Genomic DNA, 144,179 nt, shown 5'->3' on the forward strand with positions numbered 1-144,179 from the left:
TAGTGTGTGTACAATGACAAGTTAGTCCCCTAAATTTTCTAACTCTCAAAAGCAGAGGAGAACATATGTAAATGTTTCAAAGAGAAGACAGCATTGCAAAAGAACACAGAATGGTCATTAAATCATGCTAATATATTTTTGTAGGTTAAAAAAAAGAAATTGTTAAATTTTAACAATTTCAAGATTGAGTTTTTCATCCTAAAATTTTGATGGTAAGATATTTGAGAATGATATTTTACTTGTGACGTTTGAAATGAATTATTCTTGAGAATTATTTCTTTATACAATGCCTTATCTGATTTATTATATCCTTACTTTACAAAGGAAATGATGATATTATGTATATGTAAAGCTAAACATTTACAACAATTTAAGTTATATATTGTTTATTATAGAATATACTTTTTAAATTGTAAAACCAACCCACACTGGTTTCCATAAAACTGCCTTAAGTATGTAGAAAGTACATCCAAACACAGTGACATGTTTCATATATATTGATTATGTTTTTGGTGTTATTAACATAAGATATTATTAAAGCTCTGTTTCTTTGATTACACCACTTCTGCACACAATGAATCAGGGCAACAAGGGGCTGTCTTCCCATCTTGTGTTCTGAATCGATTATTTAAACATTTAGACCACTTGGGCAACTCCCGTTTTCCCACAGTCTTCTTTTGTACAAATCTTGCCAACAGCTCTTCAGAATTTATAAGTCCAGATGACATTACAAAAATTTAATTTTAAGAGTTTTCATATGTGCTTCATGTACTTTTAGAATCCTTACATAAGGAGTTAATTATTGCCAGTTGTATGTAAAATTTAAGTTAAAACATTAATATACTTAATTATATAAGAACAAAATTTGAACGTGTAAGAAATGAGTAGAGTCAAGTCCAGTTGTGACCAAGCTGCATCTTTGCAAGCAACTATATGGGTTGCTTCCAGTGGAGTGAACAGAGTAGCTCATCTTTACTGAATCAGTTTTAGGGTTCCATGTCAGTGATCCAATAAACTTGGGGTAAAATAAAGCATCTATGTAAGAGATCTGGCTTGATTTTCTTTTTAGGTTATAATGCTTATGTAAAGGAGTAGGTTGAGAAGATACTTCTTTCTTGACCACTCTTGAAAAGTGACCCATAATGATTACTGAGATTAAACTTCAGTGTATTTTATAAAAAATATTACTTACTTTCACAGAAGTGAAGAGATACAATTGCACAATGGTGGTTACAATGGTAGAAATACGTATTGCCAATAAAGTGTTAGCAAGAGATTTAAAAATGAATGTACAGCACCGCATCAGAGAATCGTATAACAGCAAAATGATTAATATTATTTTCTCATATAAATAAGATCTTTAAATCTGTTTTAGAAATAAATGAGGGGAAAGTGTTTTTTCCCCTAATTCCTACCAAAATATTTTCTGATGTGGAGCAAAACACAGTAAAAAATGACAGATTAAAAAAAAAAAAAGACATTCATGCATTTAAGCCACCATTAATCTCTGACTCTAATATAAGGCAGATCATTAATCTTTTGTAAAAGTATGACTTTAGCCACTTAAGCTCTTTTAGTGCTTTTCATGACAAGGACATGATAGGCCTTGTAAATAAAGAAGTTAAGATGTGTTTCAAACAGGTTAATTTATACAAGTTCAGATGTTTTTTGAAACACCAACTTTATAATAAAAAATGCTTTGGAGAAATGATGAAAGTTATAATAAAGAGAAAACAGAAGGGGTCCTATAGAGTTGATCACAAATGACACTGTTTAGATTGATGACAACAAATTACATTTGCTTATGTGTCATCCTCAGTCTTAATGATGTGGAAAAGGGTGACATTGAATAGGACCTGGTGACCATTGTTCCAGGCATAAAGAGCTCTATCTCTTGCATTGTAGTCAAGCATGGATATGTGAAAGTATTGATTATGAAAGGGAATGTCCGTGTACTCATATGTGGAGGTTTTGGTGGAATAGGAATAATATACCTTGGCTCCAGTTAAGTGGGAATTGGTGACATACAGTGTCCCACAGATCATGAAGGATTCCCCTGCACTTCTCTTGGGATAGCCAGTGTTCCAGCTCTTCATCACCTCCAGTGTATCTTGGTTAAGTTGGCTGATGACAATATTGCCTGCATTCTGGTTAGTTGCATACACAGCCCACAGCCCGATTTCATCAGCCATTAAGTCGATGTCAGAGAACCCACCCCATGTGTAAGGGTAAACGTTGTGGAAACCAGCATATTCCAGGCTTCGTTGGGCAAGCACTCTCCCCATATCAAAGCTGTATTTGATGATGATGTTACTCTGATACTTGTTAAAGTAGAGTGAGCCATTGTAGACAACATGGTTAGTTCCTGCCCATTTGAAAGGGAGGTTGTATGTTCTTGATTCAGCCCCACTGACAAAGTCAGCAATTGATTTGTACTCACGGACAATTTTATTGTTGGTATAACTGTCCATGTACCAAACCTGGAAAAAAGGGGGAAAATGGAATAATTAAATTATATATGTTTTTGAGAATTCCAAAATAAAGACACTAAGAATCAGGACATATTGTCATTGTCATTCTCAGGCTCTGGAACGTTGTCTTTCCACTTACCTGCTTCAGTGTGATAGTACTGCAGACTTTGACAAAAAACAGTGGCATGGCCTACATGGAAAGGAACAATGTACTGCCTTGAAATTGATTTGCTTTTTTTGTCCTTTCTTTTTTAGTTGTTTTAAAATTTTTTGATCATTTGATGCTTATCACTGAGTGAACCATATATCAATGAAAAACACACCACTTTGTTCATTTACCTGATCCACTTGATTAGTGATAATTGCAAAAATCATCACATTTGGAAAATTTATTTGTTCCACTCCTTGCTCTGAAAAATATATGGTCTAATTTTGTACATTCAACTTATTTTCCCTTTATGGACACCACAGAACTTTCAAGTAATAATTGCTCATTGGATCAGCCTATAGGTACAACCACCTTTTAATGAAATAATTTTACTAATTAAGCTACTAAAGTTCACTGGATATAACTTGTTTGGATATAACTCTTGAGGATCCTAATGTATACTGAGTTCAGTGATAGAACATTAATAGAGCCACAGTATGTTTCTAATATATTGATTTTCATAATACAGATATTGCCAAATACCCTTAAATTTTCAGCAATGTTTTCTTTAAAATTACCCTTAGATTCTAGGAATATATGGCTTATTTAGTGAACTGGTTAACTCTTGAGATTTTTACTTATTCAGTGTTTTTTTTTTTTTTCACTAAGGAGCAAATTATAGAAGGAGTATATGGAGAATTTTTTCCACTTATAATTAGCCTTTTAAAAGCATAAAACAGGTTTAAAACCAATAAAAAGTAGGCTCACTATACTGATAAATTATAGGATAGAACATTTTACTAAAGTAAGTTTGACATATATCTGTAGATAAGTTAATATTATCAAACTGAAAATATTTGCAAACAGTAAGTATAGTACTTTTCAAGTAGCAATTGATGTCCTTGAAAACAAGTGAATAGTCTAGTAGATATAAAATTTAATAAAACATAATTCTAAGCGAAGGTATTTGAGGAAGCAACATACTCTGTTATTTTTCTCAGATGCTAAAGGATCTGTCATCCAAGCGCCAAATCGGGTTCCAGATGTCTTGACTGTAATTGGGCCTGTGATTTTCATCAGTTTGCCACAGGCTGAAAATAGAGTAATACAAACATGTTGGGTGAAAATGGCCAATGATTCCAACACACATATTTACACCAACAGCAAAGAAACGAATCCTAAAACAAAACAAAGAGAATTAATATCACTTATTCTAAACAAATGATCATTCATGTTGGGTGCTAGGATTTAACTATAATTTGAATCACAAGTAGTGGCTTTTCAGTGCTGTAAATCCAAAGTGTGGAGTTTTAAAATGAGAAATTATTTCTATAATCTGGAAAGAAATAAATGAAGAAAGTCATTTTACCAATTCATCTGCCATTTCTAAGTAGTCAGAAAAGTTAAAAACTATCCATAGACCTGTTTACCTGATCTTCAGCTCAGCTTCCCCTCACTTGACCCTCTCTCTTCATGCTTTGAGACTTTGGACTACCTTTATAAGCCAGAAAGAATTCTATAAGCTGACTTTCAGTTTCTACTGGTAAATTAGCAGCTCCTGTGAAAGTTGTTTTTATAGAATGTAATAATAACACTGCAATCACAGTCTGCCTGAATAAGGTAAAGTTTTGAAGGGTAAAATGCCTTTAGGTCTGGTAGAGCAGCCCTAAGCTTTAGTACAAGGGAAAAAAATCCCTCAGAAGTCAAGCCCTCAGACCCTGTCGTCCCATGCCATGAAAGATACAGAGTATCAATTGATATAATAAATAATAAAAATTAATGACTTTGCTGAAAAATTATACTTTTTATCACTCTAGTTATGAATAAAATCTTAGGAAGAGCTTAGACATCATAAGTGCCGAAGTCTAAATGAAAAAGGAATCCAGGCATTTTGTGATTTTTTTTTTTTAACAGCAAAATTTAAAAGTAATTTATCATACACATTCTGAGTGTCTATCAATGTTGACTTTGGTCTAAACAAAGAAATATTTCCTATTATTTATACAACTTTTTCCTTTCTGTTCTTTTTTTCCACTTAAAAAATTGTTCTATATGGCCCATGCTGCTTATCCACCTCTACCTGTCCTTAGAATTGATAAAATTCTCCTTAGTACCTGTTGGTTCCTGTGTGTTTGGAAAGAAAAGAACATTTCCCCAAAGCAAATAAAGGGCAAAACTAATTGTAGCTTAGGGCTTATCTTGGCTAATTTTTCTCTATGTATATTAATCATAAGAATAATTTATAACTGGCAAAATAGTAAGGATACAGCTAGAAAGATGATAAATGATAACATTATATTTTGTTCTATTACTTCATTGATAACTACACAGTAACTAATCTCCAGCTTTTTATAAAGTCTAAGCTGAAGATATTTCTTCTTCTTTTTTTTTGAGAAAACTAGATGTGATAGCATCTTTGTACATTTTATATAAATGAGTTACTTTATAATTTCCCAAGACTGGATAAACTGAGCCAATCAGAAGTTGAGTGGCATTATTTATACTGAATAGCAAGATGGTTGGTTAAACCTATGAGCTCAAGTTAGTATAAACTCATGAACAGTATGTGAGTAAAATGTATCAGTTTGAACTAGAAAAAGGTAAATATATCCTGGGTTGTGCTTAGTCATGTCTGACTCTTTGCAACCCCATGGACCGTAGCCGGTCAGGCTCCTCTGTCCATGACATTTTCCAGTCAAGAATACTAGAGAGGGTTGTCATCCTCTACTCCAGGGGATCTTCCTGACCAAGGGAATGAACTCAGGTCTCCTGCATTGCAGGCAGATTCTTTACCATGGCACCATGTGGGAAGCCCCAAATGTATCCTGAAAGAGTACAAGTTGAATGTATTCTCTGAATGCACTCAATAAGTAAAAGCTATATAATCTTTAATGGTGGCTTACATAAATATTTGTAAATGCACAGATGATAAAAGTGCATGAAAGTTTAAAGTATATGTACATTGAAATAGATAGAAAGACATCCCTTTTACTAAGAAAACACCACAAAGTAAAATATGTGGCTTCCTCCTTAGGTGTGAACAATAAATTATTTCTTTGAACAAAATCAAAATACCAAATGTAGGTGAAATATGAAAAGTAACTGACATAGATAATAGTGCTTGTATTGCCTTTATTTTGCAAGGTCTCATCAAAATGATGGTAAAGAAGTAAAAGTGGAGGCGGGGGTCAAAGCAAAGAGGATGGTACAAAAGCAGTGAGAGGAGAAGAAATTTTTAACAAATTTCTAGAAGGCAGAAAGTGATGGAGAATGGTAATTAATTAAAGGTGTAGGATTAAATGAGATGCAATCATGTCTATGCAAAGAAGATAAGAGCTGAGGATGGAGCTGCTCTGCTTTGAAGAGAAGTAAGGGACTCAGCATCTAAGAACACTGAAAATGGCAGTGCAGGAAGATCCTGAACTCGCCTTCTTCCATGGATACAGCAAATCCGCAACTACATATGGAATAGTTCCAATGGAGGAGTATTCCCTTGGAAAAGGATCTGAAAGCTGAATGAACAGAGCCTCCGCAGCAAAGGGTAAGAGGACAGCATTGAGATGGGTAGAAGAGGCAGAGGTGGGCCTCTTGACAAGAGAAAAACAAAGCTCCAGATTAAAAAGTTCATGGACCATAGGTGAAGAGGATCCACTTCCTGATCTTTCAGCGTCTTCTGGAGATGTGTAAAGCAATTGGGATACTACCTGTGGACTGAGACACCTGTGGGAGCAATTTTGCAATCTCAGGCCACCTTGCTGAGGCCAGTACTGGTGGTTGCCATTTTGAAATTCTTCCTCTAACCTGTTAGTGCCAGTGGGTGCAGAGGAGGTGACTGTTGCTATTCATTCTAGCCATACACATACAATATTGAATTATAATTTAAAACATTAATATAGTTGCAAAAACTTAAAAATGGACATTAAAAAAGCAAAAGTCACATTTATATACTGCTTATTAAAAAATCATTCCCAGATTTTTATTTGCCTGCTTCCTTGCAGGTCTAAGAGGTAGCTGGAAATTGAAGATGCAAATAGTCTCCAGAATTGGAAGCTGTGAATCCTTTGCATTTTAATTTGATTTCAGGACTGTAAACACTAGATTGAAATTATGTTCTCTAAACTTCTTGCCCTGTTTTATAATTAATAATGCAATCTCTCTCTCTACAGTTTTTTTTTTATCTTAAAAAGGTAAAATCCATATTATGAATTTTAACATTCATCAGTCACTTCATATAGGTGTGAAGATAAGCTAGTAAGCAATAACATTGGTTAATACATTTGCAGGAGCTGTACTAAAAGGTACTGATCATGTGATTCCACTAGAATTGTTTTTTGTTTCAGAATAGTAAGTGATTATGACCTTGGAAGAATATGCAGCTATTGAATATCTATTCTCTATAGAAGGAATAATTAGATTAAAATGTCTTTAAAAATATCTTTCAAAGGTGAATAACATTATATGATCTTAAAAAGAACAAACAAAGAATCTCAGATGCCAGTTTAAATTAGTTCTGGAGATAGACCAATATAATATACCAAATATGAAACATAAATGTAAAATAATGTTCACCCCCACAAAACTTTATACCCAGAGGAAATGACCAAATGGTAACACAATCAGTAATAAATTATGATGATGTCAGACTGTTTTGATACTGAAAGCAAATAGAGATTTTGAAGTTACAAATTTTAATATAACATTTTAGATGGACAGACCATAAAGTGAAACCTCAAACTGGGGTTTTTAACCTGTCTTCTCAGCAAAACTGACCTGGTTGCTGTAGGTGGCCTCCAGTGCCTGGAGACTGAAATATAGCTTGGACAAAGCAAGAAGATGCCAAGCTCATATTTCCTTCAGCCATATGCATACTTCAGGCGTTAAGTTGTTTTCTGGGCTTAATGCTTTTTGGGACTAGGATACGCACTATGAATCTTATGAATCAACATTTCTAGAAACTGATAACACTTCAGTGGCTTGGGGTATCTTGGCTTCTGAAGCATTTGGCTCTACCCCAGCGTTGTATCTATATGGCAAAGAGATACTGCTAAGTCTTATATTGTTTAGACCAGGAATTAAGAAAGAAATTACACCAGAGGTTAAGAGCTTCTAAACCTCAACTAAAAATGACTTTGCTTTCCTCTTGCAGCAGTAGGATTTTTCTCTGAAGTATGATAGAGGGTAAAATAAAGAGTTATGATTTAAATGTGAAATAAGTTTTTTTAAACAACCATTTACTGAGAATTTACTATGTACCAGGACTGTGCTAGATACTGAGGGTATAAGGTGAACAGGAAGACAAAATAGGTTCATAGGTTCTAGCTTCTCAAAATATGATTGTTTGCATGCTATCCTTTCTGTTCCTCTTCTTTTCCTGTTTTGAATTCCACTGGCAAGGAAAGTTAAGTAGAATTTATCAGACCAAAACTATTTGGAGAAAAAAAGATGTAGCATTGAGTGCACTAAATATCTGTTGATGATAAATAAAATTTATAGAAATTCAGCCCTGGGTACTGAACTATATAATAATACAATAACACTTCTTTCATTAACACAGGCTTCTTAGATACTAGAAATTTATCTCATTTTAAGCCACATTTACCTGTACTCTTCTTCAGAACATACCCATGAATATGGTCAAACATAGAAACAAGCAGATTCAACTAATCTCCCATGTTTTGTTCTCTGTAAAAAATGAAGGTGAGAGTCTTGAAAGGATAAGTTTAATGGAGTTATATTTCTTATTATGTCTAACAACACTTGATAAGGGTAGTGGTCTTATCTGTGTGAAAGTAACATATCTATTATCTAGTAAATCAATATAAATTTACAAACATTTGACTCTGGGAGATTTCAGTCAATAGGTTTATAAGTTAGATGAAAAGCATTTTCAAAATATGCCTGTGAAACTGTGTTAGCTCTGGTTTCAAATAAAAATGTTTTGTATCTAATCTGGCCAGGGGAGATCTTATAAACCCTTAAGAACTTTGTGTTTTGTGTACTTTGATTTTTCTCTGTATATCTTTTTGGTAACATTGTCTTTGTCTTTCTGGTACCATTCAGAATTTGAGCTCAGCCCACCACAAGTTTTAATCCCAAAGTGACAGCCTTTCAGTTTTTGTAGTATTAATGTAAAAAGTACACTTGAAGTGAAGAATTTACTTTTGTTTTGTTGAACAAAGCTAGTGGAGGTGATAGAATTCCAGTTGAGCTATTCCAAATCCTAAAAGATAATGCTGTGAAAGTGCTGCACTCATATGCCAGCAAATCTGGAAAATTCAGCAGTGGCCACAGGACTGGAAAAGGTGTTTTCATCCCAGATTCAAAGAAAGGCAATCATAAAGAATGCTCAACCAACCACAAAATTGTACTCCTCTCACAGGCTAGCAAAGTAATGCTCAAAATTCTCCAAGCCAGGCTTCAACAGTATGTGAACCATGACCTTCCAGAATTTCAAGCTGGATTTAGAAAAGCAGAGGAACCAGAGAGTTCCAGATGCCAAAGCCTTAAAACTATGGAAAATTCTTCAAGAGATGGGAATACCAGAGCTCCTTACTGCCTCCGAGAAATCTGTATGCAGGTCAAGAAGCAACAGTTAGAACTAGACATGAAACAACAGACTGGTTCCAAATTGGGAAAAGAATATGCAAGTCTGTATATTGTCACCCTGCTTATTTGGCTTATATGCAGAGTACATCATGCGAAATGCTGGGCTGGATAAATCACAAGCTGGAATCAAGATTGACTTGCGGGAGAAATATCAATAACCTCAGATATGCAGATGACACCATACTTATTGCAGAAAGTGAAGAAGAACTAAAGAGCCTCTTGAAAGTGAAAGAGGAGAGTGAAAAAGTTGGCTTAAAACTCAACATTCACAAAACTAAGGTCATGGCATCTTGTCCCATTACTTCATGGCAAATAGATGAGGAAACAGTGACAGACTTTATTTGGGGGGGCTCAGAAATTACCACAGATGGTGACGGCATCCATGGAATTAAAAAACACTTACTCCTTGAAAGAAAAATTAAGACCAACCTAGACAGCATATTCAAAAGCAGAGACATTGCTTTACCAACAAAGGTCAGTCTAGTCAAGGCTATGGTTTTTCCAGTAGTCATGTATGGATGTGAGAGTTGAACTATAAAGAAAGATGAGCATTGAAGAATTGATGCTTTTGAAATGTGGTATTGGGGAAGACTCTTGAAAGTCCCTTGGACTACAAGGGGATCCAACCAGTCCATCCTAAAGGAAATCAGTCCTAAATATTTATTGGAAGGACTGATGATGAAGCTGAAACTCCAATACTTTGGCCACCTGATATGAAGAACTGACTCACTGGAAAACACCCTGATGCTGGGAAAGATTGAAGGCGGGAGGACAAGGGAATGACAGAGGATGAGATGGTTGGATGGCATCACCTTCACGATAGACATGAGTTTGAGTAGGCTCTGGGAATTGTTGATGGACAGGGAAGCCAGGCATGCTGCCATTCATGGGGTCACAAAGAGTTGGACCTGAATGAGCCACTGAACTGAATTGAGAATGATGAGAAAGACAGTGATAAGAAAGACATAACCACTCTGTTCTGGTGAAGCTTACATTTTGATGGGAAGAGAGAAAATAAATGAAAAATAAGCAACCTAGCCAATAGATCAGATAAGAATAAAATCAGTGTATATTTAAGTAGAGTAATTTGATAAAGAGGGACAGGGGAACTGCTTTAGATGGGTGGGTAGGGAATACCTTTCAAAGAAGGTGATGTTTAATTTGGGATCTAATTGACAAGGAGGAAGCTATGGATCCTTGAAGAGAGATACGTTTAGACTGTGAATCAACTAGAGGAAGGCAGGATTCTAAAGTAATTGGAAGCATGGTTTAAGAAATCTGCCTGGATTTGAATCCTGACTTTATTACTCACTCCCTGGGGGTCTTGAACAGTTGGTAACCTCTCAGTGTCTGGTGGGTAACAGCAGTAATAATACCTAACTCAAACAGTTATTGGGAGAATTATATAAAAATATATGCCAAGTGTTTTGATTAGTGTTTGATATACAGTTAATTAATAAATGTTAACCATTATTATAGTTCAATAAATCTTAGTTATTATTATTGTTCATGCAAAGGAACAGAATTTGAATATGCTTGAGAGTTAAAAGGAAAACTGAATTAAAAATGAAAAAGGCCAGTGTATCCGGAGAAAACTTGAAAAGTAGATGGTGAGGTTGTAGTAGTGAATAGAATAAAGCTTTGCAAAAATCACAGTACATATTTGAATTTTATTCTAGGTGTAATGGAAAGCTATTGGAGGATTTTAACAAAATGAGAAAGTGACAAAATGTGAGTTGTATTTAAAAAAGATCACTCTAGCTATATGTAGAAAATTAATTGTAGAGGAGATATAGGCAAACATTGAAAGTTATCACATTGGGCAGATGAGAGATAATGAAAGTGGTAATGAAGACTGGATGAAGCACAAGCTGGAACCAAGATTGTTGGGAGAAATATCAATAACTTCAGATATGCAGATGACACAACTCTTATGGCAGAAAGTGAAGAACTAAAGAGCCTCTTGATGAAAGTGAAAGAGGAGAGTGAAAAAGTTGGCTTAAAAGTTAACACTCAGAAAACTAAGATAATGGCATCTGGTCCCATCACTTCATGGCAAATAGATGGGGAAACTGTGGAAACAGTGACAGACTTTGTTTTGGGGCTCTAAAATGACTGCAGATGGTGACTGCAGCCATGAAATCAAAAGATGCTTACTCCTTGGAAGAAAAGTTATGACCAGCCTAGACACTTTATTAAAAAGCAGAAACATTACTTTGCCAACAAAGTAATGTCTAGTCAAAGCTGTTTTTTCCAGTAGTCATGTATGAATGTGAGAGTTGAAATGTAAAGAAAGCTGAGCATGTAAGAATTGCTGCTTTTGAACTGTGGTATTGGAGAAGACTCTCGAGAGTCCCTTGGATCCAACCAGTTCATCCTAAAGGAAATCAGTCCTGAATATTCATTGCAAGGACTGATGTTGAAGCTGAAACTCCAATATTTGGGCCACCTGATGCGAGGAACTGACTCACTGGAAAAGACCCTAATTCTGGGAAAGCTTGAAGGTGGGAGGAGAAGGGGATGACAGAGGACAGAATGGTTGGATAACATCACTGACTCAATGGACATGAGTTTCAGTAAACTCTGGATGTTGGTGATGGACAGGGAGGCCTGGCGTGCTGTAATCCATCAGGTCACAAGGAGTCAGACATGACTGAGCAACTGAACTGAATGAAGATGGAGAAAAGTAGATGTATTTGGGTTATAAATATTTTTTTCTTTCTTGGATGAAGCCAGTGGGACCAGGCTTTGGATTAGATGTTAGAGTATGAAGTAGAAAGAGAAAGAAAATCTTAAATTGAAAAATAATTGAGATATTGACTTGTTCAGATGTTCAGATTATAGGGTCATTTACTCAGATTAAATGCTCAGGAACGAATGGGTTTAGAAACAAAACTCAAGAATACTGTGTGAATTATTTTATGTTGCTTCATGACTATTATCCTTACCAGTAGAGAGGTAGAGATGACAATATACAAATCTAGATAGTGGACACCCTTCTGAGACAATGTTCAGAGTCTTCAGCACATTGATATTAGTGGAAGCCAGAGCCTTGAAGAGAGGGCACACACAAAGAAGAGGAAAGCATATAGAACAGAATTCTGGGACATCACAGTAGTTATAGCACCCAGTAAAGGAGCTGAATAAGAAGCTATGAATGCAATAGGGAAAATAGTGTAGTATTAAGAAATCCTAAAGAAGAACATGTTTTAGGAAGGATGAATTACTGACCTCATGGGAATACAGAGATTGTTCGGAAATAATCAAAGAAATGATCATGGAATTTGGCAGCAAGAAGTCATTCATGATTAAAAGAATCAAATGAAGAGAATGTTGAGATCAGAAGCTGAGTTAGAGTTGGTTTTGAAAAGACTGTAAACTAAAGCAGGAGCTATAAAAGATTATTTTAACTAAGAAGCAGAGAAAAGAGGGTGGAGAAATATGAGGTTGTGGGAAAATTTAGTTACTCTAACATCTTGTGCTGATGTTACTCTTGTTGCTTAATAAAGATTTGTTTGCCTTTACAAATAATCTAGTAGAGAGGGAGAAACTGTAATACAAATTGAAAAAATGAATTTCATAAGCAGATGATAGATGGTGATTGCAGCCATGAAATTAAAAGACGCTTACTCCTTGGAAGGAAAGTTATGACCAATCTAGACAGCATATTAAAAAGCAGAGACATTACTTTGCCAACAAAGGTCCATCTAGTCAAGGCTACGGTTTTTCCAGTGGTCATGTATGGATGTGTGAATTGGACTATAAAGAAAGCTGAGTGTAGAATTGATGCTTTTGAACTGTGGTGTTGGAGAGGACTCTTGAGAGTCCCTTGGATAGTATGACGATTCAACCAGTTCATCCTAAAGGAGATCAGTCCTGGGTGTTCATTGGAAGGACTGATGTTGAAGCTGACATTCCAGTACTTTGGCCACCTGATGCGAAGAGCTGACTCGTTTGAAAAGACCCTGATGCTGGGAAAGATTGCAAGCAGGAGGAGAAGGGGATGACAGGGCATAAGATGGCTGGGTGGCATTACCAACTCAATGGATATGGGTTTGGGTGGACTCTGGGAGTTGGTGATGGACAGGGAGGCCTGTCATGCTGCGGTTCGTGGGGTCGCAAGGAGTCGGACACGACTGAGCGACTGAACTGAACACTGAACTATCTTTTTATGGTTTTGTTTTTGTTTGTCTCCCTGTTCTTACTTCCACAGTTTCTCAGGAAATGTTCTTTGTGCAGTGTATTTCATCCAGGTTAGAATCGTGAAGTGAGTGATAGGAGATCGGTTTCTGAGTCATAATATTAAATCATCATATAATATTGGATTATGTACTTATTCTCTAGGATGGAGTTTTCTCATCTCTGAGATGTAAGTTCTGAAGCTTAACATTTTGTTACTCTAAGGGGACATGTAATGGATAGAAGCTTATTTTAGAAATAGTTATTAGATTCCTAAGCCAAAGTTCATCTTGTCAAGTGAAATTAATAACTTAGAATTGTAGGAATGTATAAAAACTGGCCACTTTTTAAGTTATAATTTGTGGTAGTATTAAGTAAACACAGGTATTCTCATTCTGACTGAGCACAGAAGTTACAAAGTAAAATAAGAAATAAAAGTCATTTCTGTTTCTTGATTCCCTCAAACTGGCTTTTGCTCAAATAAACATTATTTTTCCTACTTTTCTCTCACTTCCTAAGAGGACAAAGGAAGCCAGACAGAAAGGATAATTTCCCCAAATGCCTGAGAGATAAATGTTCCTGCAAAAATGATTGGCATAGAAGGAAGTTAGAAGTCTTGCTTCATTGATTCTCTCCTGCTGTGTTCTTCTGTTTGCTGTGGGACACACGAAAATATTAACATTTTATACTGTTCTACATATGCATGGTTGTATGTTCAGAAAATATACTGAATGGGCAGTTGAAAAAAGTAACCATTTGAATACTCTGAGGATTTTGAGACATTAATTTTTTTATGATCAGTTGCAATCTATATTTATCAGTAAGTAGTTCAGGAAAAGATATCATTTGGGATTCCACAGGAAGATCAGTTGTTTGGATCAATGAAGCGTAAAAACCATCTGCCTTTTTGTTTATTTCTTTAATATATAATTGTACTTTGTAATATCCTGGACTAGTAGCTCAGGCTTTGAATCCTAAGGCCATCACCATATAAATAAATGAAGTGGCAAATATGTTTATGACTGAATGTTATTTCTTTTTACTTAAGGCTGTTGGAGAACTCATGTAGCAAGAAGTAGATATGATTTGATCTCTGAAGTCTGTTTATTAAAGCTGCTTAGGTTTGTCTCCATCATATATTGGATAGTAAAATCTGTTTATATTTATATTATTTAACCTTTTATTTACATGTCTAATCTCACCAACTGTGCTGCTGAAGGAAAGTTGGGGGATAAGAATGGACATATAAATGCTATATTGCATGGCTTTGAATGAGTTTTCAGTGGCTGTCTGGTAAATGGGATCAAGAATAACATGTCTCTAAATACCTCCACTATCCAAAATTAACAGAATTTTACTCTTAAATTGTTTTAAAAACTGCCTGAACTTTTTCTGAGCTAAAGCTTATATTATTCATGCATCTTTAAGGAGAAACCAATTTAATATCCAAACTAAATGGAGTAGAATTGTATCCTGAAAACCAGTAATTTGGCAATTCACGCTTGCCTCTGAAAAACACAGGTTTTATATTGTTAAAAGGCTTATAATTTAGTTGCAATCTAGAAAAATGTAGGACATAGAAAAGAAAAATAATAAAAAATTTATGGCAGAACAAAATATATAAAGTACTCCCAAAATGTCCTAAAATCACTAGGACCTCAGGGTTCCAGAATAATGAATTATAAAGTTCATGGACACCAGAGAAGTAGCATTTTATATTGTAATTTTAAATTTTAGGAAGAATCAGTTCAGTTCAGTCACTCATTCAAGTCTGACTCTTTGCAACCCCATGGACTGCAGCATGCCAGGCTTCCCTATCCATCACCAATTCCCAGAGTTTACTCAAACTCATGTCCTTTGAGTCCTTGATGCCATCCAACAATCTCATCCTCTGTCGTCCCCATCTCCTCCCACCTTCAAATTTCCCAGCATCAGAGTCTCTTCCAGTGAGTCAGTTCTTTGCATCAGGTAGCCCAACTATTGGAGTTTCAGCTTCAGCATCTGTCCTTCCAGTGAATATTCAGGACTGATTTCCTTTAGGATAGACTGGTTGGATCTCCTAGCAGTCCAAAGGACTCTTAAAAGTCTTCTCCAACACCACAGTTCAAAAGCATCATTTCTTCGGCACTCAGCTTTCTTTGTAGTCCAACTCTCACATCCATACATGACTACTGGAAAAACTGTAGCTTTGACTAGACAGACCTTTGTTGACAAAGTAATGTCTCTGTTTTTTAATATACTGTCTAGGTTGGTCAGCTTTTCTTCCAAGGAGGAAACGTCTTTTAATTTCATGGCTGCAGTTACCATCTGCAGTGATTTTGGAGCCCCCCGCCACCACCAAAGTAAAATCTCTCACTGTTTCCATTGTTTCCCTGTCTATTTGCCATGAAGTGATGGGACTAGATGCCATGATCTTAGTTTTCTGAATGTTGAGTTTTAAGCCAAGTTTTTCACTCTTCTCTTTCACTTAGGAAGAATAGGACTTAGGAAGTGCTATTCTTCACAGTGAAAAGTGCTGTTTTTCACTTGGGAAGAATAGGACTCCTTAATAAATGTGAAAGTGAAATCACTCAGTCGTGTCTTACTCTTTGCGACCCCATGGGCTGTAGCCTATCAGGCACCTCCATCCATTGGATTTTCCAGGCAAGAGTACTGGAGTGGATCACCATTTCCTTCTCCAGGGAATCTTCCCAACCCAGGGCTCAAACCAGGATCTCCCACATTGTAGGCAGATGCTTTACTGTCTGAGCCACCAGAGAAGTTCTCAATTTAATTTGAGGAGGTATTCTTATAAATTTATTCCATTAAATCTCCAACTTAAATCTCAGGCACACAGTTTGACTTTTCTGTTAATTCTTCCTTTCACTGAGGATTTTTACTATCTTTTGCTTTAAGTGGTAAGTAGAGCCAAATACCAGGTATTCTGAATGAAATACTGCATTGCTCTTAAGAGAACAGGTTGCAAAAAAAAAATAAGACTAAAAAAAAGGTTGTGTTTTTGTTGTCTTTTTTCCCCCCAAAATAGTATTTTATAGTTGATGTACACTGATTTATTTCTTGAAAGCAACATAAAGCTTTTTATTTTAAAAATAGTATTTGCTCTCAGAGCCTCTATAGACACTAATTTTTATCTATTATGTTTCAGATATTTTATCATACTGTATATAGATTCAACTGAAACAAGACACAGATGATCCCTGACTTCTCAGTGCAGGGATAACTCCATAAGGTAGTAGAGATTAAAGAAAAGCAAATGGGCATTTTGTGTAAAATATCTGAACTGCCATGGGGAAGAGGGGTGGGGGCATGTGGGAGACTATGCTAAGGGAATTCAGCCATGTTAAGGAGCAACCAGAGAAGTCTCCATAGAAAAGTTGGTATCTGGTCTAAAATTAAAAAGCAAGCTTCAAACTTGAATAAGTAAGATGGAGAGGAAATTCAGAGTCCAGGAGGTGAAGAAGCATGCAAGATTGAGAAATTGAAAAGATTAGAATGACTAATGCTTAGAGTGAGTACATGATGAGAATTGGAGAGAAAATGCAGAGTGAGACAGAATTCATGTCATTGAAACAAACCATGAACAGCTATTTAGATTTAATTTTAAAGGAAAATCACTTAAACATGGTGTGATATAATTAGATTTGCATTTCAAAAAGAGTATAAATATGTATTGTGGTGGAGCAGGAATGACTTCAGGTAAGGGGAGTGCTTCGGAGGTCTTTGTAATATTCCATCTGAGTGGTGATGAATGGTGTTCTGGATTAGGGTGGTGGAAGTGTGGATGCAAAGAGGTGGTTTTGAGAAATCCGTGAGGGAGAGGTAAAGATGTGGTAATTGTGTGCAAGTGAAGTGAAGGGAAGAATAAAAAATGACTCTGACTTCATTCTACAGCAATTGGGTTCTATTTACTGGGTTAAATGTACTGTGATATCCTGAGCATTTCTCAGTTACTAAAGTGAAAGTGAAAGTTGCTCATTTGTGTCCAACTCTTTGCAACCCCATAGACTATATAGTCCATGGAATTCTCCAGGCCAGAATATGGGCTTGGGTAGCCTTTTCATTCTGCAGGGGATCTTCCCAACCCAGGGATCAAACCCAGGTCTCCTGCAATGCAGATTCTTTACCAGCTGAGCCACAAGGGAAGCCCATTGTGGCTCTGTTATTAGGTACCCAACAAAAGATACCATGTGTGAGAAAGAAATCTCTGTCTTTGAACACAGAAGGATTTGGGATTAGAGTTGCTGCCTCCAACACGTACTTTTGACAAATTTAAGCTGAGTATCTGTTCCATAAATTGCTAGTAATAATACCCGACCCACAGTTCTTGCAGCAGTTATGACTAACATACATAAAAAAGCTGGCAGTGTGTCAAGCAGTAGGCTCTCAGCATTGCTGCAGTTGTCTGCCTATGTGCTTATTCCCCACGATAATGCAAGCTTCTTGGCAGTAGAAGGACACTGCCTGCTACTCACCTTTGTATCCCAAATACCTGGTTAAGTGCCAGTACACACTGAAGATTAATAAACATTTATTGAATGTACAAATAAGATTATTGTCACGAAGACAATTTGGTTTTTCTTTTACAACTAATTTGGTGTAAACATGATAAAGATTGTAACCGAAGTTGAATTTACTTACAATTTCAAGTTTCTAACGCTATTACTTCTGTTAAACATCAAGGCTCAGAACTGTTCCTGTAATAGAAGGGTGTGTCTTGTACTTCACTAGATGGAACCAAACCATTGCCCTAAAACAGAACTAACATAAGGAAGTGGGAGGGGAGTGTAAAGGGCTGGAAAGTCAGAAAGCCTGATTATAATCTACATTAGATTTCTATTGGTGATCTCAGGGGTTGTGCAAGAGCATTAACTGTGCTTTTCCAGTTAGATTCTCACAGGCATATAATTATAGTTTGCAGGCCTTGGAATGTGATATGATTTAATTAAGCACAGGGGACTTTATTGAGTCCCTCACAGGAGAATATTAAGTACTTAGGCAACAGCATTACTGGACCTTATTCAGGCCACTAGGGTGCATTGCTGTTGAAGCTTTTTTTTTCTTCTTCTAATTTTTATTTTCTCTAAAACTTTAATTCCCTAGAAGAAATAAGCTGAATGGTGCCCTAGTGGTCTCAGTGACTTATGATTCCTTCTCACGACCTTACTAAGTTAAACTTTGCAGGCAATGATACGTTTGTTTTTTAGTTTCTTAAAATTCATGTGACATACACTGATATTTTCCCTAAAAACAATCAACTGCAAAGGTGAGTGGAAATGTATTCCTCATAGTTTCAGTTTTATTTTCTTTCACCAGTCCATTTTTACACTCTATTAATTGCCTGTTGTGTGTTAAGGCTTTTGTGAAGAACAAAGATGTCACTGATGGATAAGCCTTCTTGCTCCTGTTACTATATTGCTGATATCATAATTATTCAGTACCCCACTCTACATCTGAGCACCATAGTAGCTGGATTTTAGACCTTTTTGGAACACTGAACTCCTGATATGTTTGTTTTTTTCCCCTCTACATTTACTGTGAATGATCCTAATTTTATTTAACATCTATTTTCTGAGTCTGTATGTTTTAATATTTTGATATTCAGGCACTTCTTTATGAGATACTGCTGGGTAGGCAGCTAAAAGTTTTCACAGAGATAAATTGGTCCAATCTGTACAAATTTTCAGGGATTACACAAAATAAGTAGAGTGTTACTCAAATTATAACTTAGTGTCACACAAAGTTTTATATATATATATATATATGTATGTATGTATTTTCTGATGTAAATATATGTACCTAACCAAGTACTTCCATTGAAATTGGAGTAATTCTTTTTCTAATGAAAACATATGAAGACTTTTTTAGGAACCAGTATGACTCTCACAGTGTCAGGGCTGTCTCTCTCTACTTGGACATGTTTTCTGTATTGTAATTAAGCCAATAGCAAACCTCTTTGCTCAGAGAGTCTCAGTAAATGGTTTTGATGAATTGGCATAAACATGATGTGATGGTGAAAAGTACCCAAATGTCCTAAACCATTCTTGGGACAAAAGTATAAATGAGTTAGAATCATTGGTTGTGGCATTGGCCTCTGTGTTAAGTGAATGGCGATCTGAGGGCTACCGATAATCTAAACTGAAGTACTTGTGATGTGAGAACTATTTTCAGTATTTTGTAAGGTCATATCAATTAATCAAAGAGCATTCATCTTATTAAATAAAAAAGTAAATACTAATGTTATTGCTATTTGATATCTATATTTGCTGGGCTGGATGAAGCACAAGCTGGAATCAAGATTGCTGGGGGAAATATCAATAACCTCAGATATGCAGATGACACCACTCTTATGGCAGAAAGTGAAGAAGAACTAAAGAGCCTCTTGATGAAAGTGAAAGAGGAGAGAGAAAAAGTTTGCTTAAAGCTCAACATTCAGAAAACAAAGATCATGGCATTCAGTCCCATCACTTCATGACAAATAGATGGGGAAACAGTGTCAGACTTCATTTTTTTGGGCTCCAAAATGACTGCAGATGGTGACTGCAGCCATGAAATTAAAAGATGCTTCTTCCTTGGAAGAAAAGTTATGACCAACCTGGACAGCATATTGAAAAGCAGAGACATTACTTTGCCAACAAAGGTCCATCTAGTCAAGGCTATGGTTTTTCCAGTAGTCATGTATGGATGTGAGAGTTGGACTGCAAAGAAAGCTGAGTGCTGAAGAATTGATGCTTTTGAACTGTGGTGTTGGAGAAGACTCTTGAGAGTCCCTTGGACTACAAGGAGATCCAGTCATTCCATCCTAAAGGAAATCAGTCCTGAATATTCATTGGAAGGACTGATGCTGAAGCTCAAACTCCAATACTTTGGCCACCTGATGTGAAGAGCTGACTCATTTGAAAAGACCTTCATGCTGGGAAAAAACTGAAGGCAGGGGGAGGAGGGGATGACAGAGGATGAGATGGTTGGATGGCATCACTGACTCAATGGACATGAGTTTGAGTAAACTCAGGGAGTTGATGATGGACAGAGAGGCCTGGCGTGCTGCAGTCCTTGGGGTCGCAGAGTTGGATACGACTGAGTGACTGAACTGAACTGATAATATATTGGTTGCTAGATTGTATAGTTTTGATTAGGTAAAATAAAAATAGAATAGCATGTTTTCATGTTTTTTTACTTGTTTTTCATTACCTAGATACAGTTTTGGTTCAACAAACTTTTTGTTGTAGTTACCAAAAACATGTTAACTAATTAATACAATTTATTTGACACATTCTTTTAAACTTGTGGTCCATGGTGGAAAATTAATTAAATGAATCTTTGACATATATTGCTGATCACAGTCCTGAGGCCTAAGGACACCATAGAGACATTATCCATGTTTCAGTAAGGAGAAATATGTTGAATTTGTGTCTGCATAGATTAACCCTTTTTGTCCCAAATATAATTTTTAATATTGGGGGAGATTCTGTGTCAGAAGTTATATGTGGATTAGAAAAAACAAACCAGGTTGAGAAAGAGCTGAGAGGAGTATAGAATTACCTAACTGCAGCAGAAATTTTTTCCAGCTCAGTAAACTCAGAGTATATGTCAGAAGTAAGTGAGTAAGTAAGTGTTAGTCACTCAGTCATGCCAGACTCTTTGTGACCCCATGGGATGCCACCCACCAGGCTCCTCTGTCCATGAGATTTTCCAGGCAAGGATACTGGAGTGGGTTGCCATTTCCTTCTCCAGGGATCTTCCCAACCCAGGGATCGAACCCAGGTCTCCTGCACTGCAAGCAGATTCTTTATCGAGTGAGCTACAAGGGAAGCCCTATATGTCAGAAGTAAAGTTCACTTCTAAAGTATAGCAAATCCCAAGAGTTTGCTGTGTTAATCCTTCAAAAACATAACTTGGCACACTCCAAGGTGATGACTAGGTGTAGAGTGTTTCTGTTGCTTGTCTTTTTTTTTTTTTTTTTTTTTAGCAGAATCCATTTGTGCTAAGTAGGTGCCTGGACTTAGCATACAAAACCAGTGGCTTGGGTTTATTGTAAAATGGTAGGAATGACAGAGTGAATTGATATACAAGGTCTTTAATGGTTCACCAACAACAAATGGACCTCTTCCACATCAAACTGAAGCCCTACATAGACCAGTCCTATGTACCGTCATTTACAGAAAATCTTTACCCAGATGTTTTATGGGCTAATAAATATGCATTTGGATACTTCTTTGAACCACTAAAGTAACTTAGATATTGAGAGCCCTCAAAGAATTCTTCATTTGGGATTTTTTTCTTGTTTGGTGCAGACATCGTTTAGCAAGCTATGAAATCAATCTGTACATAGAACTAAAAGTATTTCTTGATTAAAAAAAGAATAAAATATAACAGCAGAATTTATGTCAGTAATGTTTACCTATTTTCCATTAGCAGTAAACTCCACAGTTTGAATTATAAAAGCAAACCATATAAAGGAGTTTTTAAGTGTTGTATTAAATGACTTTTCCTGTGCTTAGTCTTAGTCAGTCCTGTCCATCTTGACACAAATATGTGGCTGAAGGAGATAATTTTTTTTGTAAGTAAAAGAGATTGTTCTGTTAGTTTTTGAAATACCTAATATTTACTCTGTTGAAAGTTTAGAAATAGTTATATGACTGCTTATAGAATTAATTTATTCAGCAAATTTTACTAATTTAATATGGTTTTTAGGCATTGAGAGATACAGTATTTAGAGTGAATTTCATAAACACTGTACTTATTCTTGTGGAACAAGACTCTAACAAAGAGTCCTTCAGTTACACACAAAATGATAATGAAACATGGCAAGTCCAATCATTGATGAGACATCGAGATTTGAGAGCACCTAGCAGGGATGCAGAGGGTGCAGGGAGAGGGCTGTGAAGATTCTGGTGAGGCATAACATTTAAATTGAGACCTGCAAAATGAATAAGACTTTGGCACATGTGGCAAGTGAAAGTGTATTTATTGATAAAGAAAAGATAAAGAGAGTGTTTCAGGAAAAGGGACAAACCAAGCCTCAATAATGGTCCTATGGTTTGAGTGTAGACCACAGGTGAAACTGGGACATAGTGTGTAAGAGGAGAAAAGACAGGACCTAAAATGAGGATACGGGCTTCCCAGGTGGTACTAGTGGTAAAGAACTCACTTGCCAGTGCAAGAGATGTAAGGATCATGGATTCAATCCCTAAGTCGGGAAGATCCCCTGGAGAAGGAAATGGCAGCCCACTCCAGTATTCTTGCCTGGGAAATCCCACGGACAGAGGAGCCTGGCAGGCTGCAGTCCATGGGGTCACAAAGAGTTGGACATGACTGAAGTGACTTAGCAGCAGCAGGAGCAATGAGGATGTAGGGAGGACCACACATGAGGGCCATCTTAAGCCTCATACCCTAGGAGTGACTGTATCCTAGGGCATAAGGGATGCATAGGAGATTTTAAATAGAAGAAAATAATTTCAGATGTATATTTAAAAAAATCTCTTTGGCAATAATGTGGACAGTGGGTGGAGAAGAATAAGTAGTGGAATCTACTCGAGTCATGACCTTAGGTGAAAAAGTATGGCCCTTGCATGATGAGAAATAAGAAACTGAGGGTTACTGCACATGTGTTTACCCTTAGGGGTTTATGTTACTGCCTTCTGATTAATTTTGTTGGAGTCTCTTGGAAATCCCGAGATGATTGCTGTAGGGCATCCCATGTGGTTATTCCCCACTTTATTTTGAGACTGTGATTACTGAATGCAACATTTTGCAGTTCAGCTGTTTTTATCATTTGGATTGCATCTGTAAAATAAGTAGTCTTTAAAATGTTCTTGTAAGTCATCCAAATTTTAAGTATTTACATTGATTCTCTGAATGTTTCTTTACTAGAAATTCTTTTTTTCAAATTCTTCAGTCCTCTTTCCAGTTTATTTCATATTCTAGAAAAGTTTTTCTTTTCCTTGAGAGAACACTTTCTATGGTTACTGAGCAACCCCCTTCCAAATCTTATCATGTCACATCAACAACTAAAATCTTATTTCTAAATGGACTTACAACCCCTCCCTATTCAATTCGTGGACCATTATTTAGTTCATATAAGTTACAAACTAGCCTCCTGATGACTTCAATTAAGTAACTAGCTTATGCATGCAACAGAAAAGTTTGTAAACTCAGACCAGGTTGAACCACACATTTTAGTAGTTAAGAATTCGAGTCCATGACACAAGTCGAATGCTTGGCCCCTTGTAGAGCAGTGAATATGCATTTGAGTAGGTGCCTCCTTTTTATCTCTTGAGTGGATCAGAGCATCTGATAGCCGCTCTGCATGGTAGAGGAATGGTCATCATTTCCTTTAGCATTGCTATTTCACATTTCTTCCCAGGGCAATATCCTTTTCCCCAGTCTGTGTCTTCCTCCACTACCAGAAATGGCTTCCCTCTTCCCTTGGCCAAGCAGTGATTGATCATCACCTATCCTCTCTCTGAAATAAAACTTATTTTCATAGTGTAGCCAATAGAATTGCTGTGTCTGTCAGATCTCTTTATTTCAAATGATCAAACAGTCACAGGGTGCTCTGGAAGTCAGGCAGCCGTTAATCAGAAAAAAGCCTTTAAGGAACACTTGCTTTACACTTAGAAAGCAGGCACTAGTTTCCCTATAATTAGGAGTTCATGACTATTTGCAAAATGCAAGAGAGCAGTTTTCATTGAAACTACTTAAAAACACAAGCTGGACAAATGGAATTGCTCTACTCACTTAGCTTCTTCATGCAGTCACGAAGTCTGGTTTCCAAGCTGAGCACCCTTTGATGTAGCTCCTCATAGTCATAGGCACCGATCTCCTCCTGAATTCCCGTGAGGACAGCAGACAGATTCCGGATTTCCTCTTTGAATTGGGTGATTAACTTGGCATCTGTTTTGTACTGTTCTAGCACAGGAATCAAAGGCAGGAGCTCGTCCATCTTCTCTTTCAGCTCCTGTGAAAAGCAGCCAGTTGTTTCTGAGAATCACTTAACCAGATCAAGCAGCTACATTCTTCTTCATGATGCTACAGGAAGATTATTTTTAAAGAGTCACAATGCCTGCTTGATTTTTTATTGAAATTGGGTATTTCAGCAGCATGTAAGTGGCCACATGATCACTAGTAGTAAATCCACTTATCTCATGATTCAGTACAAGAACATCTCTTTAAATGGTTACATGATTTTCTATGCAACAAACGGATCCTTATCATAATGACAGAACTTCCTATGGTAGCAGTAGTTTATGTAAAATATTGCTTTCTGGTGACTTTTTATAAAGTGAACAATGCATTATTTAGTCAGGAAATATCAGTAGGGTCCATCTTCTAAATATGATTATAAATAGATCAAATATGCTATTTAGCCAAGTCTATTTACCCATTAACTAATTACCAATAATAGAAGGGTATTTATAGAAAGTTTTGGATCCTGGAAGAGCTTTACATTAACAGAATTTTTCCAATTCTGGGCTTGTTCCACTCCTTCTTTCTACTCCTCCCTCTTTTTAATATCCTTCTTAGCACAGCATCATTAGGAATGTAAGTTTATCAAGTATAAAAAATCATGCAAAGCTTTGCAAAGCTCAAAGAAATGTATGTTGCTGTTTGCTGTTTTGAATTATTTCTTATACTCTGACTTCATTTGCCTTAGCACAGGTAATTTAGAGCTCTTTATGTAGGGCAGAGTTGCTTACCAGTGTAGTGAATTAACTCTTTCAAGGACTAAGGTGGTCATGATTTATGTAATAAATGAGCATAGAGGTTTTTGAAATGGAAACACTGATTTTTTGTCTAGAGAACAAGAAGTATACTTTGCCAGAGCAGTTTTCCCTCACTCTTATTTTAGGAATGAGCCAGGCCTCCAGTTTCACTTTCAGTTTCTGGACGTGTCACCATTTTTTCCTTTCCTTTAAGTTGATGGTGGTACCCAGTGGAAATATTCCATGAGTTTGATCCAGTTGTGAATTTATTACAAATTTTGTCATTTGTGGAAGAGCTGTTACTGCTATGATCATTTGAGAATAATCCATAGGTGCTGTCAGAAACCATGCTGTATGCTAACTAATTTAAGGAGCTGAAAATTGCATTTTACAATTACGTTTAGAAGATGTTATTACTGTCAATGTGTTAAAATAACAAGAGCTCCCATTGCCACCCTGATTTATGGACTTGTGTATCTTGTGGGGAAATTTCCATGTGTTCTGTAAGATTGGAATTCTCAGCATTTACCTGTATGTCCATGTTGAGTGGGAGGGGGCAGAGAGTCTTAATGATGAGAAACATTGATAAATATCCCACTCAAAAGGCAGAGTTGCAGAGCTTTGCTCATTTTAGTGTCTCATTTTGAAATAAACTTCTTAGTTTGAGCATTTTGTGCTATCCCTAAAGGAAGACACAATTGCTTCATTAGAATTTTAATGAGTAGAGTTCTGATAGTACCATTCGCTGCACATTATAACAACTGTTACAGTGATGAGTTTTACATTCTACTTATGGGTATATTGAAAAGAGAGCAATTCAGATGACATTTTTGGTGGCATTTTATTTCCCCTAAGCTAAAATCTATATATAGATATGGGTAAAAGTGTTGGTCACTCGCCCATGTTTGACTCTTATGACCCCTTGGACTGTAGCCTGTCAGTCTTCTTGTCTGTGGAGTTCTCCAGGCAAGAATACTGGGGTGGGTTGCTATTCCCTTCTCCAGGGGATCTTTCTGACCCAGGGTTCAAATCTATGTCTCCTGCATTACAGGCAGATTCTTTACCATCTGAGTTACCAGTTTATATGTATATGAATTTTGGAATCTTTTCAAAAATTTATAATTCAGTTATTGGCAGTCAGTTCTAACTCAGAGCAATTGTCAGAGAGCAAAGAAAGTCTAACGAATGTACATATCAAATACTTAAAATATTAAAGTAAAGTAACACAGATCTGTGTGCTTAATAATCCTTTCTAGAACTTCACATTCTACTACATTGCTCTTATAGCAAAGAGTATAGCTAGACTATCTTACCCTACCAAGATCTCTTCATAGAAGAATGACAGTCTCAACTATGATATCTGAGACAAGTTTTTTTTTTTAATCATAAAGGATATGGAAGATACAACCTACTTAAATTTTTTGGCAAGTTGAAGATGGTGTACTAGAGGAGGATTTTCTTCCAATGTAAACATATTAAATCGTAAACTTACTTTTGGAATGTGCCGTTTCTTCTTCTCAAATATGGCGGCTCAGCGGCTAGAGCAAAATCTGACTCATGGTAGGACTTGGTGAATAAACACATTCAACAAGTATATACTGAGCATTAATTATTATTATTATATTTAATTCAGAGAACTATGGTTTACATGGAGAGGCAATGTAGCATTGGTTTAAAGAGGTTTAACTTGGGAGTTGGACTTTGTAGTTCTGATACATATTAAATATACGATCCTAGACGAGTTGCATAATTTCTTTGTACATGAGTTTCTTCATCTGGATGATGGGAATAAACATAGTGTCTACCTTACAGGATTGTTGTGAGGACTAAAGTAGTTAATATATAATACATTTATAGTTATTGAAACTATATGTTGAATACATGTAGTTCTTCAGAAAAAATGATGCTATTATCATTATTGCTACATGGACTTTGACACACAAGTTTGGTATATACATGGATTACATGGATTAGGAAAATCAAAATCATTATGTCCTATGATGCTGCCTGAAAATTAAGTTTTCTTATTGGCAGCTTGTCTGCTGCTAGACACACTGATAGAATAGGCAGTTTTCTCTCTTTTATTTTTTCTCTCAGCCTTGTATCTTTTTGTTTCTTTGTCTCCTCTCTTCTCCCAAAAGTTCCCATAGATGCACATACGTCATCATGTGTCACCGACTCTGCCAGCCCTGGTCCCACAAGCAGTTCTTTGGCATGAGTTCTATATCTAACTTTGAATGATTTTCACTTTGAGCCAGAAACTCCGAGCTCCTCTCCTTCCATCCCTCTTCCTTTCTGGGAATGCTCCCTAGGCACTGTAAGTGCTGGCTTGTCATTCCCTACTTAGTTGATGGCTACAGCATCAGGCTCACTGTATGCTGTATACCCTAATCTTGAATATTGAAAACTGACATAGAAAATCTTTTGGTTTTCTTGATCTCCTGTGTGATTTAATATTTCCTGGGGAAGAACGTGAGCACTAGTCCAAAACCATTTTCTTGATTATTGGTAAAGTTGTCTAAACAAAATTAATAACTCCTCCCTTTGTGCTGTTAAGTAATGTTTATGCCTCTTTTTACTGTCAGTTTGACCAGTTTGTTAGGTCTCTTTCACAGAAGAGAGTTTATGCATTATATACCCAGCAGAGGGCCCAACACTGCTTTATACACACTACGTGCTCAATAAATATTGGTTAAAATTAATTTTTCATGCATTGGAGAGGGAAATGGCACCCCACTCCAGTGTTCTTGCCTGGAGAATCCCAGGGACGGGGCAGCCTGGTGGGCTGCCATCTATGGGGTTGCACAGAGTCAGACATGACTGGAGTGATAGCAGCAGCAAAATTAATTTATTTGCTTATCAACCTTATATTCTTCTGTGTTTACCATTTCTCCATAAATTCTCTATCCTTCAAGGTTGCTTATTCTCTCATTCACAGTAATCTTTCAATTTATTTTTATCTTCTAGGCCTTGCTCTTGGAGAAGGAAATGGTAACCCACTCCAGTGTTCTTGCCTGGAGAATCCCAGGGACGGGGAAGCCTGGTGGGCTGCCGTCTTATGGGGTCACACAGAGTCAGACACAACTGAAGCGACTTAGCAGCAGCAGCAGCAGCAGCAGCAGCAGCAGCAGCAGCAGGCCATGCTCTAATTTGTTATAATTTCTTAACCTTCTGGCTTTGCTTGCTTCTCTCTTTAACCTCAAGATTCATCACATTAGCCCCTTCTCTCATCAGTACCCTGAAGTTTCTTACCCTCTCGTCCTTATTTTGTATATTTCTGATAAAACTTTAAAACTGGCTCTCTATTCAGGCTCCTGAGCAGCAATGAGGGAAATGACGAAACAATGATAATTTCTGCCTTATTAAACTGTGTCATGCAGAGACCCTATTTTGTGTCCCTATCTCCCTGCCAATCACAATTATGTGTGAAAAGCACTTCTAATGTTTGGCCAAGAACTTGAATTTAGGCCCATTCCCGCAGCCTTAGCAGTGAATCTTACTTCCTAATTGGCAGGAAAAGCATAGGCTATTATGTCTGTAAAATCTTAGCATGTTTTGTAAACTATGTCCTGTGCCTTTGTCTGGCAGATTGTGACTTTTTCATAGAAGATCAAATGGCATTATCATGGTCAGATTTTATTTCAATCTATGACAGTGTCATAAGTGTCCACACACATAGTGTGCTCAAAAGCACCATTTCTCCATTTTCTGTGTTTCTAGATAGTCAATAAATGGCTTAAAAATTGAAAAAAAAAAACTTTATTTACATCAAATAGTGAAACCAACCCTCTTTTATGTGCTGTTAATAATGGTGGTATTATTGCTTCTTTTAATAATTTATATTCTCTATATTTCTCTTCATTTTAGCAAAGCATAAAATCATCAGAAAGTCTTTGACAAATTTAGTTATTAATTTTCCTAGATTTCCCATTGGCATACACATTGAAATGCCTTTAAATCTATCCACAGTCTCCACCTAGCTCAAGGAGGGTGAGGCTGTTTTCATAGCAAGTTTTCTATGCATTCCAACCAGCTAATGGTCAGTTTCAGTGGAGAGATGATTGACGTCCCATTGAGTCTTGAACCTTACGTATATGGGCCAATGCACAGTTATTTCTAGCTGAGTGTCATGGTGGCTGTCCATTGTACTCAGTGTCTTATTTGCATTAATAAGACAGCTGAAGTCACACCTACTTGAAAATGCTTGGTCATTAGTGTCTTCCGGTCATCTTCAATCTGCCGAAACTTGGCCTTCAGCCCTTTCATTTGTGTTTCCATTTTTAGGACGTATTGGAAATCTCTTTGAGTTCTCAAGTTTAAGACTTCAATAGATTGGGACATATTCTGAACCTGTTAAACAAAAACACTGGCTGTACATTATTGTCTATACTACTGAGGTATATGCAAAAAAAAATCAGTTTTTTCCACTAATAAAACTGGCAGTACCAAATCCATAATTACATTCCCACAGGACATGCTTTCAGAAGGGCAATTCTTCATAAGAAACATTCCAATAATGTAGCAAAAGAAAATTACAGCTAGGCAGGAAATAATAAAATGAACATTCTAGCATTAGAAATGACTAAATATAAATAAGAATTTGATATATCATAATAATAAATTTAAAAAATAGAATATTCATTTCCAGAGCTTAGTAAGCTTATGATGGCTCAATCTGTTAAATGTTAAGATAAGTTGTTTCTATCAGTACTAACTCTGACATCCTCAAAGTCTGGGATGCTGAGCAATTTTGGGGGTAGTGAAGTGTCCAACAGATCTAGAATGCATGTATTGCAGTATAGTTACTTCAGGCTGCATGTGATGTACTCCCAGGGGTGAGGCTGAATTGAGCAAGATGAATGGTTGTAGGGCTGGGACACCTCCTAACTAAGGAGAGGGTAATGTTGAAGAGACCTGGAAATCCCTTTGCTGTTCACCTGTAACTGTCACAACATTATAAATTCACTATTCTCCAATACAAAATGAAAAATTTCAAATGATGTGCATCAAGATATGGAAGGATTAGAATACATATTAGGTGGTTGATATTTCTTTCCTGGTGGGTGGTGAGATGTGGGTAAGAAGAGAAGTAACAAAATATTGCAGAAAGATGTCCCTGGTAATTATTATATATAAATCCATCTGCATAGAATTATATTTTTACTTACATAAATGAATACATGAAAGCATGGTCAAAAATGGTGGGATTTCAGGTGAGTTTTGCTTCATTTGGGCTTCCCTGGTAGCTCATCTGCTTAAGAATCTGTCTGCAATTCGGGAGACCCTGGGTTCGATCCCTGGCTTGGGAAGACCCCTTGAAGAAGGGAACAGCTACCCACTCCAGTATTCTGGCCTGGAGAATTCCATGGACTGTGTAGTTCATGCAGTCACAGAGTCAGACACACCTGAGCGACTTTCACTTCCTTCATTTAATATATTTTTATCTGTTATTCTATATGTTTTAAAATAAACACGTATTATTTATGTAACATGTAAAAACTTATTTTCACTGTAAAACTTGTGAGTTACAAATAAGAAAGGGATGATTTGTTCAGAGACAAATTTCTGTCATCAGGTAAAGTCACAGAGCTTGGTGGACCAGCTAGCTTTAGAGAGCCCATTGTCAATACATCCCTCAGATCTAGAATATTCAGAAAAGGCAGTGAATTATTCTGCCTTGGCTTGCCTCAGTTCCTCCACTATTTTTCCCCCAGAGGTCTTATTTTTCTGTTTCTCTTTCTGCTGTCTTAATGGATAGTCCTGTTCTTTACGAAACTTGTCTTTCAGGACATACTACAATCTCACTTATATTAACCTAATTGTGTAATGTGTGTGTGAATCGGAAGCACATAAATGGCTGTCCTTCTGTAAATTCCATGAGGTTAGATGCTATGCCTTATTCATACCTCTTACCCCCAAGACCTTACACAGAACCAGGTATGGAATAATTGCTCAATAAATATCTTTTGGGTAAAATTATCTTATTTTTATCTATTGGGTAAAATTACCACAGACTTGTCTAACTCCATGAAACTATGAGCCATGCCATGTAGGGCCACCCAACACAAGTGGGTCATGGTGGAGAGTTCTGACAAAATGTAGTGCACTAGGCAAGGGAATGGCAAACCACGTCAGTATTTTTGCCTTGAGAACACCATGAACAGTATGAAAATGCAAAAAAGATAGGACACTGAAAGATGAAATCCCTAGGTCATTAGGTGCCCAATATGCTACTGGAGATCAGAGGAGAAACAACTCCAGAGAATGAAGAGATGGAGCCAAAGCAAAATAACACCCAGTTGTGGATGTGACTGGTGATGGAAGTAAGATCTGATGCTGTAAAGAGCAATATTGCATAGGAACATGGAATGTTAGGTCCATGAATCAGGACAAATTCGAAGTGGTCAAACAGGAGATGGCAAGAGTGAACATTGACATTTTAGGAATCAGAGAACTAAAATGGACTGGAATGGGTGAGTTTAACTCAGATGACCATTATGTCTACTACTATGAGCAAGAATCCCTTAGAAGAAATGGAGTAGCCGTCAGAGTCAACAAAAGAGTCTGAAATGCAGTACTTGGATGCAATCTCAAAAATGACAGAATGATCTCTGTTCATTTCAAAGGCAAACCATTCAATATCACAGTAATCCAAGTCTATGCCCCAACCAGTAATGCTGAAGAAGCTGAGGTTGAATGGTTCTATGAAGACCTACAAGACCTACTAGAACTAACACCCAAAAAAGATGTCCTTTTCATTATAGGGGACTGGAATGCAAAAGTAGGAAGTCAAGAAACACCTAGGGTAACAGGCAAATTTGGCCTTGGAGTACACAATGAAGCAGGTCAAAGGCTAATAGAGTTTTGCCAAGAGAATGCACTGGTCATAACAAACACACTCTTCCAACAACACAAGAGAAGACTCTACACATGGACATCACCAGATGGTCAACACTGAAATCAGATTGATTATATTATTTACAGGTGAAGATGGAGAAGCTCTATACCGTCAGCAAAAACAACATAGGGAGCTGACTGTGGCTCACATCATGAACTCCTTATTGCCAAATTCAGACTTAAATTGGAGAAAGTAGGGAAAACCACTAGACTATTTAGGTATGACCTAAATCAAATCCCTAATGATTATACAGTGGAAGTGAGAAATAGATTTAAGGGACTAGAACTGATAGAGTGCCTGATGAACTATGGACAGAGGTTTGTGACATTGTACAGAAGACAGGGAGCAAGACCATCCCAGGAAAAAGAAATACAAAAAAGCAAAATGGCTGTCTGAGGAGGCCTGGCAAATAGCTGTGAAAGAGAAGTAAAAAGCAAAGGAGAAAAGGAATGATATACCCATCTGAATGCAGAGTTCCAAAGAATAGCAAGGAGAGATAAGAAAGCCTTCCTCAGTGATCAGTGCAAAGAAATAGAGGAAAACAATTGAATGGGAAAGGCTAGAGATCTCTTCAAGAAAACTAGAGATACCAAAGGAACATTTCATGCTAAGATGGCCTCAATAAAGGACAAAAATGGTATGGAACTAAGAGAAGCAGGAGATATTAAGAAGAAGTGGCAAGAATACGCAGAAGAGCTGTACAAAACAGATCTTCACAACTCAGATAATCATGATGATGTGATCACTCACCTATAGCCAGACATCCTGGAATGTGAAGTCAACTGGGCCTTAGAAGCATCACTACAAACAAAGGTAGTAAAGGTGATGGAATTCCATTTGAGCTCTTTCAAATCCTAAAAGATGATGCTGTGAAAGTGCTGCATTCAATATGCCAGCAAATATGGAAAACTCAGCAGTGGCCACAGAACTGGAAAAAGTCAGTTTTCATCCCAATCCCAAAGGCAATGCCAATGAATGCTCAAACTACTGCACAATTGCACTCATTTCACATGCTAATAAAGTAATGCTCAAAATTCTCGAAGCCAGGCTTCAGCAATATGTGAACCATGAACTTCCAGATGTTCAAGCTGGTTTTAAAAAGGCAGAGGAACCAGAGATCAAATTGCCAACATACACTTAATCATCAAAAAAGCAAGAGAGTTCCAAAAAAAACATCTATATCTGCTTTGTTGACTATGCCAAAGCCTTTGACTATGTGGCTCACCACAAACTGTGGAAAATTCTGAAAGAGATGGGAATACCAGACCACCTGATTTTCCTTTTGAAAACCTGTATGCAGGTCAGGAAGCAACGGTTAGAACTGGATATGGAACAACAGACTGGTTCCAAATAGGAAAAGGAGTATGTCAAGGATGTATATTGTCACCCTGCTTATTTAACTTATATGCAGAGTACATCATGAGAAACACTGGACTGGAAGAAGCACAAGCTGGAATCAAGATTGCCGGGAGAAATCTCAATAACCTCAGATATGCAGATGACACCACCCTTATGGCAGAAAGTGAAGAGGAACTTAAAAGCCTCTTGATAAAAGTGAAAGAGGAGAGTGAAAATGTTGGCTTAAAGCTCAACATTCAGAAAACAAAGATCATGGCATCTGGTCCCATCATTTCATGACAAATAGATGGAGAAACAATGGATTTAGTGTCAGACTTTATTTTTGGGGGGCTCCAAAATGACTGCAGATGGTGGTTGCAGCCATGAAATTAAAAGATGCTTCCTCCTTGGAAGAAAAGTTATGGCCAACCTAGACAGCATATTAAAAAGCAGAGTCATTACTTTGCCAACAAAGTCCATCTAGTCAAGGCTATGGCTTTTCCAGTAGTCATGTATGGATGTGAGTTGGACTGTGAAGAAGGCTGAGCACCAAATAATTGATGCTTTTGAACTGTGGTGTTGGAGAAGACTCTTGAGAGTCCCTTGGACTGCAAGGAGATCCAACCAGTCCATTCTGAAGGAGATCAGCCCTGGGATTTCTTTGGAGGGAATGATGCTAAGGCTGAAACTCCAGTACTTTGGCCACCTCATGCGAAGAGTTGACTCATTGGAAAAAACTCTGATGCTGGGAGGGATTGGGGGCAGGAAGAGAAGGGGACGACAGAGGATGAGATGGCTGGATGGTTCCACTGACTCGATGGATGTGAGTCTGAGTAAACTCTGGGAGATGATGATGGACAGGGAGGCCTGGCATGCTGCGATTCATGGGGTCACAAAGAGTCAGACACGACTGAGTGACTGAACTGAACTGAACTGGACTGCAAGGAGATCTAGCCAGTCTATCCTAAAGGAGATCAGTCCTGGGTGTTCATTGGAAGGACTGATGTTGAAGCTGAAACTCTAATACTTTGGCCACCTCATGTGAAGCGGTGACTCATTTGAAACGTCCCTGATGCTGGAAAAGATTGAAGGCTGGATGAGGAGGAGACTTAGACCATGTGGTGGTTGGATGGCATCACTGACTCAATGAGGCGAGTTTGAGTAAACTCTGGGTGTTGGTGATAGATAGGGAATCCTGGCATGCTGCTGTCCATGGTGTCGCAAAGTTGGACACTACTGAGCAACTGAACTGAACTGAAAATTGTCTTTGGCTTTCAGTAGCAGTAAAAGGTAACAAGTTAATATTTTAAGAAAAGTGTCTTTCTCCTGTCAGTGGTTAGGCTATAGTATTACATGGCTCTGAAATATTTCTTAATTTACTATCATTCCTACATTCAGAAAGCTTTGTTTTAAAAAATCTTTGATTCAGCACAAAATTACTGAGGCAACATTGAAAGCCTGGTGACTGCATCTTAGATAAATGCAGTGCTTTCAAAATAATTTTCATCTCTCTTATGATTAAGCATGAAAGAAGAAAAGCCATTTGTGTTACAGAAACACGCTACACATTTAAATGCGGTATTTGTCTATGAAGACAGTCATCATTAGCATGGCCAATATTCTCCTAAGATTTCTGTGTACTTTGGCAGAGTCCATAGAGTTAAGGAAGATCCCCTGGAGAAGGGCATAGCAACCCACTCCAGTATTCCTTTCTGGAGAATCCCTGTGGACAGAGAAGTCTGGTGGGCTATAGACCATGGGGCGGGAAAGAGTTGGACCTGACTGAGTAAGCACGCACAGCACATAGAGTTATAAATTGATAGACAAGTGAGATATTCTGGATAGTTAAAACACCCTCTCTTTTATTTTGCCTCTAAGTTACCCTGTGAAGTTAATTTTCAACTTTATTTGTGTTATGGGAAAATGTACTGAGGGAATTTTTGCTGAGGCTTAATTGTGACCTTCAATATTGAATAATCATGTATAATTATAAGAGCTACCTTTGGGGTGTGACAAGAGATGGAATAGTCTAGTTGGGAAGGATGGTTCTGGGCTGCCTTTTGCTTTTCCTGATGGCTGTACCTCAGACTGTTTACTTTCCCACTGGTCATGGAGACCCACTGAGAATCAGTTTCTTGCTGAGACTCGAGACTGGACCCCCAGCATTACACTTGTGGGAAGGAGACTTCCTCCTCTGTTAGTCTGCTTATCACTGACGTACTGCCATTCAGATGCCTGCTCATGTCTCTCTCCACAGTGTGGCAAGCTTATTGTCTCCTTTCATTCATAGATTTTTTAAAATTCTTTTTTTATCCTCTTAATTAGGATAAATGAAATGTCTGAGTCCTTTCTAAACTTAAACACAAATTAACTTAGATTTTCACCCCTATTTATAATTAGCTTCCAACTCTTTGCAGACCCCATGTAGCTGGCCAGGCTCCTCTGTACATGGAATTCTCCAGGCAAGAATACTGGAATGGGTTGGCATTTCCTTCTCCAGGGGATTTTCCTGATCCAGGAATCAAAGCTAGGTCTTCTGCTTTGCACACAGATTCTTTACTGTCTGAGCCACCAGAGAGGCCATGATTAGTGCAGAGGCTACTTAAAAAATTAATAATAAAGACCTACAGTTCAATATGCTTGGATAGTGTTGGGGTTAACACAACTAAACAGGGATTTCACCACTGTAGGTCTCCATGGAACCTTTAGTATTGAACTCTGTGATGGAAATCTTCAAGAGTGATGTATCCTGTACTGTTGTTTAAAATTATTTTATTGAAAGGATGTCACCAGCGTCCTGTTCCAAAAATCACATTTTAGGCAATATTGACCTAGACAATGGAAGTATGTGCAGAGAAGCTAAATAGCTGACGGACAAACTCTTTTTAGGTAAAAGATTTTAGCTGGGACCCACTAAGGCCTGATGTATTGTAAAACCAATTGTAATCTTTCTAATATTTAGAAGTATAAATGTACTTGTTTAAGATATTTTACAGAGCTTGCATTAAATAATTGTGGGTACCACCGGTGGCATTTTGAATGACACTGGCATGGTGTTAGAAAATGCAAAGTTGATCTGGTATGGATTTACAGTCTACTGATTGACTGACAATGATAAGGTTTTCAGCCTCAAAAAGCACCATTTTCCTTTTATGTAAACTTAGAAGGACGTCTGTCTGCTATGAAATTGGAATGGAGCAGATACAAATATAATAGATGGGAACTATTGTTATTAATATTATTCTTATTATGAGTGTTCCCTTATATGATTAAATCAATCCTTTGGTTAATAGTGAAATGGGCCGCTTAATGGTCATGCTTCTATTTGCTGTCTGGTACCTTGGATATTTGTAAAACTATGAAGTCAGCAGGAGCTTCCCTGGTGGCTCAGATAGTAAGGAATTTGCCTGCAATGCGGGAGACCCAGTTTTTATCCCTGGGATGGGAAGATCCCCTGGAGAAAGAAATGGCAACACTCTAGTATTCTTGCCTCGAGAATCCCACGGACAGAGGAACCTGGCAGGCTATAGTCCTTGGGATCGCAAAGTGTCACAGAGAACTGACTGAGCCTCTGACCCTTTCACGTTTTCAGAGAAGTCAGCAAGGGACTGGCTCAGTCTAAACAGAGAATGCTGATTTCAGATACGCTTTCTTTGGGTCAATGCAGCAAACCAGTGCTATTTATACTCTTCAGGTCACCGTGTATAGTGCATACAATTTACTATTCTTCTGTTGCCATAAAACTACCAAATGTTGAATTTGATAAACCTAACTTGGGGTGACCTTGATACTGTTAATGAATTTTGTCTTTTGTCATTTAGGTATTGATGAATTTTTTAAAATGTCATTTTCTACAATTTGTTTAAAACTAAACAAATTGCCTATTGAATGGTGTGGTCATATACATTTCAGCGATTGCTTTCAATCAGTTACCTTTAGTTGTACTCGTCTTGCCTCATTCGTCCTTCACAAATTTTAGGTTTTCTCATAGCTCTGGAATACATTTCACTCTGGACACGTAGAGAGTATTATCTACTTCCTGACTTTCCCAGTTCATTTGAAATTTTCAACTGATTTTTTGAGGAAATGTCTATTTTTAGATGTGTGTATGCAATAATATACTTAAAATAGTAATACAAATAGAACAATCATGTCTAAGAAAAATTTTCTCAACAAACGTGTAGAAAGAAGATATTTTTTGTGTGTAGAAAAGAGGATTGGAGTAGAAAGTAATCTGAGAAGAAATACAAACTAATAGAAAAGCAAAATTGGATTTAAAAGATTAAATCTTTTTACCAGCCTAATTAATTTCCTTAGTAACCAAACAATACTAAACTTTATGTTTCAATTTTTTTCAGATATATAAAGAAAATCTAGATTGGAAAATAATACACAAGAATAACCATAGTTCATATGTCATGATTTCTAACAGTTGATAGCTGGAGTCATTAACTTGAATGACAATTAAATTTGCTCTTGTCTGGGAGAAAGATTTTGAAGGAACAGGGAAGACTGGATCTTGTTTAAAAAGAGTCTTAAGAAAAGAGAGCAAATAGATGATGATAACTCCGAGGATAAGGGCATCAGAAAGACTAATCTCTGTATGAAAATGAAAAAAAACTTAAAATCTTAGGGCATCAAAACACTTTCAAATAGTGTACACTGAGGAAAGTTATTTTATTTATGTCGCAGTGGAAGAGAGTTACTGCCGCTTAAACTCCATAAAATAGGAATGTCTGTATTAACAGATTCAGTGCTTTCATTTTTCTAGTTTCTCTATTCTCTGTTAAAGCTTCCTATTTTGTGCTGTAATTGTGTAGATGATCATGGAAATGATATTACACAGAGTGAATTGTTGAGCATGATATCCTCTGAAAACACATACTACCTAATTTATCTTATTATCCCCGAGGGTATTTAAAATTCAAATATGTTGTCGTCCTTCCATGAGTCTGGCCACTCCAGCTGTCCAACTATATTCAGGGACTGACACTGTGAAAGTCTGAATGAGAAAAATTGAAAGAACCATTCATTGTTTTTTGTTTTGTTTTGTTTTGTTTTGTTTTTTTTGGTCCCTAAACTAAACATAAATAACCTTTCATGAGATGACTTTCATCTGTGAAAGAGAATAAATCAAGGGCATTCTGCATTTGATTGTTATGGATCCAGCTTAAGTAAATTATATGGAGAGAATGCTCTTGAATGAAATTGAAGAACTTAATGTTCAAAGGAATGACTTAAAGGATGATGATAAATACTTAGAATTATTCATTATCTGTCCAGATAGCTTGCATATTGTATGCCATTATTTTTACTTCCTTGCAAGGTTGCTAATGAGATCCAAAAGTATGAGCTCAAAGAGTTTAGTGTGATCTTGAGAGTTGAGGCTAAATTTCTGACACAGGAATAAAGCTTCGTACTATTTTTTTTCTTAAGGCGAGATCAAATGGATGTTTAGAAATATGGTGGAAATTATATTAGAGCAAGATTGCAAGCAGTAAAAGTCATAAATAGAACAGTAGAGCAGGAATCTTGCAGTACTGCTTTCAAGGGGGGAAAACATTTATTTGAGAAGGGGGAAAAAATTGAAAGACTCCTCCTTACGCTGACCTGCTTTCCCATATTTCCTTTATAAATAATGGTAGATTTCAGTAAGAATATCACAGGGGACAGAGGACACCTACCTTTTCCAGCAGCTGGCGAAGCTGCCTGCTTTTGGCATCCCGGGAACACAGGTTTTGTTCTGGAGCAACCACTGTGCAAATGCATCGTCCATCAGGATCCTGTGCTGAGCTATATACCTGCCACCCTTCTTTGGGACTAATCTGAGTCTGAGGAAACCAACAGCAGACATATAAAACACACAGAGAGTTAAAGAGAGCATGAGTTTGTATAATCCTAAGCAAAGTATCTTTTTATTTTTAGTTTTTCTCTAAGTAGTTTTCTCTTAAATAGTTTTTCTCTAAAATTAAAAACGAGATTGAACAATTCAAGTAGGCAGCACATGTTCATTCACTTACAACTTCCTTTTCAATGGACAGAAGGAGACTCTACCTTTTTCTTTTGGTTCCATATTATTGATTTTGATTGTGTATCATTGATTATTTATCCTACACCACTCCCTAATGCTTTCTGTCATATTTGGACATTTTGATGCAACTTTAGAAGTATCTGCTAAATACTTAGTCAAATATCACCAGTCTTTCTGCATAAGATCTGTTAGTTTGTCTTTTTCAACACAAATTGTAATTAGTAGTATATATATATTTTTTCTGATTACTGTTCATGTGTTCTGAAGCAATCAGTTCATGTATTCTGAAGCAAAATTCTCTCCCAGAGAGCTTCCTATGTACTGAAGGGTCAATTATTAATAAAGCTAGAAAGGTATCACATGAAAATATAGGGTAAAAGTAATTAGACCAACATTGTTTCACAAAGGATATAGAGTTTCAGAGGAGTTAAAGATAGTATTTTGACAGAGGCCAAATTACTCTGGCAATATTGATCTTCCCAGATTACTTTTATGCACTTATCACCTGCCTCCCTAGAAGCTTATCTCAAAATGATGTTTCTGTTCTACTGCAGTCTGCCTCCTATTTATGTTTCTAGTTTACCCCCTGTATCTTCCTATAAGAAACTTCTTTCCATCCAATGGTCTTGGTGTGTCCTGAAAGCATGCTCACCTAGATTCCCACCTTTGTATATTACTCATTTTGTTCTCCTATTTGAAATACCTCCCTAATAAACCTTCAGTTACTCAGCCCTTTTGATTTGCCCTTGGGTTTCCCCGGTGGCTCAGCTGATAAAGAATCCGCCTGCAATGCAGGAGACCTGGGTTTGATCCCTGGGTTGGGAAGATCCTCTGGAGAAGGAATGGCTGCACGCACTAGTATTCTTGCCTGGAAAATTCTATGGACTGTGTAGTCCATGGGGTGGCAAAGAGTCGGACATGACTGAGCAACTTTCAGTTTCACTTTATGGTTTCCCTGGTGGCTTAGTGGTAAAGAATCCACCTGCAGTGCAAGAGACGTGGGAGACATGGGTTCAGTCCCTCAGTCAGGAATATCCTCTGGAGGAGGAAATAGCAATCCACTCCAGTATTCTTGCCAGGAAAATCCCATGGACAGAGGACCCTGGCAGGCTATAGTTCTTGGGGTCTCAAAGAGTTGGACATAACTAAGCAGCTGAGACTGAGACATGGTTTCAGCCTCTTCAGAAGGATTGTCTGAACTATTTACTAGGCAGTTAATATGCATTGTCTAGTAGTATTATCTATCTTTCTTATGTCTTGTTTAAATAATTAGTCTATATCCAACTATGGGATATATTGGCTATTTCCTGTCTGCTATATTAATTACATTCTATCAAGTACAAAAATAAGTAACTCATTTTTGCCTAGTTATTTTTCAGAAGAGCTGTGCTTTGAGCATAGATTCTGCATTATACAATCAGAAATTGTAGTTGCCTTGATGCAGTGCTCAAAGAGGCACTCTTTCATTCCTCCAATTGCTGAGGGTATCAGTGGCTTGACCCTCAACTGAGTTCTCTTTGGGGTTTGCTGAGGCTGAGGAATGCTGCCTGATCAAGATTAGACCCTCTTCCAAGGGACAGCTCACATGCATTGACTTGTTAATGGAAGGATACAATCAAGGATGCCAAGAATCAGGAATAATAGTTATTCCCATTTCACAGAAGAGAAAGTTAGTTAACCTGCCTAAGAAAGTGCAGCTTATATGTTGTAGAGTTTTGTATGAAGCAAGAGTGGTACTGTTCAATAGATTGAGAGCCACATGGATAATTTTAAATTTTCTAGTGGGCAGGTTTAAAAAAATAAAAGGGTATAAGTGAAATTAATTTAATAGTATATTTTATTTAACCTGATATATAAAAGTATTATTGTTTCAACATGTATAATCAATATAAAAATTATTCATGAGATATTTTACATTGTTTTCCCTCCTTTTCTGTACACTGCCTGAAATTGGATGTGCGTTTTACTCTCATGGCATACCTCAATTTGGCCTAGCCACATTCCAGTAGCCACAGTGGCTCCCTTATTAGACTGTATAGACATATTGTCTTGCTGTTAATTCCCATGTTATGGCCATATTAATATGATGCTGAACATCTAGATAAGTGTTCTTAAAGGTCAATCATATGGATACTGAAAAAACTACATAACAAATGTTATATAGACAGACTATCCAGTTTGCATCTGAGTTTCTTTTTCCTGTGAAAATACTAGATAAATTGGTGGGCCTCTTTCTAGCTAAGCTCTGACTAACTTCTGCAACTGGGATTTGAAATTCTCCAGCTTTTCTTTGCCTTCTCCTCTATGTTTTCCAGGCAATCCACATAAAAGGAGGTATTTCTTAAATGATCAGGAGAAGAAACAGATGCATTTTGTCTATAAAAGAAGGTATTTAAAGACTCAGGCTGAAGGGACTAGAATAAGGGAGGATGAAAGAAGGACTGAGGTGGGGTTAGAAACAAGGAGGTACATGGTGACCAGCAGAGAGCTATTTTGCATAATGCTTGGTGTCATTGCGCTGGTGTGTTTGCCTAAATGTATACTGAAGCACTTTACTTGGTAGGAAGCAGATACTTACGCGAACTCAGCCAGACTGAACTCTCTACACAGAGCTGCTGTGGAATCTACTGTCTTGGAATTTGCAGAACAGATATACTCTCCCATTCTCTCCCAGGCCACAGCCCATCACATACTATCAACCAACACACAGATTCCCCCCCCCCCCCCCACCCCCGCAAGAGGTTTAGAGATAATCACTACAGAGTGCTTAAAGTCATTCCAACACCAACCATGCAGAGGCTATAAATTTTAAACTTATGAAACTCAGATGTCATAGTCCTTGTCCTTGGTCTGTAATAGAAAGCAACTGATACCAAACCTACCTTTTAATCTCCTTTTTCAGATAATTCATAGAAGTATCCTGTGCTGCCATTTATTTCTGGGGTGTTGGATTCATTACCACTTCTTTTTTTTTTTTTCCATTCCCCTTACTCCTTCTTTCTAGCATTTATGCTTGACTACTGATTAAGATAGAAAAAATGTACTTAGAATTATATATGACTAGAATAGATAGGATCTTAAAGATAGTATTTTTTTAATTAAAGAAGAAAAATGCAAAGAGTTTTTCTACAGAATGGGGATAGGTAAAGCGTAGCAGAGCTAAGCTTTAATGATATAATTAAAGGTTTAAGCTGAGTGACTGTATGGAACAAATATATCTTGACATAGGTCCTATAGTTTCAATTAAGCTGCTCTTGACATTGGACACAAATCTCAAATGTGTCAGAAAACTAAGGCTTCTCACTAGAATGTGTTTAGCTTTTGTATAAAGGAGAAGGGGCCACACAATTATAATACTAAAATATCTTTAACAGCAGTGCAAATACTGATTATTAAACCTGGCAGCATTAATATTGATGTTTGCTTGCCAGGTATTTGGCTAACTAGTGAGGGGCTTATCACATCTGGGCAAGGTGTCAGTTGCTCTCTGGAATGAGGGAAGCTGCCGGGAGCCAGTGTGAGGAATCCCGCCCGTGACAAGGTCATGAGGAAGGAAGCTGACATACGCAAGGCGTGCTCAGACTTCAGGGACCCCTCTGGAAATTCCTAAGCATGTACCCCAACAAAAATCTGCCGGTTTTTGTGCTCTGCTTTTCTACTCTTCTGACATTTTCTGGAAAAAGTCAATTCAGGGCTTTAGTCTTCCGCATTTGAAAGAGTGTTTCAATCCAAAAAACCCTCTGGCTTTCTAGCCTGCCTGCAGGACTCGTACAGCTGCGCATGTGATTGTTTGAGGCCTCCTGACCGCACAGGAAGCTTAAAACATCCTAGGAACGTAGGGGCTTCCGAGGAGTCAAAATCTTTAGAATAGGACTGATTAAAGGTTTCATTTGTTGAGTCAATACTTGCTGCCAAATTTTCACATCCTTTATTTGTAGATATAGTTGGTATACAGAAAAACAAGTAGTAGATCTTGTATTAGCAACATTAGATCTTTAAGTACCTTCTTTGTTATATCCCACTGCACCTTTGTTCTATAGAGATGTAACTTTAATGCTTTAAGGAGATGTAGATTAAAGAAGAACACTTCAGGGGAAACAAAATTAACATTCATTAAAGAAGAGAGCCAAAAAGTGTTAACAAGCCTCTTGGCCAGAAGATAATGTAAATCACCTGAGACCTTTTGTATACAAAATGATGTATAGAAAGAGTCTGACCTGCGAACGCTACATAATTTTGTGTTACCCATTGATCTCCGTGTTTTATCAAAAGTATAAAAGGCCTTCTGAACAATAAAGGATGGGGCCGGGGGCCAGCTTCTCGGACCAGTTTCTCGAACTAGTCTCTCGGCCTGGTTTCTTGGGACTCTGGCTCCCCCCGTGTCTCTCTCTGTCTTCTTCTCTCCCTTTCCTTCTCTCTGCTCTTTACTTTAACTTCAGGCTGAATCTCCACCTGGGGCGCGGAGGCTCGCCAGGTCTACTTACTTGCCCTGGCTGTTAAGACCCGCACGAAAGGGAGCTTAAGGCGAGGCACCCTTAGATATTCAAGCGGGCGCCGGTGGCCCAATGTAGATGGTGCAAATTCCTTGTCTGGAATTTTATTGGCCTTCCGCGTAAACCAAGCTATTCAGCCCTCTTCCTCCACTTAATCTTCTTACTACACTATAGTTTCTTAATCTAATCTTATATTAATAAATAAACAAGTCTTTCCACGCCAACGCCGTCCACCCTTCGAATTCCCTGGATCCACCGGGGCTGGACCCCGGCAGGAAGCAGAAAAGGTGAGTAGAATTTGATGTTCTTTTATCATTCTTCCTGAAGTGTCAGCTTAATAAGAATAGACTCTGGTCTTGTTTGGACGTTCAATTGTCTTCTAAGTATTATTGAAAAGAACCCTGGCCTTATCTATACAGATTTAGTTTGAATGATCTCAACTTTGGCAGCTTACCTCTTTGGCAAGAAAAGGTAACTCAAAAGAGAAAAAAGCTAGTATAAAAGATGAGGGCTTGACAGTTGTGTGGGTTTGATAGAGATTTCTGTGTCAGGTTTAGTGATGAATGAATGAAGTTTTGTGAGTAGCTCTAGTGTTCTCATTTGTGGCACCCATATTGGCATTGAAAATAGGGTAAAAATAAAACCAACTAAGACCTCAGGTAGAAAGTTACATTTAGATGGGTTTTAGATACCAATGAGAAAAGACCTGCTCCCATTTTAACTTAAAAAAAAAAAATGATTCCTCAAGTGTCAACATGAAACTCATGTAATAGTAATAGCAAACATTTATGGAGCTCCCAGTCTTCAGTTGGCAGTTCACATGCATTACTGCCTTTGAATATCACAGTAACTCTATGGACCAAATGGTATCATTCTGCCCATTTTATAGGTGGGGAAACTGTGAATTTGAGACAGTAAGAAACTTGCTCAAGGTCATGATGGTGGTAATCAGCAGAGCTTGGATTTGCATACTTGCACAGTCTGGTATCAGAGTTTGAAAGTTTAACCACCACACTGCACCACCAGTTGCCTGAAATTCTCTTTCTTGTATGGTGAAGATGATCCTGATAGCATTTTCTGAACTCCCAATGAGCTGACTGCTTGGACCTGGAGGGTGCAGAGGTTTATTACTACCCAAAGCATTGCTATGCACAGTGATTACTGATGCAGTTCTCTTTGAACCTTTTGTGTTAATTAGAAGAACTAAATGAACTATTTAGCAGTTTTTAATATTACAAAACTCATGAAATATTTAAGAATGCTCTAAAGAGGAGAATTAAAATGATAATTTTAACAATCGGATTTCAAGTTGGGGTTTTTTGTTTATAATTTAGTTACAAACCTATGCTTTATAAATATAAAGCTATTACTGCATGAGAAGCTCTCAGAACTTCAAGGGCTTTGTAACAGAAAAGAAAGATCCTGAAGACTGGGGTAAAAGTAAAAATATTATATATTTCAGCATATTTTTCTTTTTATAAGATCCCTTCTCTTGTACTTGTTTCACTTCTTTTGAACCACTTATCCTTAGGAATAGGCATCATCTTATTTATGAGGAAACTGAAATTCAAAGAACTTAAGCAATTTTTTTTCCAAGTCACCCATTAAGTAAGTGGCATATATGGGACTTATACCAGTTTTTCTCCAGTTTTCAGCCCAGAGCTATTTATGTTTATGCCCTGCAGATAAGTGCCTTTGTCCATTCACCAATAGCTGAAAAGGCTGTCTGTAGAGGATATGTACCCAGGCAGGTGGAGGGTATTATCCAAATTGTGGAAACAGGCAGCAATTGGAACTCTACAGGAGTGGTTAGCAGTAGTCTTGACAGGACACAAGTGCAGGGGCAGGTGAAGGCACAGAATTCTGATCCTTTGAAGAGGATAGAATCAACTAGTTGCACATTGCTAGGTCTTATGTTTTATGCTGAGTGCCTGGGCATTTCTTAAAAGTACAGATGGAGGCAAAATGAATAAGGGCTTTAGCTACTAAAAGTGGTATACAGGCCGGGGAAAATAAAGTAGGAAAAAATCTGTTTACTAAAACCTGTTTGATTTACAGTAGAAGATACCTGATGCATTAGAGGAGATACCTGATGAAAACTTCTTATCAATTTTCTGTCTGGGATACGTTTGGTTTCAGATAATGAAATGTGGTTTAGCATGCTAATGGCTTTAGTTGTGGGGAGCAAAGAAATGTGAGGACAGAAATTACAGAGATGCTGACAGACCATGCTAAAAGAAGCTGTGTTATGGAGGATGTGTTAATAAAGATGTCACTGCATTGCAGTTCTCTTCCCATTTCTTATGAGACTAGTCGGAACTGAAATAAGAAATGTATGTTCTTCACTGAAGACAACCTTAGAGCTCTACGAAAAACAATCATAAATACAGAACAAACAGTTAAAAGACTGAAGGCATCATCAAAGTTAGGTTGGTTGGTCATTTCTGCTCCTATTCTGGAAATAACAATGACAGAGTTGGGAGAGACTTAGAAGTCGTACCTGGAACTGTCTTTCCACTCAGTGGCACTCCTGTGTATTCTGGTTGTGTTTTCACTTAAATTCTACATGATAGGAATTTGTTTTTTATAGGCAGCCGATTTCATTGGTGGAAACCTGAAGGACTGGATCTCTTTGTAATTTTCCTCTTTGGCCCTACTTCTTTAAGTACTTAAACAGGAATAAATCTACTCTCTTACCCACTTCATAATACTACTCTACGAAGGCAATTATCACGTTCTCTGTGTCTTTCAAGATTTACCATTCTGTTCTCTTATCCATCTCCTTAATGTGTTTAGTTGGTCTTTCACAAAATGGACATTGCCTAAGGATTTGGGGGAGTAAAATAGTGATACAAAACGGAGAAGTCAGATATTTTCGTCCAGAACTGAAAATAAAATTGGTGAGTTAAGAAAGTTGGAAAGCTTTGAGAGTTTGCGTTAGGTAGTCTACTCATTTTCCAGAACTTAAAAGTGACTGACTCACTGAAGTAGTTATTTGTGAGGAGAAGCTATTTGAAGATATAGCAAAACAAATCACTTATGCCCAAGGTCCCCTCGAGGCCTCTTCCTACCACAGCAGTGGGGCTGACTGAGAACAGCTGGTGTGAGCCGAGTGTCCTGTGCTTATCTAATTGCTCTTTACCAGGTTCTTCCTGGTGTGGAATCCACAGCATGGGGGATTTCTCAGAAGCTCAGCCTCAGGGGGAAGTTACTCTGCATCAGAGAGATGTGCCAGAGGGAGCCTGAGCTTTTTCAGAGCCAAGGCTTTGCCTTTGCAGACAACAGCTCCTCCAAAGGCTGGAACAATTAGAAGGAAAAGAAAACAGGGTCAAAGAGAAGGATAAAGGCATGTTTCAAGATTCTAAGAGAAATAGAGAGCTTTTTCCCCTAATAAGGAGCTGTGTTTCACTTACTAACAAAAATATCTTGGAAATTTAAAAACCTGTTTAAGCTTTTGAGCAAGCAAATGTATACTACCTTTTTCAGAGGTACATGCCATAAGAAGGCTTAATTGCCTTTAATGATTAAAACTCTTTGTATCTTATTTTTGTTTATTAAGGTCTTTTGAAACTACCATTTTAAAGAAAGACCATATCCATATTTGTGTAAATCTACATTTTTTGCCATTTGTGCATCCCACAGACTCTCATAAAACAAATTTTAAGACCTACACTATTTATTTGAGCTGGTATCACCAGCTCAATGGATAAGAGTTTGAGCAAACTCCAGGTAATAGAGGAGGACCAGGAAGCCAGGTGTGCTGGGATCATGGGGTCACACAGAACTGGACATGACTGAGTAACTGAACATCATTTATTTATTTTTTCATTCATTCATTTTGGGGGATGTTTCAGACTTATACCATTTGTACCACCTAAAGTGAATATAGATAGAGTTTGAGAAGGGCTGGACATCATAGCTCTGCTTGCTAGAAAGGGAATTGTCTACTGGGTAGAGAGAATCTCATGTGGCACCAGGGTCCAGGAGGAATAGGGTGAGCAAAGGTGTGTGAGATGACTTCCCTGGCCAGGACTGCAGTCAGGTGGCTTGCTTCCACCCTTGGCTCTGTCATCAACCAGAGATGGGAACTCTTTTTAGTTATGTACACATTTAGACTACAAGTCAGTCTTCCCACTTGCAGAATAAGGAGGTTGGATTAGATCAGTCATATTTCCAGCTAAGCTTCTGAGAGTTTTAAGGTTCCCGTGGAGGTATTTTGATCAGGGAAGGGGGTTGATTACATGAGGAGGGAACAGATGGTAGAGGCCCAGTAAGGCCTCGCCTCCCCATCATTTATTTTTTGACCCATAACCTGTTTTATATATTAGATTTCTACTTCAAGATTCATTCAACAAATATTTATTCTGCATGTATTACATAAGTTTCAATTAAAAAAAAAAAAAAAGAGGCACTGCTGCCAAAAGTAGTGCAAAAATAACTGGCCTGGATAGTTTCTAAGATCTTTTCCAGTGTTAACATTTAATGATCTTAATCTAGGAAATGTATATTCATTCGTTTTTCACCATAGGAATCCTAAGATATGAGCAATTATCTTATGTAGTTAAGATGGAGAAAGTACTTCTGTAAAGTTTGACATTTCTGTGAAACCTGCACATAGAAACATACACACTCACTGGCATACACTTTTGCAACCTGATTTCTCCATTCTAGTGAATACCATGGAGAAGGCAATGGCACCCCACTCCAGTACTCTTGCCTGGCAAATCCCATGGACGGAGGAGCCTGGTAGGCTACAGTCCCTGGGGTTGCTAGAAGTCGGACACGACTGAGGGACTTCACTTTCACTTTTCACTTTTATGCATTGGAGGAGGAAATGGCAACCCACTCCAGTGTTCTTGCCTGGAGAATCCCAGGGACAGGGGAGCCTGGTGGGCTGCTGTCTCTGGAGTCGCACAGAGTCGGACACGACTGAAGTAAGTGACTTAGCAGCAGCAGCAGCAATGAATACCATAGTGTAAACTTCTCTGAATTCTAGTTTGTTTTTTGTCACTCAAAGCAAGATTCAGTTGTGTCAGAACATTTGTAGGCTGTACCAACATTTTATATTTTTCAACCAAGTTTGCTAATCAGAAAGTAAAGGAATGAATTTACTTTAAACTCAAAAAAGAGTAAGAAATCCTAAAAGAATCATTTGATTTTGGAAAGTTGATTCTCCTCCATCAACAACAAATAGAAGATAACCAAACCAATATCTATAGATGCAAAAGATATATATATATATCAGAACCAAGGTACCATGTTTGAAATATAATTTATTCATGAATTGCTTAAATGGTTCATTTCCTGAAAGAGTTAATTCAAAAACTAAGTAGTTAGAAATCACCAGGTACTTGAACATTTAAGATACTTGGTTCGGTAAATATTAAATAGTTTACATTTCTTTGTTTTGTCATTGCTTATTGTTGCCACATCAATAAGCTTGTGTTATATGCTTTCTTCATGACTGTGAATAATCCCTTTTACATCCTTCCTGCCACACACATCATACAGGGAAGGAGGGCATTCTCAATCATGGAAACTCTGAGATGGCAGCAGTGACTGAAGGGAGGTTAAAATGTGAAAGCAGGTCACAATGTACCTCACATGTGCTCTCTGGTGCCCTGAGCACTGGGTGTAGCTGGCAAGTTATGCAATTAGTTTGATCTAGTCTACTCAGTTAATTATACATTGATTGATGGAGTAATTATTAGTAGTAACTGAAAACAGGTCTTGAAGGCGAATTGTTTTTTTTTTAAGTATCTAACTTCTGTTGGAGCAGTCCAATGATAAAACCGGATTTAAAAATAGTAAAGGACTCCAGGACTCCAAATACTAATGCTTTCTGTAATTTTTATTTGCTAACACAGAAATTGTTTTTCTAGGATATTCCTTCTATTTTAATTTGTAACCCTCTATTTGACAAAATAATTTTTATTTGAAACATTTTAGGGCATTGCTAACTAAATCATGTTTCATAAACTATGAGAAAAGACATTTGTTATAATGTGGGCAGGGTTAAAAAAATATTAATGAGAAAAAACTATAGGAGTACAGGAGTTAAACTTGTGACAGGAGAAATCTTTATGAAACAATACAGGGAGATGATTTTATCAAGTAAGTTTTCTGTTGTTCATGATTGTTAGCTCAAAAAAAAAAAGGTGTTTTTGGTCAGGCTTTAAATTGTTGAGCTTTTTAAAATTATCATTCATTTATATATAATAGAGATTGGTTTCTCCAACTGAATACATTTCAAACAGTCACAGGAATTGAATTCTAAAGAAGAGCCTGCTGTAGTAAAACTGGATTAGCTAGAATAACTCTGTAGCATACTCTAGGACAAATTATGAGGATTTTACATATGTTAAAAGAAGTGAAATCATGAGAAACAAAACATACTTTAAAAAGAAAGAATCCTTTAAAACCTCAGAATAATATAAACTAAGCTTTTCATTAAGAATTTAATGAATCTAGTATTTCCTGTCACAGTTAATTTCTCAGGCAATTCATTTATTCTTTGATGTAACTTTAAAGTGTTCATAAAAGAATAGCCATGAATATAGTTACCACATAAATACTGTATCGTTGAAGTAGACCTATGAATAGAGAAGCAAAATCTCAGCCTTTGCAGTTTATTAAAAAAAAAAAAAAAAAAGCCCACTGTTTTAATGTACTTACTTCCCAAGACAGCCAAACCCACCGGAGTGACTTACTAAGGTATCTGGCGTTGATAGCCTCGTGGTGTTCAGTCCTACCAAGGATGGGAGAGTTTGGGACATCCAGTTTGAGATCATTGCCATGGTACTAAGCACAGCGCCAAGCTTCAGCAGTGGAAGGCTCATTGCTGTGGAGCTAATGAGTTTTCATAGTGACTGATTAAGATCCTGGTGCTGGGCTGGCAGCGGGAGGCGTGACTGCAGCAGCCACATCCACAGCATGAAAAGAGATCAACTTCCCCAGCTCTAATCACGCGGGAAAGCTCACAGAACCTCTTTCCCCCACCCTTTCGGGAAGTGCCCTGTTCTTCCTTTTCCTCCTTTACTGCATACTTTGCTGGATCATCAGACAAAATATTCTTGATGGGGCTTGGTTGGTAATTTTTAGATCATAGGGATAAACGGAGGAGGAAACTTGAGCTTTTCCTGCTCCACTGTAGTCAGTTACCACGAAGAGTTCTCTCACTGCCTCTGGGATTTCTGTTGGGATAATCAGCTGTTCCTTATTCTTCATAAAAACAACAACAACAAAAAACCCTGTTAATTGATGTCTGTCACAGCACACGTTTCAGACTTTAAACTTATTGTCTACAGATTTCTCTGAGCATGGAAAAAATGGTTTTAGACAAAACATGAAAATAAAATCTGCAAAGAATATCCAAGATCATTAGATACTGTGTAAGAAATTGTTATTTTTTTTTAATATAGCCTAAAATTAGCACTGATGCTTCTTAAAAAAATTGTCAGAGATTAATAGCTACTGCCTATGGAGGACATTGCCCTAGGCATATTACATGTGACTAGACAGAAAAGGCAGCCTTGGAAAAAAGCTTCTGATAATGAAATTTCATAGGTTCCTAGTTTTGCTTTCATGAATGAATGCTTAGCAGCTTCACAGGCACACAGCAAACTCAGTTAAATCTATTTTCACCTTGTGCAGAATGACAGACTAATACTGGAAGTCTATATCATGAAAGAACATTAAAAAAGCACAGGACTTGGCTGCAGAGAATCTTAGGGTCTAATTCCTTGTTCTCTTTAGTTAGTTGAGTGACTGACCAGTAAATTAAAACTCCTTAGCTTCACTTTGTTTTCCTTCAATGTGTAGAGGTTGGATTCTCTGCTCTCCAAGGCCTCTTCTACCTCTAAAATCCAATGATCTGTTTATTAGAGTTATGTTGGTAAATGTGTGTATTGAATTTGGGCTTATGGGTAATTTTAATATATTCTTTTTACAAATACTAAAAAATTGCCCACATCCAAATCTCAGGTCCCAGATGGTATAAATCAGAGGCCCCTGTCTTATATAATATATGTGATTTAAAACAAAAATGCAGAGAGAAGACATGAAGAGAAATATGGCTAAACAAAAATTAAATGAAAAGGAATCTTATAAAAAAGAAAAAAATATGTTTTGATTCCTTAGGAGAATTCTGGAATTATTTATATCTTGAAAAACATATATATTTTCTTCAACAGTTTGGCAGAAGAAATAAAGAAAATATCTTTAATAAAATTGAAATATATATATATATATATATATTTATAGAGGTGTGTGCCTTTATCCTTCAAAACAGCTTTAAACTGGGGTGAGTACTGAGACTCCTCAAATCTTTCTTACATATATTACCTTGAAATCCAGGCTACTTTTTTCCCTCAGAATATATCCAGATGATTTCAGCTGGCCCTTATTGTTTAACCACAGTGCCCATAAAACCAAATACTTTTTAGTTTTGTCTTTTTCAAAAATTGCATCATATGGTAAATTTAATGTAAAAGCACAATAGTTTATATATTAAACATAATATTAAATAACAGAGCATTCATGCAAAAGACCATGAAATTTTACATTATTATTACAATATGGTAGTAACAAAACATAAAGTAGATTCACAAATCTAATTCTTTGAAAAATTAGCTGGTAATAAAAAGAGAAGAGTGTCTTTTCAAGAGCTTAATTTACAAAATTGAAAACTAATATACATGCAATTACTGGATAATTTAAGATGCAACATGTCAGATGATAATTATACTTATTAATGAAATATCAGTCAACAAAATAATAGCATCCTTAGAAGACTAATAGCATGAATGTCAGGGTAAATTGGTACTCTTATTTGCAAATTAAAGAGAAATGAAGAAAAATACAATATAATTGGAAGCCTTCTTATAATTTCTCAGAAATGCAAATACCTGCACTGAAGAACTAAAAGAAAACAATAGTGAAACTTTATGATTTGATGATGTTTATAAACAACATAATGTGTTTTCAGAAAAACAGATTTAAAAGGCACGCACTGAAAGAAAAAAAGCTTAAATTATGATAATTCTTAGTTATGGAAAATAAAAATAGCTATGATTTGTTAAGGTTAAACAGTTTGCATTTCTCTCATAATCTATTAAATTGATTATAATTTCCATTTTATATGCTGAGTTCTTGTTTGTAGATGGGGGGAGCTGATTTTTCTATATAGATGTAGCAGCCTGTGTTCAGGACTAGAAACCCAGTGGTTACAGAAGTTCTATTAATACAAGCATGGTGTGAATGTTGATGGGGGAAGTAGCAAGAAATGAGACTGGAGATACTGCTGCTGCTGCTGCTAAGTTGCTTCAGTCGTGTCTGACTGTGCGACCTCATAGACGGTAGCCCACCAGGCTCCCCCGTCCCTGGGGTTCTCCAGGCAAAAACACTGGAGTGGGTTGCCATTTCCTTCTCCAATGCATGAAAGTGAGACGTGAAAGTGAAGTCGCTCAGTCATGTCTGACTCTTAGCAACCTCATGGACTGCAGCCTACCAGGCTCCTCCACCCATGGGATTTTCCAGGCAAGAGTACTGGAGTGGGGTGCCATTGCCTTCTCCACTGGAAATACTAGCAATTACCAACTCCCAGGGCTTCAGGGTCAACCAAAGATGTTTGGACATTATCTTGGATGTAATTTAGCAGTCTTAAGTAGGGCTGTGAAGTCATTAGTTTTGTGTCTGAGTTTCTTACATTGGCATTTTTATGATTTGGGATAGGCAGATGGGCTTGTAGAAACAACAAAGCATATCAGAGATAAGAGCATCACTTTAAGGGCATATTCTCGTAATTTGGGCAGGAAGTGATGTCCTAGAATACTGTCGGTGGAGTTCAAAAGGATGGATTTCATAAAGAATTGGGGTGAAATTAATAGCACTTAGTGATTAAATAGATGTGAGAAGTCTAGGAAAGGAAGTTGCTTGCGGGAATTTCCAGGTTTGGGAATATTGGTGGTGAATGTTGCTCATCAAGGTAGTAATACGAGTAGAAGTATGACTTTAGGGAGACAGTAGATTTTATTGTTACACACTGAATGTTAGTTGCTTGTGGTAGAGAGAGTTCCTGGATGGTGAGGTACCCACATACCGCAACTCTTCAGAAAAGAGTTACATTTCATTAGACCATGCAAACTTAATGACCTAATAATATAATAATGTGTCCTACTTAGATAACAAAAATGGTTAATTTTGAAATATAGTGTTAAAACTACAAACAATTTTATTTAGACTTTCACTCAGATAATCTCTAGATTTAATTACATATACATAATTTCCTATATATACTTTTCTTTAAAAATAGCAAAGTAAACCATACGTTCCTGATCCTCTTTTCTCGTCATTTATTTCCCCTATTACTCACTATCTATCCCTTTGCAGCATATTTTCTTGAGAGCTGTCTGTATTCACTATTTTCAATTTATCTTTCCCTAGTGAACAAAAACTTTGACTAATGGCAAGTGTTTGTTCATACTTCTCTGCGCCACTTGATACTACTTTTATCAAGGCTGTGGATAATACCACATTGCCAGATCCAGCAGTCAGTTCTTAGTTCTCAACTTTCTTGACCTATGAACAGCATTCGTCAGACTGTTACTTTCTCCATCTTGAAATATTTTTTTTTATCATTAGATTTTAATTGCCTTATAATGTTGTTAGTTTCTGCTATACAACAAATCAGCTGTAAGTGTGCGTACATCCCCTCCGTTGAGCCTCCCTCCCAGCCTCCCACCGCATCCCACCGCTTGAAGGGCACCACATTCACCTAGTCTTCCCTCTACTTTCTGACAGCTCTTTCTCAGTCACTTTTGTTGATGCTTCTTCATCTATATGCTAATGACTCCCAAATTCATTTCTTCCTCACAGACCTCTCCTATCATTTCAGACCTGTATATCCAATTATCTGCTTGACATCTCCACTTGGATGGTTAATAGACATCTTAAATTGAACATGTTAAAAAAAAATGATCTTCTGATATGCCTTCCTGCTCTCTAGTGAACAAAACAAAAGAAATAAACCAAACAATTATATACATGCGATCGTTCCTAAATTCTTATTTATTTCAGTTCCATAGTTGAAAAGTTAGGTTTCAACCTTAACTTTTAATTTTATTTTTCCCATCTAATCAGTTTCATCAGCAAATCTTTTCATCTCTACTTTCAAAATGTACCCAACATTCACCATTTCACATCATACCCACTGCTACCAGGCTGCTCCAAGTCATCATCATCTTTTCATCTCGTTTGTTACAAGAGCCACAAGTTATTGACCTTGTACCACTTCAGTCCTTTTGTAATCCACTAATCAAAGTGATCCTATTAAGTTATAAGTCAGATTATGTTATTCTTCTGTTTAAGTTATTTACTAGATTCCTATTTCACCCGGGTTAAAACAAAAATGTTTAGCATGATCCGTAAGGGTCTGCATAATCTGCTTTCTCTTATTTCTCTAATCTTATTTCTTATAACCCTTCCCTTCGTTCTCTTCCATGGAGTCACTCTCGTTCTTCAGGGATGCAAGATAATTTTCTACCTCAGGACTTTTGGAATTGCTCTTTGGCGGAATTCCAGTTTCTCAAATGTCTTCTCACTTCCTTTCTGTTTTAATTCAAAGATCACTTTCTTATAAGATCTTTGCTGACTATGCTGTCTCAAATTGCTACACTTTTCCTATAATCATTTCATGTTATCCTTTGCTGAGTTGCACTTTTTTTTCCCATAGAATTTAGCACAGGTTAAGATCCTATATAATTATTCATCTTGTTTTTTACTTGGTTTCTCCCCTAGAAATAAAGCTTCAGGAAAGCAGGAATGTTGCCTATTTTGTTCACTGGGGTATTCTCTATGCCTAGGAGAGTGCCTAGTACATGGCAGTACATGCCTAGTAAATGTGTGCACAAATTAATATACTACTGTTTTGTCCTTGAACTTCCCTCATGTTAGAAGGAGACCCTTTTAAATGCAAAAATTGAAATAGAGCACCTCTCTATTTTTTGCAAAATAAGCTAGAGTAATATTATTGCATTTTGCATGTGTGTGTTTGTCTGTGGAGAAGGCAATGGCACCCCACTCCAGTACTCTTGCCTGGAAAATCCCATGGACGAAAGAGCCTGGTAGGCTGCAGTCCATGGGGTCACTAAGAGTTGGACACGACTGAACGACTTCCCTTTCACTTTTCACTTTCATGCATCTGAGAAGGAAATGGCAACCCACTCCAGTGTTCTTGCCTGGAGAACCCCAGGGACAGGGGAGCCTGGTGGGCTGCCATCTCTGGGGTCGCACAGAGTCGGACATGACTGAAGCGACTTAGCAGCAGCAGCAGCGTTTGTCTGTGCATAATGAATGTATACCTGAGCATAACAATAGTTTATACTTAAAAGTTAAGAATGCTTTTTCCTTCCAAAATTGAGATTTAGAATGCAAGCACTTCTGGTGTAAGCTAAGAAGTACTGTCTCTAACTCATATTCTGACTTCTGATAAACCTCAAGTCACTGGAACCATAAATAAATATGAAAGCAGTCTTCTTTTCCTTTTGCCTTTGGCTAATGAAGTTTGTCTCTGATAACATAGGGGGAGATGGAAGAGACTATAGGCTATGGAAAGGATAGGTTTAAATAAAATGAATTGGAGAAGATGGAGATCTGAGTGTCCATTCACTTGACTTCCTTTCCTTTGTCCCTTGGCAATCAATTAGGGACCACTTGTGGCTCCTGGAATTCAGTGCTTTGCCATTCTTGCCTTGAGGTTTCAGTGTTGTCTTAAAAGTGTTCACTGAGAAAGAATGAATTGAGTGAAAAACATTAGCAAAGTTCTCTAAAGGAGGGATTTCTGTCTTCTCATCTTTGCCTTCATCTGTGAAGCTGACTGATGCTGTATAAACCCGGGGGATCCTCTGTTGGCAGCTGTTGTTGCTACTTCAAAGGAGAAAAAAATGGATGTGTGGGGGAGGAATATATTCAGGGCAAACATGGTTTTTTTCCTCTGACTTTCTACTCAAAATTGAAGAAGTTGAGAAAATATAAATCCAGGATTGAGCTAGAGGGAAGGATGATGCAAAGTGGTGCAAAGAGAGCCCCTCAGACTATAAGGTAAAATACTTAAATTTTGCATCATCTTCCTCATTGCCTTGCTCCAGGTTGTTCTCCTGGGAAATTAAGAAATTAAACTGAATTTTCTATATAGTCCATTCCATGATATAGTGCCATATTTAAGACTTCAGGTTTGATCTTTGCAGTCACACAGGCCCTTCCTTATTTTCTGCTTTGATGCTACTAGACTAGATGGCTAGCTGTATGACTGCCCAGACCCTGTGTATAAATTGGGGATAACAAGAGAATCTGATTCCTTAGGAATTTGTGGGGATGAAATAATCACCTACATATATAACCCTTATCACAAGACCTGGAAAACAAGGGGTTCGCAATCAGTATTTGTCATCATTATTCTAGTGCAAAAGGTGTTTATCTTTTCACCACATTTATAGAAGAAAGATTAGAGACATAAATTGTTAGCAACGAGGAAGTGAAGATCACCAAACTTTGTATAAATTACCCATAAAAAGGTTTAGATTTAAGAGTTTTAAAAGTGAAAAATATTCTTGATTCTAATATGATTGATTCAAAGGGAATGACTGCTCACAATATCCTAGAAAGGATTTAAAACATATACATCCCATAGGCTAGCTTTGAGGAGCTTCTTATTTAAGCCTGTCTGCCTGGCACTGTTCTTAGAACTTCATTTGTATGAATTCATTTAATTCTCGCACCACCTCTATGAGGTTTGTATTGTTACTATAACCAGTTTGTAGATGAGGAACTGAGATACTGAAAGGTTAAGTAAGCTAGCTGAGGTCACACAGCTAATGAAGGGCAAGTGTAGTATTTGAACCCCAGCTGTCACGTTCTAAGTATGCTCTTAAGTGTTATGCACACACACATACACATACAATAACAGTATTAAAGCAACTACTTATTTCAAACTTTATCTTTTTTAAATAATCGGGATTATTTGGGGAAAGCATTGCAGTGAAGTCACTGCATGATCTCAGTAAATGAATACTTAAAGCTGAACATAAAAATGAAAAGTAACATGTCTTCACTTATTGAGCTCATCTTTGAATGTGACAGAGCAAGGCTGTCATCAGGGAGACACTGACTCTCAGGTAAGTGTTCACTCCCTGCTTCATTTTCTTTGGAATCTATTTTCAGATTTTTCTATTTTCAGCTTATGAGGGCAAACTGAAGTGTCAGATTATTGCCAAAAACTTTTTTGGAAGAAATTGTTTAGGAAGAGAAATCCCAAAAGAGGTTGGAAAATTGCCTGGTAATCAGAAAGAAGACTATTCCAGTGGTAACATGAAAGAATAAAATTGAAGCTTGAGATGTGCTATTTTCTAAAAGCTTGCTGTAAGTTGTTTCTTAAAGCATGTCTCCCTCTTGACATTTGAAACATTTAGCTGGAACTAAAATTCTGGTAGTAGTAAATAACACTGAACTTCAGAGTATAAGAGAAGATTACATTTGTAGACTGCTTTTTAGCAAATTCACAGAAATAGCAGGAGCTCTTGGAGAGTTAGTTTATACGTAGCAGCATTAAGTACTTATTTGTCAGCATTGTCCCCTCCTCAGTATGTGTAGTCAAGGTTGTTCTGTAATTTTTCAAGAAAGATCCAGCAGACAAACATAGTTAAACGTAAATGTCTAAAGATCTGAACTTGAAACATCAGGCAAGCTTTGTCACTGAAAGTGCAGGAGTTATGAAGTTCTATGAAAGGCGGTCAGAAAAACAGTTAAGGCCAGGTCATTAAAATAACCATCACATAAATGGTGCTGCACAAACTCATCACCTCATTCCCTTGTCCTTTTTTGTTTCAACACATTTAAGAACTACTGGCCTTATAAAAACAGTTTTAGGAGGACATAAGTAGTTAGACTTAGAAATAGCTCCCTTTGTGAATACTCATCTAAAAGGGGTCCAGTGACATATGTATGAACTTGATAATGGACAAGAAAAGGAAAACAGTGTTGATAGAGGTTGTCTCTTGTTATTGAAATCAAATACTTTTTTCTGCTTCTTAATATTTTTTTTTGTTCTCACTGTATTTCCCAGATTATTTATGTATTATTTTTGGTAATAAATTATTGATAATGAATTTCTGATAATAAATTGTTGTTAGAAAAACAAGCAGAAGTATGTCATTATCTTGTCATTGACTTTTAAAGACACTGATCTACTAAACATTTATTAGGTATTCAATATATTCCTTGGTCCAGAAAGAGTACTATACTGAAAAATGCAAGATTAATTGGGTACAGCTTCATCTTTTGGGTAATTTATCAATCTGGGAATTTAACAGTATAAACAGATATGTACACATGAGCTGCTGCTGCTGCTGCTAAGTCGTTTCAGTCGTGTCCAACTCTGTGCGTCCCCATAGACGGCACCCCATCAGGCTCCCCCGTCCCTGGGATTCTCCAGCCAAGAACACTGGAGTGGGTTGCCATTTCCTTCTCCAATGCATGAAAGTGAGACGTGAAAGTGAAGTCGCTCAGTCATGTCTGACTCTTAGCGACCTCATGGACTGCAGCCTACCAGGCTCCTCTGTCCATGGGATTTTCCAGGCAAGGGTACTAAATAGTTCTAATCTTATAGATATATTGGAGGGGTAAAAGAAAAGGAGATGGGACCTTATAGTGAAATGGTCAGGAAAAATACAGTGCTTGAAGGGAGAGAAAAAAGGGAGAAGGGAAAGCAGGGAAAGGGGAGGGGGAAAGAACACATTGCAAAGATGATCTACTTTCAATAATAGCAATATTTCAACACTCTTCATGCTATACTGTGTCTTCACTCCTTTTAGCAGACACGTGACAAGAAGCCTCTACACTAGAATTAAATTTTCAGCCATACACTTTATGACTCAGATTATGTATAAATATTAGAATTCAAACTACTGCTAATTGACATGTGCAGGTAATTTTAAATACAATTTTTTTGATAATTCAATGTCCTTCAAGAGCTTTGATATTTCTATTGCATCACCTCTTTCTCAGAGAAAATGCTGTTTTCACAATAATGTTCACTTTTTCTAGTCTCTTTTTTCACTCGGCAGCCCTATATTGTTATGGTTTAGGTAAATATAATGGGTTTATTAATTGGAAGAGAAGTAAAAATGTAAAGTACTAGCACAAATGGTACATATTAACAAAGGAAGGGCTGAAGAATTTCATTCTCTACTTTTTGAAGCATAAAACAAAATTCCTGTGACTTAAATTTTATTTTGGGGTCCATAGTAAATGACACTGTCCACTTCTTAGAATGAAAATTTAAGAGAATTAAGAGCTAAACTTTTAAAACTAGTTCAAGCACTATATTTTTTCTGACCATTTCAAACCTAGGTTTGATCCCTGAGTTGGGAAGATTCCCTGGAGGAAGACATGGTAATCCACTCCAATATTCTTGCCTGGAGAATCCCCATGAACAGTGGAGCCTAGCGGGCCATGTCCATGGAGTTGCAGAGTCAGACATGACTGAGCAACTAAGCACAGTAAAGTCTATTTAACTATATCTAGAAAGTTGATACATTGTGTTTCAGCAGTTATGAAAACTGAAATGTGTTCATTTGATTTGGTTATATTCTCATCCATCCAGGGAAGAAATAATCAGGGGATATGTGGAGTTCTGGGTACTGCCTGAAGTTACCAGTGTTAGAGTCTCATTGAAGGCTCCAGGTATCCCCCAAACCCCAGGAACCTCCTGGGCCCACAGAAGGTTCAAGCTAAAGGAAAAACTTGAAAAGTTGCTGATTGGCAGTTAAACAAAAATGAAACTACCCACGTGATGAGGGTTGGGAGATGGGGATACCTGGATTCTAATCCTAGTTCTTCATTTAAATTTAGCAGTCTGGCATACCTGAGTTACCTTTTCAGCTCCAACATTCTCTGACTCTGTGTACATAGTGTTAAAAGCATGGGTTTTGAAATCATATAGACCTGGGTTGGAATCCCAGTTCTGTCACTTCCTATGTGATCCTGAGTACTTTCAGAGACCCATTCAACTGATCTTTAAATTAAGGACTTTAATAACTACTGATAGAACTCATCTGATAAAGAACCAGGCCATGTATATAGTCCAACAGAGTTAGGCTTATTAACTTTTCACATCAAGAGAGGTGGCACACCAGGGTAACCATGGAGCATCTCACCAAGTAAAGAAAGGAACAGGGTTTAAAATAGGACTTGAGGGAAGGATAGCGTTTACATAGCATTTAAATAGAGCAGAATTTTGATAATGCTAAAAAAAAGCAAGGCTCTGATGTAAAGCACTGAACATGACTGAGTTGAGAAGTGGACTCTGGATTCTGTTTCCTTGGAAACTACAAAGTTAGGATGAATGCTAAACATGGTGTCCAAAAAAACCTTATCTAAGTTTTGTACCTGGGTTGGAAATTGAGGCTGCTTCTCAGTGTCAGAGTTGCTCAGATCCCCTAGGCAAGAGTGGACTGTTCCATTTTTACTGATCTGATTTCAAACAGCTAAGTTTCTCGTAGTCTGTGGTTTCAGCAATCCAAATATCCTGACACTACCTCCTCCAGGGAAGTAACAAAAGCTGTTTATAGAGGTTGACTCATGAGTCTATATTGGAGTGGGTTGTCATGCCCTTCTCCAGGGGATCTTTCCAACCCAGGGATTGGACCAAGGTCTCTTAAGTCTCCTGTATTGGCAGGCAGGTTCTTTATCACTAGTCTACCTGGGGAACCCTACTAATAAAATTAGACAATGCATATGAAGTGCTAGGCACAGCTCCTGTCCTCTAAGCAATTATTATAGTTAGTAGTAGTAGTAGGATTGTTTAGCTCTCCTTTCACACATAACCTTCCCATAATAAAATTGGCTGTTGATTTTAAAGTGCCCAGTCTTTCATCACTAGAAAACAACTTTGGAAACCTAATCAGTCCATAAAGGGATGGAGTCCATTGTGACCTTATGAGCCCAATGCCTTGTATAGATGTCTGGATGCAGTATCATCACTCATTACCCTTGAAAATATAGATTTCCTGCCCAGGCTTGATCAGAAATACTCCTCAAGGGGCTTGGAATGGAACATATATTTGTACTTTTCAAAAATTCCTGGTGTTGATGTCCAGCCAAAATTTCAGAAACTTTCATATAAGCAAATGAACCCAGGGAAGCATCATCACTGTATGTACATTATCCCCAAATGGTTAAAAGTAAAGATTTAAAACGTCAAAGAGTATGGCTTAAAGGTCATCTAGTCCAGATTTCACTCAATACAGAAATGCACTTTGCAACATCCCTGATACTAGCATTTTTCATCCAAGATACTCTCAGTGTTGGTAAAATCAATCTTACACAACCAGCTACTTTGATATTAGATATGTCCTACTATGAGTAAGACCTTGTTGTCACTCATATTCTGTTGACAATTTTGGTTCTGCCTTGTGTTCTACCAACGGAGAGGTCTACTTCTTTCTGTTATGATATGGCCCTTTAAAATAACAAACTCCCTCAGCTTGCCTTTTTTCAAGTAGAATATGCCCAGACTTGTTGGCTCTTCCTCTTATGATATGTCTGCAAGGCTTTTACCTTCCTGTTATTCTTATCTGGTTGGTTAATGTTACTGTGTTCAAAACAGAATGGAACTCTCTGAAACACGCCACATCGGTCTGATCATCCTAGGTCAGAGAAGAATAAAAAGGCGTATTCATACATGTTTTTCTTTTGCAGGATTAATGAAATTTATTGTAATGTAAATATATTATCCTTCCCCTAATGAGTTTTTATTATAACTGACTTAAAACATTTTCCACTCTAACAACTGATGTTTATTAAAGTCAAATCCAGTTTGAGAGAACATGGAAATTTTGCATGTATGATAATCTATATCTCAGTGGTGAATCAAGTTAAAATTTTCTCATCAGTCCACAAGATGATTTAAGAAACATTGCATTTTTAAAATGCTTTAAGCAATCACTATGCTCAGATTTCCCAAATAGCTGATCTGCAGAGAATTTCAGAGACTTTACATTCTGGATCTCCAGGCATCTTGCTGATCGAAAAGTGGGTTGCAACTCAGTGGAGAAAACAGCTTAGAGGCCACCAGTGCTTTTTCTGTTTTATGGCTTTGAACTTCAAAATTCAATACTCTTCCCCTTTTCCTTACCTATTTAGCAAACTCAAAGGTATTGGATTAGCTGATATACAGTTGGTTAATTCAGGGAAGATGTTAATATAAAGTGTATTTAGATTGGTTCATATGTATTTTTTCCAAATTATTAACATCTTGCACCAAAAGTAACAGAAGCAAAGTACTGTAGCACAGCTGAACACAGCAAGCTGAAGTTATGTGGTTCTTCATACATTGTCCAATGTCATTTTTCCTCCCTTGAGGGGGACATGCACTTTGTCCTTTAGCTGAGTACTCCCAGATTGTGCCTTTTGTGCTTTATAGCTCAGTTGACTCAATAGGTCCTTAGCTCCCTTTCCATCGGTTGTCTTCAAATTTTCTTGAAAGTTAAAATCCTATATTTACTGAAATATTTCCTTACTGGTTAGAAACTATATATTTTTAACCATTTAGTATGCTAGCCCAGTTATTGTTTTGTTAGTTCTCTAATCAGATTATATAGTTGTGAGTGGTCTGACATAACCCATTATCTTGTAACCCTTCTTGTTTTTAATGCAGGATTTTGGAAATGTGATATTTTTCTTCAGGTGTTTATTTTGCATTTTATTTGCAGAGTTAGGACTTTCCTAGCTAGAATTGGTTAAGGGATAGTGTGGTTTGAGGGGTTTTGTGGGGCTGGGATCCTCTAACCCTCAGCCAGCTCAGTACCTGTGCTTCTTCTAATGCAAGTGTTTGGGGTCACCCTCAACATCACTGCCAATATGCCTCACTAAATGTGAACATCTAATGGCTGAATAGATGACACTTTTCTCTGTCAGGAATTGTCAGCCACCTCAGTACCACCACATGAAGAGGGTGGCCCATAAAAATAGATGCTCAGAATTCCTACATTTTTGCCCCAGGTTGATACAGCCACTATCCCATTCCATTTGGCATTATCCAATATTATTTTGCTTTATCTTTATTCCTTTGCTTTAATTTCTTGCCTGAGACCCCAGAGTTGATAAGCATCTCTTTCCCTTCCACACATGGAATTCACTTTCGCTTTCCTCAGGGGTCTGTACCACACAAACTTTATTTCTGTGTGGTTTCTTATTTATTTTGTCTTTTCTACTATGTTTCTAAGCACAGTGGATCCTTCTCAACCAGGCAGATTTTTCAGTAGTGTCTCTGGTTGGAACAGCCTTGGCCAATCCTTAACAGGAAGTGATTTAGAAAGACGCTGTCATGGCGGCACCCCACTCCAGTACTCTTGCCTGGCAAATCCCATGGACAGAGGAGCCTGGTGGGCTGCAGTCCATGGGGTCGCTAGGAGTCAGACACGACTGGAAGACTTCGCTTTCACTTTTCACTTTCATGCACTGGAGAAGGCAATGGCAACCCACTCCAGTGTTCTTGCCTGGAGAATCCCAGGGACGGGGCAGCCTGGTGGGCTGCCGTCTCTGGGGTCACACAGAGTCAGACACGACTGAAGTGACTTAGCAGTAGCAGTGATGGGAGTACATAATGACATTTTCGATCCTAAGGGCTCACTTTCAAAGACACTATTACTTTCCAATAAGGCTGTGCCTTTTCAATCTTTATATCTACAAAAGCAATCTGTTTATTAGCACAAGACCAGAGTGGAATTCAATTTATGCTGCAGACCTCTATGCCTTTCATTCTTATTTTATAATGTTTTTTAATGTTATGTTATATTCTAGGAGATTGTTCAAGTATATTGACAATTTTCTACATGGGGAAGGATATTAGTGTAGATGGTAAAGGCACATTAATTTTTCCAGGTCAGTGGAAGATCATTCAGGAATATTTTGCGCCATATAAGAACATCCTACTCTAAAATCATTAGTCTTTATCCTCACGTATCTAATAACCCCACAAAGTCACACCCTGGACAAATCCTGGGAGACACTGGCTGTGGTGCCCTCAGTCTAGGACTGGTAATGTTCACATGGACTCAGAATTGGTGAGCGCAAGGACTACTAGGTCAAAACATGAAACTCTTAAACATTTAACTACATCAGATGTTCCTTTAAGAAAAGAAAAAGAAAGGTTTTTATTAAGGTCCCCAAGAATTCACACAACATTTTTTGTTGGGTGAATGTTTATATACTTGGTCGAATGTTTATATACTTGGTCGAATGTTTATATACTTGGTCAGAATCTTTCTCAAAGAGAAAGATAATCCAGTGATTTATCATTATATGTAACAAAGCTGCTTGCATTTATAAATATGCCGAAAGACGAAAACAGCCATTATGTTTAACCAACTGAAAAAAATCTATCCGTATGTAGAGCACTAATGACCATTCATTTGTATATTTAAACATAGCCAGATGGAATAACTTGTCTCTAATTCCCAGAAAATTGTTTTACCGGCCAAGTATATTTAAGGAAACACCATTTATGTTGGGTAAATATAAACTAATAAACTACAATTATTTCTACTTTAAAAATGTCATTGCTGTTTTGGAAGTAGAAGCTCAGTATTTTGTCTTAGTCAATAGAATCATTGATTCTGATTAAAATGTATTTTTGTGCTTGATTTAAATTGAATAAAGCTTCTTTAACTATATCTATATTATTTCTCTTACCAAAATTAAATGCTTTCAATATCATTCCTTAAATACTGTAATTTCACGTTGAATCTATAGATCATAAAATTTAAAAATACGTAATGCCACCTCTGAGTTTAAGTGATTAGTGCCTTAATTTAAATGCTTAGCTTCAAAATATCATAAGTAATTTGTTAAATGTCATAGTATATTAGGAATGCAATCTCTGTGTTAATTTTAAAAATAGCTATAAAAGAATATGGGAAATTGAAGAGCATTTAATGGTACTTAATGTAAGCTCAAAAATTATCCAAATAAGCATTCATCTCCATATTAATGTTTTTATATATGCATTCTACATAAAACTTTGTAAGTTAGGTAATCATTGAACTGCAACAGGTAATGATCATTTACTCAATATTTGAAGTAGTTTTTTTTTAAATAAATAATAAGTATTCAAAGCAGAAATAGATGTTTTTCTGGAAGTCTCTTCCTTTTTCCATGATCCAGCGGATGTTGGCAATTTGATCTCTGGTTCTTCTGCATTTTCTAAAACCAGCTTGAACATCTGCAAGTTTACGGTTCACGTATTGCTGAAGCCTGGCTTGGAGAATTTTGAGCATTACTTTACTAGCGTGTATATGAGTGCAATTGGGAGGTAGTTTGAGCATTATTTGGCATTGCCTTTCTTTGGGATTGGAATGAAAACTGACCTTTTCCCAGTCCTGTGGCCACTGCTGAGTTTTCCAAATTTGCTGGCATATTGAGTGCAGCACTTTCACAGCATCATCTTTCAAGATTTGAAATAGCTCAACTGGAATTCTATCACCTCCACTAGTTTTGTTCATAGTGATGCTTTCTAAGGCCCACTTGACCTCGCATTCCAGGATGTCTGGCTCTAGGTGAGTGATCACACCATCGTGATTATCTTGGTCATGAAGATCTTTTTTGTACAGTTCTTCTGTGTATTCTTGCCACTTCTTCTTAATATCTTCTGGTTCTTTCAGGTCCATACCATTTCTGTCCTTTATCAAGCCCATCTTTGCATGAAATGTTCCCTTGGTATCTCTAATTTTCTTGAAGAGGTCTCTAGTCTTTCCCTTTCTGTTTTCCTCTATTTCTTTGCATTGATCGCTGAAGAAGGCTTTCTTATCTCTTCTTGGTATTCTTTGGAACTCTGCATTCAGATGCTTATATCATTCCTTTCTCCTTTGCTTTTAACTTCTCTTCTTTTCACAGCTATTTGTAAGGCCTCCCCAGACAGCCATTTTGCTTTTTTGCATTTCTTTTCCATGGGGGTGGTCTTGATCCCTCTCTCCTGTGCAATGTCAGAAATCTCAGTCCATAGTTCATCAGGGACTCTATATTCAGATCTAGTCCCTTAAATCTATTTCTCACTTCCACTGTATAATCATAAGGGATTTGATTTAGGTCATACCTGAATGGTCTAGTGGTTTTCCCTACTTTCTTCAATTTATGTCTGAATTTGTCAATAAGGAGTTCATGATCTGACTATGCCAAAGCCTTTGACTGTGTGGATCACTATAAACTGTGGAAAATTCTGAAAGAGATGGGAATACAAGACCACCTAACCTGCCTCTTGAGAAACCTATATGCAGGTCAGGAAGCAACAGTTAGAACTGGACATGGAACAACAGACTGGTTCCAAATAGGAAAAGGATTACATCAAGGCTGTATATTGTTACCCTGCTTATTTAACTTCTATGCAGAGTACATCATGAGAAATGCTGGGTTGGAAGAAGCACAAGCTGGAATCAAGATTGCCAGGAGAAATATCAATAACCTCATATATGCAGATGACACCACCCTTATGGCAGAGAGTGAAGAGGAACTAAAAAGCCTCTTGATGAAAGTAAAAGTGGAGAGTGAAAAAGTTGGCTTAAAGCTAAAATTCAGAAAATGAAGATCATGGCATCTGGTCCCATCACTTCATGGGAAATAGATGGGGAAACAGTGGAAATAGTGTCAAACTTTATTTTGGGGACCTCAAAATCACTGCAGAGGGTGACTGTAGCCATGAAATTAAAAGACGCTTACTCCTTGGAAGAAAAGTTATGACCAACCTAGATAGCATATTGAAAGGCAGAGACGTTACTTTGCCAACAAAGGTCCATCTAGTCAAGGCTATGGTTTATCCTGTGGTCATGTATGGACATGAAAGTTGGACTGTGACGAAGGCTGAAAGCCGAAGAGTTGATGCTTTTGAACTGTGGTGTTGGAGAAGACTCCTGAGAGTCCCTTGGACTGCAAGGAGATCCAACCAGTCCATACTAAAAGAGATCAGCCCTGGGATTTCTTTGGGAGGAATGATGCTAAAGCTGAAACTTCAGTACTTTGGCCACCTCATGCCAAGAGTTGACTCATTGGAACAGACTTTGATGCTGGGAAGGAATGGGGGCAGGAGGAGAAGGGGACGACAGAGGATGAGATGGCTGGATGGCATCGCTGACTCGATGGACGTGAGTCTGAGTGAACTCCGGGAGTTGGTGATGGACAGGGAAGCCTGGCGTGCTGCGCTTCATGGGGTCGCAAAGAGTCAGACTTGACTGAGTGACTGAACTGAACTGAAGTATTCAAAGTAATTTTTTAAATAAACAGTAAGTGTTGCACTGTACTGGAATATGATTTCACTAATTTTAGATTTTATTTGTGTCAATGATTTAAAATATTTATTTGTTTGACTGTGTGTTGTGCCTGAGAGAAATCAAGTAAAAATATTACATTTTGATGATGTTAGAGGACAGTGCCATTCTCTAAAATTCAAGCACTTGGCTCTTTGCCTGCACAGCGATGACTTACTGGTCTGCCTTTTGTGTAGTCTTGGGATAGAAGTGTGACAGTGCTTCCAAAGCAGCACTTTCATTTATAAGCCCCTAAAACTGGTTCTAGAGGTAAGTGCCTGCCTGCCAATGCAGGGAATATAAGAGATGTGGGTTTGATCCCTGGGTCGGGAAGATCCCCTGGGGAAGAGTATGGCAACTTTCTCCAGTATTCTTGCCTGGTGAATCCCATGGACAGAGGACGCTGGAGGGCTACAGTCCTTAGGGTTGCAAAGAGTCTGGCATGACTGAAGCAATTTATCTCACACACACGCACTACCAGTTGTATTACCAGTACTTTACAACAGGCTTTTGTGGTTGCTTTGTATTGTTAAACCTATTTTGATCATGAACAACTGAAAATCCAGAGAGTTTAAAAACAGTCGTCATGCAGCAAGGTAGCAGACAAAAAAAAAATGGAAGCATCTGATTCTTCAAATCTGGAGATTATAGTTGCTGGTAATTTTAGTCTTTGTGATCCTCTACAACTAGGACACTTGCTGTCATAACTTGAGCACTAATCTAAAAGTGATAGACTGCCATAGCTCTGTATATAGCAATGTTCTTAATATCCAGGAAAAGTGCTACCACAGGATTGTTACACCTTGGTGGTTACACAGTGTTTATCAAGAGGGTGTGGACTACAGTGTTAATCCTCTACCTGGTTGTTTCATGTTAGGCAGTATTCTGCTCCTTGAAGAAGAATGAGGTTCATAATTATTTATCCCACCATGTCAAAACAACTCAGTGATAAAGAGCTTCTTCCCTAGATTTAGCCAGAACTGGGTATGAATTCTGGTTCTGCTACCTTAACAACTCTGTAAGGAAGTTATTACTTATAGATACTTCAGTTACCTTATCTTGATATTAGGAATAAATACTACAGCTTAACTGATAAAGTTATTGTGAGGATTACCATGGAATAACTGACCATCTAAAATACTTATATAGTGTCTAAACTGTATTAATATTAAAAATATTAGCTGTTTCCTATATTGACTCCCAAGAAATACCATGTAGTCAGTAAATAATTGTAAATTTTACTTGTCAATTAAAAAAATCAATTTCTTTATCTTCCCTACATAATGTGCATATTATCTCTTTGTACTTGGACATTTAAAAGATCTCTGAGATGTCATGAGCTTCAGAGATGTTGCTCACTGTTTTAAAAACCCTCTATAATTCATCAGTAACATTGTGCTAACTTTTGCCTCTAACAATCTTCCCTGACACACGGTTTCAGCTACAGTGCACAACAGTGACCTCATTGTCCCTCAATGATATCACTGAGACTAGTAAATGTAAAATTATCCATACTTGAATTGGCTGCAGATAACACAGTTGCTTCATCATGCAAGCATGGAATTTGCAGTTTTTTCATAAAGTGTATTAGTCCCTGCCTTGCTTTCCAACTGCTTATTCTACTTTGTCCTCATAAGCCACAGTATAAGACATCCCAATAACTAAGTTTCTGGTTCCTCTGTGCCCTTAGATACTATTTCTTTCTTCTAGATTTTTAAAGGGTTTCTTATCCATAAAAATTTAACTCAAAATCTGTTTTCTCTCTGAAGGTTTTCTCAGCTCTTGCCCTTCAGCTAACTTAGGGGAGATCAGAGAGGCGTTTTCTTACAGTGGTTTCCAGTGGAGGCAGAGGTAGAGTCAGAATTATAGGGATTTAAAAATATTTGTATGTTAGGGACTCTCCCGAGAGTTGTGGCAATGAGCAATGAAATGTGTGATATAAATTTTTCTCCCATGTATTTCTAAAGCATCCACTGCTTCTTTCTGTCACCCATAGAGAGGCACTGAGTCTTGATTCTGTGGCTCTTATACTACCTAGTTAAGGTGTCAGTCAGTCAGTTCAGTCGCTCAGTCATGCCCAACTCTTTGCGACCCATGGACTGCAGCACGCCAGCCTTCCCTGGCATAAGTGTAATACTTCTGTGAATGCCCTCGTGACTAACAATTTCATTAATTAGAATTATTTATGTGCTCATACTGCTTGGTGAAATCAATTTAAAGAAATTGGTTTATGAAACAAAGTAATTAAATCTAGTAGTAATGAAGGTAAGTGAAATGACTCTGCATACAACAGAATTTTTAAATAGATAGTCTCCTTTATACTGGAAGTCAAAGTACTGAGATGTCAGTTGGTCAGCAATCTGGAAAAGTACTTAAAATACATATTTATTAAGGGTATCTTAATCTGTGTGATCGGAGAAGGCAATGGCACCCCACTCCAGTACTCTTGCCTGGAAAATCCCATGGACGGAGGAGCCTGGTGGGCTGCCGTCTATGGGGTCACACAGAGTCGGACATGACTGAAGTGACTTAGCAGCAGCAGCAGCAGCAATCTGTGTGATACTGTAATGGTGGATGCATGTCATTATACATTTGTCAAAACCCATAGAATGTACAATACAAATAGTGATTTATAATGTACACTGTGAGTGAAAGTTGCTTAGTAGTGTTCGACTCTTTGCAACCCCATGGACTATACAGTCCATGGAATTCTCTGGGCCAGAATACTGGAGTGGGTAGTCTTTCCCTTCTCCAGGGGATCTTCCCAACCCAGGGATCGAACCCAGGTCTCCCGCACTGCAGGCGGATTCTTTACCAATTGAGCCACAAGGGAAGCTCAATGTATACTGTGGACATTAGTTAATAGCAATGTGTTAATATTAGTTTGTAAGTTCTTAGAAACGTACCATATTGTATTGGTTTGAGCTACCGAAACAAAATACTGGGTGTCTTGGTGTCAGAGACTTATCTTCTCACAGCTCTGGAGGCTGTAAGGCAGAGATCAGGGTACCAGCATAGCAAGTCCTGGCGAGATCTCTCCTGACTTGCAGATGACTGCCTTTACACTGAGTCCTAATATGGCAGTGAAAGTTCTGATCTCTTCTGAGTGCACGAATGCCATCATGAGAGGCCCACCCCTCATGATTTCATCTAAACCTGCTTATCTCTCAAAGGCTGAATTTCCAAATACCATCACATTGAAGTTTAGGGATTCGATATGAAATTCAAGCAGCGTACAGTACAGTTCATTGCATGCATTAATGCAAAATATTAATAATAAAGGAAATTGTGCAGATGTGTGTACCAGGAAGTTGTATTTGGTAGGCTGTACTTTCTACTCAATTTTTCTGTAAACCTAAAACTATTCTAAAAATGAATTTTTTTAATCTAAAAGTTTGAAGTACATATTCTGGGACACAGGAAGATTTCAGTGAACAAATGTAAATTGCATACAGGAAGTAGCAAATATACTGAATATTGGCCTTCCCAGATGGAGCTAGTGGTAAAAAAACCCACATACCAATCAATGCAGGAGGCCTAAGAGATGAAGGTTCAATCCCTAGGTAGGGAAGATCCCCTGGAGGAGGGCATGGCAACCCACTCCGCTATGTCCTGGAGAATCCCATGGACAGAGGAGCCTGTTAGGTTGCAGTCCATGGTGTCACAAAGAGTTGGACACAACTGAAGTGACTTAGCACATACTGAATGTTATAAAACAGTATTATTTCAGATACGCTGTTTTTCTGTCATTAGACCATTTGTCCCATTTTGAAGTTATAACAAGACCCCCAAAAATGTGTTTACGGAAGAGAATTGGAAAATATCAATTCTTATATGTAACTTCCATAATCTTGCAAAAATGGCCTTGCCAATTTTGAAATATCTACAAGGAAAGGTTTCAGTGGCATGATTTAAGTGAGTGTCACAAAGTAGACTTTAGTTGAATAACAAAGCGATTTAACTTTGCTTGAAATTCATGTCAATGTATGGCAAAAACCACTACAATGTTGCAAAGTAATTAGCCTCCAATTAAAATAAATAAATTAATATTTAAAAAAACAATTTGCACAAAAATGAGGAAATAATTTACATAAATGACTGGTTTGCTGATGCTAAAGAGAATTTTTCAGAATTCTCTGGTGGATTCAGTGTTGCTCTCCTAATTTATTCACTGTACTTCAGATTAAAGGATTTCAGAAGTAACACAAGGAGGTTGTAAATATTTAAAAGATGGTGGCTTAGATCAGCAATTCCTAAGGTTCTTGGTTTAAAATTTATTTCCCCCTTACACTTAAAGTGAAGATTGGGATTATTCATAAATATTCATTTCATGAATATCTTTACACGACTCTCTTCCTACTGTGGAAGCCACCTGCTCCGAGCAGCCTTAGAGTGCAAACCGTATCAGAGAGAATTGGCATATGCCAGAAGGCAGTGGTGCCAAGTGTTGGATGCCTTCTCAAGCTCCTTCCTCCAGACAGCAATTCCAAAGACACCTGGACAGTGAGTGCTGAGAGACATGATGGCTGCTGGGTAATTTCATAATATATGCTCTAAAATGCTTTTACAAACTTACAAATTTTAAAGTATTTCTGTATCCTCTGGGATGAAGCATGGCTAAAAGATAAGTGTTAGTTTCAGAAATTTGGGGTAGTCAGTTAAATAGTTCTGGCTCTATAGTTTTATTTGTATATGTTTTAAGATAAAAATGAGTTTAAGGTTGTCCATAGTAAGAAATAACTTAATGTGAATATTCTACCATGTTTGACTCTTTGTGACACTATGGACTATAGTCCACCAGGCTCCTCTGTCCATGGGATTCTTCAGGCAAGAATACTGGAGTGGGCTGCCATTTCCTCTCCCATGAGATCTTCCCAACCCAGGGAATAAACTTTTGACTCTTACATCTGTTGCATTGCCAGGCATATTCTTTACCACTAGCACCACCTGGGAAGCACCAAAAGTGAGAACGAATTTAATGTGAATATTCTAAATTGAGTAGTTATTCATCTAGTTTATTAAGCTTTTCTATATTTCAGTTTTCCCATTTTTTGTTCATAATAACCATTCTACCTTAATTCTATATGTCAAAAATTTTTACAGGACTGCATGGTTTGTCTAAGGGTTTCAGCATGAAAAAGTGAAACAGTGAAAGTGTTAGTCACTCAGTCTTGTCTGACTCTTTCTGACCCCATTAACTATAGCCCACAAGGCTCTTCTATCCATGGAATTCTCCAGGCAAGGATCCTGGAGTGGGTAGCTGTTCTTTGTCTAGGGATTTCAGAATAGGCTGTAGCAAATCATTGCATCACATAATTGATGTTAAATTGCCTTGTCAGAGGGAGTATCCTTTAGTGGGATGAACATGGGATGAAGTCACCATATTTGGATTTCATATCTAGTTCTGTCACCCTTTTATGTGTGACAAAAAACTGTTTTTCAAACTGTTCGCATGATATCTGAAACCTAATCATTGGTAAATGGATCTTTCATTGAGCTAATTTAAAGAGTGAGTGAGCTTGCATGTGATGGTTCTTTATGAACAATAAATCAGCATGCAAAGATTAGTTATTAAATATGCAGATAAGTACAATATTCGACAAGCAATCAGTAGCATGAGCCACGATTATTTTTCATTTGTTGATAATTTGAAGCAGTGTAGAGTTGAACCAAAACCTTAAAATTTCAACCCTCCTGTTTGTTTAAGATAACCGATAAGAATGGCCCCATCAGAACTCTGTAGGGAAAAATGAAATCTCTCTCTTTTCATCTATTTCCCATCTAAATCCTGACAGACTTCCTGACTCTAATTAGGTTGTCTTGACCTCTACTTTGTAAGATGGAGATCAGTAGATCAGAATAGTGAACATGCATGCTGCTCTGGTTAAAGATGTTTAGATTTCACTGATGCCATTGTTACATTTTAAAAACCAGTTTTGCAAAGAACTGTATTTCCAAAATGGCATTGATAAATAAAGAGGATCATCAGATGTTACCTTTGTATATTTTAATGTTTATGAGAAAGTGTTTAATAATCATTCTGAAATATGAGAAGGAAGAAAAAATAATAAATAGGTGAAATTTTTTCTGGGCTTGTAGATTTCAGTGCTACCTTTAAAAGGAAACAATTTTTAACTAAATTCCCCCCAAAGTTGTTGTATGCATGAGTAATCTTACTAAAACATGATCTCAGTTTAAGTATTTAAATTAGTTGGTTGCATGGCTTTTAATGAAAAGAATGAATTAGACTTGTAATGAATTAGACTTTTAATGAAATATATCTTTTTTTTCAGATTTTATTTATACAACACAATTTTCATTAAAGCTTAGTTGTGACTATAATATCAGCCATAAAGTCATAGGACTATTCATATTTCCTTAGAGTTTGCTGGAAAAGTTTTCCCTGTTTGATAGTTAATGGCTGGTATAGGATGTGTATGGCAGGTCACATCACTTTAGATGCAGCTCAGGACCTGAGAGGATATCATGATCATGCTCTGGAGGCACCATGGGATTTAAGTGACTTCTTCATCCAGTGACCAGAGAAGCTGCAACTGCACATTAAGTCTTCCATTTCAATGAAAAAATGTGGGCCTCCTGAAATTGACAAATCTTTGGAGAGACCCCAGAAAAGTTTTATGTCTTCAGTTCAGTTCAGTCGCTCGGTAGTGTCCAACTCTTTAGACCCACGGACTGTAGCATACCAGTCCTCCCTTGTCCATCACCAACTCATAGAGTTTACTCAAACTCATGTCCATTGAGTCAGTGATGCCATCCAACCATGTCATCCTCTGTTGTCCCTTTCTCCTCCTGCCCTCAGTCTTTCCCAGCATCAGGGTCTTTTCAAATGAGTCAGTACTTCACATCAGGTGGCCAAAGTATTAGAGTTTCAGCTTCAGCATCAGCCCTTCCAATGACTATTCAGGACTGATTTTCTTTAGGATGGACTGGTTGGATCTCCTTGCAGTCCAAGGGACTCTCAAGTGTCTTCTCCAACACCACAGTTCAAAAGCATCAATTCTTCTGTGCTCAGCTTTCTTTATAGTCCAACTCTCACATCCGTACATGACTACTGGAGAAACCAGAGCTTTGACTAGACAGACCTTTGTTGGCAAAGTAATGTCTCTGCTTTTTAATATGCCGTCTAGACTGCATATTCCTTTTGTTCCAAGGAGCAAGTGTCTTTTAATTTCATGGCTGCAGTCACCATCTGTAGTATTTTGGAGCCCCCCCCAAATAAAGTCTGTCACTGTTTCCATTGTTTTCCCATCTATTTGCCATGAAGTGATGGGACCAGATGCCATGGTCTTACTTTTCTGAATGTTGAATTTTAAGCCAAATTTTTCAGTCTCCTGTTTCACTGTCATCATGAGGCTCTTTAGTTCTTCTTCACTTTCTGCCATTAAATGTGGTGTCATCTGCCACCATAAGGGTGGTTTATGCCTTAGAATGAGACAAAGTGTAATATTACCTAGGAAGAGAGGCCTTGGCAACATTTTTAATCAAATGATGATATGGAGGATCAAATTATTGGTTCAATGGTCATATGCTTCACTTCAGGGTATTGACTGACACGCAATGCTGGTATAGCATGCCTAAGCACACCTCTGCCTAGACTGTTCTACTGTGGATATTCTCAATGTCAGAGGAACAGATACATTTATCATGGAGAGCCCACAAAGCACACAGGTATTCATGGATGTTGGTCAGCCCATTAAAACATGACACTAGAAAGAACTGTCTGCCAAAAGCTGATACAACTTGTATCAACTACAATAAGGGCTAATGATGCCATTTGTAGCACTGAGGCTCTAACACTGAGTTGAGATTGGTGGTTTTAGGTAGCAGCAGGGGGAGAAATAATGGAGGCAAGATTCTAGTATTAACCTGGGCTCATGCCAGAAGCCATGCCTGTGAACTACCAGCATAGTAGCTATGCATCTTCTGGGTAAATCTTTTGAGTAATGGCAACAGAGTTCTAGGAAACAAGCTTATGATGGTAGCAAAAACGTCTTACTATAGAGTTTTGGAAAACAAAAGCAGCCAGAATCCCTGAAAACTGATTCAGAATTAGCCTGTATACATATTTGTTTCTGCTTTAATCACATTTGTTGATGCATTGACCAGCAATGATTGTAAAAATTCTGAGGCATGTTACCAAGGGAGAAAAATGTGAAAGCATGATTTGGAATGAGCTAAATTACCTTCTTAGCCTTTTGGTTCTAACAAAATTAGAAGAGAGCTATAAAACTTTGTCGGAAGATTCCGTGGGATCCTGGTGGACTGTGGTACCACTCTTTTTTGAAGGATTAATGAAAACACATTTCTGTCTAAAATACAAAAGATAGGACTTTATGTTTGTCTATTAATCATTATATTTTCTTTTCAATATCAGTTTTTATGGTATTATTTATATGTGTTGCTAACTATACAACAGAGTTTGAATGGTGACGTTCTGAATTTGTTCCTATTTTTTCCTATTTTTGATAGTATCTGTATTTTACAAAATGAAAAACTATTCCCTAAAAAGATAACCTTCTTTCAACTCAATATTTCAGCTATTTTGCTGTATCTTAAATTATTTGTTGCTGTGCTCTGTGTCATTTCATCTTCTCTTTGTAAAAGTTTTCATTTTATTTTTGTTAGATATTTTATTTATCTTTCTTGGACTTAATGAGCTGTTTTGCCTTTTGATGCAATACATTCGATCTAATTCCAAAGTCTTTTTCTCCTATCTTTTTATCATGGCTGGAATATTACTAATTCACATAGTAAAAGGAGTTTATATAGAAACCTAGGTTTAGCTATGGATTGATTGAATTTCATTGTGATAAATGCAATTCTGAATAGCGAATAGCCACATATCTTATATTCCATGTTCAGAAAATCTTAATTTATAGAAAGCTGATACAAAGCCCATTTTGTTAATATATTTTCTAAAGTTCTCAAATATTCACAGCATCAGCAGTAGCATAAATTTGTAAGAGGCAAAACTGCTTAAATATCAAGTTTCTTCTAAATTACATTCACATTTAAAGGAAAAATAGTCCATAGTAGATGGAAAAAACTCCACTTTAGGAGATATCCTCCATACCCTATAATCTGGAATTACAAAAAGAGCAGTTGATACAAGAAACTGCAGACCTTTTACCAACAGAAATCCCATCTCTTTTTCTGTACTCTTGCCTAAATATTTAACATTATATTTAGCTTTCTGATGAAATCATGTAGAAATTATTAACCATTTCTTCACTGATTACAACTTTAGTCAAGAGTCCCAAGAAAATTCATTCCACATAATATAATTTCTTTAGCTTTATATACAGTACCTAGAAATTTAGTCATATGAAATATTTATATATAAACAGACTTGATTTTAAGATATTATTGTGTATAAGATTCAGCATTAAGATTAATAATGTTTTTGAAGAAAACTGTATTGAACAACTATTGATTGTAAAATAATCTAATTTTCAGAAATGCTATATCCCAAAATTATATACATGTAAGACTCAGCAAAAGTAGCACAATATTATTTATACTGTTAATATTTGTGAACATATATGTTTTTTAAAAAATAGAGGAACTCTATCAGTTCTGATATTGCTATATAATCATATATTTGATTTCCATATATATGTATGTATATATATATATAGGTTTCAGTTCAGTTCAGTCACTCAGTCATGTCCAACTCTTTGCAACCCCATGAATTGCAGCATGCCAGGCCTCCCTGTTCATCACCAACTCCCAGAATTCACTCAAACTCACATCCATCGAGTCAGTGATGCCATCCAGCCATCTCATCCTCTGTCATCCCCTTTTCCTCCTGCCCCCAATCCCTCCCAGCATCAGAGTCTTTTCCAATGAGTCAGCTCTTCGCATGAGGTGGCCAAAGTACTGGAGTTTCAGCTTTAGCATCAGGGTAACCCTAAAAAATATGCAATCCTTCAATGAAATCGCTTTCTTGTCTACGTCAGGGCTGTCTTCCAGTGCTGCAGCCCTGGCATCTATAAAAATCTATTGATCTGGTACCAGAAGAGCTCTTGGAACCTGGAAAACTGCTTTAGTTGCAGGGAGAACACTGATGTCAGCCTGAAGTGCAGGAGAGGGTAAATATGAGGGTTTGGCTATGACCTTGACACCTGATGCATCTTTCTGCAGAATACTGCTTTCTGGACAGCAATCTAGACTTTCTGGACTGTGCTAGGTGACATTGACCAATTATAGTTAGTTGTAGCAAACTAATGAAGGTCTGATTAATCTCAACAAAGAAGGGGTGGCTGTCAAGAATGGTGAAGTCCAGGAAAATAGTAGAGATTTTATGAAGTCCAGCCTTCCATGAAGAAGCCCAGTCACCCCCCTACAGCAGCACCAGTAAGGATCATCCATACTGAAGATCAGCTGCCTTTTGGTGAAAGTCTAAATCGTACTAATTGTGGTGACCCAAGGACGAAAGAGCAGGTAAAACCAAGGAGGGTTTTGGAATGCAGGAACAGAAAAATCAGACCCTTATCATCCTTCCTTCTCCCATGATATAACTATTAATGGATTTCAGGTGCTCCTGAGCAGCATAACCTGTATCCCCTCCTACCCCATAAGAAGAAGGTATTTGCCTTACTCTTCCCCCACCCAAGATACATGCCTCATCCAATCAGCATATGACCCAGAAGACCCTTATCCTACTCCTTGTACCCTGGATATAAAAGTGGACTAAGGATCCCTGTTCAAATGTTGGTTCTCCCTTGAGCTGGCCTGCCACTCTAACAGCGTCTTCCACTAGAATAAACTTTATTTCCCTCTCATTCTGTCTCATATCTGGGAATTCTTTTCCAACTTGCACACAGACCAAGACACTAATGTCTGGTCTTGCCTGTTTGGATAAATAGTTCACAAATCAAGAAAACAAATTGAATACTGACTGTTTATTAACATTTACAGCACCATCAGTGATCTAGAAGAATCTGTGTGTTTTCCTTGGCTTCTTCTTAAATCTTTTGATTTCTAGATTTATCTGTGGACTTTCTGGCGCCTTAAACCTCTCTCAGTATCTTCTGAGACCATTTTTTCTTGGTCTTCCTGGAATTTCCCTCTTTACTTGTCTATCTGTCTTTTCATATTTCTCTGCCTATATGTCATTAATGTTCTTTATGTATTTTTTTAAAAATAATTTGAAGAAGCACATCATCAGTTTCCCTTAATATGTATATAGACATCAGAGACAAAGGAAGAGGATGAGCCCTTGTCTAAGTTACTTTCATGTAAAAGGTATTGTAAAAACTTCAATTGAATTTCTGAATGTTCAGTGAGGCCTGAAGCTAAATGTAGGATGTGAACAAGAGGGTGTGTGTACAAAATGGGAAGTTATTTAACCCTGATTTCATATAAATATGGGAAGATTTTGTGTTTATTTTTCTCCCTGAGATTTTGGATGGAACACAGAAGAGAGATAATAGAAGAGAAAAGATGAAATGTGTGAGAAAGAAAGGAAAGGAAAGCCCAAATGCTTTTAAAATTAAGAATAAATAATGCTCAGTTTTAAGTTGATGGTTTTATGGTATTGAATCACAGATTTTGGCTAAAAGATAATGTACAGAAACTTGAAATTGTTGGGGGGGGTGGGACTGATGATGGGTCTGTAGAAGGGGTATGAATTTTTTGCACCCATCAAAGAAATTGTTGGTGCTCTACCTCTGGTTCAGTACCAAGGCAAAAAACAAAACAAACAAGCAAGCAAACAAACAAACAAAAACACAGACTGGGGAATGAAGTAGGACCAAGGGCTTGGAATGAGTTTTAGAAGAGTTTTATGCATCTTATAGTAGAGGAAGATCCTGGCAGATAGTTGCAGTAGTGAATTTGTAGAAGTGTACATTTTACCCTCAATGAACACACATCCTAATATTAACGTTTGTATATTCCCCTACCAAATTGAATCCGAGTCATTTTCATGCAGTAAATGAAATAGTTTGCAAGTGCTGTGGAGAAGCCAGCTGAGATGACTTCAGCCATCTAACTGCAGCTGCATGAGAGACCCTAATTAAAAGTGACACAGATGAAGCCCATCAACCCACAGAGCTATGACAGACCATAATAAATTGTGCCAAATATTTTGGACACTAAATTTATTAGACAGGAAATTTGGGGATAATATTTTACACAGCAGTAGATAATTGTAGCTCACTCCTTTACCAGTTTGCTTATGAGATCATATTTTCTCTTTGTTGATTATTTCTAATTCATTCAGCTGACATTTATTAAATGTCATATACTATAACAGGCTCTTGATATTTTAAGTAAATAAAATACCAGTGGATTACTCAAAGAGGAAAATTTTAAATGGATATCAGTTTTGAAAGAATAGCATGCCTTATTAAGAATTCCATATAAAGGAACATAGCATGAATAAAATGCTATTTACCACTGGATGGATATATTAAAATAAAAACAATGGAAATAAAATATAAGCACAAAAATACTGATGATCTGCTGACCACTGTTACTCATAGAAAGCAGTTTTTTATATGAAACAGTTTCTTATAGCATATTCTCACTTTAAATGGATTTGATTTTTTTTTTTTACTTAGGTTACAAGTTGATTCAGTGCTTTCACAGTGTGATATGTAACAAAGACCAGTATTTATATGCACTAGATCATCTACATTAATGCCAATTTAAGTTTGTAAAGCCAAGCATGGTCCTTAGCTATCGAAGAAAATAGATGTTAATAGCAAAATTTCTGATGAGTATATGCAAAACTATCTACATTTTATATTCATTGCTAGTGTTTACAATTTCAGGTTTGGCATGGACATTATTTACTATGAAAATAATGATATGTAGTGATATTTCACTACATTAGAATCATATGAAGTTGACATTTTATAAAAATATAAATGTTGGCATAGGCAATTTTACATGATTTAATCTAATCCTTATTTCTCACAAAATCTCAAAATTGCCTTTACATGCACTGTGGATGTTAAAGTTAGGCACATTTTAATTTTTTCTAATGAGGAGCTAATTTAATCATATAAAGCTCACAGTCCTTATTATCTTAAGCTTTATATATTCTATGTTCCTGCTGGATAAAAATGAGACACTATCCTGAATGAGACATTAATATTTTTGATAACAAATAATTCAGAAATTTATTTTATTCCCACCTAATGGGTGTGCCAAACAAGAGATGTGCAGTGGGTCTGACCTCAATCCTATACCAGAATGTCTGGAGAAGACTAGGGAAAAGATAAGTTTTTGTATTTTCCCTAACTATTCTGACTGCAAACTGGTAAATATGAGACCAATAACAGATAACTGGTCAAGTGTATTGTTCTATCAAAGATTTCATACACAGAGGCTTATAAAACCACTAAACAACAGGTTTGAAGTTGAAAGTTGTACATTTATCTGACATTCATCCTTTCCCTGATAATTTTTGTTTCCTTTACCTTTGTAGAAAAACAGTGGTCACTTTTTACTCTAGCAATTTGAAAAATTTTACCTGGAAAATTTGATTTACAGTATGTTCACATATCTCATATTTTCCCCTCCCCACCCTCCCCTCACTTCTTTTCATTTTAATGTCAAAGAATATTAAAAGAGGCCAGATAATTTTCCTCACTCATATTTTAAAAGCAGTGACAATTACATTGCATGCAAAATGCAGCAACAATTTGACTGATGTACAAACCATTTTAAACACCCATGAGCTGCTCTGAGAATTATCATGTCCTCGGTGAAAAGAAACTACAGAACTTGATAAAAGCATGTAGAAAAAGGAATGTGTTTAGAGGCAAATATTTGTCCCCTCTATTCAACCCAGGAAATATATAAGCATCTGAATGCAGAGCTCCAAAGAATAGCAAGAAGAGATAAGAAAGCCTTCCTCCTCAGCGATCAATGCAAAGAAACAGGAAGACAACAGAATGGGAAAGACTAGAGATTTCTTCAAGAACATTAGAGATACCAAGGGAATAATTCATGCAAAGATGGGCTCGATAAAGGACAGAAATGGTCTGGACATAACAGAAGCAGAAGATATTAAGAAGAGGTGGCAAGAATACACAGAAGAACTGTACAAAAAAGATGTTCATGACTAAGATAATCACAATGATGTGATCACTCTCCTAGAGCCAGACATCTTGGAATGTGAAGTCAACTAGGGCTTAGAAAGCATCATTACTAACAAAGCTAGTGGAGGTGATAGAATTCCAGTTGAACTATTTCAAATCCTGAAAGATGATGCTGTGAAAGTGCTGCACTCAATATGCCAGCAAATTTGGAAACCTCAGCAGTGGCCACAGGACTGGAAAAGTCAGTTTTCATTCCTATCCCAAAGAAAGGCAATGCCAAACAATGCTCAAACTACCGCCCAGATGCACTCATCCCACATGCTAGAAAAGTAATGCTCAAAATTCTCCAAGCCAGGATTCAGCAATATGTGAACTGTGAACTTCCAGAAGTTCAAGCTGTTTTTAGAAAAGGCAGAAGAACCAGAGATCAAATTGCCAACATCCGCTGGATCATCGAAAAAGCAAGAGAGTTCCAGAAAAACATCTATTTCTGCTTTATTGACTATGCCAAAGCCTTTGACTGTGTGGATCACAATAAACTGTGGAAAGTTCTGAAAGAGAGGAATACCAGACTACCTGACTTGCCTCTTGAGAAACCTATATGCAGGTCAGGAAGCAACAGTTAGAACTGGACATGGAACAACAGACTGGTTCCAAATAGGAAAAGGAGTATGTCAAGGCTGTATATTGTCATCCTGCTTATTTAACTTATATGCAGAGTACATCATGAGAAATGCTGGACTGGAAGAAGCACAAGCTGGAATCAAGATTGCGGGGGGAAATATCAACCATCTCAGATATGCTGATGACACCACCTTTAAGGCAGAAAGTAAAGAGGAACTGAAAAACCTCTTGATGAAAGTGAAAGAGGGGAGTGAAAATTTGGCTTAAAGCTCAACATTCAGAAAACGAAGATCATGGCATCTGGTCCCATCACTTCTTGAGAAATAGATGGGGAAACAGTGGAAACAGTCTCAGACTTTTATTTTTTGGGGCTCCAAAATCACTGCAGATGGTGATTGCAGCTATGAAATTAAAAGACATTTACTCCTTGGAAGGAAAGTTATGACCAACCTAGACAGCATATTGAAAAGCAGAGACATTACTTTGCCAACAAAGGTCTGTTGAGTCAAGGCTATGGTTTTTCCTGTGGTCATGTATGGATGTGAGAGTTGGACTGTGAAGAAAGCTGAGCGCCAAAGAATTGATGCTTTTGAACTGTGGTGTTGGAGAAGACTCTTGAGAGTCCCTTGGACTGCAAGGAGATCCAACCAGTCCATTCTGAAGGAGATCAACCCTGGGGTTTCTTTAGAAGGAATGATGCTAAAGCTGAAACTCCAGTACTTTGGCCACCTCATGCGAAGAGTTGACTCATTGGAAAAGACTCTGATGCTGGGAGGGATTGGGGGCAGGAGGAGAAGGGGACGACCGAGGATGAGATGGCTGGATGGCATCACTGACTCAATGGACGTGAATCTGAGTGAACTCCGGGAGTTGGTGATGGACAGGGAGGCCTGGCATGCTGGGATTCATGGGGTCGCAAAGAGTCGTACATGACTGAGTGACTGAACTGAACTGAACTGATTCAACCCAGGATTATTTAACAGATTGAAGGTATTCATATTCATAATTTGCTATCATTTTCAACTCAATATTTTTAGTGAAGTATAACAGTGATAGGACTTTTTTCAAATAGGTTGAATGCTAGCTTGTATGTGGGTGCATATGCTCATTCATTCTGCTAATGAACCTCAATTCCTGAATGCCTGACCTCTCATATAGTGAAAGGATCTTTACAGATCTTTGGTCACTGAAGAAGCTGTCAATCTGACAAGAATAAGTACGACCAAAAATATCCCTTCATCTTTTTCCAACACATAGTTTTAAATTTGGTTTTCAGAGTCACTTACTAGGCAATATATCATGGAGAATCAGAAATATAAGCTCAGTGCTCTACTAATGGAGGTGTCAGAAGGGAGATGATTATTTCCAATTATTATTTGATATTTCTAAGGCAATCTCTTTTGAAGTATTTACAATATATATTGGGACCTATAAAATGGTAAACAGATAAGTTATCTGGTTTGTTAAATCAGTGCTTATATTCAGTCCAGATACTTTAAACCCTAAAAACAATGTTTTAGATAGATTGACTTTTTTACCTTGTATGCTGTGTAAACTCAAAGAGAATGGCACTTTCTCAGGATGTGCCACTCTGCTACTTTCCATCTTTAAGAAAATGCAGTTTATAGTATAATAAATGATTATTTAATATTTGCTTTTGTGTCATATTTGAATTATCTTTAAAAAATTCATTTTAAACTTGTTTCATAGTTCAGTGAATGTAACAATAATACAACTTATAACTGTTATTCAACAATTTAAACTACTTGTTCCATAACAGTATAACTTCGGGAGTATTTAAGAGGCATCATATGTATTAAAAGGACACCTGTCATCTTAAGCTTGTTATTAGCACACTTAGAAATGTTTCCCCAGTGGCACTGGAAATAAATATGGTGGAGAAGGACCTGAATGATTTCTTTTATTTGGCACTCTTAAGATATAGAGGACAGGATCCCAGTATTGAGCTATTTACTTTTCACAGGGAGAATAAATATGAGCACCAATAGACATAAGTACTCTGCTTACTCTCAGGTCAGCAGGGGGTGGAGTGACTAAATAAAATGAATGGGCACTGGGTTTTAACATGTTTATCTGTAAATCTTTTTCTGTGAGTCATTATGTGCTTGTAGAGCTGCTAATTTTTATTTCTAACCTCAGTTCAGTTCAGTTCATTTCAGTCGCTCAGTCGTGTCTGACTCTTTGAGACCCCATAAATCACAGCACACCAGGCCTCCCTATCCATCATCAGCTCCTGGAGTTCACGCAAACTAACGTCCATTGAGTCAGTGATGCCATCCAGCCATTTCATCCTCTGTCATCCCCTTTTTCTCCTGCCCCTAATCCCTCCCAGCATCAGAGTTTTTTCCAGTGAGTCAACACTTCGCATGAGGTGGCCAAAGTACTGGAGTTTCAGCTTTAGCATCATTCCTTTCAAAGAACATCCAGGGCTGATCACCTTTAGAATGGACTGGTTGGATCTCCTTGCAGTCCAAGGGACTCTCAAGAGTCTTCTCCAATACCACAGTTCAAAAGCATCAATTCTTTGGCGCTCAGGTTTCTTCACAGTCCAACACTCATGTCCATACATGACCACTTGTAAAACCATAGCCTTGACTCGACAGACATTTGTTGGCAAAGTAATGTCTCAGCTTTTTAATATGCTGTCTAGGTTGGTCATAACTTTCCTTCCAAGGAGTAAGCATCTTTTAATTTCATAGCTGCAATCACCATCTGCAGTGATTTTGGAACCCCTGAAAATAAAGTCTGACGATGTTTCCACTGTTTCCTCATCTCTTTCCCATGAAGTGATGGGACCAGATGCCATGATCTTCGTTTTCTGAATGTTGAGCTTTAAGCCAACTTTTTCACTCTCCTCTTTCACTTTCATTAAGAGGCTTTTCAGTTCCTCTTTACTTTCTGCCTTAAGGGTGGTGTCATCTGCATATCTGAGGTTATTGATGTTTCTCCCAGCAATCGTGATTCCAGCTTGTGTTTCTTCCAGCCCAGCGTTTCTCATGATGTACTCTGCATAGAAGTTAAATAAGCAGGGTCACAATATACAGCCTTGACGTAATCCTTTTCCTATTTGGAACCAGTCTGTTGTTCCATGTCCAGTTCTAACTGTTGCTTCCTGACCTGCATATAGGTTCCTCAAGAGGCAGGTCAGGTGCTCTGGTATTCCCATCGCTTTCAGAATTTTCCACAGTTTATTGTGATCCACACAGTCAAAGGCTTTGGCATAGTCAATAAAGCAGAAATAGATGTTTTTCTGGAACTCTCTTGCTTTTTTGATGATCCAGTGGATGTTGGCAATTTGATCTCTGGTTCCTCTGCCTTTTCTAAAAATAGCTTGAACATCTGGAAGTTCACAGTTCACATATTGCTGAATCCTGGCTTGGAGAATTTTGAGCATTACTTTTCTAGCATGTGAGATGAGCGCAATTGGATGGTAGTTTGAGCATTGTTTGGCATTGCCTTTCTTTGGGATAGGAATGAAAACTGACTTTTCCAGTCCTGTGGCCACTGCTGAGATTTCCAAATTTGCTGGCATATTGAGTGCAGCACTTTCACAGCATCATCTTTCAGGATTTGAAATAGCTCAACTGGAATTCTATCACCTCCACTAGCTTTGTTCATGGTGATGCTTTCTAAGCCCTAGTTGACTTCACATTCCAGGATGTCTGGCTCTAGGTGAGTGATCACACCATTGTGTTTATCTGGGTCATAAAGATCTTTTTTGTACAGTTCTTCTGTGTATTCTTGCCACCTCTTCTTAATATCTTCTGCTTCTGTTATGTCCATACCATTTCTGTCTTTTATCAAGCCCATCTTTGCATGAAATTTTACCTTGGTCTCTAATTTTCTTGGTATCTCTGATATCCCTTTTACTCTTATATAACTAAAAGCAAAAAGTGTAAAATTAAGAATAATACAATTTAGCTCAATAGCATTAATGTTATTAATATAACTGCTTTTTTGACTTCTAACTTACCAGACGAAGCTTAACGCATAGATATATTGGCATCTTTTAAGGTTCATTTGCTATTGATTTATCTTTTAATTTTGAGAATGTTTTATTGTCTCTGAATCACTGTCCGGGTCATTGTAATTATTTTGCACACTTATTGTAACAGTTGCTATTTACAAACTGCTCTAGATGATATGTTCCCGAAAGAGCAGCTGCACTTTGTGCACTCAAAGTTTGTACATGGTACTTACTGCATTTCTGCTGGCCTTTTTATTTGGGTTTATTATGCTTATGCCATGCTATGCTCAGTAGCTAATTTGTGTCCAAATCACTGTGACTCCATGAAGCCTGCAAGGCTTCTCTCTCCCTGGGATTCTCCAGGCAAGAATACTGGAGAGAGTTGCCTTTCCTTCCTCCAGGGGATCTTCCTGACCCAGGGATCAAGGCTATATCTCTTACACCTCCTGCTTTGGCAGATGGATTCTTTACTGCTGAGCCACCTGGGAACCCCCAGCATGCTTATGCACTCTGTACTTATACAAGGTCTCCATTCTCTGATCACATTTTTCTACTTGAACTATTGAAAAGCATGTTTTATATCATTCCTTGACTTTGACAGTCCTTGAGAACAAATGCAGTAAAAGCAAAAAGAAAAGAACAACAAAAAGTAAATGTAAGCAATAAAATCCTGAATCAAAACGACAATGAAAGATGATCACAGAATGATCTAGAATATGATTGAATTTAACTCTGAATTTTCAGCTTATCTTTGAAAGAGAAAACACAAAATTAAAGTCTATCATAGAACTTTCCAGAGTATATTGAGGAGCTTAGCAATTCCTTAGACTGCGACGTAGGAAACTTTCCCTGGAGGATTTCTCAAACTTTTTTGACTGCAGATGGATGTGTGTGTGTCTGTATCACATTGTGCCCCAATTATCTGTAGAAAAATAATCTCTGATAGAAAAAATATTGAAAGAAACAAAATGGTAGCAATGCATGAATTTACACGTTGAAAATGGACAAAACCATCTGTTGTCCTAAAACATATATCACCGTAAAATATAAAAAAATAGATACCAATACAAGATAGCAATTATCATGGCCTTGTAACAAAATGTTCTTTGCAAAATTTATTAGAATTCCAATAATTTATATTAAAATATATACACAATGAACTTTGTAAAATGATTACTATATGGAGAACATTAAATTATGATGCAAAGTAGACTCTGCTCCCTAAGCAAAGTAAAGGCCCTTCTGGCCTTTGGTCTGTGAAGGCCCAACCTTTATTAATTCTCTTAGCACATTTCTACTATAGCCCTCGAGCGAGCATAAAAATGAAACTAATGTATAATGATGGATAATGTATGAAACTGAAGGGTGTGTTTTTAAGAATCAGTTTGAGCCATAGGAATACATGTGGGTAGTGCAATATAGATTAGGAAACACTTGACTGAAAGTTTAAGTAAAGTATTAGAAATAGAAATAAATTTACCAAATTTTAAACAGGTAAAAATAGATTGTTCCACATTGAAACATAAAAATTGACCTATAGTCAATTAGTTCTGGAATGTAAAGTTAAGAAATAAGTGAATATAATCAAGCAACACATCTGATGTAAGGTGGAAAATCATTTCTAAAGTAAATACATCTTTTAAGATTATGATAAGGAGTTTTGGTGTATAAGGTTATTAAAGAAAAAAAATATCTCCTGTTTCTGTGGTAAATTTTTGTAATTCCTTTTGAGACAATGCTGTTAACAGTATATTTTAATTAAGTATCTGTTTAGCTTGAAAAAAATCATTTTATAGCTGAAAGCAAAAAAAATAGTTGCTTTTGTTTTTTGCTTCTAGACATTGATTTGTTAGTTTTTAGCTAGGATTTATTTTTTCAAATAAATGAGTTATTCTTCCTTAATATTCATCCACATTAGAGATATCTTCAGCTTACTAAAGAAAAGTTTTAGAGGGGTTATTCCATATTTTCCAATTTGGAAGGATGATTTTAAATATTTATAATTTCTGAGCAAATGTATAGGAGATAATAACAATTAGAATATCTTATTTCCTTCTTCATGAAAGATTATAATGTTGAGTCACTTTGCATTGCTTTTTTTCTATGGTTTTCCTTGGAGAAGAACACATTTACTTTGCAAGTAGGATTTTCCCCCTTAAATTTATGGTTTAAAAATAAAGGACCCTTATTCCAAAAGAAAAATGTTTCTTAACTATGAATTACATTTTCAGACTATACCAGGATATAGGGGGAAATAACAGAAAAGTATAGTTGCTTGGCATTTTCAAATTACATCATAATATTAAGATGACACTTTAATGAAAGAATTTGATGGATTAAGGATATTTCAGTTGGGAAAAATTAATGGCAATTCTGTGTGCTTTGACATTTGTACATGCTAGACAAATACAAATCTGTTTTACAGTTTCTTGAGCGACTGAGCACATAAACACAGCATCAAGGGCTATAAACAAACAAACAATAACACACTTAAAAGTGAATGATCTTAAAATGTTTAATGATAATTCATCCTCTGAGTTCCAACCTAAGTTAGGAATTGTTAAGAATTCCTTAGATATATATAAATTTTCAAGTGGAGTTATATGACCTGGGTCAAATATACTTCAGAGTGCAGGATAAATTGGAACATTCAATTTACCTTTCAGGAGATTAAAAAAAGATTTTTTTAAAAGGATATCTTGTTGGAGGCTAATTATAATAGCTACATTTTTGCCTACTATTGGTCAAATACATTATTGAATTTAAACTTCATACAAACTTTTTGAAGCAGATTATATAATCTCCTTTTCACAGATTGGGAAACTAAGGAAGTTTAGTGAGGTTAAATTGCTCACTCAAGGGCATATTACTAGTGAAGTGGCAGATCTAGGGTTTGATTTTTGACTGATTCTAAATACATGCAGTAACAGCAGCTTTACTGTGAAGTGATTAGAAGTTTTGCAATTATAGTAGGTGATTAAATGTAATTTTAAATGATATTCAAATCTGACTTCTAGGTGTTTAAATGATTTTATTTAATACTGTGTAATTTGGGGAACTAACTGATATCAGTCAGTATGCATTTCCCATAAAAGAAAAAAGAACAGAATTGGATGATGAAAGTAGAAAATCCTCAACATTTAATTCATTCAATCAGCATTTATATGGGTATACAAAGGGGAAAGGTTTTTATATTTGGTATCCATTGCTGTGTAACAAAGTACACCAAAACAGTTGCTTTTAGAAAACAAACATTCAGTTTAGTTCAGTTCATTTCAGTCACTCAGTCGTGTCCAGCTCTTTGCGACCCCATGAATCGCAGCACACCAGGCCTCCCTGTCCATCACCATCTCCCGGAGCTCACTCAGGCTCACGTCCATCAAGTCCGTGATGCCATCCAGCCAGCTCATCCTCTGTCTTTACCTTCTCCTCCTGACCCCAATCCCTCCCAGCATCAAAGTCATTTCTAATGAGTCAACTCTTCACATGAGGTGGCCAAAGTACTGGAGTTTCAGCTTTAGCATCATTCCTTCCAAAGAAATCCCAGGGCTGATCTCTTTCAGAATGGACTGGTTGGATCTCCTTGCAGTCCAAGGGACTCTCAAGAATCTTCTCCAACATCACAGTTCAAAAGCATCAATTCTTTGGCATTCAGCCTTCTTCACAGTCCAACTCTCACATCCATACACGACCACAGGAAAAACCATAGCCTTGACTAGACGGACCTTAGTCGGCAAAGGAATGTCTCTGCTTTTGAATATACTATCTAGGTTGGTCATAACTTTTCTTCCAAGGAGTAAGCGTCTTTTAATTTCATGGCTGCAGTCACCATCTGCAGTAATTTTGGAGCCCCCAAAAATAAAGTCTGACACTGTTTCTACTGTTTCCCTATCTATTTCCCATGAAGTGATGGGACCAGATGCCATGATCTTCATTTTCTGAATGTTGAGCTTTAAGCATTGAGTATCTCAAAATGTATGTGTGTCAGGAATCAGTACAGCTCAGCTGAGTGCCTCAGCCTCAAATCCTTCATGAGGCCACAATCATGGGTGGAGCTGTGATCACTTCTGAAGACTCAAATGAGGGAAGATCGGCTTCTGAGCTCAGTCGTGGGTGTTGGCAGAGTTTAGCTCCTCACAGGTTATTTAGCTGGTGGTGTCATTTCCTTCCTGGCTATTGGCTTGAGACTGCCTTGGTTCCTTGCTGTATAAGTTTATTCCTAGGGCAGTTCACAACATGATAGAAGAAGAGGAGAGAGCAGTGAAGGACGGAGTAAGAATAGGTGAAAAAAAGAGGCTGAGGAGCAAGACCCCAACCCCTTGGCAGACAAGGGAATAGACGGTCGACTTAAAATTTTTCTTCAAGAAGCAGGTACATAACTTTTTAAACATTCTTAAGCAGAAGAATTATACTTTCAATATGAAGTTACAAAGATACTTATCTAGTATGGCTCAGAGGTTAAACCGTCTGCCTGCAATGCGGGAGACCTGGGTTCGATCCCTGGGTCAGGAAGATCCCCTGGAGAAGGAAATGACAACCCACTCCAGTATTCTTGCCTGGAGAATCCCATGGACGGAGTAGACTACACAGTCCACGGGGTCACAAAGAGTCGGACACGACTGAGCGACTTAACTAACTAACTAAGCAGAAGAAGTTAGAATAACAAGTTAGTTAGAAAAGAGATAAGTATCTTTGTAACTTCATATTGAAAGTATAATTCTATTACTTTTGTAAATTTTGTTCATTAGAAAAGAGTCGCTAAATGGGACCATAGTCAACTAGATAGGATTCCATAAGAGCATGAATACCAGACAGGAATCTTTGGGGTCAGTGTGGAAGCTCCCTGCCAAAGCAATCAATATTTGTTAATTTCTGGTTGACAGTGACATATTAATTTAGGGTCTTATCAATTACCAAAGCTTTTATCTCATGAGTTTAATCTTTAGGAACTCACCAAAGGAAACAATTCTTATCCAAGGATAATTTTAAATTGCAAAAATACATGTAAACAATTTGAATTCTCAGTAAAAATGGATTGAATACATACATTAATATATGTCCAATATGTAAATAAATAATTTAAACTTGGAAATGTATATATATTTCAATTAATACTTAATATGTACATTTTTATGAATTAAACTGCATTTCAATCTGTGTTTTAAAATTAGCTTTTTAGAGAGGACTTCTCTAACACATAATGGCCCTAGAATCTTAAGTTGGATTATAGAAGTTGAATCATTACAAGACATTTTAAAATCCTCATTTGAAATAGAATATTCCATTACTGTGTTTTACTTTTTCCTGTTGCTTATAGTAGGCTGACATTACCTATGAATTTTCTTATGTTTTTGATGTTTCCTTCACTCAACTGTAAGTTTCAAGGTGATAAGAAGTTTGTCTTTTTTTTTTTTCATTCCAGAGTACCTATTATCTAGACAAATACATGGACATAGACTTAAGAAATAGTCACTGAAAAAATGAATATAATGGATATTCAAATTGCTGGGCTTCCTTGGTGGCTCAGTGGTAAAGAATCCTCCTGCCAATGCAGAAGATTCAGGAGACATGGGTTCAATCCCTGGGTTGGGAAGTTCTTCTGGAGAAGGAAATGGCAACCTGCTTCAGTATTCTTGCCTGAAAAATCCCATGGACAGAGGAGCCTGACAGGCTGCCAGTCCTTGGGGTCACAAAGAGTCAAATATGACTGACAGTATATATACACACACACACACACACACACACACACACACACACACACACATACACACACAGATCGTTACGTAGCATAGAAGAAAGGGTACCTTGCCAGACTATGAGCCCATTTTATCACAGTTTCCCCAGAAGAAATAATGCTTGAGCTAAAACATACTGGAGTTAGAGGAAAGGAAGGTGAAAGACCTAAATTGATAGTGATACATGTCTGTGAATATATTTGATCTTACCCAGAAACTCATGATCTGGGTTATATGGAGAAGGCATTCAGTGAGTTGCAGTTTGGTTGTGAAGATAGATGATGAAGCAACCAAACTAAATATTAAAGAAAGAAAGTATTTGGCATAGGAAATCAAGGGGTCACAACTAGATACTGAAGGAAGTGAAACCAGGAAAGAGGTTTATAACGTGCAACAGAATGGAAATGTACTTGATTAAAAAGCTTAATGTGACCAGAGACACATAGAATAAATTTGAATATTGGAGTTTATGATTGAGATATGGAACATATTTTTGATGACAAAATCAGAGTGGGTCATGCAAATAAGTAGCTGTAGTGGTTTAGGTTTGAAGGTTAATGGAATCTGTTTTGAGGACATTTAAAATTTCTAGATTTAGTGAAAATTTCAAAATTCCTCTCAAAGTAGATGCCTATACTTAAACAAATCATTATGCTCCACATAGGCCCACATCTGAGGTCAGGGGCGGTGGCAGGGAGGAGCTACCCCAGATCCAAGGAGTGGTGGCTGCGTGGGTGCATGAGAGCCTAGAGGAGCTATTCCACATTCAAGGTCAGGAAAAGCAGTGGTGAGGAGATACCCCTCGTCCAAGGTAAGGAGCAGCAGCGGCGCTTTGCTGGAGCAGCCGTGAAGAGATACCCCGTGTCCAAGGTAAGAGAAACCCAAGTAAGACGGTAGGTGTTGCAAGAGGGCATCAGAGGGCAGACACACTGAAACCATAATCATAGAAAACTAGTCAATCTAATCACACTAGGACCACAGCCTTGTCTAACTCAATGAAACTAAGTCATGCCTATGGGGCCACCTAAGATGGGTGGGTCATGGTGGAGAGGTCTGACAGACTGTGGTCCACTGGAGAAGGGAATGGCAAACCACTTCAGTATTCTTGCCTTGAGAACTCCATGAACAATATGAAAAGGCAAAATTATAGGATTTTGCCTCCCCAGGTCATTAGGTGCCCAATATGCTACTGGAGATCAGTGGAGAAATAACTCCAGAAAGAATGAAGGGATAAAGCCAAAGCAAAAACAATATCCAGCTGTGGATGTGACTGGTGATAGAAGCAAGGTCCGATGCTGTATAGAGCAATATTGCATAGGAACCTGGAATGTCAGGTCCATGAATCAAGGCAAATTGGAAGTGGTCAAACAAGAGATGGCAAGAGTGAAATGGACATTCTAGGAATCAGTGAACTATAATGGACTGAAATGGGTAGATTTAACTCAGATGACCATTATATCTACTACTGCGGGCAGAAATCCTTTAGAAGAAATTGAGTAGCCATCATGGTCAACAAAAGGGTTCGAAATGCAGTACTTGGATGCAATCTCAAAAACGACAGAATGATCTCTGTTTGTTTCCAAGGCAAACCATTCAATATCACAGTAATCCAAGTCTATGTCCCAACCAGTAACGCTGAAGAAGCTGAAGTTGAACGGTTTTATGAAGACCTATAAGACCTTTTAGAACTAACACCCAAAAAAGATGTCCTTTTCATTACAGGGGACTGGAATGCAAAACTAGGAAGTCAAGAAACACTTGGAATAACAGGCAAATTTGGCCTTGGAATATGGAAGCAGGGCAAAGACTAATAGAGTTTTGCCAAGAAAATGCAAGGTTATAGCAAACACCTTCTTCCAACAACACAAGAGAAAACTTTACACATGGACATCACCAGATGGTCAACACTGAAATCAGATTGATTATATTCTTTGAAGCCAAAGATGGAGAAGCTCTATACAGTCAACAAAAACAAGATTGGGAGCTGACTGTGGCTCAGATCATGAACACCTTATTGTCAAATTCAGACTTGAATTGAAGAAAGTAGGGAAAACCACTAGACCATTCAGGTATGACCTAAATCAAATCCCTTATGATTATACAGTGGAAGTGAGAAATAGATTTAAGGGCCTAGATCTGATAGACAGAGTGCCTGATGAACTATGGACGGAGGTTCATGACATTGTACAGGAGACAGGGATCAAGACCATCCCCATGGAAAAGAAATGCAAAAAAGCAAAATGGCTGTCTGGGGAGGGCTTACCAATAGCTGTGAAAAGAAGAGAGGTGAAAAGCAAAGAAGAGGAAAGATATAAGCATCTGAATGGGAGAGAGGAGGGAAGGTGGTTCAGGATGGGGAACATGTGTATATCTGTGGTGGATTCATGTTGATGTATGGCAAAACCAATACAATATTGTAAAGTAAAATAAATAAATAAATATAACATTTCTAAGAAAAAAATTAGCAAGAAGTGATAAGAAAGCCTTTCTCCTCAGTGATCAGTGCAAAGAAACAGAGGAAAATAACAAAATGGGAAAGACTAGAGATCTCTTCAAGAATAGTAGAGATAGCAAGGGAACATTTCATGCAAAGATGGGCTCAGTAAAGGACAGAAATGGTATGGACATAACAGAAGCAGAAGATATTAAGAAGAGGTGGCAAGAATACACAGAACTGTACAAGAAAGATCTTCACGACCAAGATAATCACGATGGTGTGATCACTCACCTAGAGCCAGACATCCTGGAATGTGAAGTCAACTAGGCCTTAGAAAGCATCACCACGAACAAAGCTAGTGGAGGTGATGGAATTCCAGTTGAGCTATTTCAAATCCTGAAAGATGATGCTGTGGAAGTGCTGCACTCAATATGCCAGCAAATTTGGAAAACTCAGCAGTGGCCACAGGACTGGAATAGGTCAGTTTTCATTCCAATTCCAAAGAAAGGCAATGCCAAAGAATGCTCAAACTAATGCCCAATGGCACTCATCTCATATGCTAGAAAAGTAATGCTCAAAATTCTCCAAGCCAGGCTTCAGCAATACATGAACTGTGAACTTCCAGATTTTCAAGCTGGTTTTTGAAAAGTCAGAGGAACCAGAGATCAAATAGCCAACATCCACTGGATCATGGAAAAAGCAAGAGAGTTCCAGAAAAACATCTATTTCTGCTTTATTGACTATGCCAAAGCCTTTGACTGTGTGGATCACAATAAACTGTGGAAAATTCTGAAAGAGATAGGAATACCAGACCACCTGACCTGCCTCTTGAGAAACCTATATGCAGGTCAGGAAGCAACAGTTAGAACTGGACATGGAACAACAGACTGGTTTCAAATAGGAAAAGGAGTACGTTAAGGCTCTATATTGTCTCCCTGCTTATTTAACTTATATGCGGAGTACATCATGAGAAATGCTGGGCTGGAAGAAGCACAAGCTGGAATCAAGATTGCCAGAAGAAATATCAATAACCTTTGATATGCAGATGACACCACCCTATGGCAGAAAGTGAAGAGGGGCTAAAAAGCCTCTTAATGAAAGTGAAAGAGGAGAGTGAAAAAGTTGGCTTAAAGCTCAACATTCAGAAAGTGAAGATCATGGCATCCGGTCCCATCACTTCATGGCAAATAGATGGGGACACAGTGGAAACAGTGTCAGACTTTATTTCTAGGGGCTCCAAAATCACTGCAGATGGTGATTGCAGCCATTAAATTAAAAGACACTTACTCCTTGGAAGAAAAGTTATGACCAACCTAGATAGCATATTGAAAAGCAGAGACATTACTTTGCCGACTAAGGTCCGTCTAGTCAATGCTATAGTTTTTCCAGTGGTCATGAATGAATGTGAGAATTGGACTGTGAAGAAAGCTTAGTGCTGAAGAATTGATCCTTTAGAACTGTGGTGTTGGAGAAGACTCTTGAGAGTCCCTTGGATGGCAAGGAGATCCGACCAGTCCATTCTGAAGGAGATCAACCCTGGGATTTCTTTGGAAGGAATGATGCTAATGCTGAAACTCTAGTACTTTGGCCACCTCATGAGAAGAGTTGACTCGTTGGAAAAGACTCTGATGCTGGGAGGGATTGAGGGCACGAGGAGAAGGGGATGACAGAGGATGAGATGGCTGGATAGCATCACCGACTCGATGGACGTGAGTCTGAGTGAACTCCGGAGCTGGTGATGGACAGGGAGCCCTGGTGTTCTGCGATTCATGGGGTCGCAAAGAGTCGGAGATGACTGAGGAACTGAACTGAACTGAACTGAACTGACCTGACTGAACCATGTTTAAAGAATATTTCAAAAATGTAATAGATGTTCATGAGATTTTTGTATACTCTATGTCCTTTACTTCTAAATATCTTTTACCATATTCCTGTATATGTCTATTTCAATGATATAGTTTGATACTATTTTTCATAGTCTATTTATGTCATGAGAGATACAAATATGATAAACTATGATAAAATCTCTTATTTTAATAAACTGCTGAAAACTAATTCTACTTAAGGCAGTCAAACAACCTTAAAAGAGGTTTGCATTATTTTGAATATGCAAAATAAACCGTTGTCACATTAGTTTGGAGAACCAGGGTGGACTTCAGAAAAATTATATCAATCATACAGAATGATGAAGAATTGCAGGAGGAAACAAACCCTGAAATTATGCAATGAAGATAAATGTGAGAGATATTTGGGAAGAAAAGTATAGATGTGTAATGCCCTTCAGGATGTCAGGTATAGAGACATAGAGCTGGAAATGTTAAGATAGGTAGAGAAGCAGGCTACAGGAATAGGAGTTTGGATTTAAATGTGTCTCTGACGGTCTGGAAAGAAGAGGTGAAAAATGGTGGTACTATGATCTAGAAGCCAAAGGAAGAGAAGGAGGGTATGATATATAATTAGGAAGTCAGTAGTAGTTTGCACAGAATAATTTCAATATTTAGTAGACCTGTTGAATAGTACAGACCCACACTTAATCGTGATCACAAGGGATAAATTTGGGGAGTAAATAGATTCTGAGAAAGTGGAAGCATCAAGATGTGCTCTGTTTCCATAATTTTGGCAGCATAGTGAGGAGACAGATGGTGTAGAAACTTGAAATAGTTGCATCACAAAGAGGAAATGAAGAAACTGAACATATTTGCCACTCAGAGAAGAAGGAACTGCATAATACGGAGAAAATGCGTGAAGATGGAAATGAAACTAAAAGGAACTAGGGAATTTAGACGAGACATAGGTCAAGAGTGCAGGTAAAAAGAGAAATTGTTGCACGAAAGGAGGTTACAGTCACCAGATATACAAAAAGAGAAGTAGACATGTTAGAATTAATTTATGTGTTAAGGAAACTCCATTTGGTTCATCCTAATTGCAGCAATCAATGAGAAAACCTTAATATTTATTTAGGGGTTGCTGTTGCCGGGAACTATTGCTTAATTGTTTGTTTGTACTAACTCATTTAATCTTTCTAACAGCTCTATGGAGTATGTACTGTAAATACTCTCATTTTAAATATAGAAAACAATCTTTAGAGAATATAACTTGTTCAAGGCTCTCATTGAGAGTTATCTGTATGTGCACAGTCACTCAGTCCTGTTTGTGAACCCATGGACTGTAGCCTTCCAGGCTCCTCTGTCCATGGAATTTTCCAGGCAAATATGCTGGAGTGGGTTGCCATTTCCTGCTGCAGGGGATCTTCCCAATCCAGGGATTGAACCCAGGTCTCCTACATCTCCTGCATTGGCAGGCAGATTCTTTATCACTGTGCCACCTGAGAAGCCCATTGAGAATTAGGTCAGTGAATCCAATCCCTAACCACCTTGCTAGGTAGGTAGGTTGAGAATTTAAGGATACAAGAGATTTCCTAGCAGCCATGATGATGATGATACTCTCAGACAGGCTCTAATGTATTGTATTGTTAGGCTGGTTTTGTGACTTTTACCAGAAGAATTCGGCAATGTGAGGAGAGAGGATTGTGAAGAATTTCAGGAATTTCAAGGAAAATATCTCAGAAGAACAGGGGTGGGGGAGATAATTCTAAGATGAATGATGACATGTATTTGAAATGGCTGAGATCAGAGTCCAATCTGAGCAGGAAAGAAAGAGAAGCCTTAAGGAAATTAGCTAGTTGGAAACACAAGGAATAATCCAGAGTATCGACTTCACAAGAGGAACAAAGACAGAGTTAATTGGTATTAGAGGATGAAACACTCTGTTAAGAGAGCGATTTCATTCTTTCAAAAATATTTAAGCGCCAAATAGATGCCACTGTGATGAGCTCTTGAATGTACAAAGGTTAAATAGATATCATTCTGCTTGAAAAATAGGCTATATAGGGATGAAATAGATTGGAAATGGGGGTTTCAGTAGTTATGGAGCTGAAGAACGTGACGCCAGGGATAGGCAGAGATTATAGTCAGTGCGTCATGTTAACTGTTGAGTTAATGAGGCTGATAATACTGACTTCCCAAAGGTTAAACAAAATACAGTTTTCTTTTACTATTTTATGCTTTATGATTAGTGATGCTTAAGAACTTCTTGCTTACAGTTCCTGTTAAAATCTATGAATTCTCTCATTTCTTATCAAAGAAAAACAATTCTTGAAACTATTTTGCATATTTATACTTTTGCATATTTTGAAATATGCGTTTGCTAAGAGAATTTAGTATTTGAAAAACTCTGTGAGACAAAATATAATAGCAATTTAAAATGGATAAATGGTTTTTCCATAGTAGGAATTCTTATGTGTCTCAATAAATTATTTCTAGTTACAATTTTTAATGATTCTCCAATTATAGTAAATGATTCTGATTATAGTAAATTCTCTGATTATATGATTGTGTTTTATTTACCCATGTGCTATAGACATAGCTACAGTTAACTATATTTTTCTGTATTTGAGTTCATCATAATTCATAGGGCTTTGGATACACAAACAAGACATATCCTTTATTTCAATAGAATCATTTTTTTTTGAACCTTTCTTTTTCTATAACAACTTTCATTCACTAGAGAATATGGAGTGGTTTTCCTATTGATTCAGTCATCATTACAGTTTGTGAAATTATAACTCTTTTTGTTGTGAAGTGTGCCATCACACACCTGAAAACTATTTAGGATCATCAAAAAATAAATGGAAGAAATTAAAGGATTTATTGTTGAGTAATTGAAGATGGGAAAGGATGTGGTCAGAGTAGATTGGAACACAACATCAAAACTTATCAGGTCAAGCAGGGGGAAAAATTCTTGACTTATTTTAGGGGCCAGTCTGAAGCTATTTGTAACATTTAGTAGGATAAAAGAATATAGGGACATTCCAGTCTTCATTTCTAAAGATGTGGCTGCTGGCTACAAATCCTAGCCTATCAGGAGGTCCACACTTCTCTAGAAAGAGGAGATGAGAATGAATTTTCAATGTCTAATTTTTAAGTAACTTGGAATATATTGTTCATCCTTTCATATGTGGAGGAAAGCTAAATCTGCTTTAGTACTTGAATAAATTGTTGATACATGCAAAACTGTATTACACTAAGCTGTGAACAGAATTGCTAAAAGGTAGTGGCCAGCAATGCAATTCAGTGGTGACAAATGACTATTTTTCAAAGAAATTTCCTTTTTGGAAAATTGAAACTTCATGGCAAACAGGTCAAGGCGGTAACTTTCTCCTTATTCCTGAAAATAACTTATTGTCATAGAAATCAGCCATCTAGGAAAAATAAAGCTGCTGATATCAATTCTTCTCCCTCCTGTTTAACTCTGCTCTCCACAATTTCTCCAACCACTACTACTACCAGCATCAAGCCAATGTCTGAAACAACTCACTGTCAGTGTGTGGACAAGACACTCTTGTAGTTTTTAGACAAAAAATAATGTAAAAAATGGCGAGGTACGAAGAGGTATTTGTTAACAATGCTTGTGCTATGATAAGATAAAAGGAATCTTTCCAATGATTTCCAAAAGAAAGTTTTGATACCAGTTTGTGGCAACAAGGGATTTGATGAGTGTTCATGCCTCACATCATATGCTTTGCATATTTGAGAGTTTTTATTTTTCACTAGTAAACCTTCATTCAGCTACTATTCCTCTCTATGCATGTACTTCCACTCATGGTGCAAGGCTCCTTCCATATCCCAACACTCAAATGCAACCAAGGAGCAAAACCTCCCCCAGATTTTAAAAGTTGAGAGTAAGCTGAAGGTAGCCAAACATTCACTGGATCATGATGGACTGCAAATGATTCCAGCTAATCTTCCTGGAATATCAAAATCTCATTAAAAGCAGCCATTAAATAAGAATATCACTTGAAATATAATGCAATGATGGACTCAGGCCAAATGTAACCAGATTGGTTGTAAGAAATTGTTAACACCTGCAGGTGTTACATTGCTAAAAGAGTTATTTTATTTTAGATCTATTAACTTCTTGGGGGAAGACTACAATTTGCTCTGTAAGGGTTCCCTTGCAGATCTGAGAAAGTGGTAAATTTCTCAGTGGGGAGTGATCATCAAGCTAATAGCCTGTTTCTAGGGAGTAAATAAAACCTCTGGAGATGTGACTGACTATATCACAAGGAGAAGGCACTATGAAAACGGTGATCACTGGCTTTGAGAATTGTAATTGGCTTTTATTGCTTAAAATCACAGCTGCAGTCAGTGTTTTGAAGATAGTTACTAGTAGCAGTCAGGCTAAAGTTTATTTTTAAGATTTAATGAATAATTCAGAACCAAAAATAATCTGCCTCTTACTTGGAGCAGAAGAACAGTTCTCAGCATTACAACCAGGGTATGATCTATTCTCATTATATTAACTTTTTATGGGCTTCTTTTCCTTTTCAGTTTAGTTCAATTCAGTCACTCAGTCATGTCTGACTCTTTGTAGCCCCATGGACTGCAGCACACCAGGCTTACTTGTCCATCACCAATTCCCAATTCCCAGAGCTTGTCCAAACTCATGTCCATAGAGTCAGTGATGCCATCCAACCATCTCATCCTCTGTTGTCCCCTTCTCCTCCTGCCTTCAATCTTTTCCAGCATCAAGGTCTTTCCCAATGAGTTAGTTCTTCACAGCAGGTAGCCTAAGTATTGGAGTTTCAGCTGCAGCATCAGTCCTTCCGATGAATATTCAGGACTGATTTCCTTTAGGATGGACTGGTTGGATTTCCTTGCAGTCTAAGGTACTCTCAAGAGTTTTCTGTAACACCACAGTTCAAAAGCATCAATTCATGGGCACTCAGCTTTCTTTATGGTCTAACTCTCATGTCCATAAATGACTACTGGAAAAACCATAGCTTTGATTAGACAGATCTTTGTTGGCAAAGTAATGTCTCTGCTTTTTAATATGCCATCTAGGTTGGTCATAGCTTTTCTTCCAAGGAGTAAGCGTCTTTTAATTTCATGGCTGCAATCACCATCTGTAGTGATTTTGGAGCCCAAGAAAATAAAGTCTGTCACTGTTTCCACTGTGTCCGTCTCTTTGCTATGAAGCGATGGGACCAGATGCCATAACTTTGTTTTTTGAACGTTGAGCTTTAAACCAAATTTTCACTCTCCTCCTTCACTTTCATCAAGAGGCTCTTTAGTTCTTCTTTGCTTTCTGCCATAACGGTGGTGTCATCTGTGTATCTGAGGTTATTGATATTTTTCCCGGCAATCTTGATTCCAGCTTGTGCTTCATCCAGCAAGGCATTTCTCATGATGTACTCTGCATATAAGTTAAATAAACTGGGTGACAGTATACAGCCCTGACATACTCCTTTCCCACTTTGCAACCAGTCTCCTGTTCTATGTCCAGGAACAAATGTGGTATTTTGAATATTCTTTGGCATTGCCTTTCTTTGGGATTGGAATGAAAACTGACCTTTTCCAGTCCTGTGGTCAGTGTTGAGTTTTCCCAATTTGCTGGCATATTGTGTGTAGCTCTTTCACAGCATTATCTTTTAGGATTTTTTCCATGTCTAACTGTTGCTTTTTGATCTGTATCCAGATTTCTCAGGAGGCAGGTCAGGTGATCTGGTATTCCCACCTCTTTAAGAATTTTCCACAGTTTGTTGTGATCCATACTGTCAAAGGCTTTGGCATAGTCAGTAAAGCAGAAATAGATGTTTTTTTGGACTCTTGCTTTTTCTATGATCCAATGAATGTTGACAATATGATCTCTGGTTCCTCTGCCTTTTCTACATCCAGCTCAGACATCTGGAAGTTCACAGTTTCTGCACTGTTGAAGCCTGGCTTGGAGAATTTTGAGCATTACTTTGCTAGTGTGTGAGATGAGTACAATTGTGTGGTATTTTGAATATTCTTTGGCATTGCCATTCTTTGGGATTGGAATGAAAACTGACCTTTTCCAGTCCTGTGGCCAATGTTGAGTTTTCCCAATTTGCTGGCATATTGTGTGTAGCTCTTCCACAGCATTATATTTTAGGATTTGAAATAGCTCGGCTGGAATTCCATCACCTCCACTTGCTTTGTTCGTAGTGATACTTCCTAAGACCCACTTGGCTTCTCATTCCAGGATGCCTGGCTCTAGGTGAGTGATCACACTTTCATGGTTATCTGGGTCATTAAGATCTTTTTTGGATAGTTCTTCTGCGTATTCTTGCCACTTCTTCTTATCTCTGCTTCTGAACTGGTTAAATCAGTTGTAATCAGTAAGAACCAAGGGAAAACTCATACTTCCATATCCCTTTCACTTTCTAAGTAGAGTGGGAATAGGGCTGGATTTAGAACAACTTCTCCTTGAGGAACGGCAACCTACTCCACTATTCTTGCCTGGAGAATTCCATGGAGAGAGGAGCCATGGGGTCCCAGAAAGCAGGACAGGACTGAGTGACTGTCACTTTCACTTTCTCTTTAAGGAGTCAGGGGAAGAATAACTCTCTTCTCCCCAGTAAATTGGAGGTGTTTCCTTGACTGCTAAATTTACTCTGCAGAAAACAGGGTCTGGGCTCCCTTAGAGAAATGACTTTTATAACCACAGTTCCTCTTAAAGCTTTGTGTTTAGTGCACCTATAAAATGCATCTTATTTCTTATATAATTGCTAAGTGAATTGAAACAAACATACATACATAAATGACACAGATCTGATTTTAATGAAAAGCCTATCAGTCATGAGAAAATTCAGATATCTGAATATAAATGATAGGTTTCAGTATTTCTAGCTTCACATTGCTTAATAAGTGTTCTCATATTTTATACCTCATATGTCTTATATTACCAAGTAGATCATCTTAGTGATAAGCTATTTTAGTGTATATAATCTATTTTAGTGTAATCTCATTATACATGAATGAAAACTGAGGTCCAGAGAGGTTAAATAATTTTCTATAATGAAAAATAATATTAAATGGAAAGTTTGGTCTAGGATGTAGAATTCTTTGATTCTAGCCTAATAATCTTCCTGTGCTTATTAGTAATTCCTGCAATATTTTAACAGAAAACAGTAAAACTATGGAAGAACGTCACATTTCCCAGGTCTTAAAAAACTAAAGCAAGAATGAATCTCTTATCTTAAGCAGTGGCAGCTTGTAGATGGAGATTAGAGAGTACTCTTGATAAAAGCTAAGCTTTTGACAGAAGAAATGGAAATCTACTCCAATTATTTGAATATCTGACAGTTAGACTCACTCACTTGACTTCCAATGATATTACCAACATCCGTGACCAGATTTTAAATATGATATATTTATACATATGAAATATGTGTATATATTTCATGGATTTAGAATATATAGATGAAAACATATATACACATATGCAGACATGCATGTATGTATAAACGTTTTTAAACTAAACCAGTAGAAGTCTTTGAATGAAATATTTATTAATTTTTAGATTCAAATATCATTTTTTTTTGTACTTTAAGCTCTTCATTTTGAAATGAAAGTGTTCAGTTTTTTAACCATTTTCTTTGACAAGCAAAAACGGATTAAATTTGAGCTAAAAGATGTACATGACTCTATAACATGTGAATTTGAACTAGGTTTCCATTATAACAGCAAGAAATTTTTAGTACTTTAAAAAAATAATTTGCCATGGGATCCAGATAAAATCACAAACTGATTGAGATGTTTAGACAATCACTTAAATACAGTGAAAGGGGAAATGTCTATAAGGAATTTTATTTTTTATCTCTGCAAATAATATAGTTAAAATACTTCTGCTCACAAACACATGTACCAGTCACACATTAATTATTAGAACTATTTCTATATCTCCTAGATGCAAAATCATTGTGATAACAAATGCCATTCTCTGATTGGATGGTATTAAATGCAAATAGAGAAATTCTGGTTTTAGAATTTGCCTTACTCCTGTTGACTGCTTGACCTTCCCTGTGCAGACTATAGAAGTAAGTAACTCAAATCACTCTGACTTTGATAGTAGTTCCTATAGTTTTAACAAGTGGAATTTCAGAAGTGACCCAGTCCACCCTGTGGTAAGAGCAAAGGCCAGGTGGTGGTGGTAGGGGGAGCATTCTCCAGATGGGTCCAAATAACACATTTTTAAATACTCATTTAAAAGTTTTTGTTACGTTACAGATCCTTTATATTACTACAGTGTTTGTCAAAGCCTTTTTGGAACTAGAATTGTCTGCCCTAAGGCAAACTTTAATGAAAGGTGACAGAAGTCCCAGTTAAATCTGGGACATTTTGTGGTTTGCTATTTTAAATTCAGAAGTTTATTTCTAAAAAGAAGAGGATCCTTGGGATATTTTGAAAGTTCCATTTTCTTAGGAAACACTGAGAAACTGTATCAAGCAATTATAATTTTTGTCCTTGCTAATGAAATTTTCTACATTCCTGTAAAACCGGCACTTGCACATTATTGCTTTATCTATATGCAGTCCCAGAATATATTAATTGTGAAACCTTAGATGGAGATATTTGCAGCCATGAAATTAAAAGATACTTGCTCCTTGGAAGAAAAGCTATTCCCAACCTAGGAAGCATATTAAAAAGCAGAGACTTTACTTTGGCAAAATAGTCTGTCTAGTCTAATCTATGATTTTTCTAGTAGTCACATATGGATTTGAGAGTTGGCCCATAAAGAAAGCTGAGTGCTAAAGAATTGATGCTTTTGAACTGTGGTGTTGGAGAAGACTCTAGAGAGTCCCTTGGACTGCAAGGAGATCAAACCAGTCAATCCTAAAGGAAATCAGTCCTGAGTATTCATTGGAAAGACTAATGCTGAAGCTGAAACTCCAATACTTTTGCCACCTGCTGTGAAGGACTAACTCACTGGAAAAGACCCTGATGCTGGAAAAGATTGAGGGCAGGAGGAGAAGGGGACAACAGAGGATGAGATGGTTGGATGGCATCATCGACTCGATGGACATGAGTTTGAGCAAGCTCTGGGAGTTGGTGATGGACAAGTAAGCCTGGCATGCTGCAGTCCATGGCATCTCAAAGAGTCAGACTTGACTGAGTGACTGAGCTCAGATGGAGATAAAATATTTAATATTTGCAAATTGGTCTACTTAGAATTTGCTTTCCCCACCAAATATGGAGATATGATTCAAAATCAAACACTGCATCCACTTGTTTTCACATTGCCTTCTACATGTTAAAATGGATTTGTCTGTATAATTTAATTATTGTGCATGTCTATGAGAGAAAATATTTAATCCTTATTTTACAGATGCAAAAGAAATTCTTTTGACCAGGACTCAGTAGGCGAAATCCAATCCTTGTTCAGTGCCCCTCGTAGTCTTGATGGTACTGTGTATTAGTACTAGAAAAAACAGCTGTAGCTAAAACAGTCAGAGCAGATATTATGAAATGCTGTCCAGTCTAAATCAGGAAATAGTGGGAGACAGTAATGATACATGCTCAGTGTTCTTGAATAGTTTCTACCTTTTGTTGGAAGAAGTTATAGACAGAAAAACTATCCAGCCTAGGTAGTTCTCAGTGGGGTAATACTGCACACACGGATGTGTTTTAGGTATCTGTAGGGGAGTTTTCTTCACTTCCTGCCAAAGGGTGGTGTCATCTATATGTCTGAGGTTATTGATATTTCTCCCGGCAATCTTGATTCCAGCTTGTGTTTCTTCTAGTCCAGCGTTTCTTATGATGTACTCTGCATATAAGTTGAATAAGCAGGGTGACAATATACAGCCTTGATGTAATCCTTTTCCTATTTGGAACCAGTCTGTTGTTCCATGTCCAGTTCTAACTGTTGCTTCCTGACCTGCATATAGGTTTCTCAAGAGGCAGGTCAGGTGGTATGGTATTCCCATCTCTCTCAGAATTTTCCACAGTTTATTGTGATCCACACAGTCAAAGGCTTTGGCATAGTCCATAAAGCAGAAATAGATGTTTTCTTGGAACTCTCTTGCTTTTTCGATGATCCAGTGGATGTTGGCAATTTGATCTCTCGTTCCTCTGCCTTTTCTAAAACCAGCTTGAACATCAGGAAGTTCACAGTTCATGTATTGCTGAATCCTGGCTTGGAGAATTTTGAGCATTACTTTACTAGCATATGAGATGAGTGCAATTGTGCGGTAGTTTGAGCATTCTTTGGCATTTCCTTTCTTTGGGATTGAAATGAAAACTGACCTTTTCCAGTCCTGTGGCCACTGCTGAGTTTTCCAAATTTGCTGGCATATTGAGTGCAGCACTTTCACAGCATCATCTTTCAGGATTTGAAATAGCTAGGAACTAAAAAGCCTCTTGATGAAAGTGAAAGAGGAGAGTGAAAAAGTTGGCTTAAAGCTCAACGTTCAGAAAATGAAGATCATGGCATCCAATCCCATCACTTCATGGGAAATAGATGGGGAAACAGTGGAAACAGTGTCAGACTTTATTTCTAGAGGCTCCAAAATCACTGCAGATGGTGACTGCAGCCATGAAATTAAAAGACACTTACTTCTTGGAAGAAAAGTTATGACCAACCTAGATAGCATATTCAAAAGCAGAGACATTACTTTGCCTACTAAGATCCGTCTAGTCAAGGCTATGGTTTTTCCAGTAGTCATGTATGGATGTGAGAGTTGGACTGTGAAGAAGTCTGAGCGCCGAAGAATGGATGCTTTTGACCTGTGATGTTGGAGAAGACTCTTGAGAGTCCCTTGGACTGCAAGGAGGTCCAACCAGTCTATTCTGAAGGAGATCAGCCCTGGGATTTCTTTGGAAGGAATGATGCTAAAGCTGAAACTCCAGTACTTTGGCCACCTCATGCGAAGAGTTGACTCATTGGAAAAGACTCTGATGCTGGGAGGGATTGGGGTCAGGAAGAGAAGGGGACGACCGAGGATGAGATGGCTGGATGGCATCACGGACTCGAAGGGGGTGAATCTGAGTGAACTCCAGGAGTTGGTGATGGACAGGGAGGCCTGGCGTGCTGTGATTCATGGGGTCGCAAAGAGTTGGACACGACTTAGTGACTGAACTGAACTGAACTGAGGAGAGTTTTCGGTTGACACAACAAGGCATGACAGAACAGCAGCCCAAAATGGAAGAGATTGCAGTGAGTTGAATGAATATCCACAGCAGATATGTTCACACCCTAAACCCCAGAAACTGTTAATACTGCCTTATTTGGAAAAAGGATATTTGCAGATATAATTAAAGATCTTAGATGAGATCATCCTGGATTATCCAGTTGGATCCTAAATCCAATGACAAGTGTCCTAATAAGAGACATGTACAAGGAAGCATAGAAGAGGAGGCAATGTGACTACAGAAGCAGAGATCTGAATGATGTAGCAAGAAGTCCAGCACTGCCTGGAGCCACTAGAAGCAGGAAGAGTCAAGAAATTGTTTCCTCTAGAGGTTTCAGAGGGTTATTGATACCTTGATTTCAGACTTTTGGCTTCTAGAACTGTGAGAGAATATATTTTTGTTATTTTGATCCACCAAGTTTGTGGTAATTTGTTACAACAGCCACTGGAAAATAATATAGGAATGTATCAGGAAATTTTTGGGTTTTATTTCTTCCCTGCCTACTTTTTTCTTTAGCTATTGCTGTGAATTTTCTGCCTCCATTCAGCTATCTTTTTCTGTATCACTTACTTCACTTAATATGGTCGTCTTTTAAGTACATCCAGTTTGCTGCCAATGGCATTATTTCTTTCTAATAGCTGAGCAATATTCAATTATGTGTGTGTGTGTGTGTGTGTGTGTGTGTGTGTGTGTGTGTGTACCAATCTTCTTGACCCATTTCTCTGTTGATGGACATTTAGGTTTCTTCCATGTCCTGGCTATTGTAAATAGTGCTGCTATGAACATTGGGGTGCATTTATCTTTTCAAAGAAGAGTTTTCTTCATTTCTGGATATATGCCCACTAGTGAGATTGCTGGATCATATAGTAACTGTTTTTAGTTTTTTAATAAATTGTTATACTATTCTCCATAATGGCTGCACCAAGTGATGAGTTTTAAATTCAAGTATTGGTACATTATTTTGTGTGTAGGTTGATAGGTCCTTTTTCTAACAGAATTGCTTTGGGGCTTTAAAAGATCTGTGATAAAAATTATACATATGTATATATTAGCTTGGAAAATATTGAGATGGCTGGATAACATCACTGACTTGATGGACGCGACTCTGAGTGAACTTAGGGAGTTGGTGATGGACAGGGAGGCTTGGCGTGCTGCGATTCATGGGGTCGCAAAGAGTTGGACATGACTGAGCGACTGAACTGAAATGAACTGAAGTTAGATGTATGTCTTTAAAGACATACCTGATGTCAAGGTAAAATACAGAATCATCCAATGAGATTCTATGCACCATGAGAGAATAGTGTTTTTTGGAGGAAATCCATGTCCATGTCTTGTTGTATAACATTTTTTTTTTTAACTTATCCTTTGTCCCAAAGAGGCTTCCACTCTATGGTTTATTGAGTACTTATAATGTAAAAATACATTTTGAATGAACTAGAAACATAATAAATTTCAGAATTTTGTCCTTAAAAATTTTATCAACAGCATAAATTACAAAACATATATACATGAACTAAACTTAAAATCTTAAGGTCAACTCTGTCACTTTCTTGCCTTTCGTCTGTGGTTGGCTACCATTTTCCATGTCTTTTTATTTATTTTCTTGCCAGTGTTTTCTGAGACTGTACAGTCCTGAGGGTTTGGGACCATATTTAAATAATTCTCTTTGTACATACCCTAAAATAGCACAATGCAAAATTAGTACTTTAGAATTCTTTTTGATGAGGAAGCAAAGTTGTGTCTAAATCTCTGATAGAAATCACTCCTATTTGCAAATTATATAACTGATATATTTAAAGCTTCTGATAAGGAACAGTTTGTCAAAACAAAGATTCACTGATGCACTGGGGAAATTTAGAATTCTAGTGAGCAATTTTCTTTCAGGCACAATCCAGAAAGTATGTTCACACTATCGAATTATTGACTTTATGGTGCTAAAATATTTTAAGGAAACCAGCACAATGACATAACAACTCAGAATGGTAATATTTTATGAGTTTTGTTATTAGTTCATGCATAGCTGCCCTGTGGGTAGAGGCATTATAAGTCTAGTCAGTGATTTACTCAGGAACTCAGTGGATATTCTTTGAACAAAAGAGAAGCAGATATCTGGCAGGCCGAAGGCATAATCTCCTGCAACCTAAAGTTATGCCTGTATATAAAGTTACAGTATATAAAGCTATGTATACAGTATATGCACTATGGAGAAGGAAATGGCAACCCACTCCAGTACCCTTGCCGGGAAAGTTCCCTGGACAGAGAAGCCTGATAGGCTACAGTCCATGGGGTCGCAAAGAGTCAGACACAACTGAGTGATTTCTATATAAAGTTATGTCTGATAAATAGCAATAGAGAATGTTATAGGAGGAAAGGGTAGAAATATATTAAGATGAGATTTTTAATTTAAATGGAGAGAAAGATTCAAAAGAACCAATACCGGAGGACCAGTACTCAAATTTCAAAGTATGAGTTGAGACCTTGTGGCAAATTCGGGCTCTGTGGTAAGACAGATAAATGACTGGAATTATGTGGATGTATTACTAGCCATTGGTAGGGAAAAAAAATTTAAGGACTTTCTTGATGTGTCTACCTACTTAATTGTAATACAACGGAAGGAAAAGAATTGAAATTAACATGCTCTGGGGTTTTACACTCGTTACCCAATTTTAACCTCACAGTAGTCCTCTGAGGTTGTCAAGTGGGCACCAAATACTAATTGAGCACTTACTGTAAAAAGACAGTTAGTGATGAGATATAGGCACAGTTACTGTTTTGAGGATCTAATGTAAAAAAAGAAAGGAAGACTATACGTGCCCGATTTCTTAAGAAATCCAAACTAAATCCGATTAAGAAGCCAACTCAAAAGCAGCAGTCTGTGAATTGCGGAGGGAAGATTTTGAGTCTAGAGGTTTATTTGAGTCTTCACACTACCCGAAATTGTGTGATTTCAAGTTACTTCCTTGAACTCTCTCCCATATTTTGAGTTTCTAATCTTACTTAACCAGATAATTTCAAAAGATGTTTTATTTAAAAGTTCTGGTTGTATTGTTATTTTTATATTGAGTGTATATTATTAATATTAAAAACATCACAAGTAATGAAGCTTGGAGATGAGGCATGACAGCTTCTCAGCCAGAAGAGAAAGGGGTTTTATTGAACACCTCTTGGTTCTGCTTGATGTTCTTTTGACCCACATATTTATCCCAGTTATTGCTCTGACAATGGACCGTGCACAGATAACTTGACAGCATGCTTTCCAGGCTGCATCACATGACTTTTATGGTTTTCCCACCTTCACGCTTCTATATTCCTATAGGGTGCCTATGGGAACCCACTGTGTCATTTGGATTTACATATATGCAAATCTGGAAGTGCATGTTTAATACTGCAAATCCTAACTAATGGGAAACCTAAGCCAGAAGATAAATACTCCTCCCTCCATCCCTTGTGTAAGCATATTGAGGAGCATTCAACATGGCTACACAGAGGCTCTTCAGCGTGTTTGAGCCCTAGATAACGTTCATTTATTCTTTACAGCACCCCTATAAAGTAAACTTTATAATTTATCTTTACATCAAAGATGAACAAGTTGAAGTTTATAGATGTAAAACAAAATGCCCAAAGTCAGAGATGCTTAATGGAATATTTAGTGTTTCATTTCACATGTATCAGATTCCATGGTCTGTGCTCTTATTTACTGTGCAGTAGAGATGAATCTGTTGGCTAAAAGAATTTAAGGCAGAAGTTGAGAAAGCCATGGGAATGCTTACTGTAAAAAAGAAATGACTATATAATTGAGGTACATCAAAACTTATATCTTTTGATGAGGTGTAATTTAAAGAAAAGCCAGATGCTATCTTCTACTCACAGTCTCTTACCTGCTACCCTCCCTAATAATCCAAATTTCCTTCATTAAATATTTATTATATTATCAAGATCTGCTAAAATGCTAGTACCTTTTAGAAAGTCATTGTAGATTAAACTCTCAAAGGGGTTAGTTGTAAGCTGAGAACAATAGCTTTGAGAGAGTGGAATCCAGTCCTAGCATACCAAAACCACAGGGAAGGAACTGGAACTAAAAGTAATCAGTTCTGATGAGATGGATGAAACTGGAGCCGATTATACAGAGTGAAGTAAGCCAGAAAGAAAAACACCAATACAGTATACTAACACATATATATGGAATTTAGGAAGATGGCAATGACGACCCTGTATGCAAGACAGGGAAAGAGACACAGATGTGTATAACGGACTTTTGGACTCAGAGGGAGAGGGAGAGGGTGGGATGATTTGGGAGAATGGCATTCTAACATGTATACTATCATGTGAATTAAATCGCCAGTCTATGTCTGACGCAGGATGCAGCATGCTTGGGGCTGGTGCATGGGGATGACCCAGAAAGATGTTCTGGGGAGGGAGGTGGGAGGGGGGTTCATGTTTGGGAATGCATGTAAGAATTAAAGATTTTAAAATTTAAAAAATAAAAAACTAAAAATTTAAAAAAATAAAAAATAAAAAATAAAAGTAAAGGAGCCACGAAGTAAAATTTTGCTTTCATTTATTTTCTTTAGGGTTTCTTCTATCACTAACTATGGAAAGGTTTGAAATTTCAAAGCAAAGTTTCCACTGGAAGTGCTACTGTCTCCCTCTTAACACATTATAATGCCAATCTAAAGATTAATTACTGGGAAGACCTTCTGATTTGAAAGTCTTGAAAGTGTTTCAGGAGCAATGCAATTTATAAAGCAGTATTCCAAGTTTAGCTTTCTAACTTTAGTAAGGATATAAAAAATAATTTTAAATCTAGTTTAGTCATAATTGCACCATCCTCCCTCTCATGAAAGACTACATATTGTGTAACTGTAGCTATTGATTTTCCACCTCAGACACTTTAATTGAAAGGTTAAGAGGAAGCTGAGTTAGCAAAGTTTGAGGTTACTAATTCTGCGTTAAATAATTTGGGACTTAAACTCCCTCAACAAGAAACCAAGAATTTTAAAGAACAATTTCACTTTTTTGGAAAAGGAGTATTACTGTTGCCAATCAGAAGAAGATATTTAAATCCTGGCCTGAAATAAAATACATGAACTTTATATAATCCTAGCTCATGAATGGGATGTTTGGCACTATTTACTTTTGCTATTTATAATAGAGGCTATAAAAACCTAACTGCCACTTTCCAGCTAACATTGGTTTTCATTGATAACTGACACTGACATTTGGAGTGCTCAGGTGAAGATGATGTCAGTACCATCATCTAGGAACTATTGGCATCCAGAGGTTACAAGTTCAGTCTTCAGTCGTAAAAATCTTACAAAAAAGAGAGATCAATACCCATTACTTACCTGTCAAAAATACTGATGCCCCAAGACCATTAAGTAGCAATAGAAAGCATTGCCTCTGTCAACATTAAAACTGGAGATCATCTGAAAATCTAGCAGCTGAATAAAATGATTCAAATACTTCAGAAGAAATGAATTAGATGAATAAATATTAAAAAAAAGAATAAGAAAAATCAAAGCATTAATATATCTAGACATTGCTCACAGGACTGTGAGCATTGCTCACTGTGAACATATATCCAGATACATTCCTTGTGTATTGAGTTAATTAATACTAGAGGCAAAAAACTGAAAATCAAACATATAAAACTAAATATTTACAGTGATTCCTTCCTAAAGAATTTTAATTATTTTGTCAATATTTTTCAAGTAAAAAGCTGTACAGTACCAATATTATTTCTTTTCAGAAAAAATTGAGATTTATATAATTAAATAAATTGCTTATTACATATCATAGTGAATTAACATTTAGTAGCTCTTAGTTACCCTTCCTGTGTGCCCCACTGATACATCATCGTGAAGTCATTCTTGATGCTTTTGTCTGAATTGGGTTTTCACCACTTGCTCCCACCACAGGAAGCCATACCCACCCAACTTCTTACAATTTAGTGAACTAATATTAATCACTCAGTCGTGTCTGACTCTTTGCAACCCCATGGATTGTAGCCTGCAAGGATCCTCTGTCCATGGAATTCTTTAGGCAAGAATGCTGGTTTGGGTTGCCATTCCCTTCTCCAGGGGGTCTTCCCAACCCAGGGATGGAACCCAGGTGTCCCACATTGCAGGCAGATTCTTTATAGTATGGGCCACCTCCACTATTTTTGAAATTGTCTATTTAAATGTCAGACTCCTCCAAATATACTGGGTGAATAATTGAGAATAACGACTATTTTGTAATCCATTTGGTAACAACACTGCTGTCTCAGTATTGCTTGTTGGATGGCAGTGTCTGACATCCAAAAATAATTATTAAACTGGACTGAGTCACAGGTTCAGGGTTTAACCTGGTCAATTCTCCATCTCTGACTACCCAGTTGTAAGAATACTGTTTTGATAGAATTGAGTTAGCTCATTACTTTGGAGTGATAGTCCAGCCACCTGTACCACGGTAGGTATCACTTCTAATAATGATGTGATGCCAGAAATCACTCATGGGTGAGAATAGGCTGAAGCAGGGATCAAGTGACAGGATTTAATGCTGACAGCATGTAACAACTGAAGGGTGAAAGCCTATGCAGGGTTTCCCTGGTGGCTCCGTGGTAAAGAATCCACTTGCCAAGCAGGAGACACAGATTCGATCCCTGGATCTAGAAGATCCCCTGGAGGAGGAAATGACAACCCACTCCAGTATTCCTGCCTGGGAAATCCCATGGACAGAGGAGCCTGGTGGGCTGCAGTCCACGGGGTAGCAAAAGAGTCAGACAGGATTTAGTGACTAAACTGCAGCAACAACAATGGAAGCTTATGTGGTTCCTTTCAGCCTTTAATCTGCTGTTGTGGACAACAAAAAAGCAAGAGCATTGACGTTTATACACATGCACTCAGAGTCTAGATGTAAAAACTCATTTGACCATGAGATTTGAGAGGGGCGGAGCCAGCCGGAAACCTTAAAGGATCGGAGCTACTGCTGCTGCTGCTGCTAAGTCGCTTCAGTCGTGTCCGACTCTGTGCGACCCTAGAGACAGCAGCTCACCAGGCTCCCCCGTCCCTGGGATTCTCCAGGTAAGAACCCTGGAGTGGGTTGCCATTTCCTTCTCCAATGCATGAAAGTGAAAAGTGAAAGTGAAATCGCTCTGTCGTGTCCAACTCTTAGCAACCCCATGGACTGCGGCCCACCAGGCTCCTCCGTCCATGGGATTTTCCAAGTACGAGTGCTGGAGTTGGGTGCCATTGCTACAGGTTTTCTTAAGTCCCGCGAGAGCTGCTCAGCCCTCTCTCAGGCTGTCGGTCAGAACATAGACTATGGTTGCAGGTGCTGCGGAGGCCCAGGGGTGTGGAAGGACGGTGTCTAGAAACCCAGTGCTGTTTTACCTGGAGGCATGACTGGCTGGCTGACTCTAAATTTGGCCCAGAGAGAGCTGTAGTTCTGAAAATGGAGTGGATGAGCTAGGCTGTGCTGACGGTGGACACAGTTAATGCCAGGAACTTGGTGGAAATCACTGCCCCCTTCAGATGGCCAGAGGTACAACACCTTTTAAAGCATGTACTCCTGAGCCTGATGTCAAGGCACAGAGCACATTGTGCTAGAGGTGAGGGTTTTGTAAAATGTGCGTGTAGAGAGAGCCACGGGGAAACACCTGGTCATACGTAACTTCCTTCCAGCCCTGCATCTTCCCTAAACTTTTTGCAGTTTCCTAACTCTAGTATGCTGCCTGTAGACCCTGGGCATCCCTTTGTGAGCAGAGTACAATTAGGACTTTGGGAAAGTAGGTCGAGATGTGATATATTCAGGCCTATCACCACCCATACCCCAGCCTCTGCTTGGTTATGCGACTATTTCCAGATCCTTGTTTCAGAGCTTCCAGCCTAAGAAATGATATTGCCAGCATCATTCCCACCCACCCCATCCCCATGAAGCAATAGTTTGAAACAGCAAGCATTTTTCTTATCCATCAGAGAAGATGAAACAACTTGAGGCCCATGCATCAGGTCTCAGCTTCCTGTTGCATAAGTATTCTCTGGATCATGAGAATAATCATGATACTGAAGTTCAAGAGAAGAAAATGCACTTAAATCTCTGCATTTTTTTTCTCCTGTGCCTTGATGGATAGTGGTTCGATTATTTTGATGCAAACATGAGTTCATGGTGCCATCTACTAAATAAATGATTTATTTTTTGTTGTTGTTCAATGGCATAGGATCTTTATTCACTCAAAACTAAGCAAATTTATAAAAGACTGACCATGTCTTGATGTGAGAGGTGGATAAATGGCTGATAGCTGGTGGATTTATTTTTGTTTTTATTTTCTCGGTTTCTACCATTTTGGTAGTATTGATACTAACTCTTTTGACTTTAAGATCAGAGTTGGGCCCTCAAGCACAGGGGGACAGAAATGCAGAGCCTCAACTTTGGGTTTCTTTTGCATCATTTGGTCTCAAACTTTGTGTGTAAAAATCACTTTGAGAACTTGCTAAAATACAATTTCTTAGACCCCTTCTGCACTGATCTGATTCAGTACACTGGCCCATCAATTTGCATTTCTAACAAGCTCTCAGGTAATGCCAGCACTTCTCTGAAGCCATTATTTTTAAGCTGGTTGTTTGTCCCATGAGTAGCAAGGAGTGTGCCTATGCATTTTCTTGGAGTAGAGCTTCCCACTTCACACATGGACAGGCATTCCAACAAACAAGCAAGCAGAAGTGATCAGCATTTACTGTTATTTATATGAAGGAACCAGGGACTTGGGCTGGTTGTGCATTGGAAAGTATCCTTCTAGTTTGCTGTTCCCTACCCTAAACCCTCCTCAATGAGCTGTCCTGCATGGGCTGGACTGTTTTTCTGTTACGCATTACAAGGCTATGACCAATCTGTGCAAAACAGTCCCAAACCCTTGTTGTTTCCATCTTCAGGGAGCAGAATTCTTGAAGGAAAGTTACCAAGACTTCTGTGGCTTCAGACATGAAGTTGGAGTTGATTTAACTCATGCAGTTTCTTTACCCTTATCATCAATGGATTCTAGCCATTTGCAAGGATTTTATAAGCACATACACATCCATCTTTGATTATAAGTCATAATTGAATATTATTCTACTTGGCTGTATATTGTCACCCTGCTTATTTAACTTATATGCAGAATACATCATGAGAAATGCTGGGCTGGAGGAAGCATAAGCTGGAATCAAGATTGTCAGGAGAAATATCAAGAACCTCAGATATGCAGATAACTCCACCCTTATGGCAGAAAGTGAAGAACTAAAGAGCCTCTTGATGAAAGTGAAAGAGGAGAGTGAAAGAGTTGGCTTAAAGCTCAACATTCAGAAAACGAAGATCATGGCATCTGGTCCCATCACTCCATGGGAAATAGATGGGGAAACACTGGAAACAGTGGCTGACTTAATTTTTGGGGGCTCTAAAATTACTACAGATGGTGATTTCAGCCATGAAATTAAAAGATACTTACTCCTCGGAAGGAAAGTTATGACCAACCTAGACAGCGTATTAAAAAGCAGAGACATTACTTTGCCAAGAAAGGTCCGTCTAGTCAAGGCTATGGTTTTTCCAGTAGTCATGCATGGATGTGAGAGTTGGACTATAAAGAAAGCTGAGCATGGAAGCATTGATGCTTTTGAACTGTGGTGTTGGAGAAGACTCTTGAGAGTCCCTTAGACTGCAAGAAGATCCAACTTTGGCCACCTGATGCGAAGAGCTAACTCATTTGAAAAGACTTCAATGCTGGGAAAGATTGTGGGCAGGAGGAGAAGGGGACGACAGAGGATGAAATGGTTGGATGGCATCACTGACTCAATGGACATGGTTTTGGGTAGACTCTGGGAGTTGGTGATGGACAGGGATGCCTGACATGCTGCAGTTCATGATGTCGCAAAGAGTCGGACATGACTGAGGGACTGAACTGAACTGAACTACTTTGCTTTGCTTCCCTGATGGCTCAGCAGGTAAAGAATCTGCTTGCAATGTGGGGGACCTGGGTTGGATCCCTGGGTCAGGAAGATCCCCTCAGGAAGGGAATGGTAACCCACTCCAGTATTCTTGCCTGGACAATTCTATGGCTACAGTTCATGGGATCATAAAGAGTCGGACATGACTGAGCGACTAACACATTTTCACATTTCATTTTCTCTTTGCTTTACGTGTTTGTTAAATGTTTTTTGCATTTCTCTCATTTTTTAAATAAAAGATTTTTATTGAAGGATAGTTTACTTACGTTTTATTTGTTTCAGGTATATAGCAAAGTCATTCATATATATATATATATGAATATATATATTCATGAATATATATATATATATATATATAAAATTTTCAGATTCTTTTCCCTTATAGGTTACAGTTCCCTCTACTACACAATAGGTCCTTGTTGGTTATCTCTTTTATATATAATAGAGTATATCTGTTAATTCCAAACTCCTAATTATCCCTCCCCCACTTTCCCCTTTGGTAACAAAAGTTTATTTTCTATGTCTGTGAGTCTTTTTGTTTTGTATATAAGTTCATCTGTATTACTTTTTTTTGGATTTCATATATAACCTATATCATATGATATTTATCTTTCTCTGTGTGACTCACTTAACTTTGTATGGTAATCTCTAGGTCCATCCATGCTGCTGCAAATGGCATCATTTCATTCTTTTTATGACTGAGTAATATTCCATCATCTGTATATACCACATCTTCTTTATCCAGTCATATGTTTTACATGTTTAGGTTGCTCTCATGTATTCACTTTTGTAAATAGTACTGCATTGAACACTGTGGTGCATGTATCTTTTTGAATTATGGTTTTCTCCAGATAAATGCCCAGGAGTGGGATTGCAGGATCATATAGTAGCTCTACTTTTAATATTCTAAAGAACCTTCATGATGTTCACCATAGTAAGTACCAGTTTACATTCCCAACAACAGTGTAGGAGGATTCCCTTTTCTCCACACTCCTCCAGCATTTATTATTTGTAGACTTCTTGATGATGGCCATTCTGATTGATAAAAACTACTCTCTTTGTAGTTTTGATTTGCTTTTCTCCAAAAATTAGCAATGTTAAGCATTTTTTTAATGTACTTCTTTGCCATCTGTATGTCTTCTTTAGATAAAAGTCTATTTAGATCTTCTGCCCATTTTTTGATTGTGTTGTTTGTTTGTTTGTTTGCTTGTTTTGATATTGAGTTGTATAAACTGTTTATATATTTTGGAGATTAATCCCTTGTTGGTCACATCATTTGCAAATATTTCCTCCTATTCTGTAGGATGTCTATTCATTTTATTTTTCTTTATCCATTCTTATCATTACTTCTTTCAGCTCTGAAGATAAGCATTTTTACCACTGTGTAATCTTTTGTAACAGATAATGGTCCATTATAACCAACGTTGTCTACCCATTTGCTTCTCAAATGTTTCGCATGACAAAATTTTTATTGCATGTACTTAAATCAGTTACTGTTTTATGTGTGACTTTTCCTTGTCCCCATCTTCTACATTTAATCTTAGGAATTCCTGCTTTTTGACCTTTTGTAGAAATTTGATGAATATTCCTAAAGGATTTTCCTGGTGATATTTTTATAAAACCATTGAAAATTTTTGACTGTTCAACATTTGGGGGAAGAGGGTTATACTTAAAACTTATTCAGTTTTTCCAACAGTTATCCAATACTAAGATGGTAGGTGTTGCAAGAGGGCATCAGAGGGCAGACACACTGAAACCATACTCACAGAAAACTAGTAAATCGAATCACACTGGACCACAGCCTTGTCTAACTCAGTGAAACCAAGCCATGCCTGCGGGGCAACCCAAGACAGGCGGGTCATGGTGAAGAGGTCTGACAGAATGTGGTCCACTGGAGAAGGGAATGGCAAGCCACTTCAGTATTCTTGCCTTGAGAACCCCATGAACAGTAGGAAAAGGCAAAATGATAGGATACCAAAAGAGGAACTCCCCAGGTCATTAGGTGCCAAATGTGCTACTGGAGGTCAGTGGAGAAATAACTCCAGAAAGAATGAAGGGATGGAGCCAAAGCAAAAACAATACCCAGCTGTGGATGTGACTGGTGATAGAAGCAAGATCTGATGCTGTAAAGAGCAATATTGCATAGGAACCTGGAATGTCAGGTCCATGAATCAAGGTAAATTGGAAGTAGTCAAACAAGAGATGGCAAGGGTGAACGTTGACATTCTAGGAATCAGCAAACTAAAATGGACTGGAATGGGTGAATTTAACTCAGATGACCATTATATCTACTGCTGCGGGCAAGAATCCCTCAGAAGAAATGGAGTAGCCACCATGGTCAACAAAAGAGTCTGAAATGCAGTACTTGGATGCAATCTCAAAAACAACAGAATGATCTCTGTTCGTCTCCAAGGCAAACCATTCAATATCACAGTAATCCAAGTCTATGCCTCAACCAGTAATGCTGAAGAAGCTGAAGTTGAACGGTTTTTGAAGACCTACCAGACTTTTAGAGCTAATACCCAAAAAAGATGTCCTTTTCATTATAGGGGACTGGAATGCAAAACTAGGAAGTCAAGAAACACCTGGAGTAACAGGCAAATTTGGCCTTGGATTGCGGAATGAAGCAGGGCAAAGGCTAATAGAGTTTTGCCAAGAAAATGCACTGGTCATAGCAAACACCTTCTTCCAACAACACAAGAGAAGATGCTACACATGGACATCACCAGATGGTTAACACCGGAATCAGATTGATTATTTCCTTTGCAACCAAAGATGGAGAAGCTCTACACAGTCAACAAAAACAAGACTGGGAGCTGACTGTGGCTCAGATCATGAACTCCTTATTGTCAAATTCAGACTTGAATTGAAGAAAGTAGGGAAAACCGCTAGACCATTCAGGTATGACCTAAATCAAATCCCCTATGATTATACAGTGGAAGTGAGAAATAGATTTAAGGGCCTAGATCTGATAGACAGAGTGCCTGATGAACTATGGAATGAGGTTCATGACATTGTACAGGAGACAGGGATCAAGACCATCCTCATGGAAAAGAAATGTAAAAAAGCAAAATGGCTGTCTGGGGAGGCCTTACAAATAGCTGTGCAAAGAAGAGAGGTGAAAAGTAAAGGAGAAAAGGAAAGATATAAGCATCTGAATGCAGAGTTCCAAAGAAGAGCAAGAAGAGATAAGAAAGCCTTCTTCAGCGATCAATGCAAAGAAATAGAGGAAAACAACAGAACGGGAAAGACTAGAGATCTCTTCAAGAAAATTAGAGATACCAAGGGAACATTTCATGCAAAAGTGGGCTTGATAAAGGACAGAAATGGTCTGGACCTAACAGAAGCAGAAGATATTAAGAAGAGGTGGCAAGAATACACAGAAGAACTGTACAAAAAAGATCTTCACAACCCAGATAATCATGATGATGTGATCACTAACCTAGAGCCAGACATCTTGGAATGTGAAGTCAAGTGGGCCTTAGAAACCATCACTACGAACAAAGCTAGTGGAGGTGATGGAATTCCAGTTGAGCTGTTTCAAATCCTGAAAGATGATGCAGTGAAAGTGCTGCACTCAATATGCCAGCACATTTGGAAAACTCAGCAGTGGCCACAGGACTGGAAAAGGTCAGTTTTCATTCCTATCCCAAAGAAAGGCAATGCCAAAGAATGCTAAAACTACTGCACAATTGCACTCATCTCACACGCTAGCAAAGTAATGCTCAAAATTCTCCAAGCCAGGCTTCAGCAATACATGAACTGTGAACTCCCTGATGTTCAAGCTGGTTTTAGAAAAGGCAGAGAAACCAGAGATCAAATTGCCAGCATCCGCAGGATCATAGTAAAAGCAAGAGAGTTCCAGAAAAACATCTATTTCTGCTTTGTTGACTATGCCAAAGCCTTTGACTGTGTGGGTCACAATAAACTGTGGAAAATTCTGAAAGAGATGGGAATACCAGACCACCTAGCCTGCCTCTTGAGAAATGTGTATGCAGGTCAGGAAGCAACAGTTAGAACTGGACATGGAACAACAAACTGGTTCCAAAAAGGAAAAGGAGTACGTCAAGGCTGTATATTGTCACCCTGCTTATTTAACTTCTATGCAGAGTACATCATGAGAAACGCTGGGCTGGAACAAACACAAGCTGGAATCAAGATTGCTGGGAGAAATATAAATCACCTCAGATATGCAGATGACACCACCCTTATGGCAGAAAGTGAAGAGGAGCTAAAAAGCCTCTTGATGAAAGTGAAAGAGGAGAGAGAAAAAGTTGGCTTAAAGCTCAACATTAAGAAAACGAAGATCATGGCATCCGATCCCATCACTCCATGGGAAATAGATGGGGCACAGTGGAAACAGTGTCAGACTTTATTTTGGGGGGCTCCAAAATCACTGGAGATGGTGACTGCAGCCATGAAATTAAAAGACGCTCTTCCTTGGAAGAAAAGTTATGACCAACCTAGATAATATATTCAAAAGCAGAGATTACTTTGTTGACTACGGTCCATCTAGTCAAAGCCATGGTTTTTCCTGTGGTCATGTTTGGATGTGAGAGTTGGACTGTGAAGAAGCCTAATGCCGAAGAATTGATGCTTTTGAACTGCGGTGTTGGAGACTGTTGAGAGTCCCTTGGATTGCAAGGAGATCCAACCAGTCCATTCTGAGATCAACCCTGGGATTTCTTTGGAAGGAATGATGCTAAAGCTGGAACTCCAGTACTTTGGCCCCCTCTTGCGAAGTGTTGACTCATTGGAAAAGACTCTGATGCTGGGAAGGATTAGGGGCAGGAGGAAAAGGGGACGACAGAGGATGAGATGGCTGGATGGCATCACGGACTTGATGGACGTGAGTCTGAGTGAACTCTGGGAGATGGTGATGGACAGGGAGGCCTGGCGTCCTGTGATTCATGGGGTCGCCAAGAGTCGGACACGACTCAGTTACTGAACTGAACTGAAGTTACTATATGATCCTTTACTCTAACATTATATTCATTAACATGATGGAGTCCTAACTGTCAGAATGTGAGTGTATTTGGAAATGGAATCTTTAAAGTAGTTAAGTAAAATAGGGTCTTTGGGGCGGTCCCTTATCTAGTATAACTGTTTTTAAAGGAAGGAATATGAGCACAGGTATGTGCATGCACAGAGGCAAGATGATGTGAGGACATAGCAAGAAGGCAGCTATCTGCAAGCAAAAGAGTGAGGCCTCACCTGAAACCAGACTACTGACACCTTGATCCTGGCCTTCTAGCCTCCAGAAGTTTGAGAAAATAAATACATTTTGTTTAAACCACCCAGTTTGTTATTTTGTTACAGTAGCCCTGGCAAACAATTACAACATTTGATACTGGTAAAAAGAAGAGAGACTGGAAAATTACTTTTTGATTAGTAATTTAAGTGTTTAACAGTTCAGCTAATTCATGTATTCAATGAACACACTACTTTTTAATCTTAATTTTTTTTACACATTTGGCATACTAAAGTCAGAAGATGTTAACATTTTAGAATTCCACAAATTATACACATAGAAACATTACATAAAATAAATTCATTATACATGGTACATTGTATGCATTCTGTGTACACAGGACAGATACAAAATTACAAATTTGCATAAAAGAAAGTTTAATTTTTAAGTGGCAAGAAATTAAAGCAAATTCAATACTTTATGTATCAAATACAATTGGACCAGTATGCTATCACAGTACAGAAAATACTTGAATTTTTTTTGTGTGTGTGTGTGTGTCCTTCATTAACTAGCTGGCATTGTTACTTTTTAAATGCTGTATTTTTGAGTTTGCTTTGAACATTTTTTACATTGTAATTCTCTTAATATCTGAACTGTCCAAAAAAAAAAAAGAGGCATCTTTAAATCAAGCAAAAGTCACAATAAAGTAGGTTCTGTTATCTTAAAGTAAATGATAAGGTATGCCATTGAAACAGTGAAGCACTTTATCTTAAAGTTTAGACTTGATTCTTTAAAGATAATAATAATAATCACTTGATAGAGTTAAAAATAAAATAACCTCCTCTCTTAGAAATAACTCAAAGCCCATCATAGAAAAGAAGTTGGCAAATATTAAAAACATAGAGAAACTTACAAGTATTAAAGTAATAGTCATTTTTGCAAGGTGGAATGTTTTACTTCCTATAGCTGGAAACACAGAGAACTGAGGATATTCCAGCTTTGGCATCCTTTCAGAAGTCTATTTCTATATACTTGCCAATTCACTGGAAACTTTCTATCCTGAAAATAGATCATTGTAATGTCCTCAGAAAGATGACCCATTGTTGTGAGTTAATGCCAGATTTATCTGTGCTATTAAATTATTATGAGTATTAGCACAGCTATTAATAACACCACTTTTCAAAGAGCTTTCATTTGTATTGCCTCATTTGATTCTTTCAGCAACTCTGAGAGGTAAAAGGACTGGTTATTATCATCCTAATTGTTATGTGTGTGAAATTGAGAGATGAAGGCTGAATTAATTGATATAAGCAGTTACACAACTTGAAACTGATTTACAGATCAAAAATATTTATAATTAAAAAATATTTTAAACATTTATTGTAAGTCATTACTTTCACCTCCTAATAATACTTACTAAGCTTTGTATGTTTACTTTGTATCATATGCTCTGACATACTTTATCTTTAAAAGTTCAAACAAACTTTGAAAGATAGATATGTTGCCATCCTCCTCTACCAAGTGAGGATGCAGAGATTGGAGAGGTGTGACATAATGGATTTTAAATTTAGGTTTGTCTGACTTCCAAATTCAGTCTCTACTGTCTTAGATATTACTTCATTTAATTCTCACTCTATCCCTCTGAGGTTAGTGTAGTGTTCTTCCTGTTTTATAACTCTGGAAATGATCTCAGAGAAGCAGTATCACAAGGAAAGATTAGTTGAGCAATTGAAGTTTGTATTGATGGTGATTACTTTTCAGTTCCTAAGTGCTTAGTTGCTCAATTGTGTCCGACTTTGCAACTCTTTGGACTATAGCCCACCAAGCTCCTCTGTCCATGGGATTTTTCAGGCAAGAATGCTGGAGTGAGTTGCTATTTCCTCCTCCTCAGGAAGGGTTGCAAAGAGTGGGTTGCTATTTCCTCTTCCTCCTCCTCAAGAAGATCCCAGGGATCAAACTGGTGTCTCCTGTATCTCCTGCATTGCAGGCGGATTTACCTGCTGAACCAAAGGGAGCTCACCCTTGCCAAATTACTAGCTCAGTCATGTCCAACTCCTTGTGACCCCATGGACTGTAGCCTGCCAGGCTCCTCTGTCCATGGAATTCTCCAGGATAGCCATTCCCTTCTCCAGGGGATCTGCCTGACTTGGGGATTTAACCTGAGTCTCTGCATTGCAAGCAGATTTTTTACCATCTGAGCCACTAAAGAATCCCATCAGTTCCTAAGCACTATTATTATTTTCACATTTTGTATTACTTTTATAGGTACTCAAGGCACCAAATTGGCTGGAATCTGTATTGACTGTTAGACATGACTGAATCTTGTTCTAAAAGATAAATTATTGAAGAGTTTTTATGATTGAGATATGGATAATTGATTTATTATAAAACACCTACTATGAGCTATATAGTAAGCTGTATACTGAGTATATATAGCTATATACTGAATATATACTGAGTACACCCATACAGAGTGTATAATAACTATAGCAAAAAAAATGTGAACAAAATAAACATGTAAACTAGATTTTGTAATATCAGGAGTATCACAGAGTTATAAAACAAGATCAAGTGAAAACTTTAATACATTTTAGGTTTAGGCATATGATCAGCATATCCTAAACTGTATTACTTATCTCTATCCTCTCCTGTCACAAAAGCAATGCAGAATTGCTCAAGTGACCATCCCTATCTCAGTAAATGGCCGCTCTACTTCTGCAGGTGTTTGAGCCAGAAGCATTGTAATCAGTCTTGTTTGCCTTATACTTCACCTCCAATCCATCAGCAAATTCTGCTGACTCTGCCTTAACCACGGCTCCAGAATATGAGCACTTCTTACAACATTTATTAGCACCATTTTCCTCTCACTTAGATTAATTTCATGGTTTCCTCACTGGTCTCCCTTGTACATTTGCTTCCCTAAAGTGCAATTTCAGCCAACAGACAAAGAAATCATTTAAAATGTAAGTCAAATAATTTAATTAATCTGCACACATCTTACAAAGAAGTTCTACTCATTCTGAATAAAATTTAAAGTCATTACAGTGTCCTATAAGCTGGTTAACTCTCTGACTCACTATTACCAACCTGAGCTCAGTTCCTACAACTCTTTCTTATGCTACTTGAGTCTCACAGAACTTCCTGATGTGCTAACTCAACGGTTTCCACATTCTCCTCTTCTGGAATGGTTTTTCTCTACATATCTTCATGGCTTGCTTCTTACAGTTTTTAAGGCCCCTTTTAAAATGTCAGTCTCAAGAGAAGATCTTTCTTGTTTTAGGGCTGAGTAATATCCATCTTATAATATTACATCTTCTTAGTTCAGTCACTGTTGGTGGGTGCTTGGGGAGACTATATCCTGGCAGCTGTAAATAGTGTGCTGTGAACATGGAGGTGCATGTATCTTTTGAAATTACTGTGGTTTTTTTTTTTTTTTTCCCAGATATATAACAAGGGGTGGAACTGATGAATCTTATCGTAGTTCTATATTTAGTTTTTTAAAAAACCTCCATAGACTATATAAAATAGATAAGCAACAAAGATATGCTGTATAGCACAGGAATTATACTTTGTATCTTTTAATAACCTATAATGGATTATAATCTGAAAGAATTACTGAATCATAATAGTGTTCACCTAAAATTCCTCTGAGCCACCAGGGAAGCCTGCCTAAAATTAAAACAACATTGTAAATCAGCTATACTTGAATAATGAAAGAACTTTCCTGTCTATTCTACTTAAAATGGTAATATTCATCCATTAATCTAGTATTTTCTGTTCTCCTGTGCTTCAATTTTCTTCAGTTTCAGCAATTAACACAATGCAGTATTATACATCTATTATATTTACTTATTTTTCCTATTTTCTCTTTTCTAGATCAATCTTATGAGGCCAGAAATATTTGTCTGTTTAATATTTCCAGTTTTAAGAATAGACTGGTTCAGTGAAGCATTCAGTGAATATTTGCTAAATGGATTAATATATTTAGTCTGAAACATAATGTGAAGTCAAAACTGATTACTACTCTTACACTTCAAAAATCTGATGAAAGCAAGCAGGCAGATGGTTTGTTCTTTTTCTGCTTATGTTTGGCATCTTATTGCAAAGGAATGTACAGTCCGGTTATTGGTGGGTAGTCAGTGACTTGTATGTATTTTTCTAGTTAGGTCCACTTGCCAGCTGACAGGGTTAGGTGTATTTCTGCTCCTTTCAGGTCTGTTTCATCAGCCAATCTTAGAGATGCCAGTGGTGCTTTAGTAAACAACAGGAGCCCTTTACCAGTTCTTCTCTACTAGCTGTTGCTGACAGTGGCAAGGTGAGTACGGTTTTTGGTTTATATGTTTTATTTGTGTATTTAGTATCTTAGACGTCAAAAAACCATCACAGTTTTTTTTTTCTCAAAGTTTTTTTTCTTTCTGTTTCCATTACTTCTACTTTTATCTGTACAGTAGTCTATTAATCAAGTTGTTCATACAATCCACCTTCCTCTATCGACCCTCACTGAGTATTCTCCATATGCCCTAATAGAAATACCTTTACCGTTTTTCTTGTTCTTAGCATAACACTTAGATGCTTAGACATGTAGATGTATTTTAGAGATGCTCAGTGTTGAATAAAATGTATAATATCATAATTAATAAGGAAACCTAATAGTAAAGTGTTTAATAACCTCAAATTAGATATATGTTCTAATATTTTATTCCACCAACTTCTTTTAAGGCTGGTAGGCCTACTGATTGCTTGATTCAGAGCAAATTGCTTATAGCAATGAGTCTAAATGAGCCAGATGCTTGATTCTGACATATAATCTAAGTTTCAGATAAAAAGGAAATGTATTTGGAAAAATATAGGCTGCTGCAAGTGTCTTTCTTCCCTTCCAATGTAATGTTTTCCCTGAGTTGGAGAAAAGGGAAACCACAGTAAGGAAATGTTAAAACTGGTATCTCTGAGAAGAGGCTCAAACTTAGCCCTTTGTTGGGAGGAGTGCTGCTAGAATCTCCAGAGAAGCTTGGAGCACAGGGCACTTGGGCCCATTTCCATTTGGGACCAATGAGTCAACAAATCTTAGAGCTCTACCATCTACCTCAGTGGAGTAAATCCTTCATAAGGAATGATGATAAAAAACACAATTTTGTTGATTATGATAAATGAATTAAACCCATTGTCTAAGTGTATCTCTGCAACAAGTCTGTATGAACTAATGAGAAAAGTGACATTCAGAGAACTTAAGAAACCTGCCTAAATTTGTACTGCAAGAGAGGCCATGGTCTCCACAGTCAGACTGCCCAATGTGAATCCAGACTCCACTTCCTACCAGTTGTGTTCCTGGAGAAAGTTACTTAATGCCTTCATGCCTCATTTGCTGTTTTGTATTTTTATTAGGATTAAATGAGTTAATACATGTAAAGTGCTTGGGTCTTAGTAAGTGCTTAATAAATGTTGGCCCTTAATTTATTTTGTAGCAGAGGTAGCAGTCAAACTGGAATTCATGTGACTTGATAACCTGATTGTTATTGAATAATAACAATCTCCCTATTATTAGCTAAGTGGGAATGGCTGAGGTCCAAGATGACAGGTCAGTCTTTTCCTTCTTAAGGATATCCCTCTGTTTGACTTAAACTCTTCATTTCTTCATCTTTTCTTTGGGTAGTCCTGGAGCTACACAGAACTAATTATTCTCATGGAATGTCTGTCAGAGATCTCTTGTATTTGTATTCTATAAAGTAAGAGATGTAAGTTCATTTCAGTCACTCAGTCGTGTTCGACACTTCGCGACCCCATGAATCCCAGCATGCCAGGCCTCCCTGTCCATCACCAACTCCTGGAGTTCACTCAGACTCACGTCTATTGAGTCCGTGATGCCATCCAGCCATCTCATCCTCAGTCGTCCCTTCTCCTTCTGCCCCTAATCCCTCCCAGCATCAGAGTCTTTTCCAATGAGTCAACTCTTCGCATGAGGTGGCCAAAGTACTGGAGTTTCAGCTTTAGCATCATTCTTTCCAAAGAAATCCCAGGGTTGATTTCCTTCAGAATGGACTGGTTGGATCTCCTTGCAGTCCAAGGGACTCTCAAGAGTCTTCTCCAACACCACAGTTCAAAAGCATCAATTCTTTGGCACTCAGCCTTCTTCACAGTCCAACTATCACATCCATACATGACCACAGGAAAAACCGTAGCCTTGACTAGATGGACCTTAGTCGGCAAAGTAATGTCTCTGCTTTTGAATATACTATCTAGGTTGGTCATAACTTTTCTTCCAAGCAGTAAGCGTCTTTTAATTTCATGGCTGCAATCACCATCTGCAGTGATTTTGGAACCCAAAAAAATAAAGTCTGACACTGTTTCCACTGTTTCCCCATCTATTTCCCTTGGAGTGATGGGATCGGATGCCATGATCTTCGTTTTCTGAATGTTGAGCTTTAAGCCAACTTTTTTGCTCTCCTCTTTCACTTTCATCAAGAGGCTTTTTAATTCCTCTTCACTTTCTGCCATAAGGGTGGTGTCATCTGCATATCTGAGGTTATTGATATTTCTCCCGGCCATCTTGATTCCAGCTTGTGCTTCTTCCAGTCCAACATTTCTCATGATGTACTCTGCATATAAGTTAAATAAGCAGGGTGACAATATACAGCCTTGACGTACTCCTTTTCCTTTTTGGAACCAGTCTGTTGTTCCATGTCCAGTTCTAACTGTTGCTTCCCGACCTGCATATAGGTTCCTCAACAGGCAGGCTAGGTGGTCTGGTATTCCCATCTCTTTCAGAATTTTCCACAGTTTATTGTGATCCACACAGTCAAAGGCTTTGGCATAGTCAATAAAGCAGAAATAGATGTTTTTCTGGGACTCTTGCTTTTTCCATGATCCAGAAGATGTTGGCAATTTGATCTGTGGTTCCTCTGGCTTTTCTAAAACCAGCTTGCACATCAGGGAGTTCACGGTTCACATATTGCTGAAGTCTGGCTTGGAGAATTTTGAGCATTACTTTTCTAGCATGTGAGATGAGTGCAATTGTGCGGTAGTTTGAGCATTCTTTGGCATTGCCTTTCTTTGGGATAGGAATGAAAAGTGACCTTTTCCAGTCCTGTGGCCACTGCTGAGTTTTCCAAATTTGCTGGCATATTGAGTGCAGCACTTTCACAGCATCATCTTTCAGGATTTGAAAGAGCTCAACTGGGATTCCATCACCTCCACTAGCCTAGCTTTGTTCGTAGTGATGGTTGTTTCTAAGGCCCACTTGACTTCACATTCCAAGATGTCTGGCTCTAGGTTAGTGATCACATCATCATGATTATCTGGGTTGTGAAGATCTTTTTTGTACAGTTCTTCTGTGTATTCTATTCTTGCCACCTCTTCCTAATATCTTCTGCTTCTGTTAGTAAGAGATACTAAAATTCCTATAGTGAAATCCCCATTCCATCCTAAAAATGGGTTGTCTCTTGTATCATTTTTCTCTCAGATATATCACATGTGCCTACGTATATGTAAATAATTCTTTTAAATCAAGACCTATGAAATTGTAAAGAGTAATTTGTGAAGTGAAATAAAAGTATACCTAGTATATTTAGAGCTTATGATTTGAGAGGCACTGTTCCAAGCAGCTGACATTCAGTAACTCATTTATTACTCACAGAAACCCTGTAAAGTAGCCACTGTCATTTCTGCCAACTTTGCAGGTGATGAAACTGCATCTCTGAAAGTAACTGTCCTAAACTAATAAGTTATAAAGCTTGAATATTATCCAGTCTGCCTACAGGGACCTATGGCTTAACCATGAGTCACTATGCATTTTGTCCAGGCATTTTCTGGATGCCAGGTCATCTGATGCATCAGACAGTGCCCTTTATTTCTTAGACATATTTCTGTAGAATGACTGACTTTAACCTGATTGCCCCAATGAATGCTAATTTTAAAATTTACACAGGATGTAGTCTTTCCCATGTTTGAATGTTTGCTCCTGAATATAATATAAGGAGATTTTGTAGAATTTATAAATATTTTAGAATTATCCTGTGGCCATGTCCTTTTAAATCTGTGTATTTATAATCTCAATCCAATTACTTATTTTTAATTTGTTGCACTAAATTCTACAGGGGGGATTTCAAAACTCTTTAACAGTTCTGAATTCTGAACAACCTGGAAATAGGAATGTCTGAAATATGTTCTCAGCCTTATCCTGTGAGTGAGGTAATTCAAGTGTGGGTAAAATCTTATTAAAGTTTATGTAATTAGCAAAACTTAGGGGGGGGGGAAGTCCTATTTAAATCTAATAAATGAAATTTATGTATTTGTAAATTATTCATGATAAGTATAGATAAGTTGAGTCAATTATCAGAAGGACCTAAGACTAAATTTTTAATATAATTATCTGGATCTTCTCTACTTGTAATGGCTTGACAGTAAATATTTGGCAAATATATTTAAGCACATGCTTTATGATAGTAACTCTGACCCAGGTGTCAAGGATGCAGAGAACTTAGGTGAGTTAGTAGTCAGTACAGTTCAGTCATTCAGTCGTGTCCAACTCTTTTTGACCCCATGAATTGAAGCACTCCAGGCCTCCCTGTCCATCACCAACTCATGGAGCTTACTCACTCATATCCATTGAGTTGGTGATGCCATCCAACCATCTCATCATCTGTCGTCTCCTTCTCCTTCTGCCCTCAGTCTTTCCCAGCATTAGGGTCTTTTCAAATGAGTCAGTTCTTCACATCAGGTGACCAAAGTATTGCTGTTTCAACTTCACCATCAGTCCTTCCAATGAATATTCAGAACTGATTTTCTGTAGGATGGACTGGTTGGATCTCCTTGCAGTCCAAGGGACTCTCAAGAGACTTCTCTAACACCATAGTTCAAAAGCATCAATTCTTTGGTGCTCAATTTTCTATACAGTCCAACTCTCACGTCCATAATGATTACTGGAAAAACCATAGCTTTGACTAGACGGACCTTTGTTGGCAAGTAATGTTTCTGCTTTTTAATATACTGTCTAGGTTGGTCATAACTTCTCTTCCAAGGAGCAAGCATCTTTTAATTTCATGGCTGCAGTCACCATCTGCAGTGATTTTAGGGCCACCCCCCCCCAATAAAATCTGTCACTGTGTCCACTGCTTTCATCTGTTTGCCATGAAGTGATGGGACCAGACGCCATGATCTTAATTTTCTGAATGTTGAGTTTTAAGTCAACTTTTTCGCTCTCCTTTTCACTTTCATCAAGTTAGTAGTCAAGGAAGTTGCAAAGTCTGGGTTTGCACCTGGATGCCTGTTTTTAAAGTGGTGAAGATTCTGTATTCTTGCTCTTAAGAAATTGCTGAATATTTAAAGCCTTAGGTGAGCTTACTTAAGCTGGTGCATTAAAAAAAAAAAAAGAAAAGAAAAGAAAAGAAATTTCTAGCTATAGGCCAAAGCCAATCAAGCTGTGTAGTATTCAGCCACATTTAGCTCTTTGGTCATAAACCTTTTGTCTATAACAATGGAGATGGTACTAAAATAAGGATGTTATCTAATCTATAGCTAACAAGGTAGTCTCTATCACTGACAAAGTCACATTTGTAGTATCTAGTCTTAAATCTCTTTTACAATAAACTAGTTTTCCAAATCATTTCTCTTCAGCCTGTCACTATATTCATGTAAGCCTTTGCTCAATCCATGATACAGATGGCCTGGAATAGCAGATAGAGCTATGTACTAAGACAAGAGTCTCCAGAAAAAGTCTCAGTTCTGAAGTTAAATCACTTTGTGATTTTTGACTAGTCATAAACTAAGACTAATGACTCTGATTTCAAGTTGGACATCAGATTTAAATGAGGTGAAACAGATGAAGCACCAAGTTGATTAACTGGCACATTGGAGGTATTAGTCTTCTCCCTGCATTTCTTCACTTATTTTAATAGGAGAATTATTTGCAGCCTTTTCTGATGTCATAAGAATCTAAGTCTGTACAGCGGGTTTTACAACTAGCTGTTTACATTTTACATATGGTAGATAATTGTCTCTCAGTTTGGTAGGACATAAAAAATAAAAACTGAGCACAGTTTTCCAACTTCAGTTTAAAAGCAAGTTTATTGTTTTATTGCATTTTTAAAAGGAAATTCTTTAATTCTAGCATTGTCTTCTAAAAAATGTATACAGTAATAACAAAAGAATTGGAAAAATAATGCAATCACTTTGCCTATTGATAAGTGAAGGCCACAACATTTATTGGAATTGAAAAGCATTTGAGAGCCACTCTTAGCTTGAAGTCATCTTAACATTGTTTAGCCTTATTTAGAAGGAAGGGTAGCTTTCATTCTTTACATATAACCACTTTCATTTTTTATAAAAATAGATAAAAGGACTGAAAATGACAGTCTTCTATAACACTGTGCTGTAAAGACCTAGAGAAGAATTGTGAGAAAAGAAGTAAAAGCTGCCTGACATGGTTTGATAGAAAGAGGCAACTTTTTTTCTAAAATGGCCTTTGACTTGTCTTTCAACTTCAATTTTTTTTTTTTTTTTTTAATGAAACAGAACCAGCTTCCTATTAACCTAGAAAGGTTTTTTTTTTTTTTTTTTTAAATCCTTCTTTGAAAAATAATCCATTCAAACATTTCTTGGCAATATGGAGGAAGATTTATCAGATCTCTAGAAAATTTCTTTAAGAAGCACATTGGCTGATAAAGTCAGTCCATCTTTTTAAGATTTGGGGCCTAATGAGCATATGGTAAGAGGATAATCAAGTTAAGGCTGGCAGCTCTGTGGAAAATTTCCTTTTATGACTCTGTGAGGACTTTTTGGCTTCTTTGATGCCTAAAGTCTTATTCCCAAATCCCTTTGTTTTTTTTTTTTTTAATTCAAGTTAATTCAGAGTCTGCAACCTTTATTAAAAGGAAACATATTGAGTAACTACCATGACTTTGTCATTTTCTAAATATTAAAGATTTTAATATAATGCAATTTTTGAAAAATAATTTTGTTTAAGAATGTAAATGTCTTCAGGAACTAGAAAATGATGTCATTAAAAAATAGTAGTAGGCCATCAAAAAGTTAGTGGGATGTGAAGGGAAATGTATAAACTCCAAAAGGGAAGGCCCTATTTCTGTGTTGTTCACTATTGTGTTTCACATTGTCCACCTCACAGAAACCACTTAGTAAATATTTCTTGATTGAATGAAAAAAATCAAAGGAAGCTGCCACTACCAATTTCAAGGTTGTCCTCAGAAACCATGTGGAATCTTTCTCTGATGGGAACACTTCTATTGTTAGTTTAGAATAACATGTCTTTAGTCATTGCCGTGGGAAATAAACATATCCAAAACATCTACAGGTGCAAGCTTTGGGAAATATAAACATTCAGTGCTGAAAAACACAAACAAAGAGCATGTCCATTATGTTTGCTAGAATGACTCTTTCTGCAGGATTATAGAGGCTCATTGTGCATGATTCAACACACATTGAATTGGGGAAGATCTGCCAAAGAATTGATGCTTTTGAACTGTGGTGTTGGAGAAGACTCTTGAGAGTCCCTTGGACTGCAAGAAGATCCAACCAGTCCATTCTGAAGGAGATCGGTCCTGGGTGTTCTTTGGAAGGAATGATGCTAAAGCTGAAACTCCAGTACTTTGGCCACCTCATGAGAAGAGTTGACTCATTGGAAAAGACTCTGATGCTGGGACGGATTGGGGGCAGGAGGAGAAGGGGACGACAGAGGATAAGATGGCTGGATGGCATCACTGACTTGATGGACGCGAGTCTGAGTGAACTCCGGGAGTTGGTGATGGACAGGGAGGCCTGGCGTGCTGCGATTCACAGGGTCGCAAAGAGTCGGGCACAACTGATCGACTGAACTGAACTGAACTGACAGAAGACCCTGACTCCTCCCCATCTACTTGTGTTTTTGTTCTCTGGGAGGATGTTTACTTGGAAATTTAGCCAGCAACATTTGCACAGGGTATGTGTTTCCTTTTACTTAAATTCATAAATTATTTTCCACTTTCTAATGGAGAAAACTTTACAAAAATCTGTGTTCCATAATTTCACCATCGTTCTGATGTTTTCTTTTGGCACCGGAATTCAAAAAGTGTGATGAAGGGTAACTCTTTGTATATTTACACCTACAGAGGCAGCAGAAAATACCATGTTCCAAAGGCCTATTTTATGTTTGTCATCATATTCATTTTCTAATTTGTTCCTTCTAAAGAAACCCCTAATTGTAAACATTATCACATCCATTTTTAGATGGTAAAGCCAAGGCTCAGAAATATTTTCTCATACAACATCTGGCTGGAAATTTCTGACCTGAGACTTGAATTCTGGTAGATCTGAATTGAAGGATGATGTCTTGTGTTGTTTTGATTATGATGTATTGTTCTTATGTCTTCACTGAATCTTGCATACCCTGAAACATTCTGATGGAATTTAGAGTACTCTCCTGAAATGCCAGGACTTGGATTGTTCTCAAGCTGTCACATGCTTTCTAGCTATGATATATGGGCCTGAACTTATTAGTGATGGATTCCTAGTGGCAGCAACTGTGTAAGTAAAACTTTGTAACTAAGCAGATAGTCCATCATCCTGGCACTGTAAAACATCATAAATGCTCTCAGTGTAGTCATCTTTTTGTTTCTTTGTTATGTTTGGATGATCAAAATTTCAGGAAGCATTAGAGTAATACCACACATGCCAAGTCTCTTCAGTTGTGTCCAGCTCTGTTCAAACCTATAGACTGTGACCTGCCAGGCTTTTCTGTCCATGAGATTCTTCATGCAAGAATACTAGAATGGGTTGCTGTGCCCTCCTCCAGGGGATCTTCCTGACCCAAGGATTGAACCTGTGTCTTATGTCTTCTGCTTTTGCATGTGGGTTCCCTGGTGGCTCAGATGGTAAAGCGGCTGCCAGCAATGCAGGAGACCTGTGTTCGATCCCTGGGTTGGGAAGATCTCCTGGAGAAGGAAACGGCAACCCACTCCAGTACTCTTGCCTGGAAAATCCCACGGATGGAGGAGCCTGGTAGGCTACAGTCCATGGCTTCGCCGGACATGACTGAGCGACGTCATTTTCACTTTCTTTACCATTAGCGCCCCCTGGGAAGCCCAGAGTAATGCCAACGCCTACCAAATATAGAGGCATCCTGGGAAACCCACCTCCTTCAGTCCACTAAGCTTTCTTGAATCCTGATTGTTTAATGCCGAAAGTACTGGTTGAACTGCAGTCTTATTCATTTGAATGCAGGAAACTAAGTGCTCTGGGCTCTTACTTTTATTTTTGGTATTTCCATTCTGGCGGTCCTTCATCTGGTCCTCAGGCTCCAGGAGTTTGGCACATTGCCAACAGTCAGCTCCTGAGACAGCCTAATGAAAGTTAATAGATCTCCAATCCAGGTAATTTACATGAATTAAAAATGACTTAGGAAACCATTTAAGGCTCTATAAAATCATATTTAAAATACTACATGTAGAGTTCATAATAGTACCATTCAGCTTTGCTACTTCACACAAAAATATAAAGTTTATTTGAAGTTCATCTGAAATATACATATATTATGGGAAGTTGGAGATAATACAATGTTTACATGTGTTCTGAAAAATAGATAACCCCAATAATGCTTTTTTGCTTAGTTTCTTCCAGATATTATGACTGTATTTCAAGATTGCTGATATATTAAAAGTCCATACAGAAAAGACTTTCAGCAGAGGATAAACTTATGAGAAATTATTTTGTAGTTCCTATTAATTCTGCAAAAATTATGAGATAAAAATAGAATATATAGACTATGGAGAAAAAAAAAGTGGTATTTTGTTCAGAAACCACATAAAATTCTATGGTAGATGTAAGAGAATAAGAGGAATTTGAATTTGTTGTAAAAGAAGCATAATAATACTACTGTTGAAAAATCATTTAATGTTTTCCAGTGCCACAGATAGAGCCACAGCCAAACTAACCCAGAGGAATTGTTGGAATCTCTTTAGAAAGCTAAATTTCTCAATTTCACAAATATTTATTGAACTAGGCAATATGGATTCAAATACAAAGATCAGTAGTGTGCTCTTTTGTCCTTAGAAATTAAATGTGGTTAATGGATAGAGTGAGTGCTGGCACCTCACAATGCAAGGAAGAATATAACAGAGGCCAGAGGCAAAGCATAAAATGCTTTGTGAGCTTTCTGAAGGGAAACTACGTCATGTTGAAGTCTTCATGGCAGAGTGAGGAGATAAACAACTGAGGTTTAAACTCTGGCTTCTCCACCTTCTTGTTCTGGATTCTAGGCTAATTGTTTAAAATTTTGGAGCGTTAGCTTTATTTTCTGTAAAATGGTAGTGATTGAATATACTTCAGTGTTTTACACAAGATTTTTCTCATTTCATATACACATACGCACTGAGAGTTCACTGTTCACCTGATTGTATAACTGTATGGAGTAGAGTGTGGGTGGGGATCAGAAGTGCGGTAGGTGCTCTGATAAAAAGTACTTGTAGATTATAGCAAAACTTTAAAGAAAAGTGTGGTCAATTCCATAAAAGGAAAATCTAGAATCTCTTTATAGAGAAAGATGCCATAATCCTTACTACACAGATGAGACAACGAAGGTTTAGGACATTGAATAATTGTCCCAAGAGTATAAAATTAGTAAATAGCTAAACTTAGATCCAGAGATTCTGCATTTTCACGTAAAGCAATCAATTCTGTTTGACTTTGTTAAGTAGTTAGAATAAAGAAAAGGAGTCCAGAATGGCGGTGGCTAAAAGATAAGGAAGAGAAAAGCCCATGAAAATAGAACAAAGGAAGGTCGAAGACCAGAGTGAGGACCTCAGGTAAAACGAACAACACTCCTGGCTGGCCCAGTTTACATAGGACAGGCCAAGGGAAAAATAAATAAATAAATAAATAAAAACAAAAAAAACATATGAAAAGAGGAGCCAAAGCTACCTCTCCCTCTCTCTCTCTCCCACGTGCTGGGGCTCTCTTCTCTTCATGTCTTTGGATCGACATGCCCTCACACCTCGAAGATGGATTTTCCTGCTATCTTCTAAATAAAATAGAGCTGTAACACTGAGCTGTAACACTGATTTGTCTAAGAGCTATAACACAGTCTGTCCAAGACCTGAGAACTGTGACACGCCGAGGGGGCTTTAATGTCAGTCACTCCAAATCTTTGCTGTGACAAGACAAAAACCGAGGAGCATACACTCGCCTGACAATTTGAAAGCGATTTTCTGCACAATGATACCTACAGGAGTCATGTCAGTGGGAATTTGCTTTTTGCTATACCTCAGAGGATTTTAGACATATTGATATTTTGTTTTATAATTACTTTTCAAATTAATGGTATATCTTACTCAAAAAGTTGCCACGCAAAATAGCATTTTAAATGGAATATGGAAGTATTTAAGAGGTCTTTTAGCTTTGGGTTACTTTCAAGAAGTTTTTGTATTTAAACCAGCACAAATTGGATCAACTATATCTGTATTTCAAGAATAAGCTCTTCATGACCTCCACCAAACTCACATTTTTATTCCATGCTAATGCACTGAGCTCATAAAGATACATAAGACTAAAGAAAAAAAAGTGTTTTTTTTTTTTTTTTCCCTCTCTACTGTGTAGGACCTTCATGTAAATCAGCTCTCACAATGGGGAGTTATCTACTGCCCTGCACCTTCCTCTGTCTCTTCCCTTTTTCATTGCTCTTACACATTTTTTAAAAGTATCCTTCAGTGAATCCCTCTGTCCTCCTTTCCCTAAACCCGCATCCGTTGTCAGTGTAATAATGTTTCTCATCTTAGTGCACTAGCTATCACAAGGGCATTTCTGGTGGCTCAGCCAGTAAAGAATCTGCCTGCAATGCAGGAGACCCAGGTTCAATCCCTGGGTTGGGAAGATCCCTGAAGAAGGGAATGGCAATCCACACAGTATTCACAAATATATTACATGATAAAATCAAATTTAGAGTTTACAGAGAAAATGAGATAAAGGTGCCATAGCCATGTTGTGTGGATGACTAGATCATAATAAGAAATGGTGAAAGACTGGAGGATGTTCATATTCATGAGAATCCATGTTTTTTTCAAATATCTTAAAAATTTTATTTAACTTATTTAAACTTAAAACAATTCACTACCAGCCTGTTCTCTATATCTATGAGCTTGTTTCTGTTTTAGATTCCACATCTAAGATTATATGATGTTTGACTGTGTCTAACTGATTGACTTAGCATAATGCCTTTGAGGTCCTTGAGATGGCCATATGTTTTTTATCTTTCATATTATTAATGTAGTGTATCACATTGACTGATTTGAGAATGTTTTGCCATCCTTGTGCCAGGCGAGTTTATGCTCCTTGGCTTTTGACTCGTCACAACAAAGATTTGGAGTGACGGACATTAAAGTCCCCTCAGCATGTCACAGCTCTCGAGTCTTGGACAGACCATATTATAGCTCTCAGGTTTCGAATGGACCGTGTTATAGCTCTTAGACAAATCAGTGTTACAGCTCTATTTTATTTAGAAGATAGCAGGAAAATCCATCTTAGAGGTGTGAGGGCATGTCGATCCAAAGATGTGAGAGAAGAGCGCCCCAGTGCACGAAGCGGGGGGGTGGGGTGGGGGGTTGGAGAGCCCTTTGGCTCCTCTTTTTGTATGTTTTTTCCTTCCCCATGGGCCTGCCCTGTGCAAATTGGGCTTAGTCAGGAGTGCTGTTCTACCTGAAGTCTTCACTCTGGTCCTTGGACCTTCCTTGGAAGGTCCTAGACCTTCCTCCATTCTACTTTCGCAGGCTTTTCCTTTCCTTGTCTTTTAGCCATCGCCATTTTGCACTGCTTTTCCCTATTCTGACTACCTCACACTTGCATCCCTGAAATAAATCCCACTGAACATGGTGTATGATCCTTTTAATGTATTGTTGAATTCACTTTGCAGATATTTTGCTGAAGATTTTTGCATTTCTGTTTATGTGTTGTGCTTAGTCTCTCAGCCATGTCTGATGCTTTGTGACCCCATGCACTGTAGCCCTCCAGGCTCCTCTGTCCATGGGGATTCTCCAGGCAAGAATACTGGGGTGGGTTGCCATGCCCTCCTCCAGGGGACATTCCCAACCCATGGATTAAATCCAGGTCTCCCACGTTGCAGGTAGATTATTTACTGACTGAACCACCAGGGAAGCCCAATTTATGTTAATAAAGCATATTAATCTATACTTTTCTTGTAATCTCCTTGTCTGGTTTTGGTATCAGGATAATACTGGTATTGTAAAATGTATAAAAGGGTTTCCTCCTCTCCAACTTTTGAGAAAGTTTGAAAGGACTGATATTAGTTCTTTAAATGTTTAGTAGAATACCCCAGTGAAACCTTCTGATCTGGATTTTTGTCTATTAGAAAGTTATTGATTACTATTTCAATGTTCTTATTAGTTATCAATCTCTTTAGATTTCCTATTTCATCATGATGCAGTTGTGGCAGGTTGAATGTTTCTAGGAATATATTCATATCTTCTAGGTTGTTTATTTTGTTGGTATATAATAGTTATTGATAGTCTCCTTTGTATTTCTGTGGTATCAATTGCAGTAACTCCTCAGTATTTTATTTATTTGAGTCTTTTTTTTTTGTGAGTCTAGCTAAAGGTTTGTAAATATTATTTATATTTCAAAGAAGCAGGTCTAATTTTATTGATTCTTTCTCTGGTCTTTTTAGTCTCTGTTTTATTTATTTTCCCTCTAATTTTTATTTCCTTTCTTCTAATTTGGGCTTCATTTATTCATTTGTTTTTCTTTTTATGTTTCTTGAGGTATAAAGTTGTTTATCTGAGTCTTTTATTGCTTCCTAAGTAGGCATTTATTGTTATGAAATTCTCTCCTTAGAACTGTTTTTGCTTCATTCCATAAACTTTGGTATATTACATTTCCATTTTGCAGTCTTAAATATTTTTTAAATTTCTTTTTTGATTTCTTATTTGACCCACTGATTGTTCTATAACATGTTGTTTAATATCATCATATTTATGAATTTTTCAGTTTTGTTAATGTAATTAATTTCTAGGGTCATACTGTTGTGGTCAGAAAAGACGCTTGATATGTTTTCTGTTCGGTGAAAATAATCAAGACTTGCTTTGTGGCCTCACATGTAATCCAGTTTGGAAGCTGTTCTGTGTGTATTTGAAAAGAATGTGAATACTGTTGTTTTTTAGATGGAATAGTCTGTAAATATCTATCCATCTGACCTACTATGTCATTTAAGGCTAATGTTTTCTTACTGGTGTTCTATCTAGATAATCTATCCATTGAAGTAAGTGGGGTATTAAAGTCCCCTACAATTTATATATTTCTATCTCTCTCTTTTGGTATGTTAATATATGCATTATATATTTAGGTACAACTGTATTAGATGCAGGCTTCCCGGGTTGTTCAGTGGTAGAGAATTCACCTACAACGCAGGAGCTGCAGGAGATGTGGGTTTGATCCCTGAGTCGGGAAGATCTCCTGGAGGAGGATATGAAAACCCACTCCAATATTCTTGGCTGCAGAATCCCATGGATGGAAGAGCCTGGCAGGCTATAGTCTATAGAATCACAAAGAGTCAGACATGACTGAATCAACTTAGCATGGCATGGCATGCCAGATGCATAAATAATTACAAATGTTATATCCTCTTGTTGGATGGACACCTTATTATTATGTAATGTCCTTCATTTCTCTTAGTATAGTTCTTGATTTGAAGCCTATTTTTTCAGATGTAAGTTTAGCTTCTCCAGCTTTCTTTTGGTTTCCCATTACATGGTATACTTTTTTCATCCCCTGACTTTCAGTCTGTGTCCTTACCTCTAAAGCTTTTCTTCTGTAGGCAGTATATATATGGGTCATTTTTAAAATCCGTTCAGCCACCCTATTTCTTTGGGGTGGTTAGTTTATATTTAAAGTAAATGTTAATAAGTTTATGTTTATTGTCATTATGACAATTATCTTCTAGCTATTCTTGTACTTCTCTGTTTCTTTTTCTCTTTCTTTGTGTTTTGATGATTATTCCTTATTGATGTGTTTATATTCCTTTCTTTATATCATTTGTGTGTTTATTACAGATTTTAGTTTTTTGTTACCATGAGGCTCATTTTGTCTGACTCTGTGTTGCTTTCTTTATATTCAGTGGATGAGACAACTACCTCTTCCAGTGTTGAAAGAGGGGTTTTATGTAAGAGATGAAATTTCTTGTTCAGCCCTGCCCCAGCTCTTGGTTATCTCTTAAACCTCTGTGTTTATTCACACAGGCTATTATATTTTTAAAAGCTTCCAGTAGTTGAGAATATGCTGATACCTATCGTGTCACGAAGGATATGACTTCATCTCCCAGATTCAGGTTGAGTGGAAGCTAGACCCTCTGGCAGCAGTTTTTTAAAAGTCAAACAATAACAGTCCTCAGGGGCCTCAAACATGAGCCCCACTGGTCAACAGAGCCAGGCGATCTAGAGATGTCCCCTGATAAGCAGTTGCAAAAACTGGGATTCCAGATGCGTATATAAGCCCCATTCTGGAAGATACTGGAGAGCTGGAGCAAGACAGAAGTGTGCCAAAAAGGCATCCCCAGGCTACATTCCTTGAGCATAGCTGTGTAGGTTGCTAAATCAAACCTGAGTAGGTGTTTTGACTTGTGCCCCTGGTATAGCTTTTGGGGAGCTCATTAGTTGCTTCTCTTAATGATGACTGGTAATCCACTAGGTTATGTGAGTTTGGCCTATTTCAGGAAAACAGATAAAAGAAATTTTCTGTAACAATGTGGGCAGCAGGTAAACATTAAAAATACTTAAGGCTATTTATCCTTGCTAAAAAGCAACAGGGAAGCCTGTCTCCTGGGGACAAGTTCATTTTCTTGTTTTCACATGATCAATTAAGGGCAACCTACAGTAATGGAACAGTTGTTTTTCAAAGGGCATGATGTACTTCGGGATCTCATGGCAAAATCTCTGCACTCTTATAAAAAGTGCAGAGAGTGATATTTGTTCATGCTGTAAAGATTTCAAAAAGAAAACAAACTGATTTAAAATTTTCTTTTGTGGAAATCTATTGTTCTCTACATTGACTATAGGTACAGTAGTTATCAAACCTTCCTGTGCTTTAGAACCTCCTAGAATGGTATTTAAACAAGATTGATGGACCCGCCTTGCATTCTGATTTAGTAAGGCTATTGTGAGAATCAAAAGTATGCATTTAAAAATAGGATTTGATATCATAAAACTCAAATTTGGCATCTAGCTTTGCTACCTATTAGTTGCATGTCCCTGGGCAAAACTTTCAGTCTCACTGAGTTTCAGTTTACCTGTAAAGTTGGAAAAATATTCACACTTAATTTTACAGTATTGCTGAACAAATCAAAGAATAATATAATAATAGCAGCTAACATCCAGTAAGTTAATAAGTGCTTACTGTGCTCCAGTCAACTTGTGGGGACTTTAAATGTTTCTTCTTTATCTTTGTCACAATCCTCTGAGGACAGCACTATTATTATCCCCATTGTATAGATGAAAAAACAAACATCTGATGGTTACTTAATTCTTCTGAAGTCATACAACTAGTGTATGGCAAGCTAGATTCCATACCCAAGTAGTCAGGCTTCAGATTTAGGGTTTGTGTAGTGTATTATAATCTCTTGGTGGTGGTTTGGTCTCTAATTCATGTCCAAATCTTGCGAGTCCATTCCCAACCCAGGAATCAAACCCAGGTCTCCTACATTGCAGGCAGATTCTTGACTGACTGAGCTATGAGGGAAGCCCCATTATAATCCCTTAGTGAGGCAATAGATGTGACTATTGTGAACTCTACTTTAATATAAATATAATAACTGTGATATATAGTTTGTAAATATGGTGACTGCTTGTACCATATTTGTAAACTAAATATCCATGCATGTGGATGTCTTGATTAGTCTTAATCCTAAGTGTTTGAATATATTTTTCTGGTTACTCTGGTTACCTGACAAATTACCACAGAACTTAATGGCTTAAAACAATCA

General features: G+C 37.5%; 1 protein-coding gene across 2 annotated transcripts; it reads right to left on the reverse strand.

Moving 5' to 3' along the window:
- Positions 1-1,767: 1,767 nt before the first annotated feature.
- OLFM3 (olfactomedin 3) lies at positions 1,768-50,705 on the reverse strand. 2 transcript variants are annotated; one of them, XM_070292542.1, is made up of 8 exons: positions 50,560-50,705; positions 48,713-48,721; positions 41,930-41,956; positions 39,027-39,162; positions 29,301-29,456; positions 24,142-24,361; positions 3,604-3,710; positions 1,768-2,480 (listed from the first exon to the last, which is right to left on the reverse strand). In XM_070292542.1, the coding sequence occupies exons 1-8, from the start codon at positions 50,703-50,705 to the stop codon at positions 1,803-1,805; spliced, it is 1,479 nt and encodes a 492-aa protein (XP_070148643.1). In that variant the 3' UTR covers positions 1,768-1,802. The 2 variants fall into 2 exon arrangements, with proteins under 2 accessions (XP_070148643.1, XP_069455282.1); XM_069599181.1 differs by lacking the exons at positions 41,930-41,956; positions 48,713-48,721 and having other exon boundaries at positions 39,027-39,173; positions 50,577-50,705.
- Between the last annotated feature and the right edge of the window lie 93,474 nt (positions 50,706-144,179).

The sequence above is a fragment of the Ovis canadensis genome, chromosome 1 (assembly GCF_042477335.2).
Source record: "Ovis canadensis isolate MfBH-ARS-UI-01 breed Bighorn chromosome 1, ARS-UI_OviCan_v2, whole genome shotgun sequence".
Lineage (NCBI taxonomy): Eukaryota > Metazoa > Chordata > Mammalia > Artiodactyla > Bovidae > Ovis > Ovis canadensis.

Excerpts from the sequence above, each read along its gene's own strand:
- OLFM3 (XM_070292542.1), bottom strand. The coding sequence starts at position 50,705 with ATGAGCCTTCCACTGCTGAAGCTTGGCGCTGTGCTTAGTACCATGGCA. Across the intron at positions 24,362-29,300 it reads TAATGACCAAGCATTTTCAA|GAGCTGAAAGAGAAGATGGA; the intron begins GTAGGTGTGACT and ends TGCTTTTCACAG. Across the intron at positions 2,481-3,603 it reads CATCTGAGAAAAATAACAGA|GTTTGGTACATGGACAGTTA; the intron begins GTATGTTGCTTC and ends CCTTTTTTCCAG.